At 44.0% G+C, this 144,179-nt stretch overlaps 1 protein-coding gene across 1 annotated transcript; it reads right to left on the reverse strand.

Annotated features, from left to right (window-relative positions):
* Window positions 1–51,831: 51,831 nt before the first annotated feature.
* Window positions 51,832–114,467, reverse strand: LOC128309850 (ecdysone receptor-like). The gene is made up of 6 exons (XM_053046333.1): window positions 113,942–114,467; window positions 59,236–59,409; window positions 58,855–59,171; window positions 58,638–58,784; window positions 58,405–58,557; window positions 51,832–58,312 (listed from the first exon to the last, which is right to left on the reverse strand). The coding sequence occupies exons 1-6, from the start codon at window positions 114,465–114,467 to the stop codon at window positions 57,386–57,388; spliced, it is 2,244 nt and encodes a 747-aa protein (XP_052902293.1). The 3' UTR covers window positions 51,832–57,385.
* Between the last annotated feature and the right edge of the window lie 29,712 nt (window positions 114,468–144,179).

The raw sequence follows: 144,179 nt of genomic DNA on the forward strand, positions 1-144,179 counted from the left end.
GGAATTCGAATAAAATTCGAATTACGAATTTTTCTGGCCCGCATTATTCGTGTAAGTTGGGAAATGGCTGTACTTCGTACGCCTAAAAACTCGTTCGGATTGTCTGGTCCGTAGCAGCAAAGATATTTCTAGTATCTGACCCTATTCGTGAAGAAAGGTGTGCTGACCCCTGATCTAAACTCAATAATTACCAGCCTATCAATATCAGAGACTATCAATAAATCAACCGTTTAAAACGCTTGCTAATTCTAGTGTTAAAAAGCATCATAATTTGGGTAGTAAATCATAACGAGCACATACAGAATGTTGTAATGATTATATTTATTTCAGACTAATACAATAATTATATCGTATCAACATTTTGCAACACCGCATGACTCACGGCAGGAAGCGAATAAAGTAACGAGAGCAAATAATTTCACCAGCCGTTGAAAGAAGCAAACCGGCACACGGACGAGCCCGTAGTAACATTATCGATGTTAATGCAATTATGAAAGATGTGCGCCGAAAAGAAAAAAAAACACGTTAGCCAACCGTTAACGGTGGTGTGACACAGGGGCTTATGGTTGTCGTTTCGCACCTGTCTCATCTGGAACACGCTTTTTTATGTCTTTATTTGGGCCGTGCTGGCTAGTTCGTGCACATGGGAAGGTGTCATTGCGGCGCGTGCGTTACAGAAAAATTAATTAATGGAGAAATACATGCATAACGCGAGACATTCCGGGCAGCTTGCAGTGGCAGCTTAAGCTAGACAAAAACAACCACACAAAACAAGATGTTTTTTGTACATTAATTTGTTTTTAATATTCATGTTTCAAAACTGTGATCTTCATGCTTTCATTAATTTTGTGATGTCGTTTTTTTTTATCACCAAGGACTTCTACTCAGACTTCATCAATTCGTTACGACAGTACAGTGAAACCGTTTCAAATTGTTGCAGTGTCTTATGGAACTCGAATTCGATTGTCCAAGAATAGAAACGATCCAGCACAAAGAGGTCCTTGCTATTTCCAACCGGGGGATACAACTTTCCCTGGAATGAATAGATCATCTGTCTGGGGTGAACTGTTTCGCGTGGAATTCCTCGCTCGAATGCTTCAAACTGCCGCCCGGGTGACAAGTGTACAGTCGCTTCGTGTGGCGCTGTGGGCAAAGAAACCCCCGTTCATCATCGCATCCTGGGGCGAGTACACATTCTTCACTAATTCCTGCCCGGCCTGTTACGGGACCGGTGCAGATAGCGTGAGAGGCGTTGCGCTGCAATTGCTTTTGCCAGTAAAACTTAATTCATTACACCTATAAATAGTAAATGGCAAGTAAGCGCTGCGGCGAACCATGGACGAGAGCTCGTGTAGCTCTCCTCTTCGGTTGAAGAGATTTGTATAGATATGTAAGCATTTCTACGTTGCACTGTTGCATCCAAACGAAGCCTTATGTGGCAGAATACCTTTTTAGACCAAAAAATAATTCACCACACACTACAGTCATGTGCCGTTTTTATCTCACCCCGGTGCTGGATATAGTTGTTGGAAATAGGTTTATCCAATTTCTTGTGTACCATTAACCACTGTTTTGTGTTGCTTAGGAGAAAGCGATCATTGGATTCATTTTAGATTATTATTATTATTACTCTTCACTTATGCAATGATTTAGGATAATCTGAACACTTTACTTAGCATAAATATCTGTAGCGTAATGGAGCAGCAATACTCTTTTAAAAATGTTCAGTTAAATGAAATCGATCGGTGAGCATCGACTCCGGCTCCATGTTCTCACTGTCTTAGCAATACCTGATCATAACTAATATAGGTACCTCACTGAAATTAAACTCTCAGGCTTTAATACTGTTTCGATTGTTGAGGATTAACTGTACGAGCATGGAAAAAATATCAGACAAAGAAAAGATCATATTCTACTATTTTCATATGCTCGGACCCATGATCGCCTGCTCTATCATTATATCGGCTCTCATATACCGAAGGTCGCGGATCAAATATCATCTAGATCACTAAATCAGCAAGCTATTGCTTGCTTGTCAACCCTTACTAAGTAGAAGTAATCTACATGATATTTGATCCACGACCTACGGCATGTGAGACTGAACGATAAAGTATCGGATCGTTGGACCGACTCCACCTAGTAAGTCGTTGAGTCTAACCGAAGGGGCCGTCGTTAGAGAAGATTTCTACGCTCTGATGGCCATATTTTCAAGACAACAGGAGTATTGATCGCTAGTTGTTCAATCTAACCTAAAGACTAATCACTCGAACATAACTACTCAACGATTTGATATCCCTTGATTTAATATCCACATTAACCTATTGGACACGGGTGGAGAAGTCTTTTAACTAATTTATTGTCTACAAGATAGAGTGCATCTGAAGACAATCCCTTAATCAACTCTTATCGTTTTTTCCATAATTATTCCTTTCATAAAACTCTACTCCTTCTTTGTGCTCCATTGCTCTGAATCATGAATCTTTCGAGAGTCGATTCCTCATTTGAATGATTCCTTACTAAAGATTCCTATGAATGACTCTTCTCAAAAGATTCATGAAGCACAACACTCCTTAGGCAAGATATCTTCAAATGTTAGATGAATTAGACGGCAGAAGGGTGTCATATAGAAATGTACCAAACATCCAAAAAGAGACTCTGACATGGGACATGGTAATGATCTCTATTTAATAACTGAAAGTTGAAGATAGCTGCAGCAAAATTTGCAACGCACTGTAGAGCAACTAAAAATTTGCTTAAGATCGAAACTCATTTCAGCAACATGTGGAGATCTCGCACAGCCGAAGGGTCTGCTGGCACCCCCACGTGTGTCTATCTCCACTTCTTCCCCCTCAAGCAGCACCGTTGCTTACAGCGTGATACAACAACTCATCTCGGTCTACGATTTACATCTCCGTGTGCTGCTCCTCCTCCGCGACGAGCCCCGCGCGTGTATCGAAATCGAAAACGCCTCCCCAAAAAACGCACTCGCAAGTAACTCTAGATCACTTTCGCTGTTTTGTGGTGCGCGTCTTGGCCGGTGTGATGTGATCAGCTCCTCGTAGTTACCCTTGGAGTCACAGTCACCCGATGATCGTTGCCGCAGGGGGAAGAAAATTGTCACACTACCAGATTGGACCGGCGTTGATTTAACGCTATGTCTCTCCCGTTTTATTTCTGCTATATTTATAAACCCATTTAAATCTGGTTCGTTGTGCTGCGCGGCCAATGCCGAGATACCGAGACACACACAATAGACGACGGTGCGTCAGCAGCAGTGTGATGACGGGGAGGAGAATACAATTTCCTTATTGTAATTATTATTTGTGTATTTTTGTGTTTCTTAACTGTATCTCTTTCCTTTATTTTTAAATTCATTTCTATTCTTCAAAAGGGCTTTTACAAACGGTAACAAACGCAACCTCGAAATGGCAGCGTGTGCTTGCGAGTCTAGCGGTACTGAGCATTCCAATAAATTACTCAACCCTTATCAAACACACCGAACCGATCCGTTCTGCTCTATCAACCTTCTAGCAACCATGAGCAAAGAAAAGCTCAACTGTTTCCCTTTCTTCGATTTTTCGCCCGACAACAACAACACGAACGCATCGAACTGTACCGAAGTGCAACACAACATGGGGAGAACAGGTGCCTTTTGCTGTGCTGTGTAGTGTTTTTAGCATGCAGATTACTGTTGCATGCGCGATCGCGCGAACACCCTCCCCCCATCCAGCATGACTCCTTCCTCCCCCACCACCACGTGTACGATGCGATGCGGTGTGTAATTACTTTACGAGCCACAGTACCCCGCGCGCGACAGTTGACCCTTTTTTTTTTGCGATCCCGGCTGCGGTTGGGACACGGGTTCGAGGGACACGGGGACACGACGTTGGGATGATAAATTATAGAGCGACTAGGTCGTAGTACTGGTTAGCTAGTTTGTGGGGAACTGCAGCGCCAAGGTGACTCGGGGCACCGGATTGGGGATTGGGGTTGCATATTGGACGATTCTTTATTAAAATGCAGATATATGCCAACCTCTCCAGATGTGGCGAGTGCGTGTCTGTGTGCGTTCGGAATCGATCGAGAGTGATTAGGCAGTCGAGACACAGCGAGATTAATGGATGTGGAGAGTCACAGATAAATGTGGCGAATAGCTAGCAGTCCCTCGGCTACAAATAGGTTTCTCATTCCGTCGAACCATTCCGTTGGTTGACTATGCATGAAGATCTTTCGAATGCAGAATATTAAATGTTATAGCCAACCATTAACCGGAAGTTTTGTTGGTGAAAGCTCCACCAGCTCGTCTTCGGAAGATTTGGGATTTTGGACATAAAGTGAACTCAAACTTTTCTCTTTGGGCAACACTGGTGGAGCTGCAGTGTTTAAGGGTCGAATAAAGAATCTTATTCGAAACTAGTAGTAAGGACTGAAGCTACTCGCCTTCGTCTTCGTCTAATCTTACTACCCGGTTCCACGAGAGGTACTACTCTTCCATTTGTTGTTTTGTCACTACAGGGTACTGATGCAAGCGAGAGTTTAACCTGCAAATCATGAAGAGTTCAATCCTTTACAGTCTCAATCACATGACCTTAGACTTCAGATAGGCATGAAATAATATCCCAAACATTATTCTTTGGACTTAGAGAGCCTTGGTCAGAATTAGCGATGCGCGGGTCGACCCGAACCTACCGAGTCGGGTCCATCCGTAAGCGTCCTGAGTTGGTTCGCATCGACGCTTAGGTCGCAATTCCACTAAGTGCAAGGGTGCCCAAATCAAGGCTACTCCGACCCGTGGGTCCGGCGTATCCAGACCGAAGATAGGCCGAAGTAGGTTCAGCAGATCTAGTAGGTAACACAAGCAATCATAAGCTTGTTTTGGGTGAAATTTTAGGCCCGAAAAAAATGTTCTCAATTGGATGTCAAATTTCACTGCTCATGTGTCTAGAAGAAATCTCCTCAGAAACACAATTCGAGCCTTTTTTTTGAGGTCGAAACCGTGAAGTGGGAGTACTCCGTGAAATGAATCGTAAGACTGGAACGCTCACAATGCAAGAACATTGCAGCAGAGGCAGACCCAGAGATACATAGAGCAACGTAGTCAAGTGCAAGCAATCGATAACAATTTGCCTTGCCATCAGGTCAAGACGATATGCAGGCAATCGTTCAGGATGGAAGTCTTCCACGTTCGCCCTACGTCGTACCACTAAGGAGCGCGATTAGGATTATTAGTAGTAATAGTAGTAATCAAAAAGGTAATAATTATCAATTTGTCAACGACTTTCCACTGCTCTGGGCCGTTTTCCTTTATATGGTTGTATTGTAACAGAAGACCAGTATCCACAAGAGGGTGAATATAAAAGCATTCAGGGTTTTTTAGCTTATTGTAGGTTGTTTTAATGTTTCGCAATTTTCACACCCTACTTATTGAGTTGTGTTCTAACTCCTCTCTGCTACTAAAAATATCAATAAACAACCAATCTTTAACTGTCTTACTAACATTACTGCCGGCACAAATCAACCTGTTATAAAGAATCTTTTGCCCATGTGGCAAAGCAGCTCCACTCTTCAATACGTGTTTAATACGAGCGAGCGGGGAGAGGGATTGGGGATTGGTTGGTCACCACATTTTGTTCACCCCACAATTCAAATACGGGGACGCAACACGTGTTACCAAAAGCCCAAGCATTTTTTTTTTGTTATTATCGCCATAGCGAAAAAACATTCGACAAAACGTTTAACACAATCTATCCCAACGCCGCGACGCATCCATCGCACCTACAAATGCTCGGATCCAGAGCAGCAGAGAGAACTGTGTGCACCGTGGCGAATCGATATAAAAACCAACAAAAGCCTTTTTTCCACGTTGATACAGCTTAAGTTCATTTTTCTCTTTCCTTTCCCTCGCCGAAAATTCATTCGCCAGCACTTCTTGGCGCGAGAACAGACGACCTTTTTTTTTCTCCCTTTGGCTCGTCTATAACGAGTCTCGGGGATTGGTGGTGATGGTTGTGGCCCGCAACACACATGGCAATCTGTTCAAATAGAGATCCCGCCAACAACCGCGCGCAGCGAAGCCCGGGCGATCCGTGATCGCGATATCCCCTGGAGCGGTCCACGATGCAAAGAAGGCAAAGAGGAAGACGCCAGCAGTGAGGGGGGGGGGTGGGGGGGGGTGGTAAAATAAACCCGAAAAACATGTGTTTACCACGCGGGCACAAAACACGGTACACCACTGGTTCTGTTCCCGGTTCTGTGGTTGGTTTTTTGTTCTGCATCCCCAATAAACAGGCATCATCATCCCGCGCGCTCTAAATGTTCCGTGTCTAATCGACACGGGACAATATATGGTCGATGCACACGATCGATTGATGCTTTCATTCGTAACAAATTCATTTATCCTCACGACCAGCCGGCAACAAGTGGCATTATTATGGTGATTGGAGTTGCCCTCCCTTCAGTGACACTTGTCGTAGCAACAAATTATGATAATTTTGTCAACGGACACAATAATTAATTTAGATCTTAATTGCTTCTGCATCCACGTAACTGCAGGCGAATGTGATAATTTTAAACATATTTTATCTGATAGAAAGCATGCATTGGGGATGATCTTCCCCAACCTCACAACTTATCTTAATTCCATTTTATTAAAGGCACACCACTGTTACCATTTGACCAGAAGGTGAAACTGATCCGTCCGAGATAAATGGCCGATTTAAAATAACAAAAAAAAACCTCCCCACCGCTCCATTATCGAAATCGCAATAAACCATCGAAAGTACATGAGCGAAACGCGAAACCGGAAAGAGTGAAGATTCCCTCCGCCCATCAAACACGCAATAACGCACATTTCTCGCCCACGTGTCCTCCCCCAAAAAAAATCCCCCATCTTTCGCCTATGTACGGCGTGCGTGCGCGCGTGCTCAAACCGGCGGAACGAAACCGGTACATAATATGATAAGGCTCTTCTATTTTTTCGATCCCGTTAACGTACTAGTCTTTCTCGTTTTTTGCACAATTGGTCACCACCGCCCAAACGGTCATCAGCCACAGTGGGGTTTTTTCGAACGCATCCCTTTCCTTTTTGTGTTTCGTAATGGTGGTACGAGAGCGCGTTGTTGAACTTTTCTTTTCCTTACGTGTGTTGTTTTACGCGTGTAACAAGCGTATGTAACCTAACTCTCGCATCTAACTTTCTGTGTCCCCCAACGGAAGGAAGGGGGTTTCTATTACCCACCAACAAGACCTTAAACTGCGCCTCATCACCGACCGTTGCCTTTCTCTTTCATTTCTTCCTTTTGCTACGTGTGAAGTACAAAATCGCAATCGCCTACTGAGATGAACCCTCAAACATTTTTAAACATCATGATCTTCCGCACTGTTTTTTCCCTCTTGTTAGCCGCCTTTCTGGCTCTTGTTGCTAAAGCACACATTTTCACACACAGCCCCATGGGTCACCACGTCCGCCGGTCGGCTGGTGGTGTTCTTGAACGCAAAAAAAAAAAACAAACCTTTTCCTAACATTTATGGGTGCCATAAAACAATAAATCCTCGGACCACCGCCACAAAATGCACGATCAACTCGGGGGGTTCGCTTTTCCTATCACAACTCTTGGGCCGTGGCTCTGCCGTGTGTGTGTGTGTTTGTGCATATGCGGCTCCAATCGTCTCGAATGCTGAAGTAGAAGAGAAAAGCTACAAAAGAAGAAAACATAAGGGAGAGTTGTTGTTATCGCTTGGGAGAAAAAATGTTTAAAAAGTGCATACGGAACATATTTTCCTAATAAGTATGTTTTACTATTCCTTACATCGGTTTTATTAGTTTTTCGAAGATAAAGATATTTGCACCTAAAAATCATGCCTGTAATTAAAAAGCTCTCTTAAGTTTAAATATCTGATTAAAGTGAAGGAACAATTTCAAGTCGGGTGGCATTTGTGTTGTTTGTGCACTAAATAAACCATACACACTTGCACAATCTCTTGATTCCCCCTATCATAAATGTTATCATAATTTAGTAAGTGGATCAATGATTATGATCGACTTTTAACCCCTCTACCTGGCTGCTGCTTAGCAGGTGCGGTGTCCACCACGCGCTTGCAACAACGACGATTACAGATAGCGAAAATGTTTTCTTATCTATTGTTTTTGTTTTTTTTTTTGTTTGAGAAATGCGATAAAGATTAGTTGCAATTTGTTGCTTTGATGTTGGGGAAAAGAGGGTAAATCAGCTGGAATAGAATCAAGTCCGTTATTATCATTATTATTTATCGATAAAGTCATCTAGCGTAATGTGGCCTTACGTAACTATACTAAACATCTCGCTGTGAACTGATACACACAGAAAAACAATGAGTCGTACACCTCAAAACGTGCTACGAACACGTTAACGTGCTTACACTAGTTAACTATTAACTATTAACTAACTTAACGAGTTCGTTAGTGCCAAATTCCGTTGTTAAAAGGGGTTTTCTCGTCCTTAACTTTCTGCTAGGAGGTTGGAAGTTGATTTGATGTTCCGCTGATAAAAAGTCCGTTAAAGAATTTTACCGTAAAAGAATAAACGAGTAAACTGAATACATTACGAGAGAAATGAACGAGATGAAGACGTTAAATTTTTGAGTAAAATATACAAATGAATACATAAAAAATACCTTGTTTACTTCGTCTGTGATCTTCTCATGGTTATAGGAATAATAATAGGTGGCACAACTCTAAGGTCCTACTATTTGTCAATAGATGACGTTCTACTACTAAGGTTTGACCAAGGTTTGTGCAGGATAGAGGTCAAATAATAGCCAAGATAGGGGATCGCCATTTTGGATTTCATTTGACGTTTGGTCGCCCGTGTAAGATTCCTTGCGTCTAAGCCTACTTGTTTACTATATTGTTTCACAATTAGCTTGGTCGTTTAAATTTTCCTTCGTTTTGAATGCCTTTAGTTAAAACAGCAAACTGTTGATGGTTTTATAAAGTGGTGTGTGGTCATCACCTTTTAGAGTGCTGAACCAAGGGTTGATCGCTCATCCTCTTCCTTATATGTGAAGAGCCTCACCTACCTCGTTGCCAAATGATCGCTTTACAAAATCCGATTCTCTGTCTTCTCACCTGCCTTGAACACCAATCGCCAATGAGATCTGCAGATCTTATTCCGGACTAACAGCGAACAACAGCGACACAAATTTCCAACCAAATCTAAAACAATAAAAATCTTGTTGCTAATGACCGGCCCGTTTAATCAACCCAACTACACACAAAACATTTGAATGGAAAACGGGCGTCCAAACGTCAAATCACGTGTAACGAACTTTTGGCTACTTGTCAAATTTGCTCTATATTACTCGACCTCTATCCTACATAGACGTCTTTGGGTTTGACAGTTTGGTAACGGTCGGGGCTTTTTCGAGTCTCTAAGGACTTTAGTCAAATTAAAATATATTTTTGAAGTGTTTTCGAAAAAAAAGTTAAATTTTCAACATAACAGAAGAAAAAAAACAAGAAAGATACATTTATGATGAGCACATTTTATTCAATTCAAAGCCCCCTCGGGGTCTGTCTGGGGTCTAATGGGAAATATTTTTCAGCATAACAGCATTTTCATTTCCATTACACCAAAGGCATGTTGTTTGTGCGAAAATTCCTTTCCCCGTTTGCAAATATGCTCCACACACAGCACACACACAACACTCCTCCTGGGTGGAGGGCCGGGTCCGTGTCTGGATGTTTGGGTGAAACACATTTCCACCGTGGACACACCCTTCCTTTCTGGCGTTTTCTTTACCCTTCCTCCCTTTTTCGTTCCCACCTTCCTCCCGGGGGGAAAACGGTGTGGTGGTGGTTCTTTGCCCCGTGACATCTCTCTTACACACACACACCTTTGCTTTTATTTTCATCACCCAATATCCCAAAAACCACGTGTGGGAAGCGAAAATTTCATCGAATGGATGAGAGGGGAGAAGCAATTCCGAAGTGCAAGCATAAAAAGTCAAAGCCAGGGGAAGAGAATATGAAAAACCGTTCTGACGCGCCTTTTTTTCCTGCTGGCTGGCTGGTGGATATGGTGTGGCATTTGCATGCGACCGCGTCGTACAAACATACAATACCAGAACAACGAACAACACCAAAAAAAAAACGTGCTAAGGTTAAGGATATATTTCGATGAGCAAACATATGGTTTCTGTACGGATGGCGACGATGATGATGATAGGACGACGGAGAGAAAAAGAAAGCCCAAAAACCACCAACTGGGAGAATCGAAAAACTCGCGCCTCGAAGACACCAGGGCAGGGCGGGGCAAGTCGGGGAAAGTACGAGAACACGAGGAAAAACTTCTTTTCCCTTTCCCAAAAAAAAATATAACCTCCGTTGGTCAAACAGACACAGAGAGCGCGACACACACACACCTACCACTCTTACGCCTTTCCTCTTTCTCCGGGAACCGGGAGTTTTCCTTGCTTCACATATTCCCCCCGCATTATCAATGTTAGAGAAGAGGCCATCATCATCATCAGCATGCTATCATGTAGTATGCTCTATAATCATCTCTATAGCCCATTGACTTCAGTGTGTGTGTGTGCTTTAGCTTGGCTTGTGGTTTTTTAAGGTACACGTGCGAGCGTTTTCTTCCACATTCACCGGATCTCGGGCGCCTTTCAGCGCTGGATATGGCGCGGTGGTGTGCGCATGGGGTTAAAATGTGGTCTTCTCCTTTAACACCACACACACGCACACTACTGCTCTGGAAATGCAATCTGTTCTGTAAGGTTCCATGACTGCAATCCTGTCCTTCCATACATTGTATCATTTTAAAAGTGTATTTGAAAACACACATTTTCAATGCATTTCATTGTTTTCCCCACAGTGGATGTTTTGTGTCTTTTGGTATCTGGTTTATTTTGTACACTAATTTATTGAACCTACATCTGTTTTGCAAAATTCACAAACTAATAGAACACCAACGAAGCGGAACAGATAGTCCAACATACGCCCCCACCAGGGAACTAATTACAGCTTCAGTCAGGTCAGAGATAAATGTGTCAACACGCCTTTTGCTGTTTCAACATTCCACATTTCGATCTCTATAACCTTTCTGCTTGGGTCTCTTGGCGGCCTCTGTGGTACAGACGGCATCCATAAACAAGCTTATCTGTTGCATTTTTTTAAATATATCTGAAATTGTCAAGTTCATCATCAGAACATCTTAAATTTGGCTCTCTTTTCCAACGTTTTGAAATTGTACTGCAAATAGCTAGTCGTCGCAGGAAGTTGCCGTGCTCCCTTGGATTACGAGTCCCTTGGATTAACGCACCGAAGGGACTACTATAGGAACCCTGAAATCATAAACTCAGAACTGAAGGTCCTAGGAAATAGAGGACCAACTGCACTGAGGATAAAAACGTTAACCTACAATACGAGAGAGTTAGATTAATCCAACGTTGTCTGATAGAACACGTGAATATATGCTAAGGTCGAACGATTTGTTACACCTAATGCGATACTCTCTGATTTCTTGCGCATTAAATAAAAGAACACGTGATTTTGCCTGTCGTTGATGTCGCTGTGTGTCCACTCTGATTTATTTCCGTCAGACACTGAACTGTCAAATTTTAGCTTGACTGACAGTTATGTTACGTTTACGTTTATATGCTATGTTTGGTTGCTGGAGTTTAACCGCTACACACCCTTTACAGGTTGGAATTGAATCGAATGGGTTATTAGTTTTTGTGGCGCATGTTGAAGACAGTGAAACATCTCGGCCTATCATGAAGACCCTGAAGTCTTGTTATCAGCACAAGGGTTTTGATTCATTCGTTTTATATGAACATGAGCGAACCGGTTCGTTCTTTGTGTAGAACTGAAGAACGGTACAGTCCTTTCGTTCTTTTGTCTCTCTTACATCATACAGTTCCGTTCATCCGTAAAATGTTCCTTAATTCGAATGAATTCTGTCGGTCAACCTGCACTAAACAAGCCGTTCAACGTGCGTCAATCAACCCACTTCTCTACTCGTTTAATTATTTTCATATTTAATGCACCCGAACTGTCTAAATAGATAGTTCAACCTGAGAGTTCGCTCGTTCCCCTGAAAGAACTGATCGAACTGTACACAGGAATAGCTCTTCTTGCGATTCAACTTCTAATGTGCACGAGACGAGTTAATTTAATGTGTTCTATCTTCTGTAGTGATGGGAAAAGTTCCAAAAAAAAAAAGGTGCGGTTTGAAAACGTTCACTCCTGGAAAGGAGCGGAATCACTCCAACAGGTTTTTGCACCTGGTCCTACAAAAAAAAATGTATGAGCCTGAGATGCCACCAGTTAAGAGGATCGTCATTTCTGGTTAAATAAATATCTTTCATAAAATTTTCTACCTCGCGGGTTACACTGAGACTTCAGGATGCAACGTTGTTTCCCTATTGCCTAATTTTGAGTCGTAATTGGCCCACAAGCGATTAACTATTTCTTGATCAGGTTCAGCAGTGTTTGCAGAACTAATTTGTACTCATTGGGGTTGGATTTGGAAGTGAAAGTGAAAGTCGTTCCGAGGAATGAAATCGAGTGAAAGAGTCGATCCGTTCCAAGGAGTGAAATTTGGTTCCGTTCCTAGGAGTGAACTATGGAACTGTTCGTAGGAGTGAAATTTCGGAGCCGTTCCAAGGAGTGAATTTTTCAGCCGTTCCAAGGAGTGAATTTTGGAACTGAGGAGCAAAATGTTTTGAACCTGGTGTCGTTCACTCCAATGATGGAGCGGAACCGTTCCACCAGGTTGGTTCATATTTTCCCATCTCTAATCTTCTGGTGTTTCAAGGGACACTCTTTCTGTCTGGTTAAACAATTTAATCATGAAGATATTCACTACAAAAAACGGCTTCACACTTTCCGAGATGCCACACACACACACCAGAGTCAGGTCAGGAAGGATGTTAGGCAATTTAAAACCCAGCGAGGCACACATTTATCCTCCTCGTGTGTTTAGACATCATTTAGCGCAGACGATGCAAATTTTTGGTACATTTAAACTATCACAATAACGTAAACACAGGAGAAGAAGATGGATATTGTTACATTTTTAACGCCCGGTTGACCACCACCAAATACAAAGTCATTTATAAGTGTGCGCCCCATTAACGAGATGAAGTGCGAAAATGTCTCTTCGCTGCTAGTGGTGTGTTATGCAAACTCCCAAGTGAGACACTGCAAAACGATACCACCCCGTTTTCATTTCGTCACTGGCTCCACACAACCGGTCCGATCCTCCCGGTGGTAACTGATCGAGAGCGATCAAGTTGAAAAAGTTTTCTATTTTATCGGCTTTTGTTTGGTATGAAAATACGAACATAACCCATCATATTGCGAAAGCCAGGCTAAACTAAGTCAGTCAGTTACCATGAAGAACAAACCCCAGCGACAACCAACAACCTCTAAATAGGTGACAATGCGACGAATACGTGCGTTGAGTAATTTCACTCTCCCGTGCGGGGCAAAAACGCACAAATCTTGACGGGGTTTTTCCTAGAACCGGGGGCACACCGTTTTCGTTTCAAGTTTCACCGTACGATCCCGTACGATCGGTGTTGTGTGTCCCTTTTTCCTTCTTGTTTTGTCTCTAATATTTAGCTGCTAACTACACAACCGAACCGAACAGAAAATGTGGGGAGTGTGTTGCTTAACATTTGAGAGCATGAAAAATAAATGCTCGACCGATACGCGCGTCTTGAAGATGGATTTACCGCACATCAGTCACAAAATCACGAGTGGAAAAATGTGACGAAAATTGTCGCCACCTTTGTTTCTAGACCTTCCCTCGCCCTGCCGGCGGACACACGCAGTTTGTGTTTAATGTCCCTCAAAATAATGCTTTAGAGTTATTCAAAAATATGTCAATTCAATTTCCCACCCAGGCTAAAAGTTGGTTGAGGTTATGCCACAATCCTTCCTGCTGAAAAGCATGATCTTTTTTCAAGCATTTCGTGCTTGATATTTCTAGCTAAATATCGTTACACACCCGTTTTTCTTCTCCTCAAAACCTTCTTTCCACAGATAAGATTCTTGTGCGCTATCGCTAACGGTTCCCGAATGGATTAAAAACTGTGCAAACGAGAAACAATCTTGCCGAATTATCGCCAACGAATAAATCCTTCTCGTCTTGGTGGGGAGAAACAAACACTCGCCCCAGAGCCGGCCCCCGGTCAACTTGGGCGCTAGCGATAAGAAAAAGATTGGTTTCTTCTCTTGTGTGTCCTGCCGCTGATTCAGCATTTCGAACGCGTATTACGTTGCGTATTGCTATCTCTTCTTATACCCAACGCACCGCACCGATCAACGCGATCGCGCAACCCGGTTGGTTTTGTCGACGGTACTAAGATCTAAAAAAAGAAAACAAGCGAGAATGGTTAGTGAAAATGTTGTTTTAAGCATACGCGGGTGGACATGTAAACAATACACCATCCATCCATCTCCTCTCGTCAATATAATGGTGAACTTTACTACACTACTAACCTTCTTTTTCTTTCGGGCTTGTCTAAAAAAACTGAACTCGTGGTTGTTCAATTCCCAAAATATTACTGAGCGACAACAACAAGGTGGACCCCGCCGGCTGTAAGTCATGACCCCTTTTAAGTACGGTAAGGGGTTGTTGAAAGCTGTGAGAGATTCATCTTGTTTCTACTGGGCAAAAACATCCCCCGCAAATGTTGCAATTAGGGTAAAAATTATCTACTAAAAAAGAAGGTGCTCAAGGTCAGAGATGTTTGCCAAAATTTGAGATGAAATATGAGAGACTGTGTCTCGCAGGGTTGGGGGGTTTACTCGGTTGATGGTTTAAGTTGCTCTCCCCCTGGATGACCGCCGTCATGGTCTTCCTTCTTTTTGTGTTCTTATCGTGCAGTTGACATTCGACTTTGGAACTATTTTCTCACGTGACTTCAATATACGTAAAAGAAACGTTCCTCTATCAACATTATGCCTCTTTTTTATGTCTCATGACACCATTAACGATATAGGTCACATTATTTCCAGTTGCATTTCCATGTCCTCATAGGCGTTTCTCGTAAGTCCCCTTGACATAATTAGCACCTGGCCGGCCGCCTGTCCCCAAAAATGGGAGAACCGCTTACAATTCTCATTTGGACAAAAGAGATCGTCTACGAAAACGATCAATAATATCCCAAGGACACACAAGCACACATTTGCTGCTCGTTGTGTCCCAGCTGCTGCTGCTGCATCCATACATACATACAAAACAGAACACACATGATGATATGATCACGCAATTGCCGCATTGTTTTCTTATTGAACACAAAACGCTCGAAATTGCATTGATGCATCATGTGTGCGCGTGGAGGGCGCGGGACACACTAAATGGAGTTGTTTGTTAAGGTGTGTTCCTCTGCTCGTATTGGCGTGGCCCTCGGGGGAGGAATGCAGCATCATACATAGCCCATGTTTCGATGACCACCACACCACACCAAACAAGCACAAAACCAAGCGAACGACGCGCGGGCTAGAGGAGAATCAGTTGTTGCCAGGTCAGGCGCAAAAAATTCTCTCGTTTGCACATCAAAAACTGGTTTTCTTCAGGCATTTGTTACATGATGGAGGTTCCATCATGCTATTTAAAATGGGTGGACACTTGTCGTCTCAATACCAGAAGCTTCACAATATTGATCCATATTCTACTCAAATATTTCCTTTTTTCGTGAGAAGATCGTCAGTGATCGTTTAAATATAAGGTCCCCATAACCATATTATTATTATTTATCGGAGTGCAGCACACCACCACGGACGGTGGCACAGTAAAACTTCACGTGCTAACTCCACTCTTCTCTTTCAACGTTAATTCAAGGCTATTACAGACCCGGTGTTTGAGTCAAGTGCCGTGTGGCAAGTGCCTCCTCTCGTACCAATTGTGTGTGTGGTGTGTGTCTCCGGTAATCGACCGGCGACAATCCGCAACTTCCACACACACACAAACACCGCCCGAAGGAAATAACTTTCCTTCACATATATATGCTCTCTTTCCGCGAAACATCATCATCATTACTGACCATATCTTGCGCTCCGCTTTTCTTCCCTCGTTTGCGCCGCCTATTATTGCCGCCTCCTCCTTTCCTCCTTCTCCTTTATCCATGGTTTCTTCACGCATCCTAAACGAGGATAAGCGATCTGACCCAAACCGTATCCCTTCTTCCTTCCGTGATCTTCCAATGCTCCGTATTCCGTGATGATGGTTTGTATATTTTCCCAAACGTTTGGTAACATACACACACACACGGTCACGCGGGTCCCTGGCTCTGTCGCCTGGACACAGCTCCCGTTGTCGTCGCACAGCGCCGCATCGACCAAACCATATCAATTTAACCAATTATGCTCAGCATGTGCGCGAGCGCACATTTCTTTGCTTCCTTTCCTTGCTCTCGGCCGCGCGGTTTCCGCGTTGTCCGACGAAAAATACATCAGACAATATTATTTGATCAGAGGCAGCGCAATAGCAGTCGCCCCTAGCAGCGGGGTAAACGATAATGTGAACGACGACGGCGCGCGGTTTTGGTGATTTTATGTTTATTTTCGTGAGGCAATTTGATCTCCCTTTTTGGCGCTCGCTCGCGCTCTTTCCGTGTGTCTTTTCCACAAGATTGGAAAGAAGCAACCGGGGAGTGAAACGGGTAGAGGTTTAAGCCGGTATGTGAAATTCTAGATGGACCCCGGGGGTGGGTGCAACTATTCAAAACAATACACACCGAATGAGATTTTTCGCTTTGCACGAACAATGTTCTACAATTAGATAAGAAATAAATTAAAATTGTTTACGCGGCAGGATATATGGATCGACGAAGATCACCACCCGTTGCGTGAACATAAATCCGATCAGTAGTTGCCATAATATACTTACCTCTACAAAAAGTGTGTCAAATCAAAGTAGCCTCAGGGTCGCGTGTGTACACAATGTGTGGTGCACGTCGTTCTGTCAATTAATCCGCCGTCGCAAAACTTAGGATGAGCATGGGCTCGGACGACATCTTTACCTGACAGTATTAGAAATATCCGATAAAATATCTAATGCTGCCCGGTAAGATGTGAACAGAAACCCCAGAGGAATGGCGCGGCAAAGACGACACCCCAGTGTTCCGCAACCGGTGTATACACGCAGGAAAGGTAGGCTTTATGGATGAACACGCGCGCTGCACGCTTTCATTCTGCGGTCATCATACAAACTCCGCAACAACCGGACTCTGCTTGGGCATGATTTCCCTGCACAAACTCGTCGTCTTCGATGCTTTAGCGACACATATCTCGAGGAATACACCATCATCGTCGTTAGGACTCATGACTAGAGGGAAGTGGGCAACACAGCAGCAGCAGCAGCAGCAGCAGCAGCAGCAGCAGCAGCAACAGAACAAACATGGAGGACGACAACGTATCAATTTCGATGGGCGTGTGTGTGTTGTTTCGAGATCTTTGCTGCAAAAATGTCACCTTCTAATCGCAAACCAGACGACGGAAGGGTTGGTGTTCGAGGAATAGATACGGAGACCGGGTGTACACGTTATTGGAACTGTTGCTCTGCTGCTGTTGTCGTCTCTGAAGCCCCATCGCCGCGCTTACATCGAGAGTACTCTTGGAACCATCACCACCCGGAACCGCGAGTTCTGGATGGCTGGATGCCGCGTGCGCTAGGTTCCCGCCCCGTCCTCTAACCTCAACCCGCACAAGAGGGTTTGAGCTACAAGCGTTCGCGAGTTTCGGTAACATGATCACCTCCGGGTGATTCGATCGGTTATTCGCCACCACATGCACACAAACACACATACGCATCTGCACAAACACATTCACACTATTTATTGCTTCTCTACCGCGAACAAAAAAAAAACTTGAAAATCAAAACCACGCGTAGAATGGAGCGCTTCATGGCACACTCGATTGAACACACAAACGAGCCTCCTTCAACACACTGTGTGCGCGCACACGCTTCTTCGGTCAAAAGGCGTTATGAGACAGTTTTCTTTTTCGTTCGTTTACCACACCGTAGCGTGCGCCCCCGGGTGTGTACTGGGTTGGTGGTGTGACCAAAAACCCGAAACCTTATAAGGAATTACACGCGAGAAACACGCGCGCCTTCCTAAGCGCGTTTCTGGCACACAGAATCGTAGGTGCTTGATGGTTACTGTTTCTTTACTTCCTCCAAACACCATCGACAATAACGTGTCTATCTGTGTCTTTTCTAGAAGATGCACTAGATGAGTTCTTGGGTCCGTTTTGTGCGCGTCACATTACAAAGTGAGGTTAGAAAGGATAATAACCGCGTGCCCACCATTCCTTTTGTGTTGCGCTTCAGAATTTGCACACGCAAAATGGCAATCGTGCGGCTACTAGTACTGCCTACTTACGCACACTCACTGATCATGCTTTAGAGAAATTTGCTGATAAAATGTCTCCTTCGATTGACACAGCCACCACACCAGCGACGCGCACCGGGTCCAAAGTTGCAAATATGTGTGTGTGTGTGTGTATCTCTCTAGCGCGCTGTTATCGCGAAATTGCCAACGCAGCGTGTGCGCGCCCCAAAAGCAAAATGGTTTCGCTTCGCTTCCTGTACACCCGCACGGCAACTGTTTTTCTATCTCTCTCCCTCTCTATTTTTCTCCTCTATCTAACGTATCCTTTAGTTTGGCTTCACATCATTAAATCAAGTAGCCGTGATTGAGGCGCGCACAGAAAAACCGCGTGCTTGTGTTCTGTATAATATCTGTCAAACTGACCCTTAAAAATTGCTTTGTTGCAGTTCTTGATAAAACTAAGTCGTGCGTAATTCTTTTTACTTTCCAGAAATAACAATTCTACAGTTCGCCGAGTTCGTTGGAATATTCTATTATTCACTACCAACAAGCACATCACTATAAGAATAGTAGGAATGGCCGAGAGAGTTCCGGAGAATTGATATTAATTTCCTTGAAAGCCAATTCAATTGAACTGTTGCGATAGAGTTCGCCGGTATCCAGCCGGACTGCCCCGCACGGTGAAGACACACAAAGAGCCACCACGAAACGACACTGCGCGCGAGTACTTCTGATAACTTCTACCCGGTAAACGTGGCACCAACCAGTCGCTTGTGGTCCCGGGGCACACACTTTTCACTGCAACTTCCCGATCGCTAATGCCACACCAACTAGCCGGACGCGCGGGAAACCGAAATCAACTCAACAGCAATGCAGGAACACATCTCTCCGCACCCCTTTCTTGGGCCAGTCCAAATCACGGGGCCCTCTATGCTACCGCGAAAACCCATGACCCATGTGGGGGCTCTACCGTTCCGCACATTCTAAGACGAGCAAGCGCACCGCACGGGACCGCACGAGACACCGAAGAGCGTAGCGTCGTGAATTTGAACAATAACTGACTTTTGTTTCCGAGCAGCTCCAACAGGAAAATGTGCTTCTTCAGAAATTCAGATTGCATCCCCCTCTGTGTGGCCCTTTTCAGCTATAGGGTGTTACGTTAGTGGGAGCGAGAGCACCAGCAACAATCGCACCGGGCAAAGCAGAATAGGCAGCATGCGTGGTGCGCTAGTGTGCGATAAACGGAGGAAAGAGAAGAGCACCGACGGTATAAGGAGCAGAAAGAGATGTGTGATAGCGCAAGCGCAAAAAAGTGTGGTAGAGCGAGTGCACTACATTGCCCGCCGGCAAACGCGAAGCGAGAACGAGAGCGTGAACATTGTTGGTGCAAGTTGCTGCTGTTTTGATATTGCACACCCGATAGGAGATGATCTTCTTGCCTAGAATGTTGATTGCGATTGCTTTCGGATGGCATATTTTACGATTGTTAACTGCTTGGTGACATAACTACACATCCCTAACCTCAAAAACCTCTTCGACGGGATAAAACCCAACATTCGCTGCTCCACGCAGTGGTGGAGAGAGAAATTTGCTCTGTCCCGCTCTGTTCTTCAACGCCAAAAACACCAAAAAGAATAGAACAAAAATGTATCGCTGTCTCCGTTACCTCAAGGGTGAAAGGAAGTGATAAGGTATCGTGTGCGTGGGGTGAATTTTAAGGGTGAGAAACTAAACCCCACAAAACCCATCATGCTGTTGATTAAAAATTTGGTAATTAATCGAATATTTTGTTTCGTTTTAGCTAAAACTTATCAGACTTTTGAAATGTGTTTTGCTGTTTGGTGTTAATATCATGACTGGATGAACGTGGCCATGAAGCTAATCGTAACTTATAGTTTAACCAGGAACCGCTTTTGGGTGATGATGGATGATACCCTGCATATTGTTAAAACAAATTAGGGAAGAGTCGTAAGTAGATAAATCAAGAATTGCAAAACAAAGTTGCCCAACTACAAGCACACAATATTCTCGAGTTGGGAAGTTTTGCGGGACCGGTGCTTTTTGGTCATGGATCTCAAAAGGAAGTTCCTTAACATCCTGCTGATCACGAAGCTGTAAAGTATGTACAAAAAAACGCATGTACATTTGCACACCAACAACAAAAACCAAAGTCCTCCAACAGTACCGGGTGTCGAGTGATGGTTGAGATTCGACGATCTGCCCGCTGCCGGGCTTTTTCCCAACGTTCGTGTATGGGATCTCTGACTGCACGACGGTGAACGACGATATAGCTGTCAATCATTCTATAATTAAGCGATTTCACGCCATCTTACCGATGCCTTCTGCCCATACACCGAGGGGGAGGGCGGGGGTCTCGCACGCACACGCAATTCCGTGCTTGCCGAAGACGACTAGACACAATGTGGACACACAACAGCAATGCTGATCATTCGAATCATCCTCTTTGCGGCTGTGTAATAGCGTCAAGACAAAATCCGTTCAGAATTCGTCTTTTGGGTGTCCCCGGCAACGGAACGATCGAGAGATTTGGCGAAACCTAAGATCAATGTCACTCCTGCAATGCATAGTGTGTTGGAGGTGATCGAGCATCGGGAGAATGTACCGTTTTCGGAGCCGGTTCCGGCGTTGGAAAGTACAATTGTAACATGTTTCACAGGAATATCTTCCTATTCCACTTCATCGACACACCGTCCTTAGTTAGCTGCACTGCCAGAACGAAAGGCACCCTCTTTGTCTTGCGGATGTTCTCTGCATACCGGTTGCCGAAATAGCGGACCATAATCACATTAGACACAAGGCAGCAAAACGAAGCGCACTCGTACAAGGTTCCAAAAATAGTATTTATTTGGTATTCCATTCCTTTCAGATAGTCCGCAACCGCCGTATTTTTAAACTGTCACATCTTTGCCGTTACCGAATGATCGGGCGGTAGTATAGCTTCGCGCAACCGTCCGCCCGTCAGTTAGTGTGTGTCAACGTTCCGAATTCGTTTCAATTTGTCTCCCAAACTGGGAAAAGCAGGATGTTTGCTGCCCCAGCCCGTCGCTGCTGCCACCGTCCGAACATCGATTAGATCTTGCATGTCATTGGCGTCGGCCAACCAAACGGGCAAACTGTAACTATCGGAGCCCCGAGGGGTGTTGGGCCTATCTTTGCCGACGCTGAGATGCGTCGCTTGTGATGAGATCTTAATCGATCGAATGATAGATGAGTGAGGAAGTTGTCGAAAGCCGCAATGTGGCAATAGGGAAACTTGGAACGAAGAGAAATTTAATGACTCTATCACATAAAGAATAGAATTCATTCATAAACAAACTCTAAATTAAACAAGCAAAGAGTCTTCTAAGGAACACACAGAGAGTTGTTAATTCGTAAACCACTGATACGCAAGGTCAAAGAGACTTATTTTCTATGCATCACTTTTGAGGATTACGTAATTTGGTAACAGTGATGCAACGACGACTTGTATTCTGTCCAGCTTTATAACAACCGAAAAACCTCTGGCAATGCCGTAAAGAGCACACATTCCGGGTAACTGTGTGTAATCATCATCCTGCGATAACCTTTTTCCCCGAGGAGAGGTTATCAAGGGCCAAGGCACTAATATTATTTCTTCCACAGGCTTCCACATTGTGCTGATGTGTTCTTTTGTGGACCGCCATGTGATACTGGCAACATGGTGGGTTGACGTGATTCGATTATGGCGCTGTTTGGAATCGTTCAACGGGCAACCAAACGGTACGCGAAGGAAATATTGAAGGAAACACCGGTGGATTTTGATGCTATAATGGTAAGCATCTCGGCACGGGTAGATGTTGTAATAAATCGTTTTTGTTTCTTTTAGCTGACCCCCCTGTCTGGATGTTGACAGGCTAGACTATCATTATTGCACAAATTATCGCCAATGTTGCCACATCATCTCAAGTTGCCACACCATCTCTCAAATCCGCATAAAGTTTCCGAAGGAATCGGCTGGGAAGACAAAGGGATATTTGATATTTGCCCACAATTCCGTGACCGTTCAATGATCAGTGCAGCTCTATCATAACCGAGAGCCTCGGTCCATATGACCTGGATTCATGGATTTATAGGACACTTATTAAACTGAAATTCTTCGAGAGAAGTCAGTTTCTAGCGCACCAATTATGCGTAAAACGGCACTAACAAAATTGAGATCGCAAAAAAAAGAAATTGCAAGCTTAAAAATCTTGCACTTCAACAAAGAAAAAACGCTGCGCTGGAATTTGCTCGTTGAACTAAAAACCAGGTGATTAATGAGCTTTACGCATGGTTTAATATAACATTCCAGCACCGTGTAAAGTTTCCGAAGTTTTTACCCTCCGCCTGGTTGGTGCATAACTCTACATCGCACTTTCGGTGCGTATATTCCTGAGCATGTTGATTGAATGTTTGCGTTTTCTAATCAACAAACCGAAAGTAGCGATGCGCCACATGTCTTTCCACAACCCATGCACCGTTGCTACGAGTTATCGGGGATGGCTCCATTCACCCTATTAGCGCTCCAACGTCAGCAAACGGCCTGAAGCTGAAGACAATAGAAACGCTGTGTTGTAGAAACGCTCTGATCCGGATTACAGGGACTTTTTAAAACATCGATCCGTAAAGCAATGATTAGCTTTGTCCGTCGCTGTTTGTGCCCTCTCTCCTTAAGACGACTTAAGCCACATACATACATTATGCCTCGAAACATCCACTCTAACGCGTGGAGACCATCATTTAATGGCTTGCTCGATCGTTTCGGTTCTGTCTTTACCAACCCGGGGCTATATTTAGTATGTTTTGGCTGCCTAAATACGCGCAAATGCAGGCTGAAATACGCGCGAACGGGTCGCTCATACGTGAGAAGATTAATAATGCAATACTTTGCGTGTCCAGGGAGAGATGTTACAGTTCGTTGTCGGTTGGTCGATACGATCGGCTTTAATTTTTGATCGTATCAATAATGTCTTTAGCGAAGCATAGGCGAAGAATCTAAAAGCAACTCCAATTTGTCGGCAAACGAGCTGCATCTAGCTAAACAACCCATTTGTCACATTACCAGCAAATAATTAACGTGCTAATAATAAGCGCCACGCTGCCTAAAGAGCTGTGAAGAAGCGAAAGGCAATCAGGAAAACAAAAAAAAAACGCACCAAAACTCGAGTTACGTTTCGTCTGTCACGGGCAGTCATGCGTCAACACGTGTGTGTGTGGTGGCTAAAACCCGGTGGCGTTTTTGTTCATGTTAGTGCTTCGTTTTGAAGTGATTTGTAAATAAATTACTGGTTAATTGTACACTCCCCCGACGCACACTCTGACAGTGGGCCGCAACTATTCCACCGTGCACCGGTTGGAACGACTTCGTGTACGCACGAGAAGGTAGCTTATTGAAAGAGGAGTCATCTGAATTAAATAGTGTTTGCTTCTAGAGGAAAAAAAGCAACGTTTCGTTCAATCAACGTTGAATGTTGTTCGTTTGTTATTATATTATTACAATAAGCATAAAAAAGCAGAACAAAACATTTGTTTGTTTGAAGCGCATTATCAAAGCAATAAGCTTTTTCTCTGGTGTTGATACAAAACGATTTGACGCCATTTGCCTTGAACACGTGAGTCATGAAAGTTTTTCTCTCATTTAGAATTCCTGAGAGATGTTAAAATACTTCACCAAGCGGTTGAAACTTACACATGTAAGCAGGTGAATTTATTGAAAATGAAAGTACAAAAATTCACCGAGCAACTGATCAGTCTCAGTGCCTTGCACACCCAGCAGCAAACTTCAACTGCATACAGACGACCTTTGCCGTTCGTTCGCGTTCCTTTGGCGCTCCTACCCGGCAAAGGAACGAGGTGGACGAATTAATCAACTTAATTACGAACCCCCAAACGCTTTCGCCCCTGTGCACCGAAGACTTCAAAATGGCGAAATGGCCCACGGTGTCCGATTTGCACAAACTGATTAACAATCCAAAATCAGCAAACCAAACAAAAACAGGCAGCAACAGCAAAAGTGCAAAAAATCCAATTAACCTAGCCTTTTTGTGTTCCTCCCCGACGGACGCTCTAGTGCGTAAGACGGCAGCGCAGGATGACCCAGGCCGATTTGAGGTTAATGATAGCGGGGATTCGAACGGTTGCTGCAGCGAGAGTTGGACAAGCTGATGTCGACTACCCGCTGATGGACGGGCGCCGTATGCCGAGGAGGTTAAATGTTACAGATAGAGCCACCGGTCCACGGTGTGGAATATGAGCTTCTGATGATCGGCCGCATTGTAGAACAAGAAGTGGCGATGACAGCAACAGCCTCGTTATCTATGCTAATGCTTGAGCGTGATGATCGAGTCTTGCTAGCGCTGAAAAGAATACTGACGACAATACTGGGAAGGCCTAAGCATTGACAACGAGGGTCAATGTGGCGATACCTTTTAAAAGCAATTAAACCTCAGAGAAACTACAACGAAAAGAATGATAAAATAAAAAAAAAACATACATAGGAGAAACATAATAACTCGATTTGCCCATGGCGTGTGCGTCGCGTAAATGTCAATCAATATCCACCAATAGAATGACCAAAGCTCCTAATACCTAATGGGTCTTTAAAGCACCACTTGGCCAGTGGAATAAAAACACGTTAGTTTAAATGGCAAAAAGCAACTGCAATTTATCTTGTAAATACGAAGAAAAAAACGCCACACAATGATGCCTCACGCATGCAGCATCTTAGCCAAGTCAAGGCTGGAAAGGTGACTCCGCCAAGGCTGCTATCCATTCAAGTATAATGGGACGCCACGGCTGTGTGTGAAGCTTCGACGTGCTGCTTTTTTGTTGTACTTCAAACGATCTTGATACACTGGAAATCAATAACTGGAAAAAAGGTGTAGTTTTAGAGTTATTGCTTCAACCAACACACAAATTCTACCCTCCGCAAGATGAGGTCACGAACCGGCTGCAACTATATAGGCATTAAGGGACTTCTTCAACGAGGGATTCAATAAGTTAAAAAGCATAAACATCGGCACTGGTCAACCAGCCCCAACCCACCGTGCCATTCAATTAATCTGCATTTAATTAACAAGTTGAATAGCCTCGTCAGGTCGTCGTGGAGGACCCTGCCCTTGGGAGCCATTCGGGGATGTGAAGCCTGATGGTGATGCGTTGCTGAAGAGCCACGCATAACCACTGAGCCTGGGTGAGTTAAGTAAGCAGAGCGACAGAGAGTTATGACTATTTTATCAGTGCATAGATACGCGTTAGCATATTGGGGTTTTTGAGTAATAGCGAGAGTGCTGCTATTAATTAGACAGAATAGGAAGACCAATGGACACAATGAAGTCGCAGCATGTACACCGTCGAAGGTGATCAACAAAATCTAGATCCAATTGCTAGAAGTTGTAATCGATACGTACACCAGTGCTGATCTGATTAATCATATGCCAACGCTATACATCGCAGTACAATCGGATCCAATTCCAACGACTTCCAGCTGTACGGGGAACCGGTAAACCCGCCACCATCTGTGCAGTGCGAATGCACCGCTTGCGAGCGTGGAGTTAATTATCCAACTGCACTGTGTTGCACCTGGCGCTTGATGTCCCACCAAAGATGTCGGCCGCGGTTATTACGGGCAACGTGGCACAGAACACCCCGCGCCAGTTGATAGAATTGATCCCTCCTGCTTCATCTTCCGGGCTTTGGGGGAGCAGTTGCGGCAGCAACCGGCGTAACCAGTTGCCCTTGTGCAAATCATCCGAATGCTGACACCTTATCCGGTACGGTAGCGTCACGCGTGCGTACCTCGCGCGCATATGCATAACATGTTCGTCTCCACCAGGTGACACTCAGGTTTTCTCCCTATCTAGTGCGGTATCAGCTGCTACCGAGGAGTTGCTCCCTGTTTTGGCGTTTGAAAGATCACACATTCCGTGGAGCGGCGCCGGCGGGAAACGCTTGAGATTTATTACCTCAGAATGCAGTTCTAATGGTGGTCGTCGGGGTCTAGGTAATCAAATCGATTCCCTGTCATGTTATTAAATCGGCTCACGGTGTGCTATTTTGTTGGTAAGCGTTGGGATTAAGCTAAAAGTACCTCTAGTACGAGACTGAAGTTAATGATTATGAAGCTTGTTTTTTTTTCAGCGTATTTCTTCTTCCAGCTGGAGCTCGGTAGCTAGATCTTCATTCGCACAAACCAAGGGCGCAACTAATTTGCCAACGGAGGAATAGCCCGTCGTCCACGTCGTCGGGGTGCGTTAATACCACTCGATTAATGCATACTACTTTTTCCCTTATTTACAGCCCGACTGCTATATTCCCTCTGCCTTGTTGCTGCTTGCACACGGAATGATTTGAGTGCCCAGCCGGCCACGGTCCAGGTGTTGCAACCCGGCCGACTCCCCAGTATGCAAATTGGTGTTTGCAAAAAAAAAGAAGCCGTCGTGTGTCCGGACGGACGAGAGCGATTATCGATTGACTGGGGACTCGCTAGTTTCAGAGGCGGCATTGCATCCGCTTTTTGCCGGCATGGTCACATCAAGGTGTGCTTGGGATCTTGGGAAAACAACAGCAAAAACTCCAGCGTCCAACATACTCCACGGGTCCCTTGGACAGTAGTCGGCTCTCGGGTGCAGTGTAGCAGCCGGTTCGTCCAGCCAAGGCACGAATTAATACATGGCGGAAAGGTTGAAGGTACTGGTTCTGTGTGTTTTTTTTTTTTGCTTTATTGGGATGTCGTACTGAAGCTGCTCCGGTTGATTGGATTAGCAGAACTCTGGTTTTCGCGGAGGTGCCGCGTGTCTCCCGAGTGTGACGCGTGTGCGGTGTTATACGCCCGACATGTCACGCCACCTGTACGCCGCTGATGATGATGCCGGTCGTCGACATGTCGGTTGGCAGAGAGAGAGAGAGTTGGCAGCGGTCCAACGCAGGATCGATGAACTGTCTTGCGCTCTCGAATTTTACTGAACGCGCGGTGCCAAAAGAGCGGGTTGTGATACCCTGCTGAGATCTCCTGGAGGTCGATCCTGAACGAATGGTTCAAGCCCCGGAGTGCGAGCACCGACCGAAAGTGAGCGCTGTAATTGTCGACAGGGCGACTAATGGACTTTCACTTACCCTTGCGCTACCGTTTTTGGCACGAGAGACTCATCCCTAACCTGTCCATCATGACCCACCATCGTTACTGGGCTTCATCATTGTGGCACGGTCCGAAAACGCAAATATCCGTCCCGTGAAGTTCCGGCCGCGGAAAAACGGGAAAGTGGCCGTCTCTATTCGGTAACATTCACATCACAAACACGCACGAATGGGGGGGAGGAAATTTATTAAATTGTTGCCACCGCGCTGTGCGCTGCGGTGGGTGGGTGTTGGTGGACCTCCATGTAACAGCTGGCATCGTTCCGAGTGATGGTCCTCTGGGTGGGTGGGATCGGTTTTTCACCGTACGCACGCGAACGGGTGGAGAAGGAAAAAAACCACCTCGGTATGCCATTTTCCCCACGCAGAGTTTTCCACGGTTCACGCAGCGGAGTGCGCCGTGGTTAGTACATCAAACCTCACAATTTAGGGCGAACAACAACGTGTGAGTGAGCCGAACAAATGCAGGAAAGGAAGACATCACGAAAAAAAAAAACGCGGAAAACAGTGTACCGAAGGAAAACTAGTAGAGAGTGTGTGTGGCTGGGAAGCGATAACACATGCTGGACAACAGCATACTGGCTACTAAGCCTGTGCTACAGTGCTTGAAGGTACTGTATGCGCATGGTCTAGTGTTGTGCTTCATGAATCTTTTGAGGAAAGTAATTCGTATGAATCTTTAACAAGGAGTCATTTGAATCGTGAATCGACTCTCAAAAGATGCCACAAATCCTCAAAGATTCATCCTCAGATTCCACAAATCCTCAAATTAGGAGTCAACTCTCAAAGTATTTCTGAATCTCTTAACTTTATGTATGGATTCAAAAATCTTTAAGATTCTTGTATCTTTACGATTTATGAATCTTGAGGATTCTTGTACCTTGGGGATTCTTGAATCTTGAGGAGTTTCAAAATAATAGAGCTAGAGATTCATTCAGAGAATTCATAAATCTTGATGAGAATTATTTTTTCGTGAGGATTCTTGAATCTTGAGCAGTTTAGAATAGAAACTGAGATTCATTCAGAGAATTAGGGAGGATCTTGATAGGGATTCTTGTATCTTGAGGAGTTTAGAATAGAAATTGAAATTCATGCAGATAATTCATTAATCGTGATAAGGTTTCTTGTATATTCGGGATTTTTGTTTCTGGAGTAGTAATAGAAATAGAGATTCATTCAGTAAATTTATTAACCTTGGGGATTCTTGTGTCGTGAGAAGTTTAGAATAAAAATTGAGATTCATGTAGATTATTCATTAATCTTGATATGGATTCTTGTATCTTGAGGATTTTTGAATCTTGAGGAGTTTAGACCAGAAATTAAGATTCATTCTGAGAATTAATTAATCTTGATGAGGATTTTTGTATCTTCAGGATTTCTGAATCTTGAGTAGTATAGAATAGAAATTGAGATTCATGCAGAGAATTAATTAACCTTGAGGATTCTTGAATCTTGAGGAGTTTAGACCAGAAATTGAGACTCATTCAGATAAATAATCAATTTTGATGAGGATTCTTGTATATTCAGGATTTCTGAATCTTGAGATTCACAAACAAAAAAACTGGTGGTGCACTTATAGAAACTTCGGTCACTGTAAAGCCTTGATCGATTGCAGACCACCTTCTCCCCGCCAATACAAACGCATTGTTTCTGGCCCACCGCTTCACTTGCCCTGACCTCGGGCAAGAGAAATGGACGCTTTCGCGTGCGCAAAACAAAAAAAAACACCACCGACATTTGTAAGCTGCACTTTCTTCTGCATCTGTGGACAAGGTGGACTCTACCCGGTTGTACGCGCTGCTAATGCACATTTCATTCCGCTTCTTCGCTCTTCGGTTTTGGTGCGGCGACATGCATCAACGGGTTTCGGGCGCGGAAATGGTGATGCATGTTCGGCACACATACACCTAGCGATGGCAAGGCGTTTCATTTCTTCCAAATCAAACAACGTGCGGTGATGGGATGGCGTTTGACGGTTTCGGAAGAGCCCGCACCGCACCAATGTTTCCTACCAACATATCCGCTTATCGTGTGCTGTGGGGTGTGCATGAAAGCCACACCACGGCACAGACACGCACCAAACGGACGGCGAAGCTTTAATGCGGCCAGCATAGGCATAGGCCAGAACCCTGTAGTCAGAAAGGGGGGAAAAACCGCACAAAACCCTCCCCCGACCATGCTGCATTGCATCTTTCGTGCCGTCGTCTTGGTCGTGGCGTAACCAGTTGACCATATGGGGACATCCACTGCCGCTGCTCCATTCCCCTGAGGGAACGATCCCGAGCCTTTGTTTCGTTACCGTGCCTTTAATGCCGTATCGTGTTTGGCAAACGTTTTCGGTTTATGCCTCTCCCCACATGCGGTTTTTTGCAAACACGGAACGGCACAGAACGCCCATCGGCGAGCAGAGGTCCCAGTGCCCTTCGTTCTAGAGGAAGAAACAGACAGTATAAGAGGGAGCGGTGGAACGACGAACGAAAAATTATGTCACTCCATCGATTTTATTCGTTTCGTATTCCGTTTTCGACCAGAGCTTTTTTGGGCTCTGGGGATGGTAATAAATGTTTCGAAATCATTTTAGAGAGCTGATTACCATCGCCGTGCTGAGAGGCTTCTACCCATCGATCAACCTTTTGTTCGGCGCTTAGCGTCCGAAAAGTGTCGAGGGTTAGCAACATTGTAATGGAGACTATTATCGAGAGCTGGTCAAGAACAAGCAGAGGAAGGAACCAAAAAAGGAAGGCTACAAGAGATGTAAGGGAAGTTCTTAGAACTTAGAGCATATTAACATGATTCACAAGAAAGGATAATCAAAAGTACATTTTTCTTTCTTTCAGACGTGACGGAGCTGAGAATACTGGATATTGATTGGAATTCTGATGCTGGATAATGGATGTCGATTAAAACACATGAAGCAATAAGTGGAATGTAAGTTAAATCTATACCTCCTGTACCTCCAAGAATCCACTCTGGGCTAGATCGCTTCTGGGCTGCGCTCGCCTTGTTCCTGAGCAGAACAAGGTGGAGAAACAGCTGAACAAAGATGAGCATAGAATGATAACGCAACTGTACCAATAAGACTGCTAAGGTAGTTGTGTTGCTATATGCTGAATTTCCCTAGCCAAGACTGTCTCACATGATACACATACACCATTTTAAGAGTTGACATGGCTGAAGATTCGATCCACGGCCCGGCCCTGTGTTTGGAGAACACTGGTGGCAATAGCACACACGCGCCCGTTTTAAAAAAAGATCGGAAAGATAATACTTTGTAGAGCGAGAACTCCTCTTCCAATCATCCGCGGAAGCGTGACATTTGACCAAACAACCCAACCAAAAAAAATTACACCGGAAACAGCATCGACCACATGGTTGCCGGGTTGCAGGAGGTGACGATGTGTAGAGACAGCACGGGACAAACACACAGCCACACAGCCGATGCTTCATGTGGGCAACAGTTTGCACACGAACCGGTCGACTCCTAACAACTTTCAAACAGCAGCAAGCGAAGCTACATAACCCTTGCAAGCGGGGATGGGGCGAGAGCAACAGGTCAGCAAAGCACCGGAGAAGAAGGATGCTACCGATTAAGGACGAGTTTTAAAGCCGCTGCCCCTGTCCAGTGGCAGGCGATAGTTTATCGATTCGACGGTGTGTAGACTCAAACTTCCGGCATTTAAACGAGAAAGAGAAAAAAAAAGCACCGAAGCGCGTGCAACGGAAACCGGAAATCGTTTGAACCGCTTGGCTCGTTTCTGTTCCGGGGCACCGTGTTGACACATGAGGTTTCGGTTGTTTGAATTTGATGAAAGAGATGCATCGCCGATAGCGAGCGGGGGAAGGAAGCGTGGAAAGCAACAACAACAACAACACATCAAGCTGCCGAAAGAAGGAACTTTTTTGTCTGTACTTTTGACAGAAAGTTTTTCTGTTTTCCAATTGCCCAAAGGTAACTCGAATGTGCATTAGTTCGGGCAGAGCTTTGTATCCCCCCAGCGAAGCATGATTGCTTAAAGTTGTTAACGCGCGCAAGATACACATCTTTATTAGTCAATTTACAGGCCATTTTATTCTCATAGATTCCGCATCCTGGCCCCGGAATGAGGTGTCGATCGTAAAAGTTTGCGGCCCGCTGGCAAAGGTTTCACTTCCATCATTTCCATCGCCAAGAAAAAAAACCGCCATCTCATAAACTCACACACTCACTCACCTGCTTGCGGACGGCTGAAAGGTGAAAGAAAAAACAACATAAAACAAACAGAGAATAAAAATGTTTCGAATTAACCGATCCGTCCGTTATCTTTTGCAGCTAAAGGCCGTAAGGCGTACCGTAGGTGGGCGATACTGGACAAACTGGCCGATTAATTGTGAAGTGGAAATGTGAACTTTTTCCGCCGTCACGGTGTTGCTGATCCGTGACGAAAAGCGTGAGTAGAAACGTGTTCAGTTGCGTTCAGTTTATTAAGGGGGTGGTACACTGTGGCGAACTGCAAATTGCGGATTTTTAGGGTTAAAGGCATTTTTTATAAAAATTATGATTGTAAAAATAGAACAACACGATTTCATTTTTCGACATTGGGGCATTTTTTTTCGGCCGCTAAATCAGATGCAGTGACTACTTTGATCACTGCAAACTTGGTGATTCGGTGGATATTAATGCGGCCCCACCGTAGAAACCCCACCTTAGAACAAAATCAATATTTTTCCCATAATTTTCAATAATTTCCCTGTTATCGTACGTAGCGTTTTTTTTTATTATGATGTAAAATATAAAGCAGCAATACGGCCTAGCCGTTCTTGAAGAAAAAAAAAGAATATAAAGCAGTGTTGGTAAGAAAAACAGATTTTCGGATGCAAAAATTGACATAAAAGCCTGCCATTTTTCCAAGACTGAAATGAAAACGTGTGAAAATTGATTTCAATGTGTAGAATTCCAATATGAAAACTATTCACGAGCTATTGTAAACATGGTAGCAGATGATGAACGCTTGAAGTCTCAGCTTTTCAGTTTGTAGCTTTGGTTCCTTACAAACTTGGACAACACGAAGTCAGCAACACTTCGACTTCGGCAAGTTCCAAAGCTTTGAAATCACTGTTTTGCTTATTAGTTTGTCCCGCTATGGAGTTTGCTTATATAATATCCGTGCCAACAAGATAGTAGGATAGTTAGAATTGAAGTTAGGCAGTGGAAATGTACTAAAACATTATTCTATTAATTACCTTGGTCAGGTAATGTCTCCCGTATAACTAAGAGCATAGAAGAATTACGGTACAGGGCATTATCCTCCTACAGGAATTATTGACACCCCGCATATTCCAAGCAAAACTTATTTCCTTACTCCAGGTAGACAGTTAAAACCAAGACAATTCTTATAGCGTAATTTTAATTTCACAACACATAGCGCTAGTGCCCCTATTACTCATGTGACAGAGACCAACCAAAATATGAATAATTTAATTGATAAGAATTGTTGTTAAGACAAGCTTTCTGATGATCCTTTTTTTATGTATGTGTTCTATTTTTATGTAGGCAATCTATGCTCGATAATTTCAATATACGAATATATACGAAATTTTTAGGCACAAAAAATATTTTTAAAAGTTTGCTGAGTATATTACTCCCTTAATTTACACAGGCGAATGGCAAATTCCCTCCAGAAGAGAGTGATGAATTTTGAATATTTTTTAAAAGTACTATTATTGAAGTGGTTATTGAGAAGTGACACATTAAAGAGGAAGAGTTTAATACAGTCCAGGCTTAATATAAATGTATAAACAAGTTAAAATTAACATTCCAGTCCGAGAACCATTGAAACGGGTTTCAAGTCAAGCGAATAGATCACCCCATCCACAAGAAATTTGTCTTTTTGTTGGACCATTAGGTAGAACGAAAGGTTAGAGAGAATCGCGACACACCGGTCCAAAACCTAAACCCACCCCGCTTGCCATGCTTGCGTATCGATTACAATTAATTTTCATCCATCGTCACTTCACACCACACACCTTCATCGGTTCGACGGCGCGTTGTCGGATATGGGCTGGTCCCATCTTGGCCGACGGTCGCACGATGGAAAACGATGCGACCAGCGGGAGGTCGTCGATCACGTGCCGGCCAGTAACGCTATCGTTCATGTCCTCAAGTTTAAAACACAAACACACAAATGTGGTCCCATGGTCCCGGGCCACAGTAAGTCGCCACTCTTATTTAAATCATTCCTGAATGTGTGTGTTTTATACGGTTCTTTCGTTCGTTCCGTCGCTGCTACAATGTTGGCAAGCGAATGGGCCAAAAAGGCGTACATTGCTTCAATGCTTCAATCCGAATGTGTCTGTGCCTTCCTTTTTTCAACCGCTTGCTGCAGCATAAGATCCCGATGGTTTTAAGAGAGCAAACAAACCCAAACCGGCACGATCAACGGCATAAAGACGGCGGGACGTATAACGATCGAAGAGCCAAAGAGGAAAACTTCTGATCAGCAAGAGAAGGAGTAAAAACGCTACATGCGTAAAGATAGCTCCGAATGTAAGAAACAAAAAAGCGGACTATCAAAGAAGACGACAACCATTGCATCATACAATCGCTGGCAGTAGATATTTCTGTCGTTCGGCATCAAATCACCAATGTGAATGATTGGCTGGTGTGGTGGAGTTGGTTTAGACACCCAGTGCAAAACAATAGGGAGTACTATTTCGAACGCCTTAACGCCCGATAAAGTGTGAGGAAGTAGGAGTGCAATAAATAATATTGCTAAAGCATCCCCATTCCGGGGTCGGGGATATGTGTCTAACAGATGCAAGCAACTCTGACGGGCGGAAATGGTCGAGCCCGGAGTCTTTGTCCCTTCCGTTTTCGCTATCGTATGAGATATGTTCTCATATCTCGCTGGCCTAGAGAACTTACAGAGTGACTAATAAGGGAAGTGTTCCCAGCTGTCGTATATGCGTCAGGCTGTTGAGATTAACCAAGACAAGTTAGCGGCAGGTTGTCCAATGGAATGATTATAACTGTAACATTGTATTATCAGGAAGATACTGATGTCTGACACATAAATTGCGAATATCCCTTAAGATAATACTACGTATTACAAAAATCGCAATAGTTTGATGTTCAAATGCCAATTAGACGAGGCAATTTCCGGAGACCCAAATATTGAGTTCCAAATATCCAAATATCTCTTGAAGTTGCTTTACTTTTAACATGAATGTTCTTATTGTGGAACCAATTATTAAGTGGCTTGAGCGTGTAACACTTCATGCCTCATGCCCCAATGCTGCAGTATCAGTGCCGCCCGACAATGCGTCGTCGACATCATCGTCCACTCCAACTGTCTATTTCTGTGGTGGTAGTCACAGTTGTACGGTTTCCACAATATCACTGCATTGTAATCGAACGTGAGGTTTCTTCACCCGATCACGTACGGCACGAATGTTACCCTTCAGTTCACTGTACTGAAGTTGGAGTTTCAGTAACAGTCCTCCAGAAACCATTTTTGCGAATAGTTTCGATGGCTAATGAATTATTCTCTGACATGCTGTGTACGTTACGTCAAGTGGCAAGTCTCACGCTCACGCTGCGAATTGAATCTGAGGGTTTATAAATCACACCCGGCCGGTAGCGCCGGTGGAAGATATCGGGGAGGTCCATCGAAATCATCCCTTGTCAAAACTTGCCAGCTACCTGTAGTCTTGTCCGGACGCCCAGCTAAGGCACCAGGCGCGAAAGGTGAAGTAAGCGATACGATACGGTTAGTCCCGATTCCCGGCAAATGATAGGGTGTGTCCATCGTGTATGCCCGGGGGCCTATGTTTATCCTCGATTTAGCACTTCCAACGATTCGCGCCCGGTTATCGTTTCCACCTGAGTTTGTGTTGCCAATCCCCCGGAGGTGTAGTGGATCCGATGTCTCAGTGGTCCGGAGTGGTGTGTGTTAGAAAAGTCTACATCCAGGAAAAAGGATACACAATAAAAGCGCACAAATTAACCACTTTTGCCACTGTCTTGCAACGCAGACAGAAGACTAGTGAGGAATGAAGGTGTTTTTTTTTTGGTATAAAAAAAGACCCAGAGGAACTCAACATCTTTGAAGGCTCGAAAACTCGACATAAAAACCACCGTGCACATCCGTAATGTTGGGCAATGTTGTAGTCGACTTCTTAATGAATGCGTTTTTTTACGTTAATTGCAGCTTTTTTTTTACTGCTCTTTTTTGCCTTCTTTTCTTACTTGAAGCTGAACGAATGCAAAGAGTTTAAGTATGCTTTTTTTTGGGGGGAGGGGGTTCCGAATGCATGATCCAAAAAAAAAAACGGATTGGTAAAAAGTGTCTCGTATGAAATGTGACTCTCAACGAAGGAGATCTTCGGCATACGGCTCGCAACGGTTTGTGGGTATATGTGCGTGTGTACGGATGCAACAACAACAACAGAAAAAAACCCCCAAGCATTTCTCATCGAATGGCAAGCGACAACTTTGGAGCTCATCAGCATTAATATGAGGAGGTTTGACTTGTCAGCAAACATCATCCGTACCAAAGGGCAAGCTAAGTCTGCATCGAGAGAAAGAGACAAAAAAGAACAACCAACGAAAAACAAAACTGGGGAAAAACTACAAACCTTTTATATAATTCTCCAGGGTTCTGTGGCACGCGGTGGTGTTGTGCCCCTGCCCCCCTTTCCGGTGCATGCGCAGTTGCACTTTTTTGACAGCGGGGAAAGGAATTTGCATATTTCAGCAGCTAAAACGAAACGTGTCCCCCGTGGATGTCTCATCCCCCCCCCCCCCACAGTGGTGTTGGACCACGGGCCAGACATTCATGTTGGATGTTGTTGTTCTGTTCCGTTTGGCATTGAATATTTAAGGAGTAATGAAGACATTCGCAGTGCGTTACTGGAGTTCGCGCGATGTTCGCGCAATGGCACTAGAGCCTCAAGAATGTTGGGACATGATTGTTGCGTTGGAATTTATCATGTGCTTGTTGGATTATAGAGTGCATTGGCTGATTAGCCAAACAAACCATTTTTTGTTGCTGGATGAAGTGGAACATCACTTTCCCATCATTGGAACTCTGATGTATTCGATTGGGATTTCTAGCGGACATCTTTGAGGTCATAATGTCTATACTCTCCAGAAACCTGGACATCCTCTAGTGTCTTAGAGTACTATCAGGTACTCTAAAAGTCCAAGATGTACGATCTAGAACTCTGCAATTAAAAGTCGAAAAGAGCTAAGAATTCCAGCATCTTTCAGGCTCTCGAAGCTCACTCTCCACTCCACTGGTAGGGTTCCCTTCTGTGCAAGTGTTGCAAAATTCGTTCGCGAAAGAACGCTGCTCTGGCGAACTTAACCTGTCCCATCGTAGCGTCCTCTGTCGTTCTCACCGCAACGAAGAAGAAGAACCCTTCTAGTGTGCCTGTTTCGTAAAACGAGTTTTACCAGTTAAATTTTAATATTTTCCCCATTGGATATGGTCTCGCTTCCCCGGGGTTTGCTGCGGGGTGATGCCGGAGTTGTCGTCCTGTAGTCTGCCGGGGAGCCTCTTTCTGCTGCTCTGCACATATAGAAGAGAAGCAAAACAAAAAAAAACCTGCTCAACATACGCAAACACCCGAAGCGGGAGTTGGAAGTGGAGTTTTGATCAGCGTTCGGAAGACTACGACAACAACCACACCTCAGCCAAGGCTCTCTCACACGCGAATCATGACGATGATGACGTCCTGGAACTGATCGCAAAACGTTTCTGCCACGGCGTTTTCTCCTCCACGCCCCGCGGCATCGCGTACCGTGATTAACGCGTTTTTATTCAAATGCAGCCGTTTTTCGGTCTTCTTCGGTGTTTGGATTGTTTTGTTCGGCCTTTCTTTCTTTCGGCCCAATATTGTGAGGTTGCAAAATGTGGCCCCCCTGCGCCTCACTTCGGGCGAGTAAAACAAATTTTCCAACAACGAAAACAAAAAAAAAAAACCCCGACCTTCGTATCTTGGTCGGCGAATCCAAAAACGGGCAGCGCCGGAACCTGTTGGGCGCACATCACTACGAACCGTACAACTTGTTGCTGTACGACCGGGAGGATATCGGGCATCTCTTGCGGTTTGGAGGAGGAGGAAGGCAGGCACCTTTCGGAAGCAGGAACAGGTTGTGCGGGTACGGTAGACCGCGTTAGCCAGTGTGTGTGTCTATGTTACAACAAAAGTGAGACAGGTTTTTTCAGTTTCTAAAAAAAAACAGCGCTCACGAAAAAGAATGAAGAACATATAACACGAATAAAAAAAAAAGAGCGCACACATAACCGTTTTCTTCCTTTGGCAAGATCTTCAAGACCGCGAGGTGGGGGGGGGGGGGGGGAGAAGCAACGCTTTCAATTCCAGATGCCGGTCAATGACATGGAACATGTATAACAAAATCTTTAAATGCCACGCAAAAATGCGAAGGAAGTGGGGCCGCTTATAGCTTCAAGAGATCATCTATAACGATCTAGTTCTAATGTCATCTTGTTGTTGAGCGCAGTGATCACTATATTGATCCCATCGTGATCACCTATCCGTCCGTGTCAACGCGCAAAGCAACTTTATGTTTCAATAAGCTTATTCTCAATAATGATTATTGGAGCACGATTTGTCACTGGATTTTTCGCTTCCTTTCATAGCTCTCCAAAAGATGGTGAATGGAATCGAAGTGGCCAGATGTTGAGATGTCCTCCAACTTCCAATGACAAGAGTGTCCAATGTAGTTTTTTTTGTACAATTTATTACACTAAACGCACTAAGTGGAAAGCGTTAAAATGGTTAAACACTGCTCCACCTCCACTACCAGTGTGCATACCAAGGAATTGTGTTTACGCGTGGTTGCACCACAAGTCATACACTGGCGATGTGAAACCACCAGCAAATGGTGCAGAGTATCAAAAACCCATTATTACCGGTGGCGATAAAGCGTGTCTTTTGCTGCAGGAAAGTTTCTGTTGTTTTACATCCTCTTCAATTCCACAGCACGATCACAGCAGCCATAGACAGGATAGAGTAAGACAGAGAGAGAGAGAGAGAGAGAGAGAGAGAGAGAGAGAGAGAGAGAGAGAGAACGAAAAGCGGTAATGAACACCGATCGCACACTAATCGGGCGGCTTATTAAGGCTTCTCATCTCTTAGTTGGCGTTATCGCTCGGTTGGCATCCCTGGACTGATATAACGCAAACAGGGTAACGCTCCGACCGTACTGGCGCTACTTGTACTACCTTCGCCTTCAACGATTATCGGTGACAAAACGATCATCTCGGTCCCGATGTCATCCTACGCGCACGCAGCCACGGAATAAATCATCGCCGGCAGATGCCGTTTGTCAGTTCTTTATCTTTCGGTTGTACCATTTTTACCATTCCAGCGGTGGTGCCGCTGGCGTGTTCGGACAGAGAGTTGCGCGATAAGCGATGGCAGAGGCAGAGCAGAACCTCGCCACGCTTGTATGTGGAATGGGTTTTCATTTATCAAAATCACAGCCACACACAACGCGAAGACTTCAGGCGTACTACACCACCCCGAAAGGCGCCGACGGTTTTTTTTTGTGCCGCGTCTTCTGGTGGCCAGCCGGTTTTTATGACTCGCAACTGGCTATTTATAACGGATCAAGTGCTGTGGGACTGATTGTTGTTATCATTTACCCGCGGTTAGTTGTTCAGTTAGTTAGAACCAGTAGCATCTCCAGGACAATATTCATAATATGATTCCTTTTTATATGCTTTTCTAACCTGAAAATGTCTTTTAGACATGCTGAGATAGGCAAATTCCCACCTAATGTCTTGTTGGATCTATTAATAAACGTTGATAAAAGGTTCTGCGAGGGTCCTTAAGCGATGAATAGACAGCTTTTGACTCGATTGGAATGACGGTTGAAAATTTTTCGCCCAAGATGCTGTTGCTACAGGTTGCTAAATTGGACACTCTGCGCAACACCTGACATTCCACCGGACATTGAACAAATGCCATCAAAAAATCGTATCGCATCGCTTCAAGTGATGTCACGATGATAAGCCACCACAGCACCAACCAATCTTGGTTTACTCACAGTTTGTGTTTTTTGTTTTATTGTGTGTACCAGCTACGACTCACTCCAAGACGGTGGTGAGGGCCCCCTTATCAGGTGTAGTAGCACCTGGGGTTTTGTTTTTGTTTTATGACCCAGGTTTACTCAAGATAAGAATCATTCAAACGGAAGCAACGGAGTGCCGTGTTTAGTGTTGTACTTAGATGTGATGACTGTTCAGGCGGGCACTACACGGGATGGAGAAGTTAGAATATGGATGTAACATCCGTAAAAAGGTACCAGAACTACCGAGCTAACAAATCATCTTTGCGAGCCATCTTTACAGGGTTACTTGGCATGGTGACTTGGTTTGGAAGTTTGTAGTTTGAAAGAACTAAACAAGGCGTTGCATGGCGAAGACACAATGAATAAAGAACCTCATGTTCATGTTCGTTCACTGCTGGTAATCTTAAAATAGCTCTCGGTCTCTTGTCACCTTTAGCAAAGAGCAAGAGTATCCAATTGTATACAATGACTCCTCTGACCCTGTTCAAGACTTACTGACAGACTGACGAATACTTACTAAGATCAGCTATCCCATTTTATTTTATTGATATGATCTAAATCTAATCTAAATCGAAAACGTTTAACGATTTTGATCTCTCACGCACAGCCCGTGAATCTCTACGTTGCAGTAGATTCTCATCAAGTACTACGAAGATTCTTGCACATATACGAGTCCAAAATTCTTCACTCTTAATTCAGGCACTCTTCAACGATTTTGAAGGCAATTCATGGAGTTTCTCTTGGTTCTTTCAATAAACACAAATAGGGTGTCTGTCCCATAGAATCGGAACCAAATCCTAACCGGATCGTGGTGTTCCAGGGATCTTACTTTCGTCAGATGACAATCGGGAAAGATCTTCAAAGATGTTGTAGCACTTTTCCGACCCAGGATCCCTTCCTTGTTCAATATTTAAGAGATATGTAATTTTTACGTGTAATATTCCGGAATGACCTTTGAAGATGCTAGAGCACCCTTTATATTACAATTTCATTGATGTACCGATCTTGCTTATCGTACAAAGGCTGACAAAAACAAAAACTATATACAAATACTTAACAATACATTCCTTCGTCTGTATGATTGGCTATTCAACTATGACTGCTTGTTATTCAAGGACAAGAAAGGTATTCGTTGATTGGGGTAATGGTGATGGAGTAGAGAAATTTCTTCAACCTGAATGAATGATTGATAGTGAGTATCCTATTAGTCTTATCAGACACCATAATGATAGAGAGGGTGATTAAATAAAAATTAATTTGGAAAAAAGTGCGTCGCCAACAAACTGGTTTGTTACTGGTTCAATAGATTTGCAATCTCCCATTTTCCAAGGGCTATAATTAAATACCAACAAATGCCCCACATTGCAGAAACGCACAGAGAACCCTGCAAAAAGAGGACCCTGTTTTTTTTTTGCTATACACTCCACCATCGTTTTAACCCAGTTATAAATGGATCCATTCCTCATGAGCGATCGTCTTGATGGGGCTTTGGGGCATCGTACGGATATCTCGAATCACGGGAGGCGTGTGCAATGTTGTGGATTTAACACGGATTTTTATGGTTTCTTTGCCACTGCCTCTTGATGTTTTACGAAGCGCGCGGCACCGAATTCCCTGCGATCCGGTTTAATCGGCGATCGTTGTCGATCAGTAGCGCGTACTCTCGCGGTAGGGTGTGCGTTTTTTTGCTGTTGTTGTTGTTATGGTCCGTATGGAATACCTGCGGCATCAATAAGTTGCGGTTCTAGCGGATTCTGTAGCACCAAGAGCAATATTCAGCAACAACAGCACGTCCAATTACCTTCCATTCTTCGCTTAGTCATCGGAAGTACCCTTTACGGCAAAAAAGGTTCTCCCCCTCGCGTCGATGAAGGTTCGAAGGTGTTAATTTGCGCTAGGCTTTTCCCGTACGGCAATTGAAGCGGCATCAATTTTCACTCTCATCTGTGCGATGTTGGCCCGCTTCCCGCAACCGCGAAGATGGCTTCAAGGGTGCCGTGTGTGTACCACGGGATATTGCGATGCTCCCCAAATGGGATCAAACGAACTGCCGGGGGCCGAGTGGGGCCAAAGTGGTTCGGTGATTGCCTGGGCGGCCTGCCGGTACTCTATAATTATGCCCGATCGTGCTTCGCTTCTCCGCCACACACTCACACACACACACACACGTCACGCAGTGTTGCCAGCAGCCTCATACCACCCCTAGTGATCGTGTTGCTCGTTGGATGTGGCGCGTGCGCGGATAAGCCCACATTTATGGGCGATTTTCGATGGTTTGTATTGCACGCTCTCAAGTACATGAGGCTTTTTAAAAGGCATCTTGATATAATCTTCCCCCTATCCATCGGATCGATAGTAACTGGCAGAGGGTGATAAAGTTACACGGGCGTTTAATTCTAAGAGCAATAGAGAGTTACCTGGCCCTCTCTGTAGCTTTTGGGGTGAAATGAAATCGAAATCACATCGCTATCCCGCTGGCCTGCACTGCGTCGCCTACCGTCGGCACCTACTGGCGGCGCTTTACCTACGAAGACACGCGTGCGCCATAATAGATGTCCGAAAATAGATCGCGGTCTCCTGCTGCTACTGTTGGCGTGCTCTAGCCGTACGACAAATGCAGGATTGTCACTGTCCCAAACATTCCATCGTACACATCTGCCTACCACTGCTCCATCTCCACCATCTATAACCCGCCTTGCTGCAGTATCGGCTTTCACTCCTCTTTGGATATTATCTTACCGCGGAGGTCTACTAGCACCAAAACCATCGTAGCGCAGTGTTGCTCACTGATGGCCGATTCCCGACATTGTTGTATTCGAGTCGGAAGCAACTCTTTACCGGTGGTGTGTACATCGCTAGATCGAGACTTCCTAAGATTTATCTGCCCAGCAGGGACTCCCTCTCACACACACACACACACATGCACGAGACGTCCCGATCACGAGAAAATGTGCGACGACGGGGAGATTTAAAGCCTGGTGCGTTAAGTATTTATTGCCGGCATTATTGAGGATGGTGGCGGCTTTTTGCCGACTTTTCGACCGGGGAACACATTGTTGTAATGGCAGTTCAGACGGTTAAGCAAGAGTTACGAAGCTTAATCTTCGCGCAAGGGGGTACGCTGTACTATTCGTAATTTCATGGCTTACAGCAACGCCAGTATGTTGCCGGTGGAAGACGGTTTTTTGGAACATCCGTGTCTTTCCGCCTGCCGGTCCTGGTCCAAACTTTGCGATCAATGCTTGGAAAGTGTGTGTGTGTGTGTGTGATGACCAACCTTCCCCGTCGGCGTATAAAGAAACCTTTTAAATTTCGCATTTGACACAACCTGGTCGGTTTCAAATTCTAATGAGGGACTCCAGCAGTGTGTGGACCTTTTTTGCTTCGATCGGAAGCTCTCATCTAGTTCATGCAGTGAACCGATTTTCCAAGCGCGATTGAATAGGTGGGAAGGTAAAGATAGAGAATATATTTGCATACATCGAATTAACGGGGTACGATCCGTCGGCTGTTTTGTTGGTACTGTTTGAATAATTCAATACAAGAAGCTACACCCTTGAAAGAGCGTCGAAGCAGTCCGGCTGACAGTCCGGACCGTCCGTATGCCCGAAGCGTCGCGTAGATGGCTAAGACACTGTAGACGTACGTTAAAAATGTTTCTATATTTACCGTGCGGTTCAGTTTAGTTCAATTATTTTCAGACATTTTACGGGACGATTGAAACAAGCAGCAGTTGAAGCAAGTGTACAGAAGTAATATTAAATATACGAAAACCATACCTGATAAGGGATAGAAAGATAAAAACGTAAAGATTTTGTCGTTTTTTATGTTGTGAGAATAGAGATACTTATGTCATAAGCTCTTTACAATCATCTTATGTCATTTCAGCTGTCAAAATCTTATTTGACAGTTGTGATGCTATCATTACTTGGATTTAGTTTTCTCTCTATAGGACCAGTCATATGTGCGGTCGTACAATTCTCAGAAAGGATCGATTTTTACATATTTGTTCTGCAACTCCAATAAATATCTAATATCCAGCTATTAGAATATCGTCTAAGACTCATAATTCTAAAGGATTACCAAACGTATCAGGAAGATTACTTCACTTAAGATTACCCAAGATTACTTAAGTTACTGTTCGGAGTTGCGTTCGTATAATAAGTGGTAGAACTCCTCAACTGCTTCGGGATTGTCATCCTCAATAAAACTATGTCCTAAAGCGAGTTTATTAAGTAAGCATCAGTAGAAATATACTTAAAATGTTTGATAATTCAAATGATGAAATTAAATCACGTCGTACTGAATGATACGAGTCAGAATCTTTGGTCACACAATGTGACCCTCCCTTTCGATCTGATAGTGTGTAATCTGTACCGAGTATAAACAGAATAAATGAAGTGTCAATATTTAAAAGCGATCGCAACTCTATTATCAGAGCGCATTTGACATTCGATTCACATTGATACTTTAACCGATCAATTGGAAGACTGTTTAAAAACGGGCACCAGCATTATAAAATACAGCTCGGCGCGATGTATGCGATTGAGATTTGTTTCATAAGTCGACTCGACTTTAGCGGATTCTGTGGTGGCTGATAACGGTGGTCAGCATGTTGCATGTGTGCTGCCAAAGGCTAAGCGACTACCAACAGCAACACGCTCTCTACAGTTGACCCTTGCGGTAACCTCCTACTCTCGATCACTGTCGGGTTATCACCGGGCATGAGCGCATGTAACCATTGCAGGCCTGATAGGCTCATCGAACCAAACAAGGGAGAAACATGCTTTTTGGATGTCGGTTCCCAGGGTCAACTGCCATTGCTGCCCGAGCGATAAGAAGATCCACCAACCCCCTCCCCCCACACTCTGGGGGTGTTGTGGTGATTGGTGCGGTGCTGTATGGTGATTAAATGGTTCGTCTTTAGAATCTAAATCTTTACGCTTAACCACCAACTAACCTCGTTAAAAAAATCCTACATACAGATAACAACCCATTCCCATAGTGTTGCTTAGCGTAGGAGACCGCCATTCGTATGCGATAAATAATGTTCCCACGGATCCTCATGTGGTGCCGTCGCGAGGAGATAACCAGGTTGGCTTTTTGGTAAGGGCACCAAATTTAAGAAGTCGTGAGGGCTTCATACATGGGCCTTATTCTAAGATACAGTAAGGAAAAGGTGCATTCAATCAAGTGTGCATTGCACTCATCACTCATTAAGCATTCTTAAAAAAGCATCACTCATTAAGCATGACATTAGCCCAATATCTTGTATGATCAGCCTCCCATGAACACAGCCTACTTTTGCCGAATTTTGATCGAATGTGCTATGAGCATTTTTAGAGTAATCTGTACATACCCACACCCCTTGGGGATTTCATTCGCCAAAGATGAACTTTTGTTCTGATTTATTCATCAATTTTTATGCTCTTCCAAAGGGTCTGCTATAACTGCAACATCTTCCAATGAAAATCCTTGAAAAATTATCCTTTAGATTAAATAGATCCCTTATAGATAAGGGACTTTCAGAGATGGTCAAAATTGTTTCCTTTCTTTACAGAACTAATCCAACATAAATGGAGGAAAATAGCTTTGTTTTACCTTTTTTAATAATGAATACATATTTTATTGAAATTTTTACCATTCCCTTTTCCAGCTCCACTGCTGTATGGCTTTTTTTTTCGTTTCGCTTCCTTTTGCTTTCGTTTCTGTGTATGTAGTACTCTCTATTTTGTATTTTCCGTGTGCCGTTTTTACTTTACATTTTTCCTTCTACCTGCTGCTTACGCTTCCTAACCAGTTTTGATGTTTGTTTGTTTTTTTTCTTCTCATTAATATAGTTACATAGCTTTTTATCGATTTTTTTTGTTGCTTTTGTTTTGTAAAGTTTTCTTTTTAATATAATATATACTTTTCCGCTTTTCTTGTTCGACTTCTGAGTTTGGTTTCAGTTGGTTTTGTGTATTTTGTTGCTGTTAAGTCTAGAGAGTTGTTAAATATTGTGAGTGTGTTTTTTTTTATTTCTTGCTGTTTGGATGCTATCGGTTGTTTTGTTTGTTTGTTTGTTTCTTGGAATAGTTTTATAAGTTTCTTTGCTTTCTTTCTTTACAATTGTATGTTCGCTTTTGCCCCTTTTTTAAATAGATTGCATACCATACACAGCATTCCTTAGAATATATATTTATGCGTGGGTTCGCTTCTTTCTTGCGTGCAATTGTAGCTTGTGTTGGAATTATTGTTTGTTTGCTTCGTATTTGATGCAGGATTTTTGTGGCTCTTTCTCTCTTTCTCTTCTCTCTCTGTGTTTGCAACTATTCACTGAGGTAAATGCAACAGCGTGCGTAACAGTTTCCTATTTCACTTTCATGTTTTTGTTTGTTTTCTTTTGTACGTATCATGATGAGTGTTTGCATAGCTCGAAAAATGTAAAATGATTGAGTACACACAGAGAAATAAGTAAAAATGGGGCTTTGTTTTTACCTTTGCTTCGTGACAACTGGGTACCGGGTTTCGATTGAACGAAACTTTGTCAACCATTTGCTTCTTCTCTACCTTTTATGTTTCGACATTTGCTTGCTGTTTGTTTGGTTGTGTTTATTGCACAGTTTGATGCTTTTATAAAAATAATAAGCTTCCTTCTCACATTTCTTTGTCTCGTTTGTTCTGCTCACATTTGCGTCTCTTCTGTTCAGGTGTTTTGCTCGTTTGCTTATCTCTTTTTCCCACACTTTCCCAAACTGGTGCCTTATATTAGATGGATAGTTATCTGTACATTTGCTGGTTCTTTTTCCCTCTCTTATTAACACAGTTATATACGAATGTTTATATATTCTTCTTCTTCTTCGCCCATTTCCGCCAAGGATTAATGCAAAATCAACAATTTTTAGGGGAGGAATCAGGTCAAAGATTGTTCACTTGTACAGGATTACGCATATCATTGTCGGATCGTGTTTTTGTTTGTGTCTCCCCCGTTGTTTACCTTCCGTTTTCATTGCGCAACCATTTTTACATTCGCTTTGGGTTCTATTTACACATAGCCTTTTTATAACAGTCACACCTCTCTTCTTTCACTTCCATTCTTCATCTTCAGTCCGTTCCTGTCCGTGTACCGACTAGGTAGTTTTAATTTGGGGAGCAAAGAAATTATCTACCTAAGGTTAGTATTTTTTTTATATAACTTAACTTTAACCAAAAAAAAACTATCAACACAATTCAGTCACATGGTGTAATTTATCTCAATATCAAAAAAGCTTTTGACTTAATCGTTTTTTTTAAAGAAAACTGTTTATAAAATTCTTTAATCACATTAATAAAACTAATTGAATGCATATTCACAAGTGTTAAAATAAGTGTAAAACAATTAAGTAGACACGATTGAACACTTTCCCCCAAGATTGATAGCTCGTTTTGTAAACACTTTGACAGGACAGTAATGAAAACATCAGCAGCAATCAGCGCGATAGGAAGTAGAACACTGAACAAGCTAAGGGAGGTTTCCGTTATGTTCCGTTTTCGTGCAGAGTTTTAAGGGAATTACTGTTAAATTTTTGTCATTTTCCGCATGAAAATCCTCTAAACCTTATCTTTATACGTTACCGAAGCATAAAATGGGGGAGAGGAAGTAATGTTTGTGTGTGTGTGCTTCTTAATTTTTATCTTTAGTTTTCGTCTCCTGCAGTGCTTCTTTTTCTTCTGCTGAATGATGTGTCCCAATTCAGTTTTCTTTGCTTGGTTTCTTAAGATTAATTTTTCTGATTTTTTTACGTTCTTTAATTTTAGTTTTGTTTTTGTTTTATGTAAAAAGTTTTAGCAGTCTAATTTTGATGAGTTTACCCATACCTCCAAACTCTGTACGATTTTACTGTGAACCGGTTGCTTTAGTCTCATGAAAATCTTATCCTTCCCCGCACTTTCTCCAATTTTCCGCTCAGTCCTTGTGTTGTGTTGGGAAATGGAGGGGGAATAATTACCTTAACAATATTCTAGTGCATAGTTTTATACCAATTACAGTTATTCCAATTGTAGTAATGTATGTTTCTTTTCAGGATATTTTTCTTGGCGCCTCTACTATATGAGCTACGGAAAGTTTACGAATTTTGCTTGGAAATGCGTGTCGATTGAAATGGTGGAGCCAGAGCGAAATGAAAGTTGATAAAAAAAATAATCCTTCTTATACTACTCCACTGGAATGTGAACGTTCTGAGAGAGTTGTGGTATCGATCATTACTCGCATTAAAATGTTTTAGACGTGTGAACTTTTAAAGTGTGCTTACGTGATGGTGGTTCTTCTCATGTTCAAAAAACTGTATCAATTACAATGCTACGCTTACTTGTTCTTCCCTAAAGTTCTACTAATATTTTACTCCAATTGGTATGGTTGTGTAAGGGCTTGTTTTTAACTTTACTTATGTATGTGTGTGTGTGTTTTTGTTTTTTTTTCGTTTTGTTTAATATTTAATCCTACTTTCAAGAGCACCGCAATCAGTCATCTTTCGTTTTATGTTGCCCGTTATCGGTTGGTTGTTGTGTAAAACATTTTACAAGAAAATTAAACCATTACAAATAATAAAAACTAATTAAAAGCCATTAAAACGTAAAATAAATATTAATACACATATATGTGTATTATATTAATATTAATACACAATTTAATTCAAAACAATATTTGAAATGGAATAAGAAAAAGATACAAATCATGAAAAATGATAAAACATCTCATAAGAAAAAAATTTTGTCAAGCGGATTGCCTATTAGAAGGCGTTTAAATCCATTGTGACGTATTCAAGTCTTCAGGCGCATTATTTGCTATACACGCCTAAAGGTATGCAATCCACATGACACATCGTTCCTTATTGGCAGAAACAAACCAACCTGACCAGCTAAGTGCTTAATTTAGAAAAAAAGAAAGTAAAACAATCTATTTTCTTATTTGCTTTTCCAACCTTTTACACTCCCGCTGCCTTTCCAGTCTCATATTCTTTGTTGTCTTGTTCAAAAAACGTGTTAATTTTAAATATTTTGTTTTGTTTTAGTTTTTACACATGTAGCAGCGTTACATTTTATGAATATACTCACAAACACTTTCTTATCTCGTTAGAATTTGTGCCGCAAAAACTCTGCGCGGCACGATTGGGGGAAAGGATGTTAGATCGTTAATTGTTGTTAGCGCAATTTTGTCGATGTTTTTGACGTATTTTGTTGCAGGGGGCAGCACCGGCCTAATGACGGGTCAGGATCGGATTCGGTTGTGGTTTGGGAGATTGTGCCGTGGAAAGGAGCGCGCCGCTACTCGACGCTTCAATGCTTACCGTTAACGCTAGGGGAAAGGTGCGTTTTTGCGTATGCTTCAAAAGAGTTTTACCACATAAAAATTTAGAGAGTAAAATAGAGCAAATAGCGCACACTACAGGAAATTAAAATCCAGTAACTTAGTGTAACGTATCCGTTGTGGCAGTATTGTTTTTTTTTCACGCTTTTTAAAGCATTATTGGAATTTAACCAAACTATGTGTGAACACATCGCTGTGATAACTGTTTTAACACGTTCTGCCAAAGAGCAGGTACTGAATATGGAAGCTGTACTGTGTTTGTTCGAACAAATTCTGTCAATCAAATCGTTTTGGATAATTAAAATATTGTTTAAAAGTAAAACCATTGCATCGCCTGTTTTCGACTGCACACATTTGGCGCCAAAATGTATGCAATTCGCTTTGCACGCGTAGCCTTTTAAAGGCGCGTTCCACACCTTTTTCAAGCTGATTTGTTCGGTGTGACTGTTCGAACTGTTCGTAAGGAAAAAAGCCCGTCCAATTTCTCTCGGTAATGGCAGTGATGTGTTTACTTCTTATTTGGACGCTTGAAAGCGAAATGTGTGGTATTAATGTTTCATTGTGCTTTTCATTACACGGAATGTTCATCATCGATTTTTGTTAGTTTCGCGTCTTTCTTTTTCTCTCTCGATTTTTTAAGAGGCTTTAAGCCTTTGGTGACATTGTTAGCATTAATATAAAAAAATGTCCTTTTACATAGCTCCCATTGTCGGTTTAGCAGCAGTATAACATCTAACTATCGCACAGATATGTTACTGCCAATGTAATACACGCGTAATATAGATGTTAAATTTAATGCAAGTGTGTGTTTGTGTTCTTCGTTTTTTACTCTCTCTCTCTCTCTGTCTTTTTTCTTGCTCGTTCGCTCTTCTGATGGAATATAATAAACGGGTTATCATTTGTAAAATGTATTATTCCTTCCTTCCATGTTTGCTCTTAATGTTTCTAGCCTCCCATTAAGTTATGTTTTTAAGTGCAATTAGAGGAGAACTCGCTTTAGCTGTTGTTTGTTTGTTGTAGCGTTGTTCGTTTACTAGTAAAATGCGCGACGAGATTTGATGGAACATTTCTTCAAGAATACAAATTTTCTGAAAGGGTTCTTTTTTTCATCCTACTGCCTTACTGTTTCAACATCAGTTTGTTTTTAAACTTGTCTTAAACAATTATATATTATGTTTTTTTTTTCATTCGAGTTGCACAGAATTCTACATACTTTCGCCCCACTCAATAAAAGCTACACGCGTTAAAATTGTTTGCTCATTTACTTACTCGGTTGAGTGGTTTTACATCATTTTTTTTGTTGTTGTTGTTGTTGGTTAGAATTTGCATTTAATCATAATCGACATTCCTCCCAAAAACCCACGCACCCACGCTGAGGTTGATTGCGTGTGTGTGTGTTTTGAAGACTTTTTACTCTCCCGCCCACAGCCGCGGTTAGGGGCATGATGGGCAAATGTTTTACAATAGTTGCATTTGTTTGTTTCACCCATTATCTTTACTCGATATTATTTGTTTTCTAAATTTATTTGATGTTATTTTTGCTTCACTTCTGTCATTACCCTAGAGTTGGTTCCTCCACTCTTTCGGCATGTAAGATTAGTAATGGGTTTGTTTACTTTTTTTCTGTTTTCGCAGCACACACTTGCACAGAACGCAGTGAGACAGTTTGGTGACATTTTGCTACAGCTGCACGTTTGTCACGGCATCCTTCGATTGTGATCGTTCGTTTAAGTCCGACGAATGTCCTGACGTGACGAGCGTTCAAAGCTTTCGAGCTTAACGCTAGCAGAGTGTCCAGCAGCTTACTTGGATGAGCTGGCTCACATAAGCTGCGTAGCGCTCGGTGAGCTTTAACTCTGGGTAATATTTTGACTCCATTTTTGTGTTAGTTAGGACGAAAAATTAAGCAAAAATATAGAATTAATCATTTTCTGTTTGTGGAAATGCTTGTCGAATGGGACAAAATCCACACGAAATGGTTAGTACAGTGTGTAACATAACTGAATAAACACATCTCATTGAAACATTGATCGCACATAAACATTGAAAATTAAACAAAAACATAGAATAATAAACAAAAATGGTAAAAATTTATTGTATTATGCAACTGTAAGTTGAAAACAAAAATAAAATAATGAAGTGATAAATAACTAAATAAAATTTTCTTCCAACAATTCACTAAAATATAAGCCACTTTTGTTTCGCCACCACACATATCAACTAAACGTGGAATATTTTGTTGACAACACACAAAAGAGAGTTAAAATATTACCGAAAGATACTTCATGATTTGTTGTAGCAGCACCTTCTCCCTAGACAGATCTCGTGCAGTTTTGTGCTTTCGTCCATGCGTGTATAAAGTTACAGTATCATTATTTCTAGGTGTATGATTCTACGTTTTCGAAACGGCAGTGATTGGCCCGAAGAAAAACTTGTCCATCCCTTTAACTATTCCACCCGGACAAGGTGCGGAAAGGCTCTTGTTCATTGATATACCATATAATCCGCACGTACAAACTTCAACTATGTCTCTGGTGCAATAATCATTATCACAACAAACACCAAAACCTAAATCTGGCACTCTTTTCAATCTTTTGCGTCGTTTATGTTCAAAATGTCCATCCAAATGCTCGCCTGATGTTGAATCGTTTTCTCAAACATTACTAATGGCTATCGACGGTAACAAAGCGCCTGAGAATATGCAATGCTTGTTGCACGCGCGTAGTTCAAAGTTTCACGCATAGGTGGCGCGCTCGGGAACCTTCGTTCGCACGGTGGGCAAAATTAATACGTAAATGTAGCATAACTAAACTTTCTAAAAAACTTACAACAAAACTTGTTAAGATTAATTATATTGTTAAAGTTTAACAAGTTATCAAATAGATAGTTTAACAAATAGTTTTAAAGAGTAAACAAAAAAAACACAGCAACGAAAATGAAATCATTTGAATAAAAAAGAAATATTTTATTACAAAAAAATAATAAAATAATATAGCAATAATAATAAAAAGTAACTATCGATAAGTCATTAATAGTATTTGAGAAAATTTTGCACATATCCCAGTTCAATGCTTAACACGAAATTACACAAAATTACACTATTACACTGCTGCTGCTGCTGCTGCTCTGTATAGCTCCCTCTATTTCTCTCTTGCATGTTTTTTCCCCAATTTTTACAACTCTTTCCCTTAGCATTTCTTTTTTGCACACGTCGTTTTTTTTTCGGCTGTTTCTTCCACTGTTTTTGTGTGTGTTTAGTTTTGTAACCTTAACCGCATCATCCGCGCTTACAACTTTGCCCCCTTTCCGGTGGTAAAGGTCTTTTTTTTTCTTCCTTTTTGCCACAACTTTCCGCAACGTTTAAATGTGAAAACAATGTGAGACTTTCTACATTTTAAAAACTGTACACAATTTTACAATCCAAGCGCAGTTTTGGTGCTTCGGTTTTTGTTTTTCCCCCGTAGTTTGTGACTTTCTATCGTTTGTTTTCCTCTTTCCTCACCAATGCGCATATTTTACACATTTTTTTTTTCAACATTTTGTATACAATTCGGGACTGTTTGCAGTAAAGAAGTATCTTCACTCAGCTGCACCCGGAATCGAATATCGGGGTATATATAGATGTATAGACGTATCATTCACTTGTGTGTATGTGTGACTATGTGTAAGAATTTGTCCCATAAAAAGCCATTTTGCATGTCGTAATTTTATACAAAGTTATGTTGCCCATTTCATAACAGGTTGTGGGCGGTGGTGCGCACATTCGTACGAGAGGGATGATGTTTTGTCCTATTCCACTGTACCTCTCTTGCCAACCCGAAACCATTTCAAACGTCCACTATACTCACACGCACACCACAAGTGATCAGTCCATCATATATCAGTGGTTCTCAGTAGTTACTGTTTCGTTTTAAAAGCAACCCCCACTCGCTTGCACGCAATTCATTTCCCCCAAAACGCCTATCTAAGTAAAGTTTCTGTTGTGTATTGTATTGTGCACCGTTCGGCACACAACAAATGAAAGCTGCACTTATGTTAAAGAATTTGTGTGTTCACTAGGTTTCATTTTTTCATTCCTCGTTTCTTGTTCCACTTCCTACTTCCACTTCCATGCAAAACAGAAATACATCTTCGGCTGTTTTTGTATGTTTGTTGGTTTGTTTTTTTTTATAAATGTGTTATTTTGTTTTTTTCATTAACTGCTATCCATCTGTTCTATGTTTGCTTTGAAGGTTGAAGTTTGTATGAATGTGACTGTTTATTTTTCCTCTTCATTAAACTTGCTGCAAGTTGTTTATTTATCTTTTTTTGTTTGTTTGCATTTTTGTTCTCCTTTTGTTGAGTTTCCTGCACTGTTTGCGACTTTTGTTTTGTTTTGTTTGTTTGTTTTATTTGTTTGTTTGTCAAAAGGCACCTCCGTTTCCGAAACGAAAACAAAAACTGTTCTCTCTCTCTCTCTCTCTCTCTCTCTCTCTCTCTCTCTCTCTCTCTCGTCCTTCTTAGAACTATCCTCTTTCCATTGTGTTGTTGTCGGCATTCACGTGTTTCGTTTCACTTTTCTTGTCACTGTTTTCTACTCCATGTTGAGAAACATTTGTTTATATCAAACGACACAGCGGTGTGCTATTATGAAATTTTATGCATTTTAACTAAAACAAAAAACAAACAAAGCATTTCCATTTTCAGGCGGATGTGCTTGTTCGTGTGCTTGTTCCCCAGAGTTTTGTTTGTTTGTGTCTACTATTTGTGTTCTTTTTATGAAAAATATTTTTGCTACACACAAACGACACTTTTCTGTTTTTGCCGTCGTTGGACATAACAAAAAAAACAAAGAGAGAGAAAATTAAAGATTGCTGATGGACGGGTGGATATGGATGGTGATTTAATTTAAAAAATTTCACTACAACACAGGGTGACACAAAAAAACCAATGCAAAAAGGCAGGACAAAACACGCGCGCAACGCGACGGCTTTTCACCTTTTTGTTTTGTTGTTTTGTTTTTTTTTCTTTTGGCTAAAAACGATTTACACAACATTTGACTAATAATTGATATAATTTTGCCGTCATAGTAAAACATTCGATTTCGCACCAAATGGAGGCAAATAGGCTACAAGTGTCCTAAATAGAGAACGAAGTGGGAACGCAGCTAGGGAATTTATTTTAATTCAAGCGAATTGAAGCGTTTGACTTTGTAACGGATCGAATAATGCTACTAGAAACGGATATGTAAAAATGTAACAGAAGCACGCTAAGAAGGATTCCATTCCTAACGGCTAAAGGGTGTAAATAAAGTAAATGCACATTACTTTTTTTGTTCTTTACAAGCAAACTTTTTTGTCCTACTAATATGATTTAAATTATACAATTTCTTTAGGAAGCGAAAAAAAAAGAAACACGGGATTCTATCACGGAGGAAGGTGGAAGAGGCAACAAATCCAACCGGCCTGCGAATGTCATTCCTTAGAGAATTTTGTCTAGTACATGCAAGTGCACATGATTTACTTCATTTAAAATTCAATTCGTACCGTTTTGGGACCAAGGGGACAAAGAAAAATGGGGTTTGTTGTTGTGTTGCCTATACCGGGAAGATATCGACAGGTGGGAAAGGGGGAAACCTATATAAGAGCTTTAAAGCCCTACTACCTGTTTGCTTCCTGCGCTTTTTTTGTTACTAACTGCCCGATTGAGTGTTTACTAAAAAGGGAAACTAATAGCACACACACACACACTTATCAAGTAGAAAAGGAAGAATCAATGGGGTCCCCACACATTACCCACTTTCATCAAACCTTTTAAACAGCACGTCACGGCATTTTCACACTAATTCGTTCCAAATATCGGAAAACAACTACAGACACGATCGTAAAGATGGGGATTATCACCATTATCATCTTCCTTTCTGCATGTGTGTGTGTGTGTATGTGCGATTTTTTTTTTGTTTTGCTATGCTTTTCCAATCTTTTTATACCTTAGTACAGCTATAGAGCTTAATTCTAACCTTCCTTTCCCGACACACACTTTTCTGCGAGTGGGTGGTGGATGTAATTTCTGCAATTTGCTTTAAACACTATCCTGGTTTCGGGACCTGTTCCGTTCTGTTCTGTTCTACCTCGTTCTTCACAACATTCGCGCACACAAATATACGCACACCGCAGTTTGTCGGTTATAAATGTCTCTTCTTTAAGCTGACATAGCATTTGTTTTGTTGTGTGTGGGTTTGTATGGTGTGCAATATTGGTAATAGTAGTTAGTTATGTTGATAGTAATAATAATATATGCTTCTCTTAAAAATTATTAACAAGTCACAGCCAAACGATACGAAAGAAGGTCCCCTTTCCTTACGCCGCACGCGTGTGCGGTCCCTTCTTCGTCGCACCGATTCCCTTTCCGTGTTTCCATCAAACTACATCCCACATCTGCCCTTCACACACACACACACACACAACACGATCTAATCCTGCGCACTTACACTATACTACTAACCGAGTACTATCAGCGTGGCCCTCGACTAACCATCCCGACACACACACCAAAATAAAAAAAAACTCTCCAAACACAAAGCAAGGAAGCGAAATTCCCCTTGGTTTTTGCTCATGCTGTGAACATCATTTCGTGGCATTTAAAGTGTGCTTTTCTCTGTAAACAATAAAAAAAAACGTTCTCGGGAAGAGGAGTTTTAGCTTCTTCTACACTACACACACCATCTACTTCTCTTCTTGGCAGTAAGTATTCTGGGTCGGATGTTTTTGTTTTTTTTATGTTTTTCTTCTACTTCCTTTGCAGCAGTTTTGTTTTCGTTGTTGTGTGTATGGTTTTCTTTTTGTGTGTGTTTTGTTTGTTTTGCTGTTTGTTGCATTCACAATAATTCTCGCAGTGTTTCCGGTAGCAAATTTCAAAAGTAAATAGTAGTTTAGCAGTATTCGTAGTGGTAGTAGTAGTAGTAGTAGTAATAGCAGTAGCTACTACCCTTACTATTACACTATAGCAGCGCATTGTAGCTGGCAGTAGAGTTAATAAAGATCTTCCCTGTTGGAAGTCCGCATGTGTGTACGTGTGTTTGCTGTTGTTATACCGGGGATTTGGGACACGACGATTGCAGTTTGTGTTTTTTGGGGATGAAGGATGCTTGATAAGGTGCGCCTTCTTTCGCATCTTTTTTTCCACAGTAATAGTGTAGTAGTAGTAGTAGTCGTAGTAGTCGTCGCCGTAGTAGTGTGTCGGTTCGCTCACTATCTGAACGCATTTTCCTGTTTTGTGTATACCTCCCCGCGCTTAGCTTATTAGTATCGTAACGCTCTATCTGCTTAAATACACACAGAGAGACACACTACTACTAACGCGCACGTGTGCACCCGGGTACCCCCGTATCCGATGGGTAAAAACCGTGGCACACAACCCCCCCTCCGTCCCTACCATTCTATCGTATAAAACACGGTACTAATCCTGCAAACTTATCCATTAGTAATTAGTAGTCCTTTCTTTATCGTTATTCTCTCCTTTCCACACACACAGTTCACAACACAGTTTACGGCGCACAGCTCTCTCGCTCTCTCCCTGTCCCCGAATCAAAATGTTCCTTTGATGACGCGGAGTTTCTCATCCCTAAAGCTCCCTCGCATCGGAGGGAAGCTGATTATCTACAAGACAATATTATAATGGTTTCCTATTGCAAAATTCCCTTTCTGGTTTTTTAATTCTTCCTTCGCTATGAAAATGTGCTTGATTTGCATTTTCCTATTTTCCCTTTGCAACAACAACAGTGTGTGTAGCAAAAAAAAATAAAGAAGTACAATAACAAAACAAATAAGTGAAGAAAAAAAAACGCACGATCGCTTTCGCTAAATTACTAAACTTACTAAACTTAAACCAACCTTCACTATCCGCTGCTTTTGTGTCGTCGCTCATCGCGTCGCGTGCCTACTAAACTGTACAATTGTTACATTATGTAATAAATGGGGAGGAATGAAATATTGTTTGCTTCTGTCCCGCGCGACCTCTCAAACACACCTCTTGCAGAGTAGTATGTTTCACACTCTTTTTACGCCCTTTCGTAGGGTGTGTGCGTGTGCACGAATTGAAAAAATCCATGAAAAAATCTCTCCCCCATGAAGTATATGTTTTGACCGATTTTGTGCAAATGGGCCCTCCACACACGAGAAGAGCTTCCCTGATCTTATGGAGCATCATCCTGATGATCACCGCGCACAGGAGGAAGGACAGAAGGGTAATAAACCAGCTAAAATAAATTAACTCTCTACGATAAATAGAATGTCGTCGTCCGGGAAGACGCTACCGGTGTCCGCACGGACGCCACCATCGTCGTCGCCGTCGTCATCGCCAACGGGTTGCTCGGTCGCACCGATCAGCCCCGCCAGCGGATAGTGACTGTCGAACAGTACGTCACCCGCCGCAGACGATGATGATGGGCCACGGTGCAACTGCAACGCATCAACGGTGACGGTGCCGACGACGGAGGGCACCGTGCCCTACGCTAGCTATACGTGTTCGAGCATTCCGACAGTGGAGAGCAGTCCGTTGCTACTACTATTACTGCTGGTGTTGTTGTTAGTGCTACTGGTGTTATTACTACTACTGCTGCTGCTGTTACTACTATTACTTGTGCTACTGCTGCCGTTCGCGCCATTACTACTACTGCTGCTACCGTTCACGGAACCGTTGCTGACCCCTACCCCCACGGGTGTACCGATGGGAATCGTGGGCACACCGCCATTACTGTGAACCTGTTGCTGCTGCTGCTGCTGCTGCAGCTGACTGGATTGCTGCATCGAACCGAGCTGTACACCGTTACTGACGACGACAATGTTCGACGAGGTGGATGCCATTGAGGAAGCGTTCGGATTGTCCGACTGTTGGTGGTGCTGTTGTTGCTGCTGCTGCTGCTGCTGCTGTGCGACCAGCTCTTGATGCCGTGCCAGCCCAACCGGTGGTATGTCCTGCACGTCCCATATCTCCTCCAGGAAGCGGGGCAGCTTGCGGTTCTTCAGCTTGAGCGAGAAGCACATCTCCGAGTTTTGGTTCCCGAGCGTCCGCAGCTCGGTCAGTATGGAGAGCAGCTTCGCGAACGTGACGCTACACTTCGGGTCGCCCCCGTGCCGGTTCAGGATGTAGACGCGCAGCGTATCGATGTAGTAGCTCTGGATCGTCTCAACCAGTTCGGCCTTCTCGAGACCGGGTCGATCGGAGAAGATGACGATCGCCGTTAGCAGCGCGTACTCCACGTTGTCCACCGTGAGCGTGTACATCTGCCGGCAGAAGTGTAGCAGATCCTCGATCGTATCCGCCATGCCCGCCATCTTGTACGAGTCGCGCGTGTACGATCGGTTGTTGGCAAAGAGGATGGAGTCGGTTTCGGCATCGTACCGGCGGGCCATTCGCAACATCATCACCTCACTGGAGCACGCCTGGATTGGATTTTGCAAACAGGGGGGAAAAGGAACATTGGTTTATCTATACTGTCCCAAAAACCGGGAAGCCATACTTTATTATTACGCACCTTTAGTAACGTTATTTGATCCTCCTGCGGGATCTTCGTAAATGCTGGTAGTCCCTTCGCGAACTCCACGATAAGTTGTACTGTGAGAATGGTGATTTCCGTTATGTGCCGAAAGTGGATTTCGTGGGGATCTTCTTCCTCGTTGGGTGAATTCTGGTGGTTGAACAATAAGGAGAAGGGGCAGGAGATATTATTCCAGATCCAGTATACCATCCGGATCCACTTTAACTTACAATCATTATCCTCTTGAGATCTTCTTCCGACGGTTGCTCGTATCCATCCTGGTACCAGATGAGTTTGTAGATGACGGCCATCTGATTGGACGTCAGTAGAGGTATATTTCTTTGTCGGTTTTCATTCAACAGCTTCTCCGGTAGTAGCTACACAATGGCAATGATTTAACGTCAGTAAAGTGACACTCGTTCCGATGTACGCGACTACTATACTTACCGGTATCGCTGCGGTGGGCGGTGATTCACACTTCATTAATACCGGCAGCAGCTCCGACTTGTAGCTGGCGTTCGTTGTACTAACGGTGGTGGAAGGGTTCGTCTGTACCTTGTCCTTTTCCTTCTGTGCCTTCTTCTCCTTCCGCTTGATGGCGCACTGGTTTTCCGGCACGACGCACTCAGGTCGCATGCCCACCGCGAGACACTTCTTCAACCGACACTCCTGACACTTGCGCCGCATGTACATGTCCATCTCGCACGCATGGCCAAACTTGCAGCAGTAGACCGCATTCTTGGTGACACTACGCCGGAAGAAGCCTAAAAACGGACCGGAGAGTTTAGGGTATGGTTTGGATTGCTACTACCCGCTACTACTACTTACCCTTGCAACCTTCGCAGGTAAGCGCATTGTAGTGATAGCCGGATGCCCGGTCACCACACACGAGACAGAGTTCCTCCTGCTGCCGTGGTGTTGGACCCTTTTTCTGCTTTTTCGCCTCACTACCATCACCGGTGTAGCCGTTGAGACTGCTCGACGGGGACAAATCCTCACGTCCTGTAGCACAGAGAAAATACGCAGTTGTAGGTTATGAGCGATCCCATCACTGTATCACACTACTGGGGGGTCAAATTCGTCTTGTCTACTGAGGTCTGCCTATTAAAGTCTCATCTCCAAGCACTTTTCGGAACGTTCGGCCAAGCAACACGCGAACATTTTCCAAGAACAAAGACACAATTAAACTGCAATGTGCAGTTTTATTTTTTGTCATCATTCCCCTCCCCTCCTCTTTTGAAGCTTGTCGCGGAATACATTAGAAACCAAGGAGAGCAACATGGATATCTTTCCGGGCCAATCTCTGACACTTGGCCGAAAAACTTGAAACTTGATAAGAAAGTGCACGCGCGCAGTTGTTCCGCGCACCGGAGAAACACAAAAGGTTCTCAAAGCATCACAGCAAGCGTGGTTCGACAAAACCGCACAATAACGAACAAAAAAAAAACCACACAACCATGAATTATGAAAATAAAGAACTGTTTTAATTACCCTCGAAAAAAAAACGGTTGCTCTTGAACTCGTTTCTTCTGCCATTACGGCCATACGCACACCATCAGATTCCACTCCCAACAGCCCCCACAAACTACCCGTGACAGTTTTCCGAAATTTAAGAATGTCTCCCCTCCCCCCCCCCCCCCCCCGCAACTCGCTTGTGGTTTATTATTACGTTTATTACGGCTGATAATATGCGAATGCAGAAAATTGCATATTTGCGCACCCCCCTTTTCATGGCGTGTATTTTTTTTATTGGATGATTTTATTACGAGGAGTCAAAAGAGCAAACTCCGGAACGTAATCCTTGCGATGAAATAAATTAAGTAAGACGCGCTCTCTTGCGGGTGGGAGAGAGTAGTGGCAACACAACAGTAAGAAATCTCATTATATCATGCGCAGATGTATTTATTGTGTCAGTTTGACAGTTGTGCGCATTATGGAAAGGTCTTTCTCGCACGCGGAAAGCCTGACCTTCTTCTTCTTCTTCTTAATGTGCATAATGTGCATTTTATACCTTCGTGCGCGTTTGTTGCGCTTTTGCCCGTGGACTAATTTTTTTCGGGGAGCAGATTTTTGTGTTCGGAGCAGAAGAACTCGGAAGAAATCGCTTTTCGGCACCGGGTGTTGGCGCGCTGATGCAGAAGCGTCCAATTAATTATAAAACACGAATCGTATATCTTTCCACCGGCTCGACATGCAAAACGGTTGGCCCCACACACCCGCCGACTGGACTGGAATTGGCTGGCTGTGTTCGAATTCGTAGCGGGAGCCGTATGTCACCCTGTCTTTTGCAGGAAAAGTCTGTCCATCTCGCTTCCGACACGATTCCGACACGATTCCGACAAGGGGTTTGTTGAGAGTGATACGCACGTCTTTTTACAGCAAATTAATGACACACACCCACCGCTCCCGGGTCGGGGGTTTGTGTTTTTGACCCATCGACCTAGAACCCGTCGTGTGTGTGCGCAGGGGAGGGGACCGAATATTTATTAGCGTTGTGGGTTGTGATTTCGATTTTCGCGCTTCCTGGCGCACCATTTTATTATTGCACCCATCGCAAAGCCGGAATGCAATTTTGTCGTCTGTCACACACTGCGCGCGGGAAGGGATAAAACGATCCGGCATGTGACATTAGAAGCGTTGGGACGAGATGAAAGATTACCGGACAAAAATAACAGTCCACGATCCCATTGGGTTGTCTGGGGGGCTGTATTAGAACGGAATCACCGGAAAAAAGCGTTTGCGCCTGTAAGCGCCTGGTGTGGTAAAAGTCCGCGCTGCATGTTCGTGTGTTGCACATGGAGCGAATGAATTATGGCCAAAAACGGGCCATTTCGATCGGGCGGGCAGAGTAGTAGTGGAGGAGAGTAGAAGATAGAAAAAAAAGAAGTACAACACTACACAATCGGTTCACCGGATCTGTAAAGGAAGAGACCGCAAGGAACCACCACCACCAAGTGCATAAAACATGCACCAACCGGTAAGACATCTACTCGACCGGAGCGAAGAGGGAGGGGGAGCCGGGTGTTGCTTTTTCGGTAGAGATGAGATATATAAATGTGTCGTCGCGGTTGTTGCATTCCGCGAAAAAATGCATCTTGTTTGTGCGGTGTTTCGGCTCGACTCATCGTTCCAGCTAATCACGCCACGCACTCACAGATGAAGGAAGAAACATTAACAGCAAGAAATCCTCCTCCCCGGGGCAAACATTCTAAAATTTTGGGATACCGAACCCTTCTTGTTTGGCAGAAACGCAAACGTCACGCTGCGAGTCCCGTCCGCAGGGGAGGAGGCGAGATTGGTAGTGGAAGGAATTAAAAATCTTCCATAAATCTCCACCGGGTGCAGACACACACACACTCATACACACACACCGAAGCATCTGGGACCGACCCGGCACCTTTCACTTTTGGAGGCCGTTAATTTAACATTTGGCCATGCGGTGTGCGCGTGCAGCCAAAAGCAGCCAAGAATGAGCATTTTGCATGCATCGGAAACTGCACGGGGTAGGTCTCGGGGATAGATGTGAGGTCCTCCAGCTCCTGGAGAATAAAGACTAGAAGAATTCCATCTTGAAGCAATATGAGCTTTATCGTGCTTTGGTAAAAAAAGCATTCTTATCTTATTAAGTCCCACAAGGAATTTCAACACAAATGGTCCTGAATGGTCCTTCTTGATCGACTCAACCTCAAGAGAGGTCCTGTCATTCCTGGTTTTGTTTATCTTTATGCTAGAAAATTAGATCTACGTACGGAGGATTAGTCCAGATGGGATTTTATACCGGTCGCGTCGTGTGAAGATCGATGTCCTTATCGGACCGGACCGGTAAGTCCTTTAAGTACACTACCGGACCATCTCAACGCTTCTCAGCAATTGCTGGTGTCTTAAAGTCACTCTCCCTCTCTCGTTGACTCTGGATGGAGCACATGGTCCGGTCGTCGTGACATGGTCCGGTCAACAATCATTCTCCAGGATACTCGGTCCCTAGCGGTCCCCATCCAGGAAGACTCCCAATTTCCGACAGGTTTCGCTTCACCTGATCCAGATTTCAGACCGGTCGCGTCGTGTGAAGATCGACGTCTTTATTGGACCGGACCGGTAAGTCCTTTAAGTACACCACCGGACCACCTCAACGATCCTCAGCAATTTCTAGCGCCTTTAAGTCACTCTCCCTCTCTCGTTGACTCACGATGGAGCACGTCATCGTGACATGATCCGGTCAACAATCATTCTCCAGGATACTCGGTCCCTAGTGGTCCCCATCCAGGAAGACTCCCAATTTCCGACAGGTTTCGCTTCACCTGATCCAGCCAACAAGTTCGCTGAGGATCGCTATCGAACACCTTCTTCGTGGGGCATGAGTCCGGCATCCTCATTACATGACCCAACCACCGTATCCTGCCGTCTTTCGCCACCGTCAGGAAGTCCGGTTCGTCGTACAGCTCAGAAAGCTCATCCTCCTTCTCCATACTCCAAGCTCGAACACACCGCCAAAGATGGTCCGAAGTATGCGTCACTCAAATACGGATGGTCCAAGACTCGACTGTCCATAGAGGACCACCGGGCGAATCAATGTGCCTTAAAGTCAATACTATCTGCAGATGAAATTCGACTATGTCACGGTATTATCCTTGACACTGGAAAGAAGAAAAAGGAAACACCAAACCATGGGCACCCGAAATAAGGGTTCATCTAAATTACTAATCATCCCGCCGCGCGGCAATGTGGTCCTCTCTCTCTCGCATGTCTTCGGGAACTGATATGAAGCGGTTCTGTTCAACACGACTTCTCCACTACTCCACATTTTCCTTGACACGGTTCATTGCCTTCGCTAGCGGAGAGACTCTTACCCCCCAAAACCCAATAAAATAAAAACACCTCCGAGCGCACGCTGGAATGTGCGGAAGCTGCCGGGCTTTAATAAAGATGAGATGTTTTGAAACGAACTCCCCAAAACAACAACAACAAAAGGACGCTGACCAGAGCGAAGTTTTGTGGCTTGATTTGGCACTGTTTACTGTTTAGCAACGTTTATTTATGCATGTACGTTACCTTGAAAATTGAATTACAAAAGGGAAAAAGAGATGGTGGATTGAACGATCGATACAACAGGACATTTTCTTTGTGGCTTCGTGATTGTGTGTGTGTGTGGTTTTGGGGACTCATCCGGCCAACCGAAACATGATAATGAAGATATGGAAATTTGATTCGATTGGTATTATCTCTTCGTTCAGGAGGAGAGGTTCATGAATTCTAGCGATCTTGGGATTTCCATTCTGAGGCAAGAATCCCAAATGATCCAGAATGATCTGGAGCTTATTCGAAAGATACCCAATAAGATCTTCGAGGGTAACCGATGTTGATCCGTCTGGTGATCTCGCATGCTACGGTGCTAACCTGGCAAGATCCTTGAAGGTGCAGAGCTGGTAGTCATTCATCACACCCGCTTGGTGACGTGCTTATCAGTAGTCGTTTGCTTCGTTGTTGTTGATCAGTTGAGGTTTCTAAGTCTGAAGGTGAACACCACCATCACCATCACATTCACACCCCAACGTGGAATGTGTCTCCACCAACGCGCGATCATGTAATCTCTTGCCCTAGCCTGGCTCTGCGTCACTGTGAGTGACACAACCGACTCTAGAACCTGCATTAGCTATCACTGACAACCCTAGAGTGTGAACGAGAGTGCAGCTTCATTCCGGTTCGGTGTGCACATTGCCGCTAATGCCGAATGAGTCCGATATCAAAACGATAGACTTCCGATGACGTCAGCGGATGGAGGGTTTTGTGGTAAGTTTTGTCGGACGATCGACGACCTCGCAGCGTAGAGTGGTGGTGGTGGTGATCACGATCGCAGTTTGATTTAAAGCACGTACAGCTACGTACCGCAATAGAAAAACGTTCAAATAAAGCCGGGTGAGTGTTTCAACTTCCAAGAACACTGTTGAAGTAAATGCACTTTCCAACCAAATTGTGTCTCAGTGAGGTAAACTAATATTTTCCACCAATTAATCACGTGTAACAGGAGGTAAAGAATTGATGATCATTTGCAAATTTGTGCAACGCAAAACAACCTGGTGGTTTCGGTGGTCGGACTTCCTTCCTCTCGCAAGAAAAAAATATGATAATCTGCATATTTATGACCCCGGGGGGGACCAACGAACGAACCCCGCGAGAAGTGAAAATATCCCAACGGGCAGTAAGTCAAAACTGAGTGCCTCCACCTTCTTCGCAACGCGCAATGTGACACATCTCAACGAACTAATTTGCAGCTCATCTGCCAAACGGTCGAGCCTCACAAGGGGTAGTCCAGAAGACGGCGGGAACTCCCCGTTTGGTGGCAAGGCTTTTCATAAGCAAAGCAGATGATCCACCGTTCCCAAGAATTTGCCACAAACACGCAAATGCCAAAATGTCTTCTGCGTTTGTTGTACGTTCTGTACCCCCGCCGGGCTGTTTCTGGGGAGCACAAACTCCGTGTTTCGATACAATCGCTCCGACATCGCGCATTTACGATTCCCGATGAGTTATTTTATTGCGCTCATTTATTTCCACCACACAAAGCAACACACAAACAAAACCGCGTTGGGTGTTTGTTTCTTCCTGCTTGTTCCTGTATTGATATCTGCCGCTTTAAGCTCTTGCCGAAGATGCCCGCATGATGATGTATTCGTTGGATGATTCCAACTGATCATCTGTTTTTTTTTTGCGGATGAAGTTTGTGAAATGTGTAACATCCTTGAGAAACATAAAGTTGGCACAACTTGAAGGCAACGATGAAGGTATGGAAAGTAGATCCTCCACATATCGCTCAGGTCTTCTAAAAGGTCTCGAATAGAGATGTGCGTGCTGAGTAAGAGTGAGTGAGTGAGTTGAAACCTTCGAGAGAGTGAATGAGTATAAATCAGCACGAAGAGTTTTTATGACTCCTTTAACCACTCTTTTGCGTTTATACTCACTCTCACTCTCTGTGCCGATTAGAAACTGAGTGAGTGAGTGAGTAATTACTCTTTAGATTATAATCACTCTATAAGAGTGAGTAAAAGAGCAATATCACTCTTTTGAGATTGTGAACATTGATGATGAGTGAGCAAACGTCATTTTTGTCATTTTCTTCGGATTTTACTCCTTTTTTATTTAAAATAATTTATTATAAAGAAAGTTAAATAGTAAAAAATTAAAATGGTATATTATAAAACAATAGTATGTAGTCGGTCATTTAGGGGGACCGAGGGACAGCAAGAATTTTTCCTTCATTCACCTTGATACCGAAAACCGGAAATAAGAGTCGTATTCCAATTCATTATGAATTTAACCAGGAATGCAAACTTGCAAAAATAAATCATAATTTTAACAGTCCTTGGTGGGAGTGAGTATAAACGCAAATGAGTGGTAAAAACATTAATGCAGTGTAATAATTGTTTAATGAATCTCAAAAGAGTGAGTAAAGGTTTCAAATCCTTAAACCCACTCTTTGAGTCTGATTCAAATCATTGAAAAGAGTGACTATTCTCATTGCTAGTCTAGAAGCTTGAAGAATTTGAAACCGGTCCAGATTTTACCGGAGTTGGAGTTCTTTTTGGGCAGCTTCCGAGCTGCTAATGAAACCTCCCCGGGGTCCAACGCATAAGTGCATCAGCGGTCATTTACCGGAGTGTCTCTGTCTGTTGCTCCATCTCTCCCTGAGCTTCTTTTGATTCCAGGTTGGATGGTAAATCACGACGCGTATACTTCACCAATCCAGAGAACCCTAGGAGGTAAAGCGATTAATTTCCACACACCACACCGACTGGTGTTCTGTGGACTGTTCTTGCCTCAACAAGGCAACAATGTTGCTCGAGACTAAAGCCACGTTTTAAGGCGGTGTGGTTCTTCTGCTGCTCATGTGTGTATAATTTAATCTCCAACCAGTCGGCGCGCAGTGCTACCGCTTTTTTTTTTGTTGACACTGGAATTGGTTTTGGTGCGGAATCAAGCTGAACCCCACCGATTCTTGGTTCGATAAAAATGAGCTTCCACCTTCTCATTGTGACTAATTTGCCTGTTTGTGCCGATAAAACAGGCAGGACGGCTTTGTCATCATTAGCTGACCTATTTCTGTTTTGTTCAAAAAAACAAACCCATGGAATATTATTCACCTTAAACCGTGTTAATTAAACATCTTCAGGCTCCAATTGTACACTCATTCGGTGTGCATAAATATAGCTGGCATATGCTGGCATGCTTGTGCATTGCGCCCCATAAATGCATCATCGGTCGCGTGTTTTTTTACGCTTCATCTCATTCAATTTTAGCACCAGCAATATAAAGTGCTTGTGGCGTTGTGCCGTTGCCGTGAGTCTTCACCACCCCAATCCAGTAACTAATAATACACCCAAACCCAACCGTCTAAAGGGCGCTCGCTTAGTGAATTGATGAATAAAAAACGGGAACCAACTACAACGTTTTTATGTTGATGCATACACTACACATCCGGGATCGTATGGCGCCCATCGTATGGAAAGCATTGGAAGAAAAAAAAATCCCCAATTCAATGAGCTCCCACACGACCCCCCCTCGACAGCGTGTATGTAAAAACGAGCCGCGACGCGTTGCCACCCCCTTCGAGACACAAAAAAACAACCAAAACAACAACGAAAGTACGATGAAAATATGTACACACAACGATGCGTCCTGCCCGACTCGAAAAATTACTGTCATAGGTCGGGGTGTGTGTATATGCAGCAGCAACCAGGCACCGGGCACCAGTGCGCACATATTACCAGACAGCAGAAAAATGTTTATATGAGCGACCGGCTGAAGACGGTGGTGGTGCACATCCTTCGCCCCACCCGATTGTTGGTGCCATCCCCGAAAGAAAGTGAAGACAAACGAACGAAAGTAAGCAGCAGCAGCAGCAGCAGCAGCACTGAAGATAACCGTCTGCGTGAGCTCGCGCAAGGGAAAACGGGTGGGCATCCCTCCCACCCCCGTCTTCTGAAGTATAAAACAAAGAATTATCGATCGGGTGGAATAAACCGCGGTGTGTCTTTTGGTGTACAGAACCTTGCACAGCACACACAAAACCGCCATCGCCCTGCAGTGTGTATATATATGGGCGAGAGATGCGGGTTCTTCGAGCACGCAAGTAAGTTACTGGGTTTCTCGTGCGTGTCGCTTGCTTGGCAGTGATGCGCCTTCGCGTATGCGGGCGAATAAAGTGCGACAAAGTTCCCCGCCCCTCTAGCCAGGGGGTAGGAAGGAAGGAACGGTGGTTGATAGATGCATCTAAAGATAGATATATTCCCGGTGTGTGTGCGCGTGGGCAATGTGGACACATCGTCCCATTCGGAGTGGAGTCAGTCTTCAACTACGAGAACTACATCTGGACTTCTGGAAAAGAACGGGGTAGTTCCAGGGGTGTGGATGGTGTGAAGGGTGAACCTCCCGATGACGCCTGACTGTCGACGACTTCTTCCCGGGATGAGGTTGTCTTCTTCACCCGGTGCCCGTGTCCGTGTGTTTCGCTCGCTACACGAACGAATATCTTCAGGATTCCCGAGGAAATCTCCCGCCGGGATGCGGGGGCTCTAGCGGCAGGCAATCTTAAAAGGCAATAAAAATCGCAAATGTGCGTGTACAACACATACCCCCACCCCTCCACCCAAAAAAAAGTGGGGGGACTTTATTGGAGAACCTTTTGGGAAACATTTCGTAGCATTACTCCCATATCATTATCATCATCATTAGTTATTGGAAAACGGTAGACGACCCGGGGAATTGAGATGTTTTTTTTTTTATTATTGGAACTGGACCAATCCGGAAGAATTTGCTGACGAACTAAAGTTTAGCGAGAGAGGAACATAAAACAGCAAACCCCGGGTCCGAGTATGGTTATAAAATGTTTACGAGATGAATTCTTCTGGAGATGAATTAATTTGGAACTAGGAGGTTCTAGGAGTAGGTTTTTCTTATCACGAGGATGGGCGCGTAAGGAAAGAATTGGAAATCAACTCATCAAGCAAAACAAAAGACATCGTTTTTTTATGATGTGAAGATCCTCCCCGGAAGTTTTCATGTGCGAAAAAAGAGGTCTCTCTGTATTGGTCTGTTTTCAGAACAACTTCATTCGGATCCGCTCATGCAAATCCCTCTGCAGCTAGGCGGCGGAGCTTCAAGCTCAAGCCGGCCGCGGCTTGTTATTATTAACAGGCTCTTGTCACACTTGATTGCACTGTGCAAACTCACGTTCGTTCGTTTCACCGATCCCTGTGTCCACGCATTCCCCCAGGTCCGATAGGTCCCAGACATTGGTCGCCTATTTCTGCCATCGGTGTAATCTACAACCCACCACACACACACACACAGTGGCCCGGGGCGGCAATTGCAATTTATCATCGTTGCCACGAGAAGCTAAGAAGAGCAACAAAAAGACGTGAGTAGTGCAACGCACGGTGACAGTTTCCTTTGCACCTTTTTCAGTGAGATGCTGCTGTGTGAGAAGTCCACCCAGTGGACTTGGTAGAATGAAAGAAAACTGTGACTGAGTTCTTAGTTTTTCTTGATGTTGTGGGGTTGGGTTCGAAGGTGGCGGAGATCTCTCTCTTCCCCCCCATTTTAATGGGTTTCAGATGGTTACAACCTCCCAACCCCCCAACTATATGGAGGAGGATGGAGGGTCTTAACCATCTATCACGACTATCGCCCCACCGCAACAAAACCCGCTATTGCTACGATTGCAGAACGATTGGACGCTTAAGTGGAAAGTGAAATGGGGAAGTGCACTCACTCCAACATGCGCACACTCGAGGGAGATAGCGAGTGTGTGTGTGTGTGTGTGTTAACCACCATTCACCACACCATGACGACCGATGAGGGCACTGTGCGTCCTTGACTCTTGTCGCTTGCGCCAGAATGCACTTCTGACATTACCGGGGCTGGGTCGTAGCAGCCGCGGCGGAAGATAGACGAGCCGCACACAAGAGACCTGGCCCCTACAACACACAGCGGCACACATAATCTGACATTCTATCCCTCATCTCTCCCTTCTTCTTCCAATGAATTGCTGCATTGCCCGCATCCGGGGACAATTGTAATAGCGCAGCAACAGACGACGCTGAATGAAGAGATCGACGATGGAACGAGGCGAATGCTGGGCGAACCTAAATTACATCTCGTGCGTCACATGGATGTTTCAGGGAAGCTACAGTGCAACTGCGGCCACGAGCAATTCGATATGCGAATTATGCCGCTCGAGAGGTTCACTTGAACCGTATGGAGTTACGAGGTCACAGCATGGTTTTGCGTATTTCGGGAGCATCGGAAGTTTTGAAGGGCAGCGCTTGTGTGAGGTCAGTTCCCTTTCGGATTTTTGAGAAGCGGGCCGAGAAATTGGCCCGGACCATTGGCCCTTTGATCGTGACTCCGATTCTGCCAAAGTTGAAGATTGTGAGGATGGGACGGAGGATCTATTTTTAAGTTCTCATGTGTGAGCATGCGAGACAATTTCTTCACCTCAAGGACTTTCTCAAAAGTATCTAGAATAAGTGCAGCCTCTTGGGACACCGACTTGGGTAGACATGCGGTGCATATAAGCGAGAACCCTGACGGAACCGGTCTCACATCAGATCTGGTGATATGATGTCTATTTAGATCTCCACCGCCTCTGTGCATGTGCTCATGCTGACCACCAACTAATCGATCGAAGTTGCACAGGAACTGCCCAAGAAGGCGCACCAAAAGCGAAGACTCTTTCCAGCAGCTCCGGCTGCTGTGTGTGTCTCGCAAATGTTGAAACGCTTAATGAGCCAACGTTGATCAGGTTGTACCGGTTGTAACAGGCAAACTTCTCACCATAAGTGACACCGCTCTTACTTGGACAGAAGGCGCGTGCGACTCCACTAACCCCCTCCAGGAGGGGAGTGCTACTACTGTGAGTGACATTTTTTCTCCAGCCGCGGCGCCCCGTGTCACCCAAGATATTCTCTGCCTCTGCGGCTACCAACCACCAGTACGCCGCAAAAGTTGTTCACGATCACGATCTCATTTCGATGATATGGTTTCGAACTTGAGCAATCCGCACACACATTCTGCTGAACGTGTTGCATCGCGCCTCATGCTACTTTCGCAAAGTCAAAGTCCACCACGGGCGCCTTTCGTCACCTTTAATCTACGTTTCCTTTTACAACGGACTTGCGCGTGGTACAAGTCTCGCATGACGATCGTTATGTTACAGACTCTCGCTTTATCTGGGGACCTCTTATATGTCCTTGAATTGAATTTCCATTTTGTCGGTACCGGTGACACAACAACCGCAACAATCTATCGAACACGATACGTTGATGAGGCATCTGTCACGCAGAGGGGGGGCCGGCCCAATAACCGTTTGCGCCATATAAATATTTGCATATTTTCCATCAAAGAAGTACCACCTTCGCGATCGCGCCGGAAATTTGCCGCCAGTGGCGGTAATAAATCGTTTTTCGCGACGTGAATATGTCGATTCGGAAATTTATGACGGGGATCGCGACTCAACAGCTCATCAAACTCACAAAAAACCGTAATCGCGCAGTAAAATCCCCCCGTCGCGACACCGGTCGCTAGCAAGGCATTAGAAAGCGGAAAGAAAGTGGAGTTAATAAAAACCAACAGCGCCGTGACAGCGCCAAAATAACAAAAAAAATTAAACCTTCTCTAATAGCAGAAAAAAGGGGAGGATCAGCGTTGCTGATTGATGCTAACGTTGCAAAACGAAACGGAAAGTGACCAAACGTTGTGGCGATGAAGGACTTGACGGAAACGGTGGCAAGCATAGAAAAAATAATTTGCAAACCCGTCTCAGAGGGTGTTGTATATAATTTAAAATAAAACGTGATCCGCTTTTGGGAAGTCTTCAATAAAACCCGAAACTAAAAGCCAAATAAACGCAACTGTTCCCATCAAGCGTTTTAAGCGTTTTTCTTGTCTGAATGACTTGTCGGGGGTAGATCTGATGTTGCGGCATCAATTACAATAGAATTGAGACAAATCATACCATGAGATAGAAAGTTTAAGCCTTCAACCTAAATGTGACAAATAGGGATGTGCGCTCTGCAAAATATTATTATTATTATTATGTTATTTATATATTTTTTATATATTGATCATACGGCCCTCGGCCGTCATAATGGCATTAAATAATTTTAATATAGATTTTTTTAAATACCAGTAGATTTTATGTGTATTTACAATCCCTAAAGAGTGATAATTTTATCCTACTCACTCTTACAAAATTCCAAAAATCCAAAGAGTAATGAAACATTTTTACTCACTCCTGAGTGAGTTTCTAGTCGGAACAGGAAGTGAGAGTGAGAGTGAGAGTTGCAATGTAATATTTTTAAATTAACCTCTAATCTCTAAAGAGTGAGTTAAGGTTGCAAAACCTTAATCCCACTCTTTGACTCTGATTCAAATCACTGAAAGGAGAAATTATTCCCATCGCTAGTGACAAATAATCCAACTACCGGGCTGTACATTTTTGACATTTGAAACCCTGACCTAACCCTGGTCAAACCAGTAAGCAATATTTTTTGACATTTGTCGACCAAACCTTTCTTTAGAAAAACAATCTAATCCATTTTTCCTTGGCTTAACTCCCTGGCGGCACAATTGTACGAATAGGCTAGCTGTCAAACCGATCAGCCTATGCTTCCCGTATGTAGATATGTGCGTGGTCGCGAGCGTGTGTATCACCCAGCTCGTCATCGTATCATTGACTTGTGTGGCTTTGTACCTTGCGTTGTTTGGCTACAGGTTTCACTCTACGTTCGTGCCAAGTAGTTGCAGTTTGTGAAAAGTTTATCAAAGAGAACAGAACAACTGACCAAAGATTGTGCAAGGAATAGGAATATTATATATACCTTCAAGTAAGTACTTATTACATACTGGAACTGTTGAAAAAGTTACAGTTTCTATTAAACATGTACCATAACTATATTTCCAGATGGCACAGAAGGAACACACTGCAGGAACCAGCAGCAATCGCAGGAAGACGATATCGACACACGGACAAACATCGAGGACGAGGACAATGTAATACTGGAAGTAGATGATCATTCCGGTGGGCATCATCATCATCATCCTGCGTTCATCGTGATAGGATGTTCCGATCGTGTGTTCCAGTTTCGGTCAGAATGCCTGACTAGAACTATTTTAAAGATTGTGCGGTAATGTATTGTAATATAAAACATTGTAGTGAAATAAAAATTGTAAACAAAAAAAAAACAATAAAAAATTATTTTAATTAATATTTAATAACCTTGAGAAATAATAATCATTATGAACCTTGGGGGAAGCATCCGAGCTGTCAATCTGAATTGTACGGATAGATCTTCTTCTTCGTACCCCTAATCGTACAATTGCAATTGCTCTAACCGGTGCGCTATCAGTACAATTGTGCTGCCAGGGCTTCGCTTGTCATTTGTATGGGGCGCTCAAACGTCAAAACGCATACAAAAAAAACTTGCTTAGAGTATGATGTCGGTCATTAGCGGATCAGCCATTTTGACTGAAACGCTTCATTTTCATCGCATTAATTTCTACGTTTAAACAATTCTACCGTAGTTATTGGATGATTATTAAATATCCACTCTGTAGTACGAAATTAAACACATATTAAAATATAGTCCATATATTCTAAATCGCAACATAAAAACGCTTAACACGCTTGGAAGCTTTAGTGTTAAAAACAATTGTTGTTACACTGCTGCTTGACAGCCCCGATGGCCGGTGGCTACTTTGTTAGCACAACTACAACGCGATCGTACTTTCCTCTCTTTATCGCCCAAGAAACGTCTCAGAAAAAGGTCCACTTTCAACAAACACACACATCTGCATGCATCTGCGAGACGCACTGCACACCGTCCTTTCTTCATCTCACACAGGCCTTGCCTAAAAAGACGTCAAAAACTTTTGCACTGCGAAAAATATTTCATACAGCCTACTGCGCTGGGGGCTGGGGGTGGAACTAAAATAATCCACTCACGAAACACATCGCCGCCGTCTTCGGTGCGCGTCTGACATTGAAAACCGTGGCGATTTTGTTTTTTCTTCTGCTACTCACTTTCGATAGGACGGCGTCTTTTCCCTTGTTTGCCCCGTTTGGATGGGAGGGCGGTGGCAGCAATAGTCTGTGGCGAATTTTGTTTTTGATAGATTTTTGCAAACAACTCGCGCAATGCAAACATCAAACGGTGCTGTTTTGTTCGCGGAAGCTATTTGGCTGCGAACAAGAGGCGGTGTGCAATCAATTAACGGACGAAATTGTTGCTTTCACGCGCGCTCGCTCGTTTGGGGGATGGCTTTCAAATGTTTAAAATCGTTTTTAAATACTTCAACGCGTAATGATCTTTGAATGAGCGGTCAAGAGTGTCAGTGTGTTTCCGAGTGTGTGCTTGCACAGGAATTATTTACGTCACCATGCATACAGTGAGGGTCACAGAATAAGTTTTGTACTAAAGGTTGTACTAAAAATTCTATTTGTACTAAAACAATTGCCTTTTTGTGATTTTTTGCATTTTAATGCTTCCTTTGTTTTAAATTATGTTTTATAATTTCAAAATCCAACTTCTCAATTCTGTATCGTTTTGAGCTCCTTCCTCCTTATTATATTTTTTAGCACTGTATGAGTGCCCACCTTTCGACACACGGGGTCTAAGAAGATCATCATCTTGACGCACTCCCCCTTCGGGGAAGGTATGCGATCCAAATGGTGACACCCCGTGTGACAGCGTTCGCTTCGAAACGCTTCCGTCCGACAGTGTTTAATTTTTGGTGTGCCATATGTTGACACGTGTATTTATAGGCCTCTTTCTGACGGCGAACAGCAACGCGCTATGCAGCGCAATTCCCTTCGATAAGGATCACTTTTCAACAATGAGCCCCGTTACAAGTATTGCGCTCCAGGCTCTAATGGGGGGATATGGAATCGTACACGAATTCCTACAGCAAACACATTAAGATAATCGCCATTCCCCCGGAGAGGTTTCGTGAAGGGGACCCACACACCCAAATGCACTTAGGACCAGCAGCCGCAGACGATCCATCCGGGCGGGGAAAGAATTTATCCGACCATGGAAAGAAAACTGGGAAAAGCATAATGAAGTAATTTGATGATTCATTTCAAGGTTGTAACATTGAAATACAACACTGGGGCGCACGGACAAGACGCACACACAGAGCAGCGGTCTCGCCCAATGACAACATGATGGAAGCAGCACAGACATTACCATTGTGCGGAGGAAGCCATTTTCTTCACGTCGTCCAATGCGCTGATCTTGAGATTAGTAGCAGGCAAGTACGCAGCGCCTGCTGGGTTCGGTTTTCACCAACAGCAAAATGATGAATTGATTGCCTCATTGCGCGTAAGGTTATGGCCAATGGGATGATGCTGGGTGGTCGGAATCCCTCCTTCGCGCGAAATGTGTTCCGATTTTTTGAAGCAAAAACCATCAAACAGTACAATTTATTGTTGTGTAGAGCTAATTATTTTCATTTTCCTCCCATTTTTTGCCATAAAGGAATCAAGCAAAACAAAACGCAAAATTAAAACAAATTAAAGTGCAACATTGGGGAATTGAAACAGCGGCAAACAGGCTCCTTCCTACACACATTTGCACTTCATTACGATACATTTTTTTTTTTTGTGTAAGCTTCAAGCTGAGGCTTTTGGCATTTTCTTAACAACAAGCACATCTCAGAACAAGCCTTCTCTACCCTTTCGTTCCGGTGCTTCAACTTCAACTGATGAAGCTAAATTGTCCATAACTTACTGCACGTTATGATAGCTAATGGAAGGTTCGATGGAACGCTCTGAACTGTACTGGATGAAGATAGCCGCAGCATTTGATGGGAAAGTGACATCACTGCAAGTGCGAATAATTTTGGAAAAAAAGCGATAATGGATTTAAATGTCGCGTTGAAAGCCACTCTCGTGCGGGAATTGTTCGATGAGTGTTTCTTGTACTTCAAAAGCTTCTAATAAGAGGGATATGTCACGCAAATTGCATACTTTCCGGCGGATTCTTTTCGTCTTCATCAGCGGTGGACTTCGTTCAATAAATTCATCTAAACAGTTAAAAACCAGCACCGCATAATGCAACCCGCATGCCACAGTGGTTGGTTTGTTGTTGATTGATTCTTAATTCCAAACCCCCCGAAAAACGTCATCCACTTACGGATGGTGGCGGGGTTGCGAGGGCACATTTCAAGTCCACCGCGACATTTTAGGATCGCCCCAAAAGTGCATTGACACTCCGGCCGGGCCGAAAACCAGTCGCAAGATGTGGGGTGTGTTAGCAGCACCCCCAAACGACAACGCCACACACACACCAACTGCTGCTAACAATCGGTGCACAGCACAAGAAGCATTTGGTTTGCATTTAGCTTTTGTTTTTTTCTTACATTTTGATATCGGTTTTTGTACACTTTAGCAAACCCCCCAACAGAAGTGAAACGGTAAGTGGTGGATGGAAAGGAGGAAGCACGCAGCACATAAAATGGTCACTAAATGAGAACATTAAACCTTAGAGGGGGGAGGAGTAGAAAAGCAAAAAGAAGGGTGAGAGACAGTTTTTTTATAAAACAAAACAAAAATTTAAAAAAAGGAAGCAAACAAACAGAAAACGATTCTAAAATTGCCAAACCGAACCATTAGCACGCGAGAAAGAAAAGGAGATTAAAACAAAAAAAAAAACAAGAGATCTCAAAAAAGAGAAGAAAAAAAAAACTGAAACCCCGAAAGAGAAAACGCACTGTGTAAGTCAATAAAATATCCTACGATATATTTCCAAAGGATATTTTTAGAGACCGATTTGGGGATGCATGATAGCAGCAGCAGCGGTGATGCCGCACCGAATCACGACGGTGATGCAAAAAAACTGCAGTTTCTTGTGGCGCTCTTTTTGCTGTTGTGGGGTGTTTTATTTTAAATTTTAGGCGAGCGTATATTTTTGCCATGCATTTTAGCAAACACTTCCCGTTCTACGGCCCACGTTGGTTGTTTTTTTTTGTTAGATTCCTCAGTCGAAATTCATCCACGCGAAGTGTGGAGAAATGGATTTCTAAGACATGCGGATGACGCATCGTAACATTTTTGTTTTGCCATTTTTTTTGGTGTTAAACCAATGCAATTCTTGACTAGCTGAGTTGTCGAAAAATCCACGATACACCGTAAGGAAAACGGACGCAAAAAAAAAACAAAAACCCCCATATCTTTAATTGAATCGTTTGTATGCGCGCCGGGCCACTGGAGAGTGCCAGTGCTAATGCCACGCCTGGGGCCGGTTCGCCATGGAGGAAAAACACCCGCGGGAAGGAGGCCAACAACATTCGGTTTAAATGCAATTTTTTGACAGGCGCGCGAGCGTGTGCGCGCGCCGGTGAGGTGAAGGTGAATGCAACGTTAAATAATGCAAAACCAAAGCCGGGCCAAAAGTATCACATTACGAGGCAGTTAGAATGAAGTTAAACCTAAAACAGAGGAATGACAACGCCGTGTGGTTCGTGCGTGCGTGCTTCAGGGAAGGGGAGGCGCATTTTCTGACTCGCGTCTTGCATTCGCGCATCAATTGTTTGGCGAACGTTTTGACGAACTTGCCGGATATTAGTAAAACACGCATTATTGCTCGATGCTGTCCACATCCGGATATACAGTCACTATCGACGACGACGACGACATTCTTCTTCAAGGAAATGATCGGTAATTTGGCGTGAAAATAGAAACGGTACGCGTCGTTGTTTTTGAAACCTGAACGTCAAGAGAAGTTCGAATAATGATTGAATATGGTTGAAAGCTCAGAAGAAGTTGGTAGGGTGAATGGATTGGATGTGACGGAACCAATGAGGAAACCAGCTTTGGAGGCTAGAAGACTACCCTGAACTTGACGGAAAACTCAAACAACCATCCATCAAAGCGTGAAGAAACACGTGCTCTCCTCCAGCAGTTGTTTTGTTCGGGGCACCGATGTGAGATATGGACACACCACCGGCAGAAGAAACTCCTCAACGCTCCAAGGAGAAGCCACCCAGCACCCAGAAGAAGGGGCAGCAATTTTGTTGAAACTTTACACACACGAAAACAACGTGCCTTCTTCGCTCATTCGGAAAGCGCGCTTTTGGGAGGTCATCATCATGTGTGGAAAAATAGAATCAGAGTACCCCCCCGCAATTAGATGACTTTCCATAAACTCAATGTCGGGTAGGGCATTAAGTGATCAGTGCCATACACTGAGTTTGGGTGAGTGTGTGATAGCGAAAGGTACGCCAGCTGGTAGTCAGCCCCTCTCTCGCTGTATGCGAATTAACGAACCCCTTCAGGCATTGCTCCAAGAAACTTTGAAAGAGGTAATAGAGACCTCAGAAATAGGAGGGAGTCTTTAACATAAATTCAATAGCAATAGAGAGCTCCGAGAGCTTTATGTGAAAACCCTCAGATCCCACTCCTTCAGGTAACGAAGGGCAGGTTTGTACCTATGCAGTGGAACTAGTGCGACGCACACCTCCATGTATGCTCTCGTGGGGGGGGACCCTCCGGTAGTCTAAAGATAAGATCGATCCAAACGGACGTGCTGACCTTGAATCGAATCTCGCCACTCGAAGAAACTAGGGATCTCTCTCACTCTCCCTCTAGGCACCGGACACTTCAGTCACAAGCCATTCACCATTTAACAACAGCGATCGGTAAGCCAGAGACCTCCCCCCCCCCTCCCTCACAGAAGGCTTCAAAAGGCACCCTGGATATCTCCACACCTCCTGGCAAACTCGTCCGGAGGAAGGAAGTTATAAATAATCGAGCGAAAAGTAAAAGGAACCTCACCAAACACGCGCGAAGCTCGAAGAAGGATGTGTGTGCACCGAGAGGCCATTGGGCCATTGGGATTGAAAGAGAGAGAGAAATAACCTACGGTTTGGAGCCCTGGGTTTTTTATTCGTTCCACATTTTTTTTAGCTCGGAATCGACGAAAGCCCAACTACTACTAAATGGTGCTCGAAGAGGTCCAATTCTTTAAGGCAACATGCTGCTCACCACCCAACACATGTACCTCACAAAAAGTGCTCCAACAACATCAACAGCATCAACTGTTGCAAACTCATTAGCCACGAAAAGCGTAGATAAAAGCGAATGGTTGTGCTACCATCAACGCGTAATGATTTGGAGAACCGGCTTCCACAGGGGCCATAAGTTTTATGCTAAATCGATCGATCTCCGTAGATAATCACAACGGTCTCCGGTCACACCGAAAAAAGGGCGGAAGCTGATCATAATGGTGTTCTCACTGCGGTGGTGCTTCTATACGGGAGGGGGTTGGAGATTTGGAAGATGCTTGATGAGCAGGTTGTTTATTGTAGAATTTAGGGGAAGGCACGCTGATCCATCGGTAAACTTTGACATTTGCTGACACAACTGCCTGGCAGTACCTTACGAGCTGAAGCGCGAGCTTGATCGGCTGTAAGCGCGAATTGAAACGCGAACAAGTCTTTCCACTATTTGCGATCTCGGCTTTATGAGCGGACCTCCCCTTCATCATATATATAGCGGCGGAATGAGCGGAATCATCATCCATCCCAAGCAGACGCAGCAGTGTGCGCAAAACGACACGGAGGAAGCGCAACCGCATTGCTATACGAAGAAACTGGTTTTTCAATCCGCCACCGCTGATAAAGGTCTGGGGTGTGCTTGATCTTTCGCTTCATGAGATCGGCCCATCGGTTGGCGCGGAGAAATCATGGCTGGATATTCTTTTTGCACTGCAGAAGATACTACACCTCCTCTCACTGGGCTAGGTAGTGGTAGGAATGAGCTAGCTCCGATCGGTGAAGGATCGAGGTGTGTGAGATGCGGTACAAAGCTGTCGGTGCAACAAGTTTATGGATTGATTGAACCAGACCCAACGAACAAAAGTTGGGGAAGAAAAGTAAAAGCCTTCCCACCACCTCCACCTCTTCCTTGCATAAACTAGACGACTCGCCATGAGCACATGCGCAGGCTCACAAGCGCGTTAGTACCGAGCGAGGCGTAAAGCATTGACTTTTAAAGCCCTCCCTCCTTTTGTGGTTGTTGCTGTAGTGTGATTAAGTTACTGACCATATTTTGCGTCAATAAAAAATACGAGAATATTTAATTTTAATTACAAACTTGAACTAGTTTTACGACCAGATCGCCAACGAGCTATGACGTGCAATGAGCAGCAGGTGAGGGTGAGAGAGTAGGTTGATACCCTACCTGCTGCTGTAGATGGGAATTATAAACGTTGGTGCTATTATTCTGCAGGAAATTCTTCAACACCATCAACACTACCACTGAGCTGTAATGTAAGAAAAAGATTGGACTAGACATAGCTTCTAAGTGCTCCATAGAATCCCTCACGGTGTCTCTCTGTAGTTGTATCATAAATAAGTTAAATAATAGTTGTATAGGAAAAAAGGTACACTAAACTAACACTGAACCACTTTTCATCTCACGGATGTACATATGTGTGAGTGCCAGTGTCGTTCACGTCTATTCCAAAGACATCCACTATATCATACGGTGAAGTGTTGGCAAAGTCATGTACTAAATCCACCATTCAATAGCGTTGGTAGGTACTCGTAGGTTTACAGAGTTGATCGGAGCAGCAAGAATTACTGCCCAGAGCGAGGAGACTTCACCTTGGAAGTTGTCGACTAGAAATCTTCGATCTCGTAGCAGGTGTGGTTGGATGACTTGCTGTTGGAGGGCAACACCGAACCACGCGCATAGAAGAAATGGACAGTGAAGTACTCGCTTCTCACCCCACCTCGGTCTAGAACTCACCACAAAAGCAGCTCGTAGAAGATCGAATAATTGAACTCTCATGCCCAGAACTCTCTTGAAGCCTGTCCAAAGGCCAAAGGGGGGCAAGAGAATTCAAATTAAACAGGAAACAGGTACACGAGAAGCTAGTCTACAGGGCATGTTACAGTAGGTAAAGCGTATAAAATTGTACAGCCGATCGTCAAGGAACATCAGAGCACGGTATTCGACATACTTCAATGCTTAATTATAAGATTACGCAGTAGGATCGCCACATAAAAGCTTCCAGAATGGGGCTTTGCGTTTTAGAATCAGTGTAACGATCTAGTTATCCCCCCAAAAACCCCGCCATAGAGAGTCGCACAGTAACAGGTGGCTTGTATCTCCAATAAAAGCTGCTCTTCCGCGGACAAACACACGCGCATTGCCGTTGCTTCTACCGGAAACTGAGCTATTCCGACCATGACAAGGCACTCTTTTCTAGCAAGCTATCCATATTCTGCACGTTGCTAGGCAACGCGCCTGTGTTGTACTACTACCCCGCGAGGAGGAAAGAGAGTGATGCATTTCGAACAAAACCGAAATATTTGCTTCATCATCATTAACGATCACGAAGCAGCGGGATAACAAAACAAAACAAAAAAACAGATTGAAAGCAATAGGAGACGACTTTTGCTGGAAGAAAACGAGATCGAGAAAATGAGATCGAGAAGAAAATAAAAGATTTTCCTTTCGCTACCTCAAGCTAGATTGCTCTTACACCGAAACATCGGGACGTGGAGAGCGAAAGAGAAATGATTTATACCTATTTTTAGCTTGCATCTTACGTACACCTTTTGTACAATTATGATCCGAGACGATCTTGCCTTTTTCAGGTAGCGCGCGAGCGCGTAATCCGGTAGCAGAACCAATTTTATTAATTGACTGCGAAGTGTTCATAATTTCGATGCATGGAAATGAGTTCTTGAGTTAGCTTCTTTTTTTGTTTGGATCGCCCAGAAGCACACCACGGGTTACTTCATTAGAATCTTTGGCCCGATAACGTGGGACGCACGCTGAAGACTAGCTGGAAGTTTTGGTTCGTCCGTCCCCAGTACCGAGAACCTTCGGCCATCGGGGTAAAGGAAAAGAGATTGCACACTGCTTGGTTTGGCCCATATGGACAGAACTACAACGGGGCAGTAGAAGTGCATCAGGCACTCCCACACACACACAGAAGCGGCCGATGCGCGCCCACGCAACCTCATTTATCGTGTCAGATTTTGTTCGTTTTCTATGTCTTTGGTAGAATTAAAAGTGGTAAAGCGGTTTACATTCTGACAAAAACCCTCTTAGTCTTGCTGTTTGTCATAACTTCATCACAGGAAAAAAAAGAATGTATTTTATTAAATATCAGCTGGGCAAATAAGAGATAAATCATTAAAGTTCTTAATGAACTGCATCGTTTTTCGGGTGACTTCATGACTTGCTCACCATTCAAAAAGCCATGAACTTGAACGTGATATTCTGCATAAACAAACAATTCATCGAGTCATCGAGGAAGGAAGCCTTGGCATACGCCATTACTCGTTTAGTGTTGTTAAATTTCTCCCACAAAATGTTGTCATAATTATGAACCTTTTGTCTTATTTTAAGAAACCATCTAACGCAATTAATACACAAGACGATGTCCAGAATTAAACCGAGAAGAAAACGTTGCTCCGCGCTGTTAATTGATTTCACGCGCAGTTTCGTACACTGCTCGCCTCTTCTCCAATTGTAAAACGTTGCAAGTTGCATCTGTGTATTGCACCCGGGGCTAATACCAAAAGGGGGTGAGCAAAGTGCATATTTCGCACGCAAATCCCCGCATCACCGCACACGTTTTGGGTGGGGCGGCCAAATGTAAACAAACGTCTTTTTTGTTCCCATAGCACTTCGACTTCGGCGTCGTGTGCGTGCATTTGTGCAGGCATGCACGCATCATGCTTGCGCTATCAGAGGCACTTCTTTACCACGCCACCAAACAAAAAAACCGAAAATACAATTTGCTACATTAAACCGTTGGAGGTTGTGCAGCTTGCTTCCTCTTTGCAGGCAGACTCGCATTATTGCATTGTAGCAATTCAGCAACGCCACGTTTGTTTTCATTTCCAATTTGGCTAACATGAAAACATTCCGATCAGCAAAACTTCCGCCGCGTTTTTGCTCTACACTGCAAACGAGCCGCAAATACTAAATGCAGTGTTTATTTTGTTTTTTAACAACTTTTTTTGTTATAAAAGAGTGAGAGCGATGTGAAAGATGTTTGATTGGAAGTTTGTTTTAACGTCCAAAAGTTTATCAGTGATTCTACATTCTAATGAAAAAACAAACAGGTCGCTGCGGACCAGCATTTGAAGTCAGATTTGCGTGTCTTAACTACGGAGGTACGTTGGTGAGTTTCAGTCAATGTAGTATATTATGATTCCAAATAAACCTCCATTTGGAATCCTCCTTCCAAGTTGTGAGCAAATTCGTTGCATGTCTATGTTCTTTATGGCGGATGTCATTCTGAATGTCCAACTTGAATGTCAATGTACCAAATCCTTGAAGTGATGGACTTACCTAAAACGAGAAGAATAAGAAATAAAAATTAGTATTTGTTGGTTGATGTAAATAAAATTTAGCAAAGCCGCAAGAAATATCTAACGAATTAAAGTAAACTTCCTTCAAATGAGACCAACTCTTGCGATAACAACTTGATGGACGTCAGAAATGGACAACCAGAAAGAGAAGCTACCGGGCACCATCTCAAACAACAATAGCATCGTTTCTATTTACTTCATCAACATCGGACAAACCATTGTTGCAACTTTGTTGCATCCATCTTCCCGGTAAACATCACACACATGCCTCTTTGCTAGTCCCGGGCGCTTATAGGGAAGCATGAACCAAAAAAAAAGGCGAGCAATCATGAGGGTTAGTGTCAAGAACATTATTCTCCCGTTTTTTTTTTGCTTCCTTTTGCGACCGCAAAGAGTTAAACTACGGACAACAACAAACGGGCGTGTAAGCATTCCCAACTGCACTATTGTTGCATATGTGCGGCGTACAAACAAAAAAGCACTCCCCGGGACCCCACATTCACTTACGTAGCTCACTCGCACTTCGCCAAACAGGAAGTCTAGCCAGTAGACATCGCAAAAGTGCGCGCGCGGTGGAGGTTTTTTTTTTCGTTTTTGCTAAAGAATAGTACACCAACCAAACTGCATCTGACAGGCAGCGTCTCGTGTATGAAGCCGTGTGCAGTTATGAATATACAATTGCAGTTCAGCTGCAATCCACGATGGAATGGAATGATGGTGAAGAGCGTATGTACAAACTATCATCTTTCAAGTACGCCGACGGCGTCGAGAACAACGGCGCCGGCACATGTGTGGGCGGGGGGGGCTTCGTAGTTTTCGATTTCTTGAAAGTCTCCAGAAGGCAAACGGATGAAATAGTTCTACAACAGATCAGCATCCACTTGTTGCATTATGGTTAAGCGCGGTGTGTAATTAGTAGTGGCCATTTCCTGTGTACGAGATGCCGTGGCCGGCAATTGACTAAAGACGCCAAGAAATCTGAAATCACCGCCGGAATGCAGCACGATCGTTTAAATAATCCTCGCAGAGTGTCTGTGTGTGTGTTCAAACTGCGATCGCTAGAACTGATACGATCGATATTCAAATGACCCTCTCGAAGACACCGAATAGGCAAACAAGCGCTGCACTGGGCAATGGATTGCATTCGAAATATTCAAGACCACCTTCCACGTCGCCTTAGCAATAACCTCCAAAGAAGGTCCCACCACACCTCCCACCAACATCTTAGGCAAGATCATCAAACCGCTGATCGCTGTTTTACATAACGCTAGCGCGCTCCACTCAAAAAACCCCTCATCATTCCACCAAATGATCTAGAGAGATCACTGGACGCGCCCGTGTCTTAGCGTTCCAATGCAACTCCCTCACACGGGGTACGTCTTTCCCTGTGTGTGTATGGGGAGGTTGGATCGTAAAGTAAACGTCAGCATAGCACAATCGAGTGGAGTATACACTATACTGCAACCTTGCCCTTTGGTCCATCTCAATAACCCTTCTCCAAAGCGAGAGTTTGTGCCCCTCTGTTACTGGCGCGATCTCAGCGCGATCGCGCGCTTCACCCTCCATCAAGGGCATCTTAAAAACCGGAGCGCACGGTGGAGACAGTGCACATCGGCGCAGTTGTCAGGGCACCAGGAAAGTGCACTATCGCGATTCGTTGATCGCCAGCACTCAGGTCATTGGCGGCGGCGGCGTTTCCTCGGCATCACGTGCACCGGAGAAGCCGTAAATGAAAATCGCGGCCAGCCCCTTCCAACATCCCAACACACCGGAGAGTTCACTCATTTCGCATGAATTCGCAGTATTGTTTTAGCTGCGGCGAGCTGTGGATGAGATCTCGGCGATCAGTTCTGTTTCACGTTCATTGAGCTCTTTTCGGGCCGGAATGGAAATGTCCGTATGTATTTGCCGTTTTGCTGAGGGAGGGAAGGAGATACGAGTACTACAAACATCCGAAAGCAAACTCGGTCGATCGGTCGCTGATCTACACCGGAGCACCCTTATATACCCTCCCCCCTTTTGGGAGTAACGTTGGGGTTTCGAGGGCGAAGGGTTCACCGTTCAGGCTCCTTCCTTTCCGAAAGGCGAATTTAATGCAACATTACTGCTTTGCACATATGTTGCGGGGAGGGTTCGATAATTGACCATTCAATTAAACTCGTGCTCATTACTGACGTCAATTGACGGAGTGTCCGCGTGGAGGTCAGTCAGATTCCAAAACATTGGAAGGCATCGCCACCACGCACAGCAGCAACAAGGGACTGTTGCAAAGTTTCGGATTTCGACAGTAAATCTTTAACAGCCTCGTTTATATGCGAGCATTGTATTGATGGTGGCGCCCTCTCGCGTCATTCTTTCTAAGCTCTAAGATGTAAGATCCTCTAGATGGGCAGGTTGTGTCAAAAACTTTGACAGGGACTATAAAATGACTAATTTTGATTCAATGGCAAGCCTCTTAATAGGCAACAGGTACTAATAGCTTGTAGGTTATACGAAAGATTACTCCATAAGTAGCTGAAGAACACTTAGGACAGCAATGACTGCAAAATTGTAAATAAATTCTATTCAACACTATTTAACACTGCATAAAAGAATCTGCAAAGCGATGTACCTTTTGTGGCTTTTTGTATTATTTACAGCTTCTTCTCAGCGAGGTGTGCTTTAGATGTTGCTGTTGCTATTTCTCACACCGTGGCGTATTCCACTAACCAACTACGCTCGAAACCCGCATACCGACAAACCGAGTTCGTGTGCCCTCACTTCCCTAGACGGACAAACGTGGAGAGCAGCGAATTGCCGGGGACGCATACGTGAAGCATATCTAGCAGGTCAGCGGTGGCGCTTGGTGGGGTGCTCGTCTATGGGAACAAATGCGATGCTGTCTGAGGTGTAGTTCGTGCAAAACAAAAGCGAATAGACGCGAGGAGAAGAAGGAAACATTGGAGTTTGAGCAGCAGGGAAGGAAGTCTAGGGGGAGCTGTATTGCTAAGGTTACGACTATAGACGGGGCGATATGTTGCCCTGTCGGTGTACGTGAAACACCGTGCCACCGCCACACTAGACCGGGAAATCGAAACACTGGATGAAAGGCACATAAAAAAGCGCAGATTCACAACCTAACATCGCTCGGGCTGGCTTAGAGCCCAGCAGCAGCAGTAGGCTCTAACATAACCCTCCTCTCCCCCTATTGAGGTGTGTTCCTACATAATCTACATAATAGAACTCTTGTCCCTTATACCTCCCCCCCTCGTATTTCGCACCACAACCCTGGACGGAAGGGGTGAAACAAGGTGCAAACCGAAGCGAACAACCTCTCCGTGTACTTAGTGCGCGGCGTAATGTGGTATGCCCTCTCCTGTACGTAATTATACATGTACTCCGCACAAAACCGGCCGGCGGTCGGCTCTCCATTCCACTGGTAAGGGAAACACCTTCTCTCCAGAGCAGCCTAATAGCGGAAGCAATGGACGCCTCCGTAGAGCAAGATTGAGACTACAACACACACAATGTAGACAATTTCATTCTGGAGTTTGTGAAGCCAATAAAAAAGGCAATAACCATTTTTGCTATAAAAATGAATTTCATCAACCACATAAAATATGGCAAACAATAATTCAACCATAAATTGGTGCTGAAAAGAAGAAAAACCGATCGTCCAATCGTTCCGCTTCGTTCACTGATTGCTCTCCCGCAGGGCCCCACGATGAAGAATGATATTTTCTTTATAAAATATCATTCGCCCCCTTAACTAATGCAGAGATAGCAGATTAATAAAGGCAACAGCAACCAACAAAAAAAAAACGGATTGCAAAACGCACTCTACCGAAACAAATCGCAACTACAAGAGCAAAAAATGAATGAACCACCGCTGGGTTAATAAGAATTGAAGAATCATAATGAAACGGTCCGCTTACTGGAGGAACTTGAATAGTTTGTCTTTAATGTTGATGAAAAATAAAGCCATATGCAAATAACACATCAATAGGCACACCAGGTCCGCCGGTTCTACTACTATTCATCATAGCCGAACATGCGGAAGCAGCTCCCTCTAGCGAGGAACAGTGCAAGCTTTAGACATTGAATGAAGCGTTTCTCTGTGTCTAAGTCTCTGTGTGTGTTTTTTGCGTAAAGAAAGGGAATTATAGTGTCATTCTTTATATTGCCAAGAAACTTCAGCACGAAGAATCCGCCAAGTAGTGGCAAAAGAAGAAAAAAAAGCACACCATTAAACAGGTTTATTCACACACAAGTTTTTCTCGTCCCTCGCGCGCGATATTTACAACTCTCCCGCTGACTAGAAGAAGTTGGCGTTGTTACGCGCACCTTCCGCCTTTCCCTGAGCTTCCTACCCACGGGCTTCTTGGGCTATAATAGAAGCTGAGAAACTATTACAGGTCTTGCTGATTTTTTTTTCTTCCACCAGCAATTCGTGTTCCGGCGAAGGGGGGGAAAGAGCTTATTAAAAATCATGTACCCACCACCATCACCACCACCGCCGTTTTCCGCGACCTTTAAACGTCAGAAAATGAAGGAGGCGAAACACTGTGGCGAAGTCTTGAAGTTCATAGTCAAGAGACTAGCGCACGGTGTGTTCGTCGTTTGCTCTGCCTTACTTTTTCTGCTCTTCCAGATCGTTTTATTGCTTGGGTTATATTCCTCCCTGCACCGACAACAACACACACCCGCCATCCACATAATTGCTTGCGTGATTCCCTGATTAACATCATCCCGCGTATGTGTGGTAGAGTGCGCGCTAGGAACGCCGCAAGAATTGGTGGCTTTTATTTAAATCGTGCCTTCAATTCTTGCGCTGCCTTTTGCGTTTGCGTTTGCTAGTTCCACACAACCGAGCCCTCGAATAGAATCGAAACCCTACCAACACACACACAGGTGTAGAATGTCGCTGGGTTGTTGAAGGGTTCTACTAGGGCTTAACCGGGCTGGATAAGCCTGCTATCCCTGGCGAGGCCACACGATTATTCTGATTTGCTCGAGTTCTTCTGCCGCAAACGGAACGAGGAAAAAAGGAGAACCACAAACAAATGATGATTACGCCTCCGTAAAACCGTACACCTTTCTCAAAATGTTTCCGAAACGGAAGGAACTGGTGAAAGACGGAATATGGATGATCGTATTCTGTTTTGTTATTTACGCATTTTACCCCCACCCCAGCGCGCGCGGAAGATCGCAGCCCACAGCGACGAACGAATCTGCTTTTCCTTTACGCATATAAACTTGTGTCCCACCGGCAAGTTCCACCGGCGCTGTGGCAGAATTAAAGAGAACCCGAGAGACCCGAAGAAAACTGGTAAGCAACGTACACGCAAAAGGGAGGCCCCAGCATGGAAAAGGCCGCGGCACACAGGATTAAAGTAGTGTAATTGCCGTTTGTTGACCCCTGCGTGCTCTGACGTAGCGCGCGCGCTAAGAAGGGTAATGCTGCGGTGTCCGTGTGCTGGTGTTATTATTGATTATTTGTTTTCATTTTGGACAACAAGAAAAAAAAACAACCCCGGAGCCGGGAACCGCCGAAGCTGTTTGACAAACGGGACACATGCTGGTTTACATTTTCGAGGTCAGGAAGGCGATCGGTAGAGGGCCGCACTGGATCGAAGTAGGCGCGATTGAAGCGATATTGATGAATAGTTTTATAATGATGATGGCGGTTCGAAAAGGAGTGTAAATCATCATAAAAACTCTTTTTAACAAAAAAAAAGATAAATTAACTATAAGTCATACAATAATTAAAAAATATAAAAAAATCGTGGGATATAAACAAACACTAACACTATTTCAACATTTTTAACAAACTGTACATGTAAATGAAAATTGTCAACAGACAGCTAAAAACCCCTATTGCAGTGAAGATATATTTTCTCCTTACCGTCAAACGTATAGCAAATAAAACACGAATACCCAACCCGGAAACCGGAAATTGAAACTAATTTGAATAATTAGCTAATACGCACACATACACACCCACCCCATATACGCAACTGTGTGTGTGCTTTTTCTCTTTTCTAGTGCTTTTTCGGGCACTTTATGACGTACGTGGGGTGGTGGTGGAGGACTAGAAATTCGTGATTGGAGTGTCAATAAGTGGTATTGTTACTGTTGTTGAAAGATTGCCAAAAAAAAGCGCACTCACTCACACACATACATCAACTACTCTCCCGCTTTCGCCTACGATTTGTTGTTTTTGGTGATTTTTGTTGGTGAAGGTTTAGTGCGAGGAGGTTTTTTTTGTCTAAAAAGAATAGTTAACCCTCCACGATTGAAAAAAAACAGCGAAATTGTGTTTGTTTGAATAGTCAATGTGGGTTGGAGTTTGATTCTATTGATAAACAAATCGCCGTTTCGTTACAAGGGTTTAAGAAGGTTGGACGAGTGACTCACTCGGTGTTGGGGGGCTGAAGTTGGAGTTTGTATCGCTTCATTGTTATTTTACGTTCTGGAATGATTTTTTCTTAAATCTATCTCCCCTAATTTAATTAAACTCACTTACCAGCAGACAAAATAAACGTTAAAAACATTCAAATTAGATCATCCAATAGGAACTCCAATTTAGATGCAAAACTTCGGCTTGGAAAATTGGATCCCCATTTTCAACCTGCACTTCCGGAGCACACACCGAAAAGGTTAAGGCTGCCAAGCCGCACATGGGGCAAGATTACCACTTCCCACCGTCTAGTTGAGGTCAAACCTCACACAAGAGCTGGGCAAATTTAGATAAAACTCCATACTTTTGCTGGAAATTATGAGTGGGGTTTTGAGGAAAATGAAATCGAAATTAACCATGGCGCCTTTGCGGACGTGAAATAATTACACTCCAATGATGCATTTCCGGCTGTCTAATGCTCCAAAGAAGAAATAAAAAGTATACCGACCGAGAGAGCGTGGGTTGTAGAAGCAAAAGCATTAAAAGATGGCTCTTCTCGATTCTAGCTAATGGAGTTGGTTTCTTCACCAATTACCGCAGCAGTGATAACGTATTCTCTTTCTGCGTAATAATTTTCGGAAAAATAATTACCAGAGCTTTCCATAATGATCATGACGATCTTGTACGATCGAACAGTATCGAACATTGAACGATTCTCAGATCAATTATTGGGTTTCGCTTTAGCGCACACTTCAATTAGCTTAAACTCTCACCAAAAAAGTACCAGCATAAAGCGAAGGCTTATCTTGTTAACCTGGCGCTTGTTATAAAATGTTACAAGCACAATATCAGCATAATACACCTTCTGGGCCGGAATTAATGAACTATTCACTATTTGCTCGACCCCACACACACGGCAAACGGAATGGAATGTATAATTTAGGCTCGTGTAAGGAGGAGGCCTACTAATTCTATCCGTATCCTAGCAACGGCGAAATGGTAAACGAAAACCGTGCCCTACATTTTACCGACCCTGGCAACTAATTCTGACCAGAAGAGGAAAAGCTTCGAGTAAACTTATTCCACCCCCCTTTCCAGTCCCCACGGTACCGGGGCATGTAAAGTCAAATGAGGCCTACTACTCTCTGCCGTTCGCCCAAGTAAATGCCTTTCGGGGCGAACTGATGCCTTGCAGGATATTATTTTCCGTGACGGTGGTCAACATTGATTGTTTCTTCGTACCACACATTGTGGCTTAGCTTAACTAAATTTCGGCACTCATTCCCCTCTTCAGCGTGTGTTTGTGTGTGTAGGATTTAATGCGAGGAGAACAAAACAGCAACAAAAAAAAGAACAAGCCATAAAACTAGTGAGAACAAGGCGAATATGATTGATTGATGAGCGTGCCATGAAGTGCGACAACGCGCACGGTGTAAACAAGCACATTGCGGTCGGCTAAATTAAAGAGGCTTTTGCAGATGGACACACCAACACTCCCCCCGGGGGGGCCCGAATGAGTTGACACATACTTTGGGGAAAACAACCACAACAACGCGGAAAAACGCGGAAATTCTTATCCAGGATGGGGATGCGTTTTTTTTCTCGTTTGGAAAATTTTCCCGGTTACACAGAGAGCTACTACTGACTACTCTACTGGTTGCATGTCATCCCTTACTTTGACCCATAATTGGGCGGATAATACACACGGAATATCGTTCCGTATCACCGTTCAAATGACGCCCGGCCTTATAGGCCATGCAAGGTCATTGACCCACACCCCTTACACGCGACCGAGGGGGGGGGCATGAAGTCTTCTGCTGACTTTTTTGATTTTTTTTCTCCCTTTAGACCGGTACTTGTAATTCGCTCTCCTCCTCCGCTTGACACTGTTTCCCATGCGATGAAGGTGCCCTTTTTCCTCTGCTAGGCATTAGAACTAGCGGGCCCCGTGCGTGAACAGCAGGGTTAAGGGTGAATGTCAACGCAGGGTTAAGGGTCTCTGCCGGTAACTGGGTTTACAACGCTCGATTCAAGATCAATAGCAACAACTTCTTTCCAGCTCTGAAAGTTAGTTCCACCCCGGGAGGGCGCTATATAGATACAGAGGCACGAACACACCCTTGGCGGTGGTGGTGCGTAGTTTAAATCTGAATAATTAACAACCTGTCACGTTTGGTGGTGGCTGAGGCTGAGGTTGTGATGTGACACCGGTACCGGCCGCCCCTGGGGTTGATTTAAATAGCGTCAAGCCCGAAAACAGTCAAACCGTATGGGGCGAAGGAGGTTCGGTTGCGACGCAAAGGAAGGAATCGATGTCCATCTTCTGGATCGCATCCGCAACTCCAAAAGGTCCAGCCTTGTGACATCTGGAGTTTTGACGTGTGGCTGTCAAATCTTCCCGATTGGGTTGGCAAATAGTTTGCCAATTTTGGGATGAGCGCTGTGTGCGCCCGTGTGTTGTGCTTATATCGGAACCGATATTAAAACCGACATCACACCGCCGATCAGAAGACAGATCAGCGCCACAGACGCAGCTGAATGAAAAACAAAAAAAAACAAGGTGTGTGTGATCCTCATTAGCTATGCCGATCTCGTCTCGTCTCACCCGATGATCGTCGCACCATGTGTTGTTGTTGTGGACTTTTGCGCACACACTTCACGGCACACACGCGGATTGACAGCTGAGTGGTTGTGTAACATGTTGACAGAACTATGACAGGCATAGCCAGGCGACCAGGCGCGACACTCTGTTCTTTTTTATTTGCGAGATGTGTGCTGGAATGCATGATCAATCGGCAATCGGAAAAAGGTCCAAAAACCCAGCCGTTGACAGCATCGACTTCTAAAAAAAAGCATTGGGGTTGTTTTCTTCCTCCCTTTGTGAGAGAGCTCACTGACAAAAGGGATGTTTTGGATGTCCTTTTACGTCAGACCCGCTGAATGTCGAAAAAATTAGCATCAAACGCTGATTTTAATCTGCCACAGTTTGGGTCTGATTCCATTGTTGTGGGTCTACGATTATTCTACGATTATTGTAGCACATAAAACTTTTTAAAATTTACAACAGCTCAAGGGGGTTCTGGATGTCTTTTTTTTTTGTTCTTCTGTGGAATATGATGAATGTTATCGCATTATCAAAACTTATGCAAGCTCTGGGCAAGGCAAGGCTCTGAATTAGAATGGTTTTTATATGGTCCAGAGATTTTTATAGCGCCCGTTTGCAAGATTCTCGAACATCATTAACCCGGGCTGCGGGATATTTTTTTGTTGGCTAATTTTATTCGGCCACACGCTACACAACAAACACCGTGGGCGCTGCTCCCGCGACATCTATGCAAGCAAGCAGAAATCCTTTACACCGTGAAATACATAATACATTAATGCGCATTTACTTATAAGAAAATGCTCCCATACGGAAGGGTTTGAATTAATGAAGAATTAGCACATTAAGCACGATATGGTGATACAAAAACAGTTAAAATGCTCTTTAAAATGACTTCCGACATTGCTTTAAAAGAGAGGTTCAAGAATTACTTGGAAACAAACGAAACGAAAGCTCGTGTGAATAATTCAAATCTTCAACTATAATAATCCGACCGTTGAAAATAGACGACCCTCTCGCTCGTCTTCCGCATCTTCAAACGCGTGCTGGTAATGATAATTAAAATTAATTGCTCACTGCGGGATCTTTGGGGGGAGGTCAGCACGCGTAAGAAAGGGACAGAGATCATTAATTTTCATATATTGATTCTCACCGTTTGGAACGCGTATTTGAATGTAGTGACCGCGTGAGTCATATTCCCGCCCGGCGAACACTATTAATCATGCGTCATGATCTCCAGGCAGGCATTAATTTACGAACCACCCTGTGGTAAGATGCCATAAAATTCTATTGGGGGAGGGTTTTTTTTGTTTCAACAGAAAAATAATCAAACAGTTTAAGGAAATGTGTTTTTTTCTTCTCTCTCTAGTCGTTTGTCGTGACCTAACCCTTTTATTAGCACCTTCCCACCTAACACTCGGCTAAGGCCATCAAAGATGCAGGACGGAGAAGTCACCAAACTATTTACCCGACGAGCAAACATTCGTCATTTATCGCAATGTTCGAGTTCGAGGCGAGTTTTGTTCTCGCCCGATCTTTCGCACAAATCACACACTAATCGGGGCCGGAGTTTGATGATTTGCTAAAGGTAGGCCTCCTCAAAGGGAGGCGGCAAAAGCAAGATTGCGACCATTGCCATATTTGTACAGCGGGGCAACGAAAACAAAAAAACAACATGGAGGAGCAAGGTGTTTTCTTTTTTGTTTGTGCCCCATGCTATCACATTACATCCCATTGACGTTACTAACAACCTGGGAGAGGCTCGTGTGTTCTACTGGGGGACGGCTTCTGGAGTGGAGCTGCGCCGTAGAACATACAGACATACCCAATGGCTTGAGAGTGCCAGGCCGCGGTGGGTGTAAATAAACGGTGCTGACCTACATTCGGAAGATGATGTTGGGGGTTTCGCTTCCCGGCGGCAGACGATCCCCAGCCCTGTTCCAGGAAGATAACACACTGCGGGTGGGGGGAAAAAAGGGCCGCGCGCGTGTGTGTGTGTGTTTGTGCAATTGCGTTCCCTCTCTACTCGTACTAAAAGCAGTTTTGTTAAGCGAAACGATAAACAGACGTCATACAACAGTGCTCGGGAGTCTCGTCTTAAAATGGACGTGAATTTCTTTTTTCTTAGACAAAGGGACGCACCTTTTTTTTTTTTGTTGTTGCGGATATCCTCCTTCTCTTTTGTTGCAAATTTAGGACAGAAAATGTGTGCTTAAGTAGTCATTATGGGATAAACAGCTTTTGCACACTCATCGCCTACTGTGGCGCGATGTTCCGTTAGGAGCAGAATTAGCAGATTTAAAAGTAGGTGGGAATGGCCACCAGCTCTCGGTAAAGATTTATTTTAAACGCAATTATCTTATTTAACTGTAAACGAAAAAAAAACTTTGCAATATCTCAACGGTCATGCAAAACTGCAGTGTTCCACTTGTAAGGGTTTTTATTTTTGTTAACAACCCCTGTCGCCAATCATCTACAAAAAAAAAGCGACAAATGAGGCTGCAAAAATGCACCACGAAAGGAATAAAACCGATCGCAATCAAAACGGTAATGGGTGTATAACAGGGTAACAGTAAACGCCAGCAAAAACACACGCCGTGGGGAGAAAATAAACATAAACAACTTTCCATCGGTGTGTGCGCGGGTGTTTGGATGCATAATAATATTAATGAGTGCAGCAAGTAGTGCAACAAGGGGAGAACAAAAAAACAACTACAAAAACCTGTCAAATGATGAACCAATCCACCAATCATGAGGGTTTGCGAAGGTCTTTGGGGCATTTTTTTTTTGTTTTCGTTTGCAAAGGGAAAGAGCAGCAGATCCGGTTTAAGCGTGGTAAAACCGTTGACTGACGGAAACACTGCAACAAAGAGACACGTATCGGCCACGAACGGATGGGTGAAGGGGGGGGTATGAGGGTGGGTGGCAAAGATATTGGAATCTGTGTCAACGATGACCCACCGACATGATGCGAAATTCACTTTTATTATTTTTATATTTGGCAGTCCCACCCATCCGCATGCCGTTCGTGAGTCTCAAGTGTCCAGGGCAAGAGAAGGAACGAGAACTTCTTCTTTGTCCGTGTGCGCCATTGTGTCGGACAACCCACATATATGGTGTGTGTGTTGTGCGTGAAACGTTGCGTACTATACCCTTTGGGGGTGATTAACGTGATGCGCAAAACACGGGGGAAGAGATGGCTTTTTTTCTGTCTGAAAAATTGCTGAAGTAGGTGTCAAAAATAATGGACTGAATGTCTACATTTAAATATCAAACGAAGACATCTCGAAAAGGACTTCTGCTGGGGTGAAGAATCATGTTACAGAAATTCCAGACACAAGACATTGTTTATTCGTCGTTATTGGAATTCGGCCTTGGTATGGTGAGGGGACAACATGGATAAGCAGTACATATTACTGAAAGTGCAAGTAATCCACAACCCGAATCGAATCAAGAGTCGATCTCGGAGTCGAGAGATTTTAAATTGGAGGTAAATCAAGATTTGAATCCGAACCTGTATCCGGAGCCGAACTCGAATACGAATCCGAACTAGACTCAGGAGTCGAATCCGCAGTTGAATCCGAAAATGAAAGAAGAATCGAATTCGGAGTTGATTCACGGGAATTCAAGGTGTCAAATTCGGAAAAGAATCAACAGTCTCGAATTCGGGATTGATCCCTTTATTCCGATCGAATCAAGAATCGAATTTGGAGTAGAGTCAAGATTTTAAATTTGATTTAAATCAAGAATTGAATCTGAATCAGAAGACGGAGCCGAACTCGAATTTGAATTCGAACTAGACTCAGGAGTCGACTCCGCAGTTGAATCCGAAGATGAAAGAAGAATCGAATTCGGAGTTGAATCACGGAAAACAAGATGTCAAATTCGGAAAAGAATCAACAATCTCGAATTCGGGATTGATCCCTTGATTCCGATCGAATTTGGAGTAGAGTCAAGAATCAAATTCGGAGATGAATCAACAGTCGATTTCGGAGTTGAATCAAGAGTCAAATTCGGAGTTGAATCAACAGACAGGAAATGAGTTGAATAAAAAGCCGAATCAAGAGCTTTATTCGGGTTCTATGTTACCGATAGAAAACTGCTTCTAGTTCATCCGAAGTCAACTCCGAAATGTCTCGATGCTGAATCCAAAATTTGTCCAACTGTAAGACAGTAAAGCTGTTTTTTTTCGAGTGACCGAAAACACTTCCTCATCTACCCAATTTAATTGCTGTCCACATCACCGCACATCCTTAGCAGATCCTTCTGCGTATATATGTTTAGTCACATACAACACTTATAACCCAATATCTAGGACACCCAATGGTCACGCTGCGTCATCCATCTCGAATCGAATGACGTCGAAACCCGTGTTGTGTGGCTTCCTTTTTTCTTGCGGCCCCGTCAAGCGAAACAGTCCCATCGCGATAATTGAACAGTAATGAGATGTGCAAAACGCAATCTTTCCTAACCTTCGCACGGTCCCCAAAAAGGACTTAATGCACTGTTACTATTTAGCCAGGCGCACGGATCCCCAAAGGGTGGATTATTCTGCGGAAGCAAAACTCGACTCCGGGGGGGAGGGGTACGACGATGCGGGGTTTTGGAAGGTCTACCAGCACTAACACTTGGACCGGCGGCACATAATGTGTGCGCCCGTCACTCGTCTCCATTTATGGAGAAAATTCCTCCCAACGACAGCAGCATTCAATCTCTCTTTCAATGGCGCCCAAAACTCACCGTCGTACTGTCGTACTCCTCCACTACACCATATTCGGGCCGTACGCACCACCCCGAGCTTGTGTTCGCAAATCGAGGTCAGGCCTCGCAAGTAAAGGCCAACCGGCGAACCGGCGCTTTATCCAGGTCATATGGGCACAATACAACCGAGCCAAAAATACTCGAGACTGGTGGTGGTGGGGCGCAACTGGCTTTATGCAATGGGTTTATGATGATGGTATACAGTAAGTACCGACCGAAATGGACCTACTATTCCTTCCCCACCAACAACGACGACCAACAATGCGCTTAAGCAAAATAGCATCATCATTGGAAAGGTGAATCCGTCAAAAGCGTCTGGGGCCGTCGCGAGGGTTTTTTTTTCGGTAAAGCTTCGGCCGCAGAAAACGAAAGTGGTACCTTTCGTCTGGGAAAGCGCGCCGTCGAGGCCTAAAGGGGAATATTAATGATTCACTCACCTCCACGAACTTCGTTTGCTTAGACTCCCACCAGAAAATGAAACGAAAGGAAAAGTTGTGCCAGGGCGGGTTTTTATCGCTTCATTGTCATTTTGTCGGTGCGTTTTGACAATGTACGAACCCACGCTAGACTGAAGATCGCCCTGTGCACTCCCAATTCGCAACAAAAATCCATTCCCCTACAGAGGCCCCTTCTTGGAGGTTGAATCCCCATTCATTTCCACAATGTTTGTTTAGCTCGGGGTGATGTTTTTGCCTGGGAAAGAGAGCCTCTAAGCAAGGAAGACATAAAGCACCCATTACGACGTTGATCTTCTTTCCAAAAGTCTCCTTTTATGCGAAATGTCACTCACTTCCCAGCCCAAAAATCGCAACCGTACTCAGCCATTAATTGTATCGGGTTTTCGCCCCAACATTATATGCCCCGAAGGGTTAAAAAGTAGTTCAAGGGCACACACTTCTGTGAGGGTTCGTGTTTCAATCAATTAACTGTGATTGATTATTTTAAAATTGCTAGTTACCATTTAACACTCTTTCAAGATGGCACCCGAGCGGAGGAGGTGATGTGATAAGAGCAACGAATGAACATCCTGTTGCTCTCATACACCGCTCACCACATCATGTTGCCCCGAGGCGCGAGTCGGCGAGGAAAGTGAAAATAAAAGTTTGCAACGAAAAAAAAAAACGGGGTGAAACGGTTTTAGATACACGTGACGCGACGTCGTCTCAGCTGCTTGCCAATTCCCAACCCACCGGTCTTTTGGACGATTGTTTTCGCCTCTGTCTCCGTTACTATTTTCATACCACACCACTTCCCATCCGTTTCGCTTTGAAAACTAATCTCACTTTCCCACTTTCGGTCCCCACCCGGTCCACCTTTCACTTTTCACTCGCCCAACGCGCGCGGCGATGGCCCCGATTTTTCTCTACTGCTGGCGGTGGTGTGGTGGTGTGGGTAGAAGGGTGATCGTGGTCGTGAAACTTATGCTTCGGTAGTGTAAGCAAACGATGAGGGCTTGAGGGGATGGCCTACGTCACCATCATTTTTTCGCTAATGCTACACAAAACGGACGTTAGTGATCGTTGCGAGCGCGCGCGCTCGCGCATGGTCTTGGGTGGTGTGAGGGAAAAGTAGGTCAAGCCCGGGTGATTTAGAAAACATAAAGTGAGCGCGCACAACCACCAGACGACGCGAGATAGAGACACGCACACACACGATGTGTATTAAATACAGTGGGCACAAACACAAACTTACAGGTCCCTCCCCGCAAGGAGTAAAGAAAAAAAAACCCACCGCGTGCAATCTCGCGCTCATTCATGATTCATGTTGATTGCAAAGGGCGCCGATCTACGGCACGGGGGGGTGGGTTACGAAAAAGGTGCCACCCAGGCAGGTACAAGAGAGCTAGGCCTAGGCTAAACGATGTGGTGTGACACCGCGTCGCGTGATCATCACACATTCAGGGTTAGGATACAACGCGGAACAGCGAGGAAGAACGAGGGCTGCGCATGATAGCGAAGAGGAGGAGGAGGGCCTCATTTATCTGATCTAGATCTATTTTTCTAGCCTCCGTAGAGGACTGCAACATCGTCTCACTCTTTTAATTATCTTTCATCTTGCACCGAGTGGCCATAAATGCTTACACACGCGATTAGAAGCCTGCGCTGCGATCGGTAGAGCCGATAATTGGACGATCGATACCGTCCGGTACACCTTTCGTGCGTGCTATTATTTACCTTCGAAATTTCTCACGTGGTGTACAGGAACGACGGGCTTTTCATCTGCGGCGTCGTCTCAAGGAAAGCTCAATCAAACATAAATGTCACGCACAGACGGCGAAAGTTAGACGTCCGAAAGAAGTGCCTCCTCCTCGCCGAAAGTGTGAACCACAAACGAAAGTGAAGAAAGAGATGCCCGTTAGAGGGTGCGCGTCGGTGAAAGCTGCCGCCAAACGAAAGGGAAACGCACACAGGCGGCACACATACAGGAGAGAGAAAAGGTGTAGAAGAAATAAAATCAAAAGTCGAAAGTGAAATGGGGATGGAGTAGTGTTGTGTGCCTCCGGGGAAGATATAGACCCTTTCGTGCAAAAAAAAAACACACACCCCTCCGCGGACTTGATGGATTTGCAGGGCACAACACAGAAGCAGCACCCGAGGGACGCTCTCTGTCAACCGGTTCCACACATACACACATACACATCTCGCCGTGTCCTCCTTTTTGGTGGGTGCTACTACAAACCTATTGCCAAATGTGGAACCGGCCGGACGAAGCCGGATACCACCCCCCCCCCCCTCGCCGGGTCCTAAAAGGCCAAAAACTGCGGCCGCATTCGGAAACCGGTCGAGCGAGCAACAGCAGGGAAGGAAAGTCGCAGCAAATCGGGGAAATCAACCCTTGCCTTTGGGCGAACCTTTTCCGAAGGCTCTTACCCTGTGAAACACCAATGGCGGTGGGAGCCTCCGCTCTCAACCGGTGTTTTACTTTTGGACCTCCTCGGTGGTGCTCTTTCCACCGTTTCGCACTCCCGGAACCTGAACAAATGGACGACTCCTCACGCACTTTCGCTGACAAGTACGCGAAACAGGGGCCGCGCTCTACCCGTTTGGTGAATAAAAATGGAAAGTACACTGAAATCAGTGCAAGATCATGCCGAGGAGGAGGCGAAAATAAAAATCGGCCAATACCTCAACAGCTTCTTCTATTCGAACACAGAAAACCTGAAGTGTCAGTCAACAGCAAGGCACGTATTTCGTATGGAGAACATGGAGAGAATGCTCCGAACAATTACTTCACCAAGAAATCGCTTTAGGGCAACTGTTGTCGACAACAGTTCATCAGTAGCTATCGAACACATGTGATCTTTAGTCGGGTGTAAAATTTCCACATCCAAAAGTTCCAGCGCTCCTAATCGAAGAGCAAAGAGAGTTTTGAAGAAAAGTCACTGAGCTGTAACAGTAATTGATCAGTGAGATTTTGGATGTACCTTCCGGGATATGGATACACAAAATGTCCGAACGTAAAACTTCCCTCCTTCCAATTACTGGTCTACTGGCAGAGTGTATCGTGTTTCATCCCCGCTAGAACGTCTCTCATAGAAGCCTATCCGAAAAGCATAAGACCACCCAATAGAGTGTCATGTCTATTATGGTATGCCTTAAAAGTCTTGCACGGCCAACATCTTGTCCAAACATCTTTTGTTCGTTGGTTCTATTCTTTGATAATAGTTCCTTCGGGGCAGTATCAAGTTCTATGGGCTTCTTTTTTTTTTGCTGTAATCTTTTAAAGTGGCTCAATAGCGGATGACCTTGGTCTAGGGGAACTTTATTCTATTAGTAAAAAGAAGAATACTGTCCCCAAAAGCTACCTGATAGTTGTCGTTCAACAGCGAGATCTTCGTTGATCTTTCCATGACCTTATATTCTTCATCCCAGCTCTAAGCTGATGGGCCCGTTGTCGGATTGACCATATGGTTTGTATCCTCACAGAACAACCTTTAAAGAAGACCCAAGATCCAAAACACACCACGACCTAACATATCCCAAAGAAAGTGAAATCCAAAACCGGTACACACACCGCAAAACTTGTGGTTCAATGTCGCGAACGCGGTAATTGGGTCACCCCGCCGTATCGCCCCCGTGTTATTAGACGACAGCCACCGCAACACAACTGTTGGTGGGGATGGGGTTTCCCCGGCGTGCGAAAAGAAATCGCGAACAGGCTCCATACCCGGGTTGGTGGAGTTGTTGAAAAAGGGATGAAAAAGCACACGCCTTAAGTGATCGTCCGCCGCCGCAATTTGTGATGGATAGATTTCGCCCTAGCGGTGGTAACTTGAGACGAAATTGTCAACCGGCGTCCCGCGCGCGTCGGTAATGGTTGCAGAACAAACAGACGTCACTTAGACGAGACCCATTGTGGGCACAGATGAGGGAAACGATTGCAGATAAGTGTCGCCGAATGACAACATGCCCCCTGGGGGACTTTTCTAACTTCCTATTTGCTTGTAGCTAGAATTCCTGCCCAAAATGTCATAAAAGATGTACTTCAGCTCCTTCTTGATTGTCTGCGCGTCCGAGTTATCTCTGAGGTTGCAGTATGGAGTTCTTCGCTTACCTAAAACGATACAAAAAGAGAAAAAAAGAGCTACGTTAGAGAATTGCTTTAATTCGTATTCGGAAGAATAAATCGAGCTGAAGTAGTTTCAATACGTCAACAATATATACATCTGTTACAGCACCACAGCTGTAATTCTTCACACTCGCTGATCGCTGTCGGAATTGTCAATTGTGCACGCAACTGCAAAGGGAAAATCTAACCTCATCGCGTGTCACCTTCGCCCACAGCCGTCACTTACGAGTGCGAGCCGGTCAAATCCCATAAGCGAGAACTAGACATCTTGACACCCCTAACGCATTCGACCTGAATATTCACACGAGGGTAGTAGTACGAGAGAAGGACGAATCGACTGAAGTGTCGTCACCCAGTGCCTACGCAAAAACATACGCACACACCGGCGAGATGGTTTTATTTTTGGGGGTTAGTAATTGATTTTGAGGCCAACTGATCAGCAGTGAGTAGATTCTGCGTGTATTAAAGGTTGTATTGTATATTCGCCAATGTAAGAATTGTAAGTTGCAGAGCGTTCGGTACACGTATGGTAAACAAGCATGGGGGATGGACACCGTTGATGGACATGTGACAAAGTTGGCCGGCAAAATAGACAGAGCCCAGCATGACCTGAAATAGCGCGTTGCATGGGGGGAACACGCAACCGCCAGTGTCGCATCTCCTCTTCATTAACTGAGAGTGACACGACATTCGTACGGAGGAACGTTGCTCAGGCGTCCAATTTCAATCGTCAATTTCACCGTTTTTCTTTGGAATACAAAGCTAATTTTTATATTGAAGCGACATTTTTTTTTTGAACGACAAAACACAAGCATTAATTACTTAAATAAATAAGATTTTCGTCTAATGTTAGCTCTAAAATAGACAAAGCAGACGTCAGAGACCAGTAAGCGCTCAATGCCAAGGTTATCTAATTTACTGTCCACTCTGACGTTGACAACGAAGCAACATCGAAAACATCTGTTTCCTCAAACGGATGAGAAATAGAACTCACCCCACAAACAAAAAAATGGGTATAATGATGAGAAGTTACCTCTCGCCAGTTACACACTGAAACAAAAAAAAATAGTAGCAACAATCGAGATAAAAAAAATAAAAAGACCTCCACATCCGTCCCACATGTGCTTCGGGGTCGAGAAATCGATCAAAACCATCTTTTTCGCTTCCCTTCGGCGATTACGCAACACCTTCCCGTGGGGACGACGGTGACGCTAATGGAGCAGAGAGGCTAATCCGACACACATTCTTTTCGGAGGACAATAAGAAACACCGAATCTTGGAGTCTTGTTTGCAGAAGTAGCTAAATCAGACGTACCGAACAACAAAAAAAAGGCAACCGATTAGAGGTGAGCTCGTGAGTGTGTCATTCATTTGCGGTCATGATTAATGACTTCCCGGCCAACAGTACCTGGTGGTCCGGAGGAGGAAAAATTTACTCCTTAGCAACGATAGTGTTACTTGGTGTTGCCCATTATAATGGCCGAATGGTCGGTTTGCTATAAATTTTTCTTACCGCGTAGGCTTACAAGCTGAGTCACCCCGATTTGGCTGAAGCCCACGAATGGATTTCTTACCATTCCGAAATGGTGGGTTTTCCGTGTGTAAATGTTTTCGGTCACAAGATCTACTACAAAAATTATCCATCAAGTGCGTGTGGACGATCACACGCACATCACATGACGCAATATGGCCGATATATCGCACTTCAAGCGTTCTGGCACCGTAGTAAATCAAGCCTCACTTCCAGCGACAATAGTGGTCGCGAAAAACACTTAACAAAAGACCTATTGAAAGAAAGCAAAATGTATCGGCAGGCGGAGGATTCATGTTCTTTCCTTTCTGCGCAGAAAGGAAGAAAGTCAATAAAGCGAACTAACTCCATGCTATCCATCAATCAGGAGAGGTTAATCCCTAGGTTCGGTTGTGTTGGAAATACACGGATTGAGATCGGTGGTTTTTATCGGCATGTTTTTGTAACACAACATGGTAACTGTACCAATTTACTTTTCGCCTGAAGGCATCTTAGGAAGGCATGTTGATGATGATGAAATCTAACCGTCACACAATCCCACCCAACCTCGCTGGAATCGCACCAAATGACTTCCTGTATTTTGCCGTTTGCGTTGCCTTTTTATCGTCTAGTTGATAAATTTGCCACCTCTACTACTACTCTAGTTTGTGCAAGTGCTTCGTGTTGAGTTTGACACATCTTCCGCGCAAGAAACTAGTTGTCACCTAACACCACACACACACACCGCGTTCATCATCAGGCGCGGTTCCGAGCTGTTCTCCCTCCAACTCTTGTCAATTTGTGCCAAAGCTGCCAAACGACATACAGAAGACATCAGTACACAACACACATCGGTATTTTTGGTTTAATGAACTCTCTAATGCACGCGAGACTTCCAAACCACACAGTCGACGGGGAGTCGGTGTGTCGATCACTCGCGATCCTGTCCAATGTGGGGCACGTCCTTGCACACTACTGCATGCTCTCTATACCACATCGTAACCGCAAACTGTATTCCCCCCGCTCCCAAATGATGGGGTTATATTTCTGTTCCGTTCGAAAAGAGGATCACACAAAGTTGGGAAACTCTGGTCTCCCCAAACCACCGATGCGATATTGACAACGATGGCGATGCGGAACAGCTCCATACGACGGTTGATACAAATAATAAGACAGAGTCTTCTGCTTTGCGATTATTATTGCAATTTGCTGAAGAATTAGCGAAAATCTCTGAGGAATTCTTGAATATCTCTGAGGAATTCTTGAAGATCTCTGAAGAGTTCTTGAAAATCCTTGAAGAATTCTTGAAAATCTCTGAGGAATTTTTGAAAATTTTTGAAGAATTCTTGAATATCTCTAAGGAAATTATGAAGATCTCTGAAGAGTTCTTGAAAATCTTTGAAGAATTCTTGAAGATCTCTGAGGAATTCTTGAATATCTATGAGGAATTCTTGAATATCTCTAAGGAAATTATGAAGATCTCTGAAGAGTTCTTGAATATCTTTGAAGAATTCTTGAAGATCTCTGAGGAATTCTTGAAAATCTTTGAGGAATTCTTGAATATCTCTAAGGAAATTATGAAGATCTCTGAAGAGTTCTTGAAAATCTCTGAGACGTTCTTGAAAATCTCTGAGGAATTCTTGAATATCTATGAGGAATTCTTGAAAATCTATGAGGAATTCTTGAATATCTTTGAAGAATTCTTGAAAATCTATGAGGAATTCTTGAATACCTTTGAAAAATTCTTGAAAATCTTTGAGGAATTCTTGAATATCTGAGGAAATCTTGAATTTTTGAGGTCCTCTCAAGAATTCTTCATAAGTGCTTTAACTATGTTTTAGGTTTTTATAAAAGATAACTTTCTCTCTCTCTCTCTCTCTCTTTCTCTCTCTTTCTCTCTCTCTCTCTCTCTCTCTCTCTCTTTTTTTCACATACTCTATTTTTTCGCTGTCTATTACTAATGCACCGCAAAAGATTGGGAGCTTCGTTCAGTTGTCGGGTTCGATTCGACGTGACTGTTTCCGTCAGCGTTCCATACCGCATCCGGCGGTTAGTAAACAGCACAAAAATAGAAACCACAGTCCCATCTCCTTTCCGCGCACGTCGCGCCTCCCTTTGCCAGCGCTATCTCTCTTTCGCGCAGCACTTCTTCTCGGAACGCGGATGTTGCGAGAGAGTGCAGCACACGGTTTTCTAGAACGAATCCGAAACGAACCACCCCAACCAAAAAGCAAATTTCTTCATCCTATTAGCACACACACGCACGGACCGGCGGCTGTGCGCGGCTCGTCAGCGCCATCTTCCGCCACCAGGGCGCGGTGGTGGCGCGTAGTGTTGCAGTAACGGTGTGTTGCGTTGCATTGCACCAGGGTGCCTCGGATATTATGCGTTTGCTGCCCGATTTATGTTCCCGTTTGCCAGCAGCAGTTCCTGACCATAGACCGCGCATCTTCCCATGATGGGGGCAGGCATACATGTGGGACGAATATACGGTGGTTCACGTTGAAGCATACACTTCTTTTCCCGTGCAGCTTGTGAAGTGTATTTTTTTTTTTGTGTATCTGTTCCATCTTCTCCTCTAACTGACAACCGCGATCGAGAATTACGCATGCGCAACACAACCCGTGTCCCACGTTGTACGCAGCACGTCGGTTGTGATTTTATATACGCTTGAAACACATTCGGCAGTGTGTTGTGTTGCGCTTCTAAAAAAAAAGGGCTTGACCTATTTTTAACGCGGGATATTAAATCAATCACGCCGAGAAACGCATTCGATTATTCGATCTTTGGGGTTAAGTTATGCGCGGGATGTCCGTTAGATGTGTCGAAATAGCATTCTGGTTGCCCCAATTCTAAGAGCAGCTTGGTGAAATTCCTCCAACAGTTTGGTGTATTTGATCTTACTCCTTTTACAGTGACGATACAGCTTCTTTCTTTTGGATTGTCAGAGGAGAGAATCTTTATAGAGAACCCACTTCCTTGCCAGGAACAACATTTACGTCAGCAATTGAAGATACAGCTGAGATGCAGCTAAGATACAGCTCAATAAGTATGGGATGACAATACAGTTGAATGTCACGAGACAACACTAGATTTTTCTAACTTTACAGCTGAGTTGCAGCTAAGATGCAGCTAAGATACAGCTCAAATGATATATGAAGGTATAAGGCATTAAAATCGAATGTATAATTACAGTTTTTCTTGGAGAAATTAAGTCCAAATGTCTCACCTACTTAATGATTACTCTATCAACCGTCAGGACTTTCTTCTAACACATGATCGTCTATTATCTTCGTCTGTCATTAATGTATTACCACAGATAAAACAAAACAGGTCATCTGATCCTCTTCCTTCAGTCACCCCCAGGTTCCGGGACAGACCTTCCCATTGCAGCTTGTAATGGTTATCAAACAGCAAACGAACGAATAGACTTGGTGGTGGTGGGGAAACAACAAGTTCCAAGCTACTCGTACGGGAACAACGCGCAAAAATGAGGTGACCTAGTCTTGAGTCCTGACGCACCTCGCTGTTTGTATTCGGCGGCACACACAACACAACAACAACCCAGCCACCCATTCACATTGTTACGGGGCTGCAGCGAGACGATCGAAAGGGCAAAAACCAATCAGCCCCGAAAAGCTGCGATAAGACCACGGTGCTGCTGCTCGTCGCCATTCTTCCCGCGTGGAGAGATTGGGGAGTTCGGGTTTTGAACCTCACTGGGCTCGAAAAAAAAACACCCTCACTCTCTATCTCTCTCTCTCGTATGACCTTACAGCAGTACGACCCAGATGAAAAATTGGGTGCTCAATGGAAGGAAGAAAAAAAACAACACACCACACCAGATCAGCTTAAAAATAAACCCACACTACTCAATGAACTCTAGTGTCGCGCTATTGATGGTGGTGGCGTGTGTGTGTGTCAAACTCACCCCGAAAAAAAATACACAACACAAACCCCGGCATTGAGAACACGCCGCAAAAAAACAAAAAATCGACATTCAACGACGATGATGATAATCGCGCACACTAGGCCACCCCGTCTCACTGCGTTCCGCAAAACCGGGCCCCAGAAGGGGGTGTGTGATTGGCGGTGTGGCAAAATTGTTTCAAGGCCAAACACGGTTCCACCCGCCTCCCCCGACCCGTGTCTCACATTCTATCGGGCACACCCCAAAACGCAACTCCCTCATCCCCCCTTTTCCACGGTGCTTCCGCTCCATGTTCCCGGAGACCCCACCACCACCACGGAATTCATCGGCGCAAATGTTTATCATCGTAAAAATGCTGTTTTATTTCATTCCTTTCCTTCCTCCGAGGTGCGGGGTCCTTTCTCCTCCCACAAGATGCACGCACGGCGGGTTGGCGCAATTTGAGATAGTGGGTAGCGCGCACATCACACACGCACACAGGCATTAGTGGTAGTAACAGGTCTCGTCTTCTATACGCTGTTTTGTGCGAATTATGATCACCAACCACCACCACGACGACGACGAGTACCGAACTTGACCCCGAAAAAAAAAGCGGCCGCATCGGTGTTCCTCCTTCACCGGCGCACCACCACCCAACGGGCGCTATGGGGGCAAGGATTCAAAAGTAACAATAAAAAAACACACACACGCCCCGTTGCATCACACTGCAGTTCTCTCGTGTGCAGAACCGATCACCCCTCCCCCCACGATCCACGATGCGCGCCACCAAAATGCAGGCACATGTCGGTGTGTGCTGGCGGCCGTGTTGGTATTGGGGTGGTATTTTTAAAAACTTTAACCTCCCCCCACGCGGGATGGAGCTGATATTTTGTTGCACTCTGTTGTTTGTTGTTTATCGCACACACGCGGCGCGCTCTGTCCCCGCGGATGCATTAGAAACGGACGCCCCAGCAGTGTTCGGTGTTGCAGTGTTGCCGTGCGGGAGAAGAAGCGTTTTAGTGTGCGCGGAAGCTGTTTTTTTGAGATGTGAGCTACCCTGAAGAGTGTTTGCGGTGAATAGATAAAACAACCAACATATAATGCCAACACAGGCGCACGGACATTGTTTTTTTGTTATATGGGGCGACGAGCAAAGTTCGACGAACTTTTTTGGGTTAGTGTGGTATCACCGGGGGGTGGGGGGGGGGAAGAAGCGGGGTACGATTTTTGCATCCCCCTCCGGGTTTTTGAGCGATGTGTGGTGTTGGAATTTGCCTGACGTGGGACTTTCGGTTTTTAAATGCGCAGTACAGGCGGCTACAGGATGCAATTGTTGGTCGAAAGAAAGTAGTACGCGTACACATGTATGTTCTGCATTTCACTACGGTTTGTTAGAACAAGTGATTAAGGTTAGGGAGTTTTTTTTTGTTTTGCAAATATTCGAAGCATTATGCAATCATTACAGTTGCACGATGTAGAGGTGGCTCATTCCATTAGCACAAATCGTGAAGGTGCATTTTGGGATGATTGGGTCACATTTCGAATTCAAAGCATATTTTTCTGTGCAATTTTCGAAAGCGAAAGCGAATATCTTGATTGCGATTACACTTTCGAGATGTCAGAGGGATTTTTTTTCGAGGGTGAGAGAAGATAACCTAAATTCTAAGATGAGAAACGATCTTGCAATGGAGACTTCAATTCTGAAAACTGAAGTGTCAAGTATGTAATGGCCCTGATCGCTTCAAACATTCAAACAACATTGTTTAATTGTAAACGAATGAATGGGGACTCCATTATTATGGTTTTGTTTTACAGAATATTATAGATTACAGATTTACAAGTTTTTTTAAACAAACGAAGTCTCGAAAACGCTTAAATAAAAAATTTGTGGTTTTAGTTTATTCCACTGACGCTGTGAAGATATTTATTTACTTAAACTTAATAAATCTTTTGAGAAGAGTTAACCATATTCTGTATCATCAGTGAAGAGTCGTTCGAATCATAGATGAACTCTTAAGATTGATGGAATCTTACAGATTCATTGATCGCGAAGAGAAGAGTCGTTCGAATCATGAGTCGAATCTTAAAAGATTCATGAATACTTACAGACTTATTGACTTTATGAAAATCGCGAACAGTAGTTCGAATCATGATTCTCAAAAGATTCATGAATACTTACAGATTTATTGACCTCATGAATACCGTAAAGAGTCGTCCGAATCATAAATGAACTCTTAAGATTGATGAATACGTGAAGAGTAGTTCGAATCATGAGTCGAATCTTAAAAGATTCATGAATACTTACTGATTCATTGATCACGAAACATTGAGTTCAAATCATCAATCATTGAGTCACAAAAGATTCATGAATACTTACAGATTTATTGACCTCAAGAATAGTTTGAAGAGTCGTTCGAATCATGAGTCGAATATCAAACGATTCATAAATACGTACAGATCCATTGACTTCATAAACATTACATAATTTTTTTGGAAAAATATGAATCATTAGCGATTCTTTAATCCTCGGAGAATCATGAAACTTTCTACAAGTTCTACAAGATTCATGAATCTGATTCCGATTCATTGACAGTTCATTCTGAGTTCATTTACTTATCTATAAAAGAGCTCATTTACGTTTAAGCTGTAGCGTTCGTTTCTCATTCTCAATTTAGACCCGTGTACGGGCTAACACAAACTACCAAACGGTACTGTTAAAGGTCAAGAAACTACTAAAACGGTTCGGTTTCGGTAAGATCGCGACAAACATCGCGACATCCCGCAACCCAACGGGTGTGTGCATGGGCATTGAACTTTATCACCAGCCCATACTCGTGCCAAGATGACCAAATATACCTGCGCCTGTCACTTCGCTTCGCGTCTGTATTAGAGTTTACCTTTTTTTCCTTATTTTTTGATGATGCGTCACCCCGTCACCCCCAGCCGCGTGACGAGAGGAGAATTTGGCAACAAAAAAAAAAACAAACTCGGAGGCAAATTTGGCCACCCGCCAAATGATGCAATCGTGTGCAATTTGCCGGCGGCATAGGCTGCGGAATTTTTAAACAAGGCATGGTGCATGGTGGTGGTGGTGGTTGTGGGAGGAAAATCGCACAGAGCGGTACCGAAAAAATTAAGGGCAGGAGGACCTTCGCCGCGCACGGTGAAACCTTGACACACAAAACCCAAGCCGCGGTGTATGTGAGGATCCGTTAGGAGGAATGTGGCCGGGTGGTGGTGGTGGGCACTAAACGATGCAATTTCCTTCTTTTCATCGAGGGGTTTGTTTTTCGGGGGTGTTTTCTTCACAATGAGCAGTATTTGTGTGGATATGTCAATGAGAACATTTATGGTTTTATAACTTTTCCTAGCCACACCTGGGCCGCCGTTGGATGCCATCGGCGTCGTCTACCGGGTAGTTAGAAAGGAGGAGTTCCGCTCTATTTACCAACCATTTGCAACGGTTGGTGTGTGTGTGGGTGCTTTTTTTATCAGCCTGTCTAAACCGACCCATCGGAAGCTAAACCCAAAGGGGGGTTTGGTCGGTGTGGGTGAGTGTTGATAGGTGTGAAGCAGCAACAACACCTCCCCATACGTTACAACGCGCTTTTATGTCGATGCCCTTGAAAAAATGCGAATAAAAACAAAACTACCCACCCGTGGCCGCCGCGTTGCCGATTACAAAACAAATACATCGAACAGGAAATGGGAAGTGGTGAAGACGCACACATAACAATGAAATGGGGGGGGGAAATCAACCACCTGATAACGGATTACAAAGCGACAGCAAAACAATATTTATGGACCATTTTTTTGGAGCGTGTTAGAACGGGCAGTAGGATATAAAATGTCATGTGTGTGTAGGAACAATGTCAATGACAGGTTCAAACTCTCAAGGAATTCCCTATTAGACGTCAGGGTGTGTCTTTCGGTTGCACTTTCACTGTTTCATCGCACTAGGGGAGCATAAGTTTAGTGGCTTCAATGACATCCCCCCATCCTATCCTTCTTCCTTGACCTACAAACGCACATGGGCAATATCTCACCCACCCCCTGAGGGAGTCTTCCTCGAACTCAGAGGGAAGTCAACCCAACAACGAAAAAAAAAAACAAGAATACCCAACGAAAACCGAACGCAAAGAAATGAGGGTAATCATTTAATCAAATTGGCTCAAAGCTAACCTCATTTCAGATGCGTTCCCCCTTTTTCTCCCCCATATCGCCACACCGCTATCGTGTGTCCCCATAGACGACAATGGGTAACAACAATAGAATACGCACACGGCGGGTGTTCCAGTTTTGGTCAGCGTGGTCAGATGGTGGGTGGGAGATGGGTGGGGATAATGGGGCTGTCATGGCGCACACCAGGATGCCCCACCGTAGGGTATTGTGTGTAATGACGCTTTATCAAATTGATTGATAAGTTCGAAGAGGAACCAACTGGCGAAATGCAACCAGTGGTTGTGATTCTTTTGAAAAGAGTCATTCCGGTGAGTCTTTAGTGAGGAGTCATTCAAATCCAGTTGTCGACACCTTAGAGATTCATTAACTCTCTAGACTCATGATTCCTAAAGCTTCGTGAATGCTCAAGAATCACGAATCTTGGACGAGCTCTAGAGACATGATCTTAAGGTTATTTTTATTCTTTCTGTTTCTGAATTATGAATGTTTTGAGAAGAGTGAGTCTGGTAAGTCTTTAGTGAGGAGTCATTCCAATTCAGCAGTCGACACCTTAGAGATTCATTAACTCTCTAGACTCATGATTCGTAAAGCTTCGTGAATGCTCAAGAATCACGAATCTTGGACGAGCTCCAGATCTTAAGGTTATTTTTATTCTTTCTGTTTCTGAAATATGAATGTTTGTACAGATGAAATCAACATAAGAACCGCTAGATTGCGACTCGATTGTGCAAAACCGTAACTACGTAACTCCCGAGCTGACTTTTGTGCTAGAGACGCTCAATCTTCATTCAGAGATTCAGATTCATTCATCCAGTTTTAAGATTCACATATCTGAATCTGAATCACCCAACACTAAAATGGAACTGGAACTACTACTAAAATGGAACTGGAACTGGAAAATTGGGTCTCTTATATGAATAAATAACATACTCCCCCCGTGTATTCATATGCCACTGATAACATTTCGTACATACGCAACGAATAAAAGGTTTCGGCATAAATGCATACGGAGCATTTGATTGGCCATTGTTGTTATACTCCCCGCGTTTGTGGTAGTTTCTTCACGCACGAGGGAAAAATAAGCAACGAAGAAGCTCGCACCAAAACACAACACAACCCAACCAACACATTAGTTGACCTTAGCATTAGAAGGAGAGGAAAAAAATGTTCCCTGTATGGTACGTTATCGGTTGGCGTTCAACTTAATCGTCCTTCCTAACCACTGCTTGGGGGAAGAATCGAAGGCAAACTAATCGAAGGCCTTGCTGGGCCCACTCAATCCCCTCCCTCTTAATCACTGACAGAGCAAATCTTGGATTATTCATGGAAATATCTCTCCAAGAGTTGGAGTCGCGGGGGTCAGGCTCTTCAGGACACTGATGGGAGATAGTGAGGTTAGTGAATTTCCTGAGGATCACTCCCGCCAACTTCATTTTGCGTTGCCTATATTTCATTGAAGCGTGACATTCTTCTAGTCACTGCAAACTGTGCAATCATTCAATGCGGGCAAGAATGGCAAAGCGAAGGGTTATTCACTGTGAAGTTGCAATGACGCAGGTTCCCCTTTCCCTGTGTTGGAAGCGAATTTTTATATCACACCAATAACAACGAAATCTTGACTCGAGCGGGTGACCCTGAAAAATATGCCCGAAGAGTAAAAACATAGCGCCACCCAAACCCCGAACCTTCGATAGCGGGCAGTGTCATTCGTTTTTGTTGTGCGATAATCACGATGTTGTGCGCGTGTGGACGTGTGGCAACTTGGACCAAAGCGAGGGATATGATTTGAGGGTTTGAGGGACAAACACACACACACACATTGTTCCGTCTTTCCAACCCCCCTCCCCAACGGTTGACTGCGAATACTGACCCGTGTTGTGTGTTGGTTGCTGACCTAGAAAACCGCGCGTTGATAAACTCGCGCAAGTGTCGCCCCGTTCACACAGGCGCACAACATCGCGCGTCCACGCATTGCGTGCCAGAGTGTATTAGAGGTTCCCCCCGCTCTGGTGGGGTGTAAAAGATTAGAATATACCCATACAACCATCGCGAGACTAGCGCGAAAGAGAGAGAGACGCATCAAAACATAGCTCACCATTGCTCACTGCTTCAAACTGGACTGGATGAGGGAGGTTTGTTTTTAATATACGCCATACCATCTCGACCAACTCTACCCATCCCGAAAACTCTACCCCCACCCCCATGCGCGAAGATGTTCTTTACCGAAATTGAGGTCAAGAGCAGATTCGTCAAAACAGGGTCCGCCGGAGAATGGCTACGCGATCCACCATTGGTAGCATAATTTATGATCAATTTATCAACCCACCCTCATCTCCCACTCAGCACAGGCTGGGACACTTTTTCGGGGGGGGGGGGGGGGGGGGGGTTCGAATTCAGAACCGATGCGTGATAGATATTTATGGAGACCACTTTCATCACACACTCGAACTGTCCGTAAAGCACCTTGACAAGAAGGAGGTACCTGCTGACTTGTTGAAATGTCACCCGTACATATAGTCCAACAGCCCCCTGGGCAGCAAGTGAGAGTATAATTTATTACGGGCAATAAAAGTTGACACTGCCAGCTGGATGTAGCTGGACAACACGAGATTTTCGATTGATTGCAAAAAAATCGCCGTTTTCTTCACCTGAGTCCTTTGGCCAAAAATTAAACATTGGGCTCATAAAATCATTAAAATATAGACAAGGAATTGCTACATGACATGGCTTTCATCTATGGACGCGAAACACCAACAGCGGCGGTGGAGGCAGCTGTTGTTATCTGTAAAAGTTCCGGTGAGCAAGGTTGCCACAGGGCAAATAAAAAAACACAGACGACCGATGCTTAATCATCCTACCACCCCATTGGATGACGCGTTGCCTTCATGTTTTATGACGACAATGAACTGTGAAGCTCCGTGAACAGCATTGAAGCAACAAAAAAATCGCAGCCTTTTATTCATTCACTCACCCACCCTCACACACACGCGGGGCGCAAGCGAATGTAGGTCAATGAAAGTAAGAATCTTCGAGATGGTGGTGGTGCATGACAGTTGGTCAGGAATTCCCCCAGAGTTGTGGTGCCCCGACGAGACATTATGATCTTCAATACCTGTGTGATGATGTGGTGATGCGACACAATGAAGGACATCATGATCTCCGTTTTTAAGGTATCTCCAGATCCCCTTATGACTCAATGCAAAAAAGAAAAACACATCCGGACACACTTACCTGATGAGATGGAGTTAACCGACTCGCTGCGCGGTGTGTTCATGATCGTGTTCTGTATGATCGAGGGCAGTGGCGGTATGATGGTCTGCGAGTGGTTCATCCCGTTGATCAGATTGCCGACAAACTGCTGTATCTGGTTGGTGCTGGCCTGCGCACCACCCCCACCATTCGGGCCGACCGAACCCGGCCCCAGCCCGATCCCGTTCATCATCCCGTTCAGGTTGTTGCTGCCGTTCATGATGCCGTTCATGAGCAGCTGGTTGGCGGCGACGGCGGCACCGCAACCACCGCCACCGAGATTGTTGTTCCCGTTCGACAGGACACTGTGGCCGTTGTAAGCGTTCTCGTCGTACGCGCCCCACAGCTCGAGATCGTTGTACTCTGGCGAACCGAGCGACGTCGGTGACATCGTCATGCCCGGCGACATGACCAGCGCGGCCGACGAGGACGTCACCTCCGAGCTGCTCTCGTCCAGCATGCGCAGGGCGGTAAAGCCCCCGTTATTGGACCACCTTCTTTTCATCATCTTGGTAAGGCCTGTCTTGGCTGAGGATGTGTCTCGGGGGGAGTGTCTTGTCTTGTGCCAATATGCTCTCCGCTTAATCGCTACGCGGATGTGGGGGTGCTCCCCAATCCACAAACTGAGGTCAAAATGTGGGGCGAATGAATCGGCCTATTGTCGTGTCGGATACCGGTGTCCTGCACACGGTGATCTGTCTACAGCCGTATTATTCTTCTGGAGGTACTTCGACGGAGGTGCTGCGGCGTTTGTACCGTTGTGCGGGGGAGGTTTTTTGTTTTGTATTGAGGTCGAGAAGTTGAAGTTGAGCAGTGGAAGGAAATTTCCCCAACTGCAACACAGAAGGCCAAAGAGTCGTGAAGATGACGCGATGTACTTGCTTTCCACTATATCCACGTTACGCACCTATACGATAACGATCTTCGTTGATTTCACTGATTTCTTTTGTATGCCCTCTTCACATATACACAGCACTAGAACTTCTTCACCTCAAAAGGCTTACAATTGAGATATAGCTCGTTGTTAATAACCTACACTTGGCTCCACTACTGCTGAAATAGATCCCAGAGCCTGCACACTATCGCCCGTATGCGCGCGTCACTCTTCCAACTTCAACACACAGCGGCGGCGGCAGCCATATTCTCGAACACGCTGGACGGTGTCACTGATCGCACCGTGCTGGTGTTCCGGACCAGCCTGGAGGCAGCTGTACCGCCGTATGATTATTTGCAGGTTGTAGTACTACTGCTACTATTGACGAATAGTATCTGCGGTTCCCGAGCTGTTTCATGCTGTGCCTTCCGGACACGTCGGCGGCTACTGCTCGATCGCAAGCGATCGCTTCTCGACTGTTTCACACTGGGTTTTCACACACGCACACACTGGAGAGGGTTATTTTAAATTCTGTTCGGTAAGTCATTCGCAAGTAGTTCGTCCGGAAGAAAAGTAAATGTAAGAAATGGTTAGTTCAAAAAACGACTCTCCAATAATGGTTCTCGTTACCATTGCGTTACGCCAAACCCTAAACTGCTGATGTGTTTCCTGAACAAACGGACGAGAATGTGGGATTTCTCGAGAGTTATTAAGCTTTCGGAGTTATTTTTTAAGATGACATTCAACATCTTCATAATTCTAAATCACAAGAAATGTCCGTGACAACCGTGTGTCTTGAGCTGGTAACCCTTATTAAAGCAAGGCTTAGCAGTCCCTCAACGCAACATTGTAACCATCGACGCGGCCATGACTCGGCCGACGTCCAAGAATGTCACTGAAGGCTTTGCAAGTTGCCCTTATTCTCACTCACTCTCCTCACAGTACCGGAGTTAGAGTTGTCTCAATCAACCCCCAAGGAATGGAGAGACTCGCCGGAAACCGGTCTTGAACCGACAGTGGAGTTGGGTTTTTAATATATCCCTGGAGCTTAGAGTGGCCAGGTATTCCTATAATTTGCCCTGGTGCGCGAGCTTTCCGACTTGAGAGCAACCTGTGCCCCCGCTGGCACAAGTGTAAGTGGCCTCAGAATTTCCAACCACCACATCTCGCGGACGCATGATCGCCCGATCGTGTGTGTGTGTGTTGGAATTTCCCTTCACTTTTCTGACACAAAAGCGACAGGATATTTTCGTTCCCTCCGCTTTCGTGCCGTGGTTCGTCGAACAGCCCGCCGACGGAGATTCTCATTGGCTCAATCCGGGTGAAGCGATTGCTGCTGGGGCCCTGCTTTTACTTCAAAGTGTTTTGTTTATTTTCATTCTGCTCTCGAACGGCCCCTGGTATCGTGTTCATTATCCTGATTCTTGCCTTATTCGCCATTTGGCATTTGCTCTACCTTTTTTTTTCTGTTACGTTTTGCGTTCTGCGAGGAGAACCTTACACAGACGGGCGAGCGAAACATTTTTTGAAAGATACTATCGACCGAAAAGGTACCTGTTGCCGGCGGTGAGGTGTACCTGTTGCTCCTGGCTGGTGCGTCACACGGCACATAAATAACGAACGCGTGTGTCTGTGTGTCCGACAATGTAAATGTTTTGCTTAAAAGTTTCAATTCGTCCACAGTTGGGAGCACTGATGGTACCACCAGAGCAAAGCTGGACACACCACAATCTACCATCTAATATTTCGACGTTTCGTTCGGACCCACGTAATCAACAATCCCTCCCCTCCTCAATCACACAACACGTCGTTGTTCGCCCTTCAGCTTGGGTGTGTGGTGAAAAGAAAAAGGGAATCAAGTCTTCCCGGGCGACGTATAAAGTACACCCGTAGCGATTCCCTTATCAGGAGTTCACAAAGCCCCGCGAGAGGACGAAACTAGGCCAACCGGTGAATTGATAAGCGATAAGAGATACTAACGCGCCAGCGAGAACATGGGTCGCAGAGGGACGGGAAGTGTATCAGATTCAATCCCGTGTCCCAGTAGAAGGTGGCACTGGAATGACGCTAAAAGGGAGGATGACTCTTTGCTTCAACCGGGAACCATCACGTTCCAAGCGTAAAAACCTGCTCCATAACAAGAAACAAAGATGCCCACACGGAAAGGGCCAACCGAAGACCGAGAGATTGCAAGATAGTGCCTCTTAATCCTTGGCGATTGGTTAATCAAGCGCACGCAAAACATGGACGGAGCGGGGGAGGGAACTGAGGTTATCGTAACCTCATTTGCTGCACAATGTACGTAGAAAATCCGGGATCAAGATGTCCTAAATAACCTGTAGTTTTTAAAGGTCTTTAGGAGGGCATTTATCTTGCATGACTTCACTAAATGTTAGAAACACACTTAATACAATTGTCAAAAAGCCTAATGAATTGTCTTGAAGAAGTGCTTGGATATTGAAAACGAATCACAAGTGAACTGGAATATCTGGACGGGAAGAATTCAACACTCAACTCCAATGTCCAACTCCACTTTCTTCGCCTCTACTTTCTCTCAACCTAGAGACATCAAACGGAAAAGGCGAAGTGTGTGTCTTCTTGATGTGTTTGTAGAATGATTTTGTTGCCGCCATTACCGTGTCATCAAAGGCACTGGGAGCATCGATGCATCGATCGCTGATAACGCAATGGGGCGAGACACGGGCACCTCTAACATGCACCTTTAGTGGTGTGTTGCAGCGTAATCATAAAGCCTCCAATGATCTAGAATTCTACAACGCAACTCCGTAAGGGAATTGTTTCTTTGCATTTTGTCTCCTGTTTGTGTTGGACCCGGGGGTCAAATGGCTTTCGCGACACAAAACATCAACTGCACGAACATGTGTGTACCTCCCTCTGTCCGACAGTCACCACCACGCCACTATCATCGTGCCCTGTGTTGCCAGCGAAATTGGAGTCTTAAAGCGGCGGTGTGACTCTCACGACGATAAGCGGGCTTGCCACCAAACGAACGCGCGGCAAGGGAGGAAACCGAGAAAGCAGAAAGGAGCTGCACAATCTTCGCATGCAATGGGGAACGGGTCGCCCTCCCTTATTGGCGACATCTCACACACTGGAGGCGCATTTGTTGCATCGCCTTCATCAAGGTTGCGCGCGCCCGGCAGTTTAAAATCCCCAGAACCATCCCCGGGGGCCCGTGTGAAGGAACGCGTTCAGGGACAAATATCAGAACGGTGACGGGGCGATGTTTACTCTCCGCGTGTATTCTAATCGACCTTTTCTGACCGCCGGGTGCCGCGTATCTGGATCTCCGATCTTTACTTAAAATTCCTCAAAGACTATCAAAACTTCCAGCATTATTACGATGACCGGAAGCAATCGAAACTGCATTATTATTGTTAGTTTCGTTTATGAATGTCCGAGATATCCAACGAGATATTCGATTTTAAATACATTGAAGACATAAAGCTAAAGTTCCAGACCGACTTTATACAAGAGATCAAACTCAACTCCAAGAGATCTTTGCCCAACTATTGGAGCATCCCTTGGGCAACACCACCACAGTGGCTTCAATCAGGTCGTCTAGGTTGAAAATAAAACAGTCGAATGAATTCGCCGGGCCCCCCCAATTGAAAGCGATTCATTGCTACAAATTGGATAACAAGTATGGTGTGTGTGTTTAGAAGGGAGAGAGCAATAAATAAATCGACATCCCAGGTCTGACAGAGTCGTCACCGCCCGGTTCCAATCTAATGGATATCTCACCACGCGAAAATGCATTCCCCGCGTAAGCATGTTGTCGGCCCCCGGTGGAATGTTTGAAGAACATTAAGAACATCATAAAACATGTTTCTTGATATGGGAACCGACTGCAGCTGCAAAATGCTGCGCTGTAATAATTCTTTTCCTTTTATTTCACTGCTTCTTTCGTCCAGGGCAAAGCGGCGATCAGCATCTTCGCGGGAATTGATGAAATACGATCATGTTGCTCAGTTGTCATAAATGTGTGTTGAACAGACGGGTGTCTCGTCGCTCGTGGTGTCGTAAAAACCTCAGCATTCAAATCGCCAACTCGGAAATGATGGAAGGATGTAGACAGATCTAGGCGTTATAAATTGCAAAACCGATCGATCGATCGCGATCGTTCGCCTTGTATCCTTTTTGGTACACGATTGAGATGGGGGGCTCGACAACCCAAGCCAATAACAAGGGGAGAATCAAATTTCGACGACGATATTCCATGTCCCAACACCTGAGGTGCTGTAAAACTATAAACAAGCGCGCGATCCGTTCCCTATCGATCCCTCTCCTGTGGGAACACCACCAGAGAGCTCGCCAAGCTAGAAGCGCCGCAATTCTTGCAAAGTCGGTGAACTTTCCGAGGACGTCACCTGAACCATGAAGGACACGTGAGACACAGCGCCAATGGTATAACAAACCCTCCCCACAGGCGTGCCATCAAGTTCATGGTCATCATAAAATTGCGCTACTTATGCTGTGCGGTACACGGTCAACCAGAACCAGCATAAAACCATGGGAGTAGGCATTGGTGGCGGCCTGTGAAGACTGCGCGTCAGAGAATGTACCCCTCCCACCCGCTCCATGATAGATAAACACGCAAACAGCACACACCGATGTCCGAACATTGAACTTTCGTGCAGGGAGGGGTTGTTCTCCACTAGAAAACGACCGAGAGAGCTTTTCAATATGGAAGCGGGTTTTGTGTTTTAAAACAGTTTGCCCGTTCTGCCTTCATAACCTTTGGTGACGGTTATATATACAAAACACATCCCTCCTCTGGGTGCTCCTCCGTTCTTTCTGCATCGAATTGCACACGATGCATAATAGTGCACCACCAAGCCCATTGTCTGACTATGCATACGGGGGAAGACGGTTATAAATTAACGCTAGAAACCGAAACTACGACGGCGCAACGATCGAATCGAATGGTGCGCGCGCAAGGTACCTCCTCTCTCAGACCATTTGTCACCTGTTTTTGCGCCAACGCAGCTTAGTCGGAGGTGCTTTGGAGGTGTGAAAGTGCAAAAAACCCCTGCTGCGGGTGTTTTGCATATGCGATGAGGTGTCGCTCCTGCAGTTCGGGACACAGCAGTTTTGCCCTTTTGCCTCTTAGAGGACGGACGCCCGCCGAACGGTTGTTTGTGCTCCAGTTGTGAACGACGTACGAGGAGGGTAGGAATGGGTTTTTCTTTGTACCTACTGACAAACCCGCATTTTTAGACTCGAGTCCCTGCTCTCCGTTAAACTAATTCCACGATTGTGGAGCAACACTGACTAATCAAACTCGGTGTGTGCGATACTTTGGATCAGGGCTCAGGGACAAAACAAAAAAAAATCCCCCCGACAACCCACGACAACCTTGTAGACATTCGTGAGGTACAAAAGGGTTACGACGTGACTCCTATTTTTTGCGATCACCCGCACGTACTAAAAACGGTTATCTCACGTTCCAGATGTTTACCCGATCATCTTGAGGTTGTGCTTTTGTGGGTATTGGGCAAAATCGGAGAGCTTATTGAAGATCAACAATACGTATCTTCTGAGGCATTATATATAAGATCATCTTGAAGTTGAGCTCTATGGGTATTGGGCAAAATTGGAGAGTTCAATGGAGATCAACTTTGCGACGGAAGCTTTAATGCTTTACTCAATAAGATCATCTTGAAATTCTGCTCTTTGGGTATTGTTGCAATATTGGAGAATTTATTGGAGATTAACTATCAACGATCAACTAACTTCTGACGCATTCTATGCTCAGTAAGATCATCTTGAAGTTGAGCTCTATGGGTATTGGGCAAAATTGGAGAATGTTTTGGAGATCAACTTTGTGGCTGAAGATTTTATTCTTTACTCAGTGAGATCATCTCGAAGCTGTGCTCTATGGGTATTGGGCAAAGTTGGAGAGTTACTTGGAGATCAACTTTGCGACGATAAATTTTATTCTTTTCCTAATAAGATCATCTTGAAGCTGTGCTTTTGTGGCTATTGGGCAAAATTGGAGAGTTTATAGGAGATCGACTAATCTTCTGTGGCATTCTTTACTCAGTAAGATCATCTTGAAGCTGTGTTCTATGGGTATTGTTGCAAAGTTGGAGAATTTATTGGAGATCAACTCTGCGACGGATTCTTTTATTCCTTACTCAATAAGATCATTCTGCTCTTTGGGTATTGTTGCAAAGTTGGAGAATTGATTGGAGATCGACTTTACGAAGCAGCAAGCCATTTGCTTTTTGTTTCACTCTAGCCGAACCTCGAAAATTTTATTATTCTTTTTAAAAATTCCACATGCTGTACCAAGGCTTGGTGTTGGCGTTAAATTAACATACAAATTTTGAGCTTCAATAAAATATGATAATCAACCACCAGCTCTCTGTTTCTCTTTCTCCCTCTCGCCTTCCTAGGCAGAGTCAGCAGACAGTACGGCAGGTTCGTTGCTCCAACCGAAGGGAACCCATCACTCATCCTTCAAACAAAAGCCGCCAAATCAGCGCACAATTGAAGAGCTCATCGATAAGCGACTTAGCGCAAAGCGGGCGTTGGAATGGATACATTCGCGGCAAATAATGGGCAAATTATGATGGTACGGGATTGTATTATGCAAAATTTTGCTGCTGCCACTTTAAATCAGCGGGCGCACACACAATGGAACCACCGAACGAACACAACCGCTGTGAGGGGCGGCTGTAATTATGACTAGATGCTGCTAGATCATCTTTGGACTGCCACTTTTTTTTTGCCGGGGGTTGTTGTCTCTATTCGTCCGTTCGCTATTCTCTGCGCAAAAGAAAAACAAAAGCAAGCCACGATCGGGGCGAGGGATGGAAATGGTACAAAATACCCGCGGACGACACACACGCGGCACAGGTGGAACGCGAAAATGTTCGACATGTTTTCTGATCGGCATCGGCATCGGACGAAAAGAAACAACAAAACGGATGCTATAAAATTTATGAAAATGTGCTGTTTCTCCTCCACCCCTCGAAGTGTCCCGAACACCGCTCAAGGTCGGTGACTTTGAAACAGTTTTGGGAGAGTGTGTGTGTTCGTGCAAGCAACAGCAGCATAAGCTAGATGCAATCTTCCAAGACACCAACAACAAAATTCGCAAGCAAATAGTTTAGCAACGTTTAGGAAATGGATAACACCTTATTTATGGGGGTACGCTAAAGCTTGACCTTGATCGTAGTGCTCGATAGTGGTTTGCAGTTTCTCACGGCGCGCATGGGCCTTGCTGCTCGGCTGATCTTAAATAACTCCGCAGAAGATTCATGATCCAATAACAACAAAAAAAAATCCTTCCCTTTACCTTGCCTTCACCCCACAGATCACATTGTTATGATTTGAACCCCCTTGTCGTTCTTGCTGTGTTCGCTCCCTCTCTGTCTTCTACTTGTGTGCCCTCTCTTACGAATGAAATCGAAACTTCTTCATCAAAACAGAGGATCAACAACATCTCCTAGCAGAGGAGACGATCCGAGATGTAAGATGTGTGCGTGTGTGTGTGTGTGTGTGTTTTTCAAGATTCTCAAAGTCTTCAGGTCGAGAAGTTGTTGCTGTTGGGCTAGCATAATCAACGGGACACGAACGCGAACGGAGCGCTCTAGACTACCACACGGTCGTATCACACTGAAAGGCAGCGGCCGAGAGCAAAACCGGTTTTTTTTTTCCCCCAGCGATATCCGTAGCATTTTCTTACGCACAAGTGCCACATTCGGCGCGGCATGGAACACGTTGTTTCCGTACGCACACCACTTGCGCGCGCTTGCCCTCTAGAAGCTAGTTAGAATTCTTCGGGACCCCCTCCGCAAGACAAAAAGGGACAGAGCGCGTATTAAAATCTGAACATACAATTAATGGTAAGCATAAACTTAAGGTAAGCGACGAACCCCCCCAAGAAACCATGGGGTACACGGAGGGTGATCACAAAACGGTGAGTTTATGTTGTTTCGTCCTGCACGATGGTGCTAAGGTGCTGACGGTAGTTGAGAGTTTTGCTCCTTAGCATATTTAAGATAACCAGCACACACACAAAAACATGTTTGTTTATGGAAGGAAACATCGTCGTTGTGTGTGAGAGAAAAATACCATTTAGGAAATATACACGTTTCGTTCTACTTCTCTTCACCGCAAAACGATCGCCGCTTTCGAAGAGGAAGCAGCAGCAGAAAAATACAACGATCCTCTCTCCCTTTTCGGCGTCGTTCTTCGTTCACGCACGCACGCTTTCGTGGTGAGCTCACACATTACGCATTAGCGCAAACCGGAACAGTGCTTTACGCACACACACGTTTCCAACACACACGCAAGAGAGATGTGTGCGCATCACAAAACGTTTCTAAACATGATCACCCCGAAGAAGAAGGTTGAATTAGTGCCCTGAAGGAAATATTGTTTGCTGTGGTTGTGGTGGTGGTGGTGTTGGTAGCATTAGAAATACATTCAAATCGGTAATGACAAATACACAATAAAACACACACACACCCGATGGCCCCCGTTAGGGGTGGTCGAGTGGCATGTATTTTCCCAAAATTATGAAATAACATGTGCAGCAAGTGTGGAACGCGAAAAAAGCGAAAACAAAAGACTTTTTGGGGGGGGGTTGTTGGCCATAAGAGACGAACCTCTCGCATAAAAATTTAAAATGGAAGCGCAATGCGATATAAAATTATGCTATAAAATAACACATTTGAGCAAAAGGAACGATTCTTCGCTTGTTATAAAATGCTAAAGTCCTCCCGCAGAAAGGCTTATCGAGGCCAGCAGTAACAACATTTACACGATGGGAAAGTTCTGTAAAGGGAAAAACCCATCCCACACACACACACCGGCATTTGTTATTGTTTGTGTCTCTTCCTCTCCAGAAGCCCTACTACTAGGAAGGCCCCCTTTTTCTTCATCTAATTCGCCTCGCTTATAAGCTTCATGGTTTTTGTGTTTAATTTTATGCTCTTCTTGCCGATCGGGGGCTGTTGGAGGTTTTCCGTCTTTTTTTTGGTTTGAAACGCGTTTTAGAACAACTCATCCATCTCTCGCGGGCCTCATCAGTGTATATCGTGTTCTTTTTAATCTTTCCTCTCGCCCCTCTCTCCACATTACTCCCCATTACTTCTGTTTCTGCGCGTTCGTTTGTTTCCTATTACGATGCGTTTTCCAGGAAATTTCATATCATTAGCGATGCAGAGCGCGGCGAAGCGATCGTAGAACATCGCCACCAACACAAGAAAAAAAAATCGTTCCTGTGTGCGCAAGCTTATAGGAAAACAGGCAGGGAATTGAGGCAATCGTCAATCGCTGGTGCGGAGTGGAGAAGAACCGAGAAGAACACACCGGCGCAACTCCCTTTCCCTGTGTGAAGAATTGATTAAAGAAGGCAATCGGTTTTTCTTCATCGCTGCCCGGGGGCCGGCTTAGAATGGTTTTGTTTCGCATTTTGGGTGATGGTGGGAGAAATTGATTTTGGTTCAAGGTGAACCGAATACCCAAAAGACTGTAAAGTGAAACAAATGCACCAACGTTAAAGGTGTTTTAAGGATTTTCTTAATACTGTAGGCAAATTTATTGTTTAAGGAACGATTTAGACACTAGATTTAACGGGCCAGTCAAGTTCTTTTTAATCGCATCAATTTATGAGCTTAAATAGTTCTCAGAAGCAATCGATGCATGGATTTTACTGAAGTATTCGATAGTGGGAACTTCAACAAATAATTAAAAAAAATTATTCAAGAACGGTCAGGCCATATTGCATTTAAATAAAGGTAACTTAATCAACGATACAATTCACATTCGTTTAAAAACATTTCCTTCTTGAAGCAGTGAAACGTCACCTTATATTTAAACATTAACAACCACCAATAAAAGCCGTTTCGTATCCGTTTGATAGCTGTAGAGCTAAAGGCTATTAATACATTTAAATAATTAAAAATTATTGCAATGCTTTCAAGCCCAAAATGAACTGCAGTTAAATATGTGTATTGAAGCTTGTAACATAATTGAAACACTCCAACCAATTTACAGACTAATAAAACCCCCGTTTTTAGTGTCTGTTACAGGGGCCGTAAAATCATGGTCATGAAAAATGACAGCCACTACTACAAACTACAAAGCCGATGAGTGTCCAAACCATCAAACATCCGCGTGTGTGGTTTATGTTTGAAAGGAGCGCATAAAACTTCACAAGACGGCTCCATCTTTCGCTGCCGTTTAGGCGTGAATCGACACTGGTACCAATTCACACAAAGCGAGCACAAAAGACGGACATTGAGATCTTTTGCTATAATTTATGATATCCCTGCCTGGTGTGTGTTCATTTCAATATGTTTCATTTTTTATGCCCGTTTGCACCTTGTTTTTCGCATGCGTAACTGTCTCCTACAGACCCTCCCTTTCTTTATTTACGCTATTCTGTTGCTGGCCACCGAGTGTCATCCGTAGTTGACCTCCACCGTTTTCGGAAGCCCGAACTCGGTGGCAGCACCCCCCGGCGTGCGTTAGTAATTTTGACATTGATTTCAATCGACAGACGCAGACAGGCCGCCAAACGACGTCTGGGCGTGGAAGAAGAGGCAAAACGTAACAACCACCGAACCGACCGAAATTCTAAACTTGACCGCGAATGCCCGTCGAAATGGTAATGGCAAACAGGGTGTGAAACCGAAAATAAACCTGACATGGTTCAATTTCTTTCGATTTCGTTTACCTTTCTGGGGCGAACGTTCTTTCAGGTAAGTCTGTTCTGTTGGTAAGGTTTTGTTATTTACTTTGCTATAATAGTAGCTGTGAAATTTTATTAAATTAATTTTGAAAAAATCATATCTGTATCTAGATTATAATAGAGGATAGATCTAATATATCTTGAGGCATAAAATCTTATCTCGGTTAGACTCATCGGAAATATAGCGTGAGTCATAAAACGAAGCAATTGCCAGCATTTCTCAAATGTACAGGCAGTCCCCGAGATACGCTATTATAGCGGACCGCTATAATTCAGGAAAAATCCGCGTAAGTCGAATCCTGGGGCAATTTCGTTTATACTTCAAAGTCACATAGTCGACTTTCATCTCTACACTTAAGTTTTTCATCGAATCAAGCTATTTTAAGAAAAAATACATTAAAATAAGTTAGAAAGAAATGTTTTATGTGACAAAATAAGGTATTTTCGACCAATTTTCATCTTTTTGCTTCGATTTTGTGCTATAAACTAACTCAGCTGTCAAATTTCCAAAAACCGCGTATCTCCGAATCCGCGTTTAAGAGGAACCGCGTATCTCGGGGACTGCCTGTACTTCAAAACCATTATCAAACAATGTCCGTTTCCATCATGTCCTACATTCGCAGTGGCGCAGTAAAACCGATCCGCCCAGGAAAAAGGTTGTCCTCGCTGCCAAATAAACAGGAGAAACCACAAAACCCTGAACCATTTCATCGATACACAACACAGCGACCGACCGATTGTGTTGTGGGTTTTCGCAATACAAATTTGTGCTACTTGAGTGGTTTCATGAATGAAAGCACGATTGGTAAATGCGTCTCCAGACGCACTTACGCCGCCATTAGAAAGTGGCTTGTTTATCTTGGCCGGGAATGGTTGTGATGGGGGAAAAGGAGGAAAAACTCTTGCTGAATGGCACGACGGGGAGGGTAGTTTTCGTAGATGGTTTCTTCATAAATACAAATATTTATCTGGTGGGTACAGGAACCTCTCTGCGTTCCAAGTACGTCTAATCTTGGATAGATTTATGTTTGTGTCGGTTATGTAACAAACCCTTGTTACTACAAAACTTGTGACCTATTTCCAAATTGGATCTTAGATTGTAAACAATTTTCATCAAATTTTCTTGGAAACTCTACACCGTTTCAATTGTCACCATCATTTCCACCTCCAGCAAGCCCGCTTCAAAAAGGCTTCCAAGAAAACATTTTTCTAATTTTAGCTCGTCCCACATTATGAATACTTTGACGCTTTCCACGCCACACACACACACGCACACATCCCAAACGGAAAATTCGGGCTTATATGTCACTACACACACCCCGTTTTAATAACAACTCGGTGTAACAACAACAATGCAACCCTGTCAAATCGAATCCTTGTCGCGGCGGGATTCGGCTGTTTGGCCGCGTGTAGAAAAGGTAGAAATTATTTAAATTTATTCCAAGCGCTCCTACCCCCGATATTCCCCGGGGTCCATTCATGTCGTGTCCCTGTGCTGTGACGGTAGCCACCTGCACACTAATAATTTTGATTCAAACTCTTCTTTGATGCAGCCACATTTTTAAACAGTTTTTGCATGCAAAAACGGTGGATTCAATGTGGATGACGAATTTAACAAATTCGGCCTACTACAAATAAGATATTCTTATACGGGTCTCAAATGAAGTATTACAGTTCAAGGTATAAACACATCAGCAGTATTTGGTCTGTGTACAAGTAACAAGTTCAAATAAATAATGTTATAATAGATTGTTTTATCTAAAGTGCACTCTTCTACAAAAAAAACACCTGCTTTAACTAAGCTCTAAATGTAACAAGTGTCATTTATAGCAATAAATGTCATACGCACGGAACATTCATTGACAGCTGTCAAATTGACACCCAAACCTCTATCTATATTCTATATTTTTCTAAGTTACCATGAATTTCATTCATAACTTATTTTACCCTGTTTTCATAGTCACTCTCGCCCCTATTTTATGTTTTATTCTGCTTGTAAGTTTTTCTTTTTTTCCCTACTGGTCCCACACACTCATACACTCGCCCTTCCGTTTCTCACAGTCTATTTTCCTTGCATCTCGCGATGCAGTTGCATTAGGAAAAGTGAAACACAGCACACGCACACACACAAGCGCGACCAAGCGTCGGACGAGCGCTTAGAAATGGTGAGTTGCATCTGGGTTACTATGTAACGATGCTGGCCGCCAGTGTTAGTGAGGCACGGTTGAGATTCAGCATTGAGAAAAGGAGAACCAAACCAAACAAAAAAGAAGACATTGTCATGAGGCATATCAAACGCACTACGGGGCCCACATAGCAGAGAAAAATGCGTTTGCGAGAGAGAGAGAGAGAGAGAGAGAATACGAGCATCAAGTGAGATGAAGGAAGGAGAGAAAAAAAACATGTAAAGCAGAATCAGGTTCAAGTGCACACATGGTGCACACACCAACAGTGTTTTGCATCTCTCTTTCGCGCTGCATCCGTGCGTGTAAATGCAACTGCAACCGGTGATGCTGTTTTTGTGCTGTAGTAGTGGTACTAGTAGCACATTATACTAGTAAACGGCGAGGGAAGGAGAGTAGTAAAAGTAACCTACTGACTTTGAGTCTAGCATTAATCAAACTCACTCTAGTGTGTGTGTAGTGAGTAGGTGGAAAAGACGCGTCTTTCCTCCTGCAGCCACTCTCACGCACACTCGCACACCCGATGCATTCTGATGCACTTTTTCCCTTTCACTCTGACCGCTCGCCTTTCTAACGTGTTTCTAAGTGTGTGTTGCGCTGGTCGGGAATGTAATGTACAGTCGTTCGTTTCGTCTCGCTCGCACCTGATGCGTGCCTCTCCTTCTGTCCTTCCTGTATCTATTTTCTAATGCGTGTCGACGTCGGTGGCGTCGGTGGTGGATGTGGTAGCAAAGGCTACGCAAAAAAAGAAGAAGAAATAAAAAAAATGGTCGCTATTTCGCTGGACGCAACCGATGGACACGAGGCATGTTTGACGATTCTTTTTTTTTTGTATAAAATTTACACAAATAATGAAGTAACAAAAGTTAAGAGCCTGTGTTTCGATATTTTTTTCATAGAAGAGTGCACATATTTCTATTCCGAAACTAAACTTACACTTCTTTCTGAAACTATATATTCTTTCTTTTGATTCTTTTTCACTCCTTCCTCATCCGATACCGTGTGGAATCAAACTGATCATAATCCTTTTAGAAGGGAGAGAGAAACAATAGGAAAACTTCGTTGAACATTTTGCACCACCGTTTAACAATAATGCACTAGTGAAGAAGAGCTAGTGGAATTCCATGTGTTCACTTATATTCACAGGCCATAACAACACTTTTCTCCATTTTGCTCTTGTTTTTTCTACACACGGAATAATGCTTCATGTATCACTGTTCCCCCAGTATTTTCTTCTTGTTGTTTTGTTTTATCACACTTCCACTACTTTCTTCCATCCAAATAATGCACAGGGGTATTTAAAGCATCCTTCATTACATCACTTTTCCAGCCATCGCGCACAAGCTCGCAACACTCTATACACACTTTCCTCTGGCAGAACCTTTTATTCAGTACTCCAGAACCCGCGTGTGATTGCTGGTGATTAGGGGATTGAAATGGTGCACAATTGCTACCGCGTGTGTATGTGTGTGTGTAGGAACCATTAGAACATTAGAGACACTTGAGCTCGTGAAGCGGCACGCAGCAAATAATTGTGTTGCGTAGCTATGGGACACGGAGCGGTATTACGGTAGGTAGAGCGAAAGAGAGAGGCTTTTTACGTTGGTACACTGGCAGGTGTCAAAAAGGAACAAAAAAAACGGCAAGAGGATCCCGAAACATTTGATTTATTTTCGGACGACACGCAAATCGATCACTCTGTGCTCCCCGCCCCCCCACGCGCACGCTATTCTTCCCGATCGCATTTAGCGCACTACACACCCCGATCGACACTACTGCGCGAAAGGTGTCGATCCGGCATGACGCACTATATGGGATCAAGCAAGTGATCAAGTTCACCACTGCCTGTCCATCACCATCGTGATTGGCCTCTGTCGGTCATGCAAATACTATTCCGGCACAGTTTCGGTTTTGCTTTTTACTCCCACCCCAGCGGGGTTGTTGAGATTATATTTTGCATTTGATTTTCCAACGCAACACACCACACATCACAGCAATCTAATTCTTTTCCTTTTTTTGTCACACTGCTGCTACTGCTTTCTAAAACACACTCGATCGCATGCACGCTGCCACATTATCGAACCCAACAATACAACACAACAGCTACGCAAACGTAAATAGTGTGGCAGAAATTATAATACCTTTGTTACGGAGAAAATACACTCTTTATCACTTGATTTTAGGCCCGAAAATACCACGAAACTATGGCCAACCTCTACTACACACTGCGACGCCACTCTAAACGTCGACAAAACAACGCGCGAACCCGGCACAGAGAGTATTGTCCGGCGCGTAGTAACAATCAAGTGTGTGCGTTTGCCTCGAACTCGAAACAGAAATCTTCGGCTCGAACGCGGCTGCAGAGCGTACGGTACACGTTCCGTGCGACCAAAATTCACCGAGGTACAGAGAAGTACTGAGTGACTGGTTGCACGGTCGCGCTGTTCGAGGCCGGCACAATGACGAGGTGGCACTCGTGAGCGCGCTATGCGAACGGCGCTCTCTGTGTATGTGTTTGGATGCGTGCGACGCACAGTGGGAAAACGTTGCTTGGGAAAAAATAGCAACTTAATACATTAATTTGACGAAAATGAGGCTTATTGCATTGCAGAGCTTAATGCAAGTCCACAATTCTGTATTCGAGTTTTTTCAACATTGTATAAAAACAACAATATTTATTTAATAAGCCCAACGAACAATTACTAAACGAGGAACAGTAGGAATATTTAAGAAATAACATTTTTAGTTATATCTCACACAGTACCACTCAACTGAGAAGCATTTTATAACGTAAAATAATCCTTTTGCTATCACAAACAAAATGCTCAAATATATCAATATGTATTGCAAAGTTTTGTCCAACAAGCACCATCCAGTGTGCAACAATCGAGAGTGACACCCATACTGGCGCAATCCGCATTCATATAGTCAACCGTGAGCTTCAAGCGTAAACTCACTTTCTCATGCTCATGCTCAACTCACTTTCATCTCACGCCCTGTGAGTGACTGTGACACGCACACCAACGTGCAGGTTTTGCATTTTACGCCGCTCTCCCTTTCACTCTGTATGTATCGTTGTGTTTCTTTCTTTTTTTGCCGTACCGGTACGGAAAAACGAAATAAAGTTCTACAAAAAATTTAAAACAACAATTATAAAGAATAATAATTAATTTCAACACTTAGTATTTTATTGTATTGTGATTATTTTGTTTGTAAGTTCAAAATCCAATTTTTGTTTGAATTATTAAAATGGTTTTAAAGCTGTTTTTCATGGCTATTTTTTTGTTTTAGTTAGTATTTGAATAAATTCTTCATAGAAAATGTAACATATAGCTCAAATACAAAATTATTCCTTACAAACCCGTTCCGGAATTCTCATTTCCTTGCACATACTGACACGCTTTCAAGACGATGCACACCGCGTGAAATAATCTACAGCAAAGAGAAAATCCACATGCACACACCCGCGAATGGTGAGCCGTGGAAAAACTTTCCTGCGCCTCTCTCGCACACCCTCCCGCTGGAAAGATGTCGTAATGGCATAAAACCGGGTTCCCCGGTGTTCCCCCGGGACCCACAAGGGTGGGGAAAAAGTGGGGTTTAGAAAAATATGGTGGCCAGCGTCACCGAGAACGCACGGAGTGCAGCAACAGCAGGGCGCGCCGACAAACGTCGTCCGGGAGCCACACACCACTGACCTAAACACACACACACACACAAGCAACACAGAGCTATGCACGCCGCTGACACGCCGCTGCTATGTATGCCAGTGTCATGGTGAAGAGCATAGTGGAGGTACATAGACAAAAAAAAGCAAAGAAACACACATTCGCTCCAACATAAACCCGGTTCATGGCGCGGAGGGAGGGAATGCATCCAACATTCAGTGCCGAACAGTGGAACCGTGGACGGTGGAGGGAACCGTGTGGTTTGGTTGCGGTGGGAAGCGAATGCTAGTTGAAAACTAACCCACGACGTGTGACGGGGCTTTGTGGAGCTGACGGGGCCAGACACGTAGCGTGTATGTGGGTGTGCGGAGTTGCGGGAGGAAATAAACTCCAATGAACTGTGCCATCCCGGGAAGCGTGATTCCAAGTGCACTGGAATTGAAAAGTGCAATGGGAAGGAAACGACGTTTGATGCCCCGGGAAGGTGGGGGAGAGTTGTCTAGTTTTTTTATTTCCACTTCTTTTTTTGTTTTCAGTATCGTGTCTAAGTGCACTGGTAATGTGAGGAATTGGATCAGTAAAAGGCGCGTTCGTGACAGGAAAAACTGGAAACCCATTTCCACCGGAACAATGACAGTACTTGCAGCTGGCGAACTGTAACGCAATGAATGTGCTGGGAACAATGATACTTTTGTGAAGTGTTTTAACAAAATTCTCCTGCTAGGTAAATGTAAATATTGTAAACTCCAATATTTTAACTGTGTTTAATAAGTGTTATTTTACAAAGAGGACGATGTTTTCGATTTCACTTCCCAAAAATCTACTTAAACCATTGAAAGTTTATGTAAACGTCACAATGACAGTTCACTATCAAGAATCGTTAAAGGAAGGTGACTTTTGGCCAAGATTCATAATTATAAGCTGTGAACAAGATATAAACATCTTACTTCATTGAGAATAATTAAATATATTTGAAAAACAGAGTTTTCAAATTAAAGTGGAAAATTTGGAGTTATTTCCCAACTCTTTCCAAGCTGACCTCGAGTATCCTAAGGTGGATGAGGAATAAATCCCAATTATTCGATCTTGTTGAAGAGTTATTTGATTGAGTTGGAAAAACTTCGTAAAGAATAAATTTCACTCAGCAAAATCTTGAAAAATGTAGAAACATTCCACATCTACATCAACAAATTCCACTTCATCTTGAAAAGAGTCCACAAATGGGTTCAACGTTAGGATTTCATCTTAAAAACTCCAAGGTTATTATATGTTAATAATTTATTTGGAGGAGGTATATGACACGTTGAGGAAAGAATCATAATTTATGACAGCATTGAAGACGAAACATACCAAAACCAAAGGAAGTAGTAATAATTGTCATTTGCTTACCTGGAAAGAAAAGAAAGAAAAAAGCAATGGTTAAAAATGTATGAAAACTCCAACTTAATTTTTTAAAAAATCGACACAATAATTCACAATGTTAGCTAATCCACCAGCTAATTCTACGCCCCGCGGCAAAACGGTTTTGTGGCTGCATTAATGGAACCGAAATATCATCACAATCACCCGAACGGGGCACAACAATCAACGCACAAAACTGCGCAGAAGATTCCATCGGTGTCCGAAACGCCGGAGTAATAACCGGGAGCAGCGAAGGGGAACCGCGAAGGGTGGTCGCGGGAACGGGAGAGATGCAGAGCGATGCATTCGAAAGCGAATTTCTAACCACGTCCGGGGGCGCTGCAAATGTGCGCAAGTAGAAGAAGAAAAAGCGCACAAACAAACAAACAAACAAAACATAAAAATAAAACACGGTACATACCCACATCCCCTTTCTCCCCCCCTTCTACCTGCTGCTACCAGCGTCCCCGTCTGTTTTTATGCGATAAGAAAACCCGTGCTGGACAACAGAAGAATGATGCTTCAGCAAACACCACCACCGCATGTGGACCACTAATACACCCGGTCGGTGGTAAAGGGACATGGTTGTTCGTTGCACTCATTTTTGTAGCGTGGCATATTGCATCAGTTCGAAGTGGTTCTCCGCCCTGTTTCGCGAATGTCCCACGCTGGAAAGCAGGGAAAACATTTCCAAAAATTTCCATTCCCTATGAGAGTCCGAGAGTCCGGTCGAAATGTATCCACTAGCTAATGCGAATTGTACTTTCCAGATTAAGATTCCTATTCTTGAAGATTCCTAGTGATCTAAACCTATTCTTGACCTACAGATCTTGATCGACTACACTTTTGTACGTCGGTTCGTGTCAGAAGTGTGATAAGGGAGTTTCAGAATTTTCAATCTGATTACACCCAATGTCCAAGACCGAACCACACTCTAAAACGCATCTCCGGCAAATAGAATCTCTTCGCAGCAACGATGCATAGTGATCTGACCTTAAGACAATCGGTGTTGAATAAAATGTGAATAACAATGATAAAACAAAACAGACTACCCACTGCCTACTATGATGGGGTAATATGTGTAACGCACGGCTAAAGAATATTTCGGTAATTTTCCCTACTTCAACCACTCGCCGCATCGTAGTATGCAACTGTAAACGCGCCTTACGTAACACCTTTTCGTCAACGGCAAACCCGAACCCCAACACTCTCTCTTTCTGTTCTTCCTGCCCTGTAGCGGGCACCCCATTCCCGACCGGGCCAATATACGTCTTTGCGGTGTGTCGTTTTCTTCGTCGGAACGGTGATGATGATGATGATGAAGCGGCACATGCATGCAACCACCCCAGAAGCACACCGCATCGCACCAGAGAAGCTTATCTACCGTTGCAGTCTGCCACACACACATCACTTCCCAACGCATTCGGAAAGGGGGGGTTGTTGTTGAGTCGTCACATCGGACGAGATTTCAACATGCATTCATGTGTTTGTGCATACGATTGTATGTTTGCCACATTCAGAAATCGTATCAAAATATTGCTATTTTATTTCTGTCGACATTACTGCATGTATCCTGGTCACGGCACCACCATATTAATGATCCTTTTTGTTTTGTTGTTTAACAACTTTGCTAATCCAATTTGTTTGATTTTCAAAGGAAGCTTTTTTACAGAGCTGTATTACAGAGCTTTAAATGACATTAATCCTGGTCACGGCACCAAATGAAGCAATAGCGTTTTATTAGTGTACTTCTAATTCAATGCGTGTAATTTTCATAGAATTAGCTTATCAGGGCTTCATTTCAACTTCAAAGCTATTAAATTACGTTAGCTATATAGTTAATAACTCCAAAATGTGTCCAATATCCAATAAAATTCTCACAGAAACATGTTAAGGTGTGCAACCGCCATCCAACTGTCCCCATTGACGGAGCGCGTGTGTTGATTTTTTATGCTTACGCGGACATAAAGCCCGAAACTGCACACTGCACTGCGTACCCTGTGGATTTGGCGTGTCGAATTCGGTTTCCATGTGCCGCCCAACCGGAGAACCGGAGTTCCATCTGTATTTGTGCAGCGGGTGCAGCCTGGAGGAGGGATGACAACGACACAGGCGTAGTTTGAGTGATCGGGGCAAAAGCGGCATTATCAGTAAACCTCTCCATCGTGCTTCCTTTAATGCCACCTCCTTTCCCTTGCCTTCACACTCCCCTCCCTGGTTCAATCCATAAAGAAGGCTAATAAAAGTTGCACTTCATCGCATCCCTTTTGCCCCTTAGGCAATACGAACCTCCCCGTGAGGCCAGCGCGTTGAAGAGTGCAATCGCATCGTGGTCGACAGTGTTGTTATCTGCACAAACCAACCCGTCGTTGCGTACGATGTGCGCGAGAGGTGTACGGGGGGCGGTTGCAGCAACACTTCACGCTGACCAATCCATCTAATGCTTGATGCAACACAGCGTGTTGCAAGTGTGAGTGTGTCTGTGGCCGAATGTTTCTGAACTCTGCTTAGTAGACATAATTTCCACCGGGAGGCACTACCGTTTTCCAGCGTCAAGCGGCGTTATACCCCCTCGAGCATGGGGAGGCTATTATCAGTATTAGCCGCTTTGGTGAAGATTAGCAGATTAGCAGAACAAAAACGAGCAATGGGGAAAAGCAAAACGAAAGTATGCTTACTGAAGGGTGAGTGTAGCTGCAACGCTTAAGCCATGAATGAGCCGGTTTGTGGGTGGGGGGGTGGTGACAGATTAGATCGGTAAATAAAGCTTATATCATACTGGACTAAACACCACTAGCAGACAAGTTTAATGGTCTTTTCGTATCAATAAAATAAAACTTCTTTAATAATTGTGACTTTCTTTTTTAGCAAAAAAAAAAAAAAAAAATGCGGACGGGATGTTAAAGTGGAGCGGAAATATTTGTTTATTTACCGGAAGTTTAGCAAACCGGCGAGCAAATATTTAAATTTCTTTTAATCAATATGCACTTTTTTGACACCATCGTGCTGTTATCTGCTGCATATACGATGATCGATGATAAAATTGAAACTGTCAGCAAGAAACTTGAAGTCCATGCTACTTTTTATTTAATAGATTAAAGAAAAAATATTTATAAAATATTGAAGTTACATTCAAGTTAAGAAATAGTATTTTAAAACTATTTATTTATCAATATATAATTTTAAAAATCAAACATTTTAATAAATAATTTTAATGATAGACAAGTTAAACTGGATGTAGTATTCGCTAGAACACTAATTTCTCGATTTTTTAAAAACAAAATGACACTCATAAAACAAACAAACCATGCAACGGTGTTGCAGCAACCGGCCGGCCAAACAAATGCCAATGTCGTCGTGACATAGACATAGACGCCTCCCGCGTCCCCACCGTAACACGAACAAAAATCACGGTGCATTGAAATGGAAGTGTGCACGTCCCCAGTGAGCAATTGGACTCCTCCCATGCATTTTTTATTCGGATCTCTCGTTCTGGCCTACATGCGACGCGAGATAAAAAATCGAGCACACACGTGATACACACGCAAAATCACGGTACGCGATCCACGCCCTCCATCGCGCGTATACGGATATCGCAACGCACCAACACATTCAAAGCAACCGACCGACAACGCGTGTGTCGACAGGTACCTGTGTACTGTGCTCGCGTCTGCCGACTTAGAGTAAAATTTTGTCCTTGCAGCTTACGCGCCTATGTACGCATAGGCGAACACATTCAAAGCGACAGACCGATAACGCGTGTGTCGACAGGTACCTGTGTACTGTGCTCGCGTCTGCCGACTTAGAGTTAAATTTTGTCCCTGCAGCTTACGCGCCTATGTACGCATAGGCGAACACATTCAAAGCGACCGACCGATAACGCGTGTGTCGACAGGTACCTGTGTACTGTGCTCGCGTCTGCCGACCTAGAGTAAAATTTTGTCCTTGCAGCTTACGCGCCTTGCAGCTCAGCATATGCGGCTCGAAGCCCACATATTCAACCTCTCATTTAAAGCGTCCAACTGACTGGCGTGTGTGGATTTCTGCATTTAATCGTACTTAAATTATTATTTATTTATAAACCATCGGTTGTAAAGTATTGGCAACACTTTAACTAAACAATTGGAACACTTTTTCCTAAGATATTTGAAGGACAAGCGCACAAATTCAATGATCAAAACTAGGTATAATTTGATACATTCGAAGACATTGCTTTGTGGCGATCGGTAACACACGGGAGTATTTAACAATAGCAGGAAAAGTTTAAGTGTTAGATACATACATTGTTCTACAAAGTGGTTAAGAATAAGAAATGTAGTTTTTCTATACATATTAGTGGTGATTTTCCCACAATTTTTACATATTTTTAAGAATAACTAGAAAAGTAGCAGAGATAGATAAAAATGATGTTCTACAAAAATGTAAAGAATAAAATAATACATCTTTCTATGGTGTTTGAAAAGTTCTAAAACTTATACCAAAAATTTTTTTTCATTATTTTTCAATGCAAAAATTATTTCAAAATGCCTTAAATTTTATGTTTTATTTAAAAACAGCCAATCGCCAAGCCATTTGAATGTTTTTCAAAATTTTCAATGACAAAAATCCTTCCCGTTAGGCTTTGTTTATAAACCGTTAGCAACGCACGTGAGCCAAGCTACTCGCGCGACCCTGAAGGATGTACCTATTGCTGCTGCTCGACCGACTTAATCCAATATTCTCTTTCATTACAGCACTATCGCCACGCAAATATATGGGGAAAAAGAGTATCATTCTCTGATAACGGCTCTCACGAGAGAGCCAGAGAGTGGTGCTAGTTCCCCCACCCCCCTTTTTTTTTTGCATAAAATCATATTTTTGCTACGATCCGGCGTAGGTCCACACGCTGCAAAAGCCGCCGGGCGACTGAAGCGGGCGTGGTTACGCGCCGCTTTATATACCATGCGGTGAGAGTGTGTGCGTGAAGGTTGAAGTTCGTCTTCCTGTCGGTTGTCTACTCGAAAGAAACCCAGTCATGCAAAGGCGGAGTCTCTTGGTCGAGTTTCTTTTGTTCTCATAGTCAAATTTTGAGTCAAGTTTCTTTCGAGTAGACAACCGACAGGAAGACGAACTTCAACCTTCACGCACACACTCTCACCGCATGGTATATAAAGCGGCGCGTAACCACGCCCGCTTCAGTCGCCCGGCGGCTTTTGCAGCGTGTGGACCTACGCCGGATCGTAGCAAAAATATGATTCTATGCAAAAAAAAAGGGGGGTGGGGGAACTAGCACCACTCTCTGGCTCTCTCGTGAGAGCCGTTATCAGAGAATGATACTCTTTTTCCCCATATATTTGCGTGGCGATAGTGCTGTAATGAAAGAGAATATTGGATTAAGTCGGTCGAGCAGCAGCAATAGGTACATCCTTCAGGGTCGCGCGAGTAGCTTGGCTCACGTGCGTTGCTAACGGTTTATAAACAAAGCCTAACGGGAAGGATTTTTGTCATTGAAAATTTTGAAAAACATTCAAATGGCTTGGCGATTGGCTGTTTTTAAATAAAACATAAAATTTAAGGCATTTTGAAATAATTTTTGCATTGAAAAATAATGAAAAAAAATTTTTGGTATAAGTTTTAGAACTTTTCAAACACCATAAAAAGATGTATTATTTTATTCTTTACATTTTTGTAGAACATCATTTTTATCTATCTCTGCTACTTTTCTAGTTATTCTTAAAAATATGTAAAAATTGTGGAAAAATCACCACTAATATGTATAGAAAAACTACATTTCTTATTCTTAACCACTTTGTGGAACAATGTATGTATCTAACACTTAAACTTTTCCTGCTATTGTTAAATACTCCATTGAATACATTGAATTTGTGCGCTTGTCCTTCAAATATCCTAGGAAAAAGTGTTCCAATTGTTTAGTTAAAGTGTTGCCAATACTTTACAACCGATGGTTTATAAATAAATAATAATTTAAGTACGATTAAATGCAGAAATCCACACACGCCAGTCAGTTGGACGCTTTAAATGAGAGGTTGAATATGTGGGTTTCGAGCCGCATATGCTGAGCTGCAAGGCGCGTAAGCTGCATGGGCTAAATTTGACTCTAGGTCGGCAGACGCGAGCACAGTACACAGGTACCTGTCGACACACGCGTTATCGGTCGGTCGTTTTGAATGTGTTCGCCTATGCGTACATAGGCGCGTAAGCTGCAGGGACAAAATTTAACTCTAAGTCGGCAGACGCGAGCACAGTACACAGGTACCTGTCGACACACGCGTTATCGGTCGGTCGCTTTGAATGTGTTCGCCTATGCGTACATAGGCGCGTAAGCTGCAGGGACAAAATTTAACTCTAAGTCGGCAGGCGCGAGCACAGTACACAGGTACCTGTCGACACACGCGTTGTCGGTCGGTTGCTTTGAATGTGTTGGTGCGTTGCGATATCCGTATACGCGCGATGGAGGGCGTGGATCGCGTACCGTGATTTTGCGTGTGTATCACGTGTGTGCTCGATTTTTTATCTCGCGTCGCATGTAGGCCAGAACGAGAGATCCGAATAAAAAATGGATGGGCGTGTTCGAATTGCTCACTGGGAACTCAACTCAAAATTTGACTATGAGAACAAAAGAAACTCGACCAAGAGACTCCGCCTTTGCATGACTGGGTCGTTTGTGCACCTCCCCATTTTGTACGTCGTTTCGAAATGGAGCCGGTTGAAAATATATTAACAAAATGGGAAATGAAGGAACAAAAAAACCCGTCGCCGTCATCATAAAACGAAACTTAGGGACAGAAAGCTGTTGCCGGAGCTGTGGCGGAGAGGATTGTTTCAGTCAAATAATACTGCACCCGGTGGGGTGTTAAAGTGCTGCCCATTTCCACCCAACACACCATTGCCACCCCTCCTTCCATCGCCGCATCGGTTGCATTGTGTTTTGGTTGCACTTTTCAGTGAACGTCAGTCGCGTCTTCGGTGCGGTGTCGATGGCTCTTCTAATGCTTCTGCAACTATATGTTCGTTTTTTTTTGTTTTAAGGTTGAAAGTTTTCAATTTCGTACCGCTCCTTCCGGAACGGCACACCGTGCTGTTCGTTACCGTTATTATCGTATACCAGCGCACGATCATGATCACCATCATTATTGGCCATAATCAACCGCGTGTAGTCAGCGAAAAGAGGATGCGACACGACGAAACAAACAGGAAAAAAACACAACAAGGGGGACAACGATTTGGCCGTCTCTCCATGTCTTGAATGGTATTGGTGGTAGTTTTAGAGAAACATAACCAACGTTTACGGCTTCATCGACAACCGTGTGACAGATGAATGGCCTAGATACCGGAGGGGTTTATATATTTATTTCCTTATTATGTTAACGTTTTTATTCTATAAAGAATTTTTATTTTAATTATAGAAAATAAGTCTTATGCTTTTATGACTGATATTTTTGGAAAAGTTTGGAAAAAGGCATTATAAGTGATTAATACATATAAATTACAAATATCACAAATTAATTATATCACAATACTTGAGCAAGTCTTTTGATCATAGCGAAGCTAATTCTAACGCTTATAACTGATTAGCGGACATTGTAAAGCTCGTATTGTTAGGCCTATAATAAAATCAATATTTTTCCGTCCATTTCAGATAAAGTTAAAGTCATCGTACGTATTTTTTCGTAGAAATAATTAAAAACTATATAATGACAAAGTTTAGAACAAAGAAACTAAGTTTACATACATAAAATGATGCACAGAAGAGCCCTTTTGAAAACCAGGAACATTAAATGACAGGAATTTTAAATAAAATTTTATAACAGCTCAACTTTCTTCAAATCGGACGCACCATTTTTGAGTGTTTTTTATTATCAGTAGAAGTAGTGAATTGTATAAAATACACTTAGTAGTATAAAATACATTTAGTAGTTCAACAACTCGTTATTTGCTAAGAGAGCTCCTCTCGACATTAAGATTTTTTTAGTTATAATGTGCGCCATTTTGTAAAAAAAAACATGCTAAGGAGATAATTTTATTTAAAGTTTTGAATTCCTATGACATCGCTTTATTTTTTACTATGTACATTGAAAACAAAGAATCGCTGGAATTTTCGTAAAAGTTTACAACAAAGTAAACGCCCCGAAAAGTTGAACATAAAAAAAAACCCAAAAAAAAACTTAGCAAAGATTTAATTTTTAAGTTCCTTTTAGCATGAACGAAACATCATAACGCAGAAGGAGAAAAAACACCAATTGCTAATCTTTATGAATTTTTCATATTTATTTTCACGAATTAATTTTATCCACACCACGCACACCCTTTGCGTTTACGCCGCAGCAGGCGCCATTCGTGAACGTTCCTAACATCCGGTGAGCAAAGATGGCGCCCGGAAACCATCCACCCCATTTCCAGCTGGCAGAAGGCATCGGTGGATAGAAAAAAAAACAGTTTTTGGACAGAAGCACAAAACCAACCACGGAATATTTAATTCCCCATGCACACACACACACATCAGCTGTCGGCAGAACCTGCAGCGTGGTTCGGCTCACTTTAGTTCGAATTCGAACGCACCACAGACAGACAGATAGTGGAGTTGTGGAGGGATGGAGCCACTACTCATAAAAAAAACAACAAACGCTCATAAACGCATCCCGTACCGTGCGAGCGTCATGCGTTTTTGTTACGGTTCAGCATAAATGTCAAATTGAAGTAAACAAACAAAAGTAATAAAGACGAAATTCTGACTGATTCGTCACCGTTGCGTCGTTCTCTTTCTTGCTCTCGTACTCTCTCTCTCTTTGTCGCGCTTCTTCTGGATGTTGCGTGCTGAGCAAACGCATAACGCATCACTCACCATCCCACGCTCACGCACTCCCGCTTTCTCTTTTCACCCCGTGCGTTTGCGTGGTACTTTCTCGGCACGAGACACGCGTGCGTGCCCTACCAGAAATGGTCTCGCATTGGTCTAGGTTAGGGAAAATTTCTCTCATCCCCAACCCCGAACAGCAGCATGAGGCCAAGTGAAGCGTTCCTTCGCGCTACTGAGCATCTTTCTTTTAAGCTTGTGTCACGATACAGACACTCTCGACAACACCCGCATCGAGCTTGGGACGGGCAGCAGCGACGACGATCTTGAGATTTTTTTTTCGTCATGTTTTGAAGTTATAAAGGGACTGCATATATTTTTTTTATTGCTAGCTTGGAAGGTTTAATGCCCCGGCGCTTACCAAAAAGGGACCGAATGGTTCGGGGCCTTGCTGTTTTATTGATCCGCTTGTTTTTGCCTTCTTCGGAAGATGTGCAACAAGAATTCCCACCAGGGCGGCGTGTCCTTGGTAGGAATGTTTTTTGGGCGTCTCAATTAGAACTACGGACTCAACGGACCATTGTCCGATTTGTTCAGCTAGCATTATATGTCATCAACTCCAATTTCTCCAATATCATACACGGTTGTCAACATTTCGACTTAATAATGGAAGCCACCCAAATGTCCGATAAAAATCATCTGTTCTTACAATTTAACACACATTCCGGATTTTACTCGCATCTTCTACGCAGGTCCTATGTCTGAGCGATAGAAACCTCCCAGAAATCCTGACGAAAGAAACAAAAACCAGCTAATCACCTCACCTGAAGAAGCAGTATCTTTTCACGGTGTACGCAAAAGGTTCTATACCCTGATGGGTACGATGATGACGGAGATCAGTAACCCATCAACCCACTGCCACATCAAACAACGCTCTACCACCAACATCATCCCCAGAATCTCCACCTTGCGTCGAGAAGAGCCCGCAGTCCCCACAAGCAATCAAAGCTTCTTCTCCACCATCTCCGGTTTGTGCGTCGTGTTATTCACCGAAAAAGTTGCCCAAAATAAATCAGTATTCGGTTGGGCATCCCCGTACAATTCAGGGTTTTGTACAAAACGCAAGCTCCACCCCGAGGAGAGTCGAATAAACGAGGGTTGGGAACAGGCCCGGGTTGGTGGCTTACCCATTACACCTTCATCCCAGTTCATCATCGTGCTCCGCGTCGTCAACATCGTGGCCTTTCAATTTCGGTTCGCCAGCTGGCGTTTCGCCCCGGATACTCTCTCTCTCCCCATTAGCTACACATTCTTGGATTCTTGGTTGCGGTTTGATGTATGTGTGCGTTCCGTGCTTCCTCTCGTGCTACTAGCGACAGTCACTATTCTACTTTATCTTGTTTTGATGCTTATTTGTTGATCCGCTTTAATATCGGCTGTACTCACTTTGCTCATCTTTTATCTTCGTCTTAACGTTCGATTCGTTTATTTTTGTGTTCTATATTATAGCTTTATACGTTTTGCTATTCCGTTTCAAGTTTGCAAGATTTTAACAACAGTTTACCATAAATAAAACTACTTAGCAAACATTTAAAATTGCATCGAATTGAAAGTGTTATCAAAACCTAACTTCTCTCCCGAAATGGTTCGCTTTTACACAAACGGAAAGAAAACAGCCAACTCACCGTTCGCTTTTATTGCGTCTTAGAAACCTGCTTTTTGATGTATTCTACGCGTGTATTCCCATTCCTTTACGGCACACCACTTCTCTTCGGCGCTTCATCCGATTCCACGTGTTCCGCGCCATATCCTGTAACTTCCACCACACACGGTGTGCAGCCAGCAGCTCCACTGTTTTGTTTTCTGTTTTACTTTTGATTTTTATTGCCCCCAAACAGTTTTGTTGCTTTTCAGGGGTTTTTGTTTTTTTCGTTCTGTTGCTTTTGCACTTGTGCTGAACAACAAATTGTGGGGGTCCTAAGTGTCCCGGGGAAACGGGGGCTCTTCTTTACAAACCTTTGCATATTTTATGATTTTGTTTGTTTGTTGAAGAGTTTTTAAAAATGTTATTTATCTTTATATGAGTTCAATAACCATTTTCCTTTTCTAAAGCTAATCTAAACTAATCTGTGGTTGGTAAAAGTTTGATTTAAAAAAACAAACCCCCATTTAAAGGCAAAAAGATGACAAACATACGTACAGAAATGTATGTTAATAGAGCGAACATCACAAGAGCCGAAGAAAGATGCAACGCTGTAACGTAGGAGAATGCCGCCGAATGCAGGCGCAGTAGATTTGAAAAAAAAAACATTGAGAAATGCATCACAGACACACATCTGGTACTTGCAGAGAACATGTGTTTATGTTAGGGAAATGAAACATTAAACACTTCCATGTTTGAACAGGTTTGTGTAGGTGAAGGTGAACGAAATACTCTTAGATGAAGTACTGTTTTGTTAAATTTTAATAAAATTGAAACAGTTACGAAAACAGCTTCACTATAAAGTATTGACGCCACTGTTGGAATTTCAATGATTTTTTTTTTAAACCAGAGTCAGGTTTGTGAAG

The sequence above is a fragment of the Anopheles moucheti genome, chromosome 2, assembly GCF_943734755.1.
Source record: "Anopheles moucheti chromosome 2, idAnoMoucSN_F20_07, whole genome shotgun sequence".
NCBI classification, from domain to species: Eukaryota; Metazoa; Arthropoda; class Insecta; order Diptera; family Culicidae; genus Anopheles; species Anopheles moucheti.

Excerpts from the sequence above, each read along its gene's own strand:
- LOC128309850 (XM_053046333.1), bottom strand. The coding sequence starts at position 114,467 with ATGATGAAAAGAAGGTGGTCCAATAACGGGGGCTTTACCGCCCTGCGC. Across the intron at positions 59,172-59,235 it reads TACCTGCGAAGGTTGCAAGG|GCTTCTTCCGGCGTAGTGTC; the intron begins GTAAGTAGTAGT and ends GTCCGTTTTTAG. Across the intron at positions 58,313-58,404 it reads ATCAAATAACGTTACTAAAG|GCGTGCTCCAGTGAGGTGAT; the intron begins GTGCGTAATAAT and ends AATCCAATCCAG.